The sequence below is a fragment of the Macaca nemestrina genome, chromosome X, assembly GCF_043159975.1.
Source record: "Macaca nemestrina isolate mMacNem1 chromosome X, mMacNem.hap1, whole genome shotgun sequence".
In the NCBI taxonomy this organism is placed as follows: domain Eukaryota; kingdom Metazoa; phylum Chordata; class Mammalia; order Primates; family Cercopithecidae; genus Macaca; species Macaca nemestrina.
The window spans coordinates 136,596,813-136,700,293 of record NC_092145.1 but is presented as its reverse complement, the minus strand read 5'-3'; the positions used below and the strand labels follow the sequence as shown (position 1 = coordinate 136,700,293).

General features: G+C 43.5%; 1 protein-coding gene across 2 annotated transcripts; it reads right to left on the bottom strand.

Annotated features, from left to right (window-relative positions):
* Positions 1–31,039: 31,039 nt before the first annotated feature.
* On the bottom strand, positions 31,040–81,199 carry LOC105478235 (kelch like family member 15). 2 transcript variants are annotated; one of them, XM_011735362.2, is made up of 4 exons: positions 81,153–81,199; positions 78,869–79,070; positions 58,096–58,807; positions 31,040–36,347 (listed from the first exon to the last, which is right to left on the bottom strand). In XM_011735362.2, exons 3-4 carry the CDS (start codon positions 58,798–58,800, stop codon positions 35,238–35,240), a joined length of 1,815 nt encoding a protein of 604 aa, XP_011733664.1. In that variant the 5' UTR covers positions 58,801–58,807; positions 78,869–79,070; positions 81,153–81,199; the 3' UTR covers positions 31,040–35,237. The 2 variants fall into 2 exon arrangements, with proteins under 2 accessions (XP_011733664.1, XP_070945194.1); XM_071089093.1 differs by lacking the exon at positions 81,153–81,199 and having other exon boundaries at positions 78,869–79,304.
* Between the last annotated feature and the right edge of the window lie 22,282 nt (positions 81,200–103,481).

Genomic DNA, 103,481 nt, shown 5'->3' with positions numbered 1-103,481 from the left:
GCACCTTCTAAATAATTATTATACTTGCACTGGAATGCTTGCCTCAGGATAGGCTTCTGGGGAAAACCAGAAGACCCTGTTTCTGGTTCATTCTTTCCTCAACATTTGAATTCATTTGTCATTTCTTGTTTTTATAGTTCAGTGAAGACAGAAAATGTCAAATTTGTTAGGAAATGGCTTTTCAGCTATTTCTGAACAGACTGTCTTCTTTGTACACTGTGTTAAGAATAGTCATTTTATTCCTTTTTTAATCCTCCAAGGTATAGAAATCTACCATTGATTTTGGCTACCTGGAGAGAAAAAATGGGGTCTCTGGTGTCTTTATAGTCAAATCAATGTTCCAGTCAGTACTGGGTGATTTCGAGGGTGTCTTTCAGTTTTAAAATTCTATGAGTTTTAGCACCAATTCTACAGAAACTATTCCAGAAAACTGAAGAGAAGGGAATATTTCCCAACTTGTATTATGAGAAGGTTAAGAATGGTGAAATGGTGAAGACTGAATGTCTATAGTATAGTTAACAGTAATTTACCAATATCAGTTTCCTGGTTTTGATATACTATGTCTTCATAAGATCTCACCACTGGGAAAAACTTGGGGAAGGGCACATGGGGCACTTTGTACTCTTTTTGCAACTTCCTATAAGTCTATAGTTATTTCAAAGTAAATTTTTTTTTTTTTTTGAGACGGAGTCTCTCCCAGGCTGGAGTGCAATGGCATGATCTAGGCTCACTGAAACCTCCACCTCCCAGGTTCAAGCAATCCTCCTGCCTCAGCCTCCCGAGTAGCTGCGACTACAGGCACACGTCACCACACCCGGCTAATTTTTTGTATTTTAGTAGAGACGAGGTTTCACCATGTTGCCCAGGCTGGTCTCGAACTCCTGAGCTCAGGCAATCCACCTGCCTTGGCCTCCCAAAGTACTAGGATTACAGGCGTGAGCCACCGCGCCTGGCCTCAAAGTAAATTTTTTAAAAATTCTGAGTTTATGTGATCATAACAGGAGAGGGAAAAGGCATGATAGGTATTGGTTTTAGATTCTTGGCTGCTGTCACTTTGCAGGTGATAAAAGTATATAGACTGATAAGAGGTGCCCAAAGGCGATAAAAACTATTAAGGCCTGCCTGGGGCTAGAATAGTTACTTCTAGTCTACTGGTTTTTTTCACCGCATCACAGTGCCTCATTATCATTCCTGCAAAGGAATGGGAGTGGGATGGGGAGGAAAAGAGGCCTGGCCCACGTACTTTGCTATCCTTTTTGATGTCGCCTCACTTGGCACACTAATAAGACTGAAGCAGGTGTACTGACAGGACAAACTGTATTCTTGCCCAGTGAGCCTTTCCCCAGCTCACTAACGTGGGAAAAGCTCTTTAATTAGAGAAAAATATATTTAACTCACAATTAGAAATGGTGTTCTTTAAAATATAGTGTCCTAGGACAGTAAGCACGTTAGTGTGAGTTAAAATGTGAATTACACATCATTATAAAACAGTATTCTTGAAGCTTAAAGGAGAAGAGTTTGTTCTGCCTATTGGGGTGGAAATACTCTCACAGGGCACAACCTTTTCTGCCTTTTCTACTGTTCTTTGTGTTTCTACCTGCTCTTCTGTCTGTATTTTGCCACTACTGGGAGTACAGAAACGTTCATCAACTATATATTATATAATTATAAAATATCCATTTTTGTCTTATCAAATGTTTGCTGCTGTGAATTCTGCTTTGCCTATTATTAAAATTTCCACAACTCTTTCTTTTTCATCAGAATTTGTTTGGTATAGCTTTGGCTATGTTTTTTTTTTTTTTTTTTTTTAGACCAAGTTTCACTCTGTCGCCCAGGCTGGAATGCAATGGTGCTATCTCGGCTCACTGCAACCTCTGCCTCCAATGTTCAAGCGATTCTCCTGCCTCAGCCTCCCAAGTAGCTGGGATTACAGGTGCCCGCCACCACACCAGGCTAATTTTTGTATTTTTAGTAGAGACGGGGTTTCACCATGTTGGCCAGGCTGGTCTCAAACTCCTGACCTCAGGTAATCCACCTGTCTCGGCCTCTCAAAGTGCTGGGATTACAGGTGTGAGCCACCATGCCCGGCCCCAAATTTTATTTTTAACATTTGCTTGTCATTTGTGTCTTTGATAAACAGCATATAGCTGTGTTTTTCTTTGTTTCCTCAATATGAAAGTCTTTTGTCTTTTAAAGAAGAAATTTACCCTATCATGCTTATTGTGACAACTTACTTTTGGTCTTATTTATATTATTTTATGCTTGCTGCTTCCTGTGTGTTCTTTGTTTTGCGGGCGATGGGCGGAGGTTGTTTTTTGAGACAGGGTCTTGTTCTGTTGCCCAGGCTGGAGTGCAGTGGCACAATCACAGCTCACTGAAGCCCTGACCTCCCGGGCTCCAGTGATACTCCCACCTCAGCCTCCAAAGTAACACCACCATGCCCAGCTAATTTTTTTGATTTTTTGTAAAGCCAAGGTCTTGCTATATTGCCCAGGCTGATCTTGAACTCCTGAGCTCAAGCTATCCTCCTGCCTTGGCCTCCCAAAGTGCTGGGATTACAGGATTGAGCCACTGCACCTGGCCCCTGTGTTCTTGGTGTTTCACTTTTTTCCTTTCTGACTTTTGCTAGGGTTATTCAGTTTTCATTGATCTCTATTTTTCCTCTAGGATTTGTGAGACTTGTATTTTTTTTTTTTTTTTTTTGAGACAGAGTCTGGCTCTGTCGCCCAGGCTGGAGTGCAGTGGCCGGATCTCAGCTCACTGTAAGCTCCGCCTCCTGGGTTTACGCCATTCTCCTGCCTCAGCCTCCCGAGTAGCTGGGACTACAGGCGTCCGCCACCTCGCCCGGCTAGTTTTTTGTATTTTTTTAGTAGAGACGGGGTTTCACCGTGTTAGCCAGGATGGTCTCGATCTCCTGACCTCGTGATCCGCCCATCTCGGCCTCCCAAAGTGCTGGGATTACAGGCGTGAGCCACCGCGCCCGGCGAGACTTGTATATTATTTTTATTCTACTGTTATTTTCCTTAATTTCTAATTTTAATTCCATATTTGAAACTATTTACTATTTGAATTAATCATGAAAAGTAAAGATTACATCCACCCCACCCCATGCCCATCAAGAAATTTAACACACTTTAACCCTACCCATATATCAAATATGTTGTTGAAATATCTGGGTTTGAATTTTTTTTTTTTTTGAAACAGAGTCTTGCTCTGTCGCCCAGGCTGGAGTGCAGTGGTGCGATCTCGGCTCACTGCAAGCTCCGCCCCCCGGGTTCACGCCATTCTCCTGCCTCAGCCTCCCAAGTAGCCGGGTCTACAGGCACCCGCCACCACGCCTGGCTAATTTTTTGTATTTTTTAGTAGAGACGGGGTTTCACCGTGTTAGCCAGGATGGTCTCGATCTCCTGACCTCGTGATTCACCCACCTTGGCCTCCCAAAGTGCTAGAATTACAGGCGTGAGTCACTGCACCTGGCGAGTTTTAATTTTTTTATCTTACCTTTTTTCCAAAATTGCTTTTTATCACAATCATATTATTAAAAGGTATGTATATTTATTGCTTTTGTTGGATTCATTGCTTACCAACGTTTCTCATATCTAGAGCTTACTTGATTCTGATTAATATTTCTATGGCATTATATTATTGCTTCCAATTATCTTTTTAGAGAGGGACATGACTCCTGAAATGTCTGAAAATGTCTGCCTTTACACATGAAAAATAGCTGGATCAGGGCAGGGCGCGGTGGCTCACGCCTGTAATCCCAGCATTTTGGGAGGCCGAGGCGGGCAGATCACTTGAGCTCAGGAGTTCGAGACCAACCTGGCCAACATGATGAAACCCCATCTCTACTAAAAATACAAAAACTGCCGGGCGCGGTGGCTCAAGCCTGTAATCCCAGCACTTTGGGAGGCCGAGACGGGCGGATCACGAGGTCAGGAGATCGAGACCATCCTGGCTAACACGGTGAAACCCCGTCTCTACTAAAAAAAAAAAATACAAAAAACTAGCCGGGCGAGGTGGCGGCACCTGTAGTCCCAGCTACTCGGGAGGCTGAGGCAGGAGAATGGCGTAAACCTGGGAGGCAGAGCTTGCAGTGAGCTGAGATCCGGCCACTGCACTCCAGCCTGGGCGACAGAGCGAGACTCCGTCTCAAAAAAAAAAAAAAAAAAAAAAAATACAAAAACTAACCGGCTGTGGTGGCAGGAGCCTGTAGTCCCAGCTACTCTGGAGGCTGAAACAGGAGAATCGCTTGAACCCGGGAGGCAGAGGTTGCAGTGAGCCGAGATCGTGCCACTGCATTCCAGCCTAGGGCAACAGAGTGAGCCTTGGTTTTAAAAAAAAAAAAAGAAAAGAAAAGAAAAAAAAAAGTCCGGGCATGGTGACTCACGCCTGTAATCCCAACACTTTGGGAGGCCGAGGCGGGTGGATCACGAGTTCTGGAGATCAAGACCATCCTGGCTAACACGGTGAAACCCTGTCTCTACTAAAACTACAAAAAATTAGCCGGGCATGGTGGCACGCGCCTGTAGTCCCAGCTACTCAGGAGGCTGAGGCAGGAGAATTGCTTGAACCCAGGGGCGGAGGTTGTAGTGAGCCAAGATCACACCACTGCACTCCAGCCTGGGTGACAGAGTGAGACTTGGTCTCAAAAAAAAAAAAAAAAAGCCGGATCAGGAGCTGAATAAGAGTCACATTTCTTTTCTGACAGAACTCCGTTTTTTCTATCATTTGGCTCCAGACTTGAAGTTCCACAGTAGCGAAATTAATAATATTTAATAGTATTTTGGTCAGACTGAGATAAGAGATCAACAATGATAATGAACAAAACAGTATGGTAGTTATTTTAAATGTAATGTTTTCTTATCTTTCATTTATTTCCTTCCTGCCTTTACTAAAACGCTCCACATTTCGGCCAAATGTTGAAGTGTATTAATTGAAGAAGCTGAATTCTGCAAGTAAAAAGAATCATAATTTTCAAAGAGGAAAAAAAATCATTTAATCCTTTAATCCCTGTTTTTCTGTTTCTGATAATTGGTGAGTGCCTAGTCAAGCACGACTATGGACATCATCTTCCCTTGTAAAAATGGGCCAAGGAAAAAATTCTCAATACAATGTGAAAATTATAAAATAATTTTTTAAGTTAACTGCTTTATTAAGGTAGAATTGACATACAGTATATTACGCATATTGCACAAGGACAATTTGATAAGTTTTGACATATGAAACTATCACCACAATCAAGTTAATGATCCCCATACATTTTCTCATGCCTCTTTAGTCCCTCCCTTCTGTCTTTCCCAGCCCCCATTTCCAAGTGACCACTCATCTTTCTGCCAGTATAGTTTGCATTTTCGAGAGTTCTATATAAGTGGAATCAACTAGCATATGCTTTTCTTGGCGGGGGACGGGGGGGCTGGCTTCTTTCACTCAATATAATTATTTTGAGACCCACCTATATCTTTGCATGTATCAAAAGCTCATCTAGGTTGCGTTCCATTGTTTCAATATACCACAATTTGTTTATCCATTCACCTGACAATGAACAGTTGGGTTATTTCCAGTTTTTAACTATTGCAAATAAAACTATTTTGAGCATTTACGAGCAGTCTGTGTGGTTGTAGACTTTCATTTCTCTGGATATTGTCAATCTTTTATATTTTAGCCGTTCTAGTAGATATGAAGTAGTATCTCACTGTGGTTTAATATGCATTTCCTTAATGACTAAGGATATTAAGCATCTTTTCATATGCTTATTTCCCATTTGTATATTTTATTTGGTGAAGTGTCTTTAAATATTTTGCATATTTTTTTGGCTGAGTTGTTTGTGTTATTATTGACTTTTGAAAGTTCTATATGTATTCTGCTTACAATTCCTTTATCCAAGATATGTTTTGCAAATATTTTTCTCACAAGTTGGTTTATTTTTTTTCCTTCCTTTTCTTAATAATGTTCTTTCAAAAAGCAGCAGTTCGCCAGGCGCGGTGGCTCACGCCTGTAATCCCAGCACTTTGGGAGGCCGAGGCAGGCGGATCACGAGGTCAGGAGATCGAGACCATCCTGGCTAACACAGTGAAACCCTGTCTCTACTAAAAATACAAAAAAATTAGCCAGGCGTAGTGGCAGGCGCCTAGAGTCCCAGCTACTCGGGAAGCTGAGGCAGGAGAGTCACTTGAACCCGGGAGGCGGAGGTTGCGGTGAGCCAAGATTGCACCATTGCACTCCAGCCTGGGCAGCAAGAGAGAAACTCAGTCTCAAAAGAAAAAAAGAAATGCCTTTGCATTCTTGCCAAAAGATCAATTGACCATATATGTGTGGGTCTGTGTCTGGACTCTGTTCCAGATCTATGGGTCTGTCCTTTTGCCAATACTACACTATCTTAATTACTCTAGTTTTGTAGTACTTCTTGAAATCAGGTACTGTGAGTTCTCTAACTTTGCTCTTCTTTCTCAAAATTGTTTTGACTATTCTAGTTCCTTTGCTTTATCATGTAAATTTTAAAGCCAGCTTGACAATTTCTACAAAAAATCTTTCTGGGATTTTGGTTAGGGTTGCATTGAATCTATTAATCAATTTGGGGTGAATCGACATTGTATTATCTATTACTGCATTACCAATTAGCCCAAATTTTAGCAGCCTACAACATCAAATATTTATTATCTCACAGATCCTGTGCGTCAGGAATCTGGGTGCAGCTTAGCTCAGTGCCTCTGTCTCAAGGTTTCTCACAAGGTTGCAAGCAATCAAGTTGTCAGCCAAAGCTGAGCTGAAGGCTCAACTGGGGGAGGTTCTGCTTCCAAACTCACTCGTGTGGTTGTTGGCAAGATTCAGTTCTTTGCTGACTGTTGGCTGGAGGCCTCCCTCAGTTGCTTGACTTGTGGGCGTCTCTGTAAAGCACCTCACTACATGGCAGCTAGCTTTCCTCAGAACAAGAGAGTGAAAGAGTGCTCAAGGCAAAAGCCATAGACTCTTTGCAACCTAATCGAGGAAGTGACATTTCATCATTTTTGCCTATTCTGTTCGTTACAAGTGCATGACTAGGTCCAGCCCACCCTTATGGGGAGAGGATTACACAAGGGCATGAATATCAGAAGGCAGGGATCACTGGGGACCATTTTAAAGGCTGCCTACCACAGACATCTTAACAGTGAGTCTTCCACTTTAGGAGCACAATGTATCATTTATTTAGGTCTTCTTTGAGTTTTTCATTGATGTTTTGTAGTTTTCAGTGCACACACCTTGCACATATTTTATAGGAATTATACCTAAAGATTTCATATTTCCGGTGCTACTGTAAATGGCACTGTTTTAAAATTTCAATTTCTAATTGTTTATTGCTAGTTTTGTATACAATTGATTTGCATATTGGCCTTATATCCTGTGACCTTGACTAGCCCACTTACTGCTTTGAGTAGCTTTTTCTGTAGACTCTTTGGGTTTTTCTACATAGACTGGTTGTTAATAGAAATGGTTTTATTTCTTCTTTTCTGATTTGTATACCCTTTGTTTCATTTTCTTGTCTATTTTGTTGACCAGGACTTCTGATACAATGTTGAATATTGATCACTTTTTTTTTTTTTTTGAGATGGAGTCTCACCCTGTCGCCCAGGCTGGAGTTCGGTGGCGTGATCTCAGCTCACTGCAACCTCTGCCTCCCAGGTTCAAGTGATTCTCCTGCCTCAGCCTCCCGAGTAGCTGGGATTACAAGCACCCACCACCACAACTGGCTAATTTTTGTATTTTTAGTAAAGACGGGGTTTTGCCATGTTGGCCAGGCTGGTCTTGAACTCCTTACCTCAGGTGATCTGCCAGCCTCGGCCTCCCAAAGTCTTGGGATTACGGGCATGAGCCACCATGCCCGGCAATGATCACTATGCTTTCATCCCAGAGGTTCCACCTAGAATCGTGTTTATCCTTCTGGGATATATTCTTTTTTTGTTTTTATTTTTTTTGAGTCAGAGTTTTGCTCTTGTTGCCCAGGCTGGAGTGCAATGGCGCGATCTCAGTGCACCGAAACCTCCGCCTCCCGGGTTCAAGTGATTCTCCTGCCTCAGCCTCCTGAGTAGCTGGGATTACAGGCATGCGCCACCACGCCCAGCTAATTATATATTTTTAGTAGAGATGGGGTTTCTCCATGTAGGTCAGGCTGGTCTCGAACTCCCAACCTCAGGTGATCCGCCCATCTCGGCCTCCCAAAGTGCTGGGCTTGAGCCACCACACCCGGCCTTTTTTTTTTTTTTTTTTTCTTTTTTCTTTTTTTGAGACAGAGTTTTGCTCTTGTTTCCCAGGTTAGAGTGCAATGGTGCGATCTCGGCTCACTGCAACTTCTGCCTCCCAGGTTCAGGCGATTCTCCTGTCTCAGCCTCCCAGGTAGCTGGGATTACAAGTGAGTGCCACCATGCCTGGCTAATTTTTTGTAGTTTTAGTAGAGACGGGGTTTTGCCATGTTGGCCAGTCTGGTCACGAACTCCTGACCTCAGGTGATCCACCTGAGGTGGTGGGATCCCAAAGTGCTGGGATTACAGGTGTGAGCCACCATGCCCGGCCTGGATATATTCTTTAAAAGTTATTTTTATTTATTTATTTATTTATTTTGAGATGGAGTCTCACTCTGTCGCCCAGGCTGGAGTGCAGTGGCGCGATCTCTGCTCACTGCAAGCTCCGCCTCCCGGGTTCGCACCATTTTCCTGCCTCAGCCTCCCGAGTAGCTGGGGCCACAGGTGCCCGCCACCATGCCCAGCTAATTTTTTGTATTTTTAGTAGAGACGGGGTTTCACTGTGTTAGCCAGGATGGTCTCGATCTCCTGACCTCATGATCTGCCCACCTCGGCCTCCCAAAGTGCTGGGATTACAGGCGTGAGCCACTGTGCCCGGCCAAAAGTTATTTTAATGATGTCTGTTTATGGTTGAAAATATCTTTATTATACCCTCATTCATAAAAGTTTATTTGCTGGGTGTAAAATTCCAGGTTGACAGTTACTTCTCTTGCCACTTCAAAGGACCTATTTCATTGTCTTCCAGCTACCATTATTGGAATGTCTTCTTGCTTGTCTTTGATATTCTGACATTTTATTACTACGTGTCTAAGCATAAATTTATTTTTAATTATCCTGCTTGGAATTTCTTGGGTTTCTGCATCTGAAAATGGGTGTCTTTCACAATTTGTTTTCTTTTTTTTTTTTTTTTTTTGAGACTGGGTCTCAGTCTGTCACCCAGGTTGGAGTGCAGTAGCACAGTCATAGCTCACTGCAGCCTCAACCTCCTTGGGCTCAGGTGATCCTCCCATCAGCCTCTGGAGTAGCTGGGACTACAGGCAGGTGCCACCATGCCCTGCTAATTTTTGTAGTTTTGTAGAGACAGGGTTTTGCCATGTTGCCCAGCTGGTCTTGATCTCCTAGACTCAAGCCATCTTCCTGCCTTGGCCTCCCAAAGTGCTGGGATTACAAGTGTGAGCCACTGTGCCCGGCCCATAATTTCTGAAACATTATCTCTTTAATATTACCTTTCCCTCTATTATCTTTCTTCCTTCCTTCTGGAACTCTAGTTGGTACATATATTGGACCTTCTCACACTATGCTCCATGCTCCATTTCTCTGAACCCCTAATTAATATTTTCTGTAATTCTGTCTTTTTTGTCCTATATTGATAATTTATTTACGTCTATCTTCTAATTCTCTTTTCTCTTCAGTTCTATCTGCTGTTTATAACATCTTTTGAATTTCTAATTTAAATAATTTTTTTGGGTGGGGGACAGAGTCTTGCTCTGTCACCCAGTCTGCAGTGCAGTGATGTACTCTTGGCTCACTGCAACCTCTGCCTCCCAGGCTCAAGCAATTCTCCTGCCTCAGCCTCCTAAGTAGCTGGGATTACAGGCGTGTGCCACCACGCCTGGCTAAGTTTTTTGTACTTTTTAGTAGAGACAGGGTTTTACCATGTTGGCCAAGCTGGTCTCGAACTCCTGGCCTCCTGTGATCTGCCCGCTTTGGCCTCCCAAAGTTCTGAGATTACAGATGTGAGTTACTGCACCCAGCCCCTTTAATTCTTTACACACTATAAATGTTATTTTGTACTCTATATCTGAAAGTCTCACTATAGGTTTTTGTGTGTGCCTTTTTCTGAAATTGATATTTCGGCTTATTCTCACTAATGATGGGGTATTTCCCCATGGGTTTAGTGATTTTTTTTTAATCCTGAATTTGTAACTTTATAGCAATTCTTTTAAGTCTGTAAAGTGCATTCCTCCAAAGAATTTTTTTGTTTGTTTGTTTTTCTGGTGGTTTTCTCTACCAAGGACCACTTTGAACTCTATTTTTGGCATAGTGTTTATTTGGGGCCACAGAAATTCAGGTTTAGGTCTGTCCGATGCTGGTGTGAGTTTGTTTGTGCTTGGCTAGTCTCGGGGAGTTTACTTCCATCACTTCCATCAGCAGCATGGGCTCTTTCCAGTTGAACTTCTCTGTTTTTGTTTTGTTTTGTTTTGTTTTGAGACAGTCGCAATTTGTCACCCAGACTGGAGTGTAGTGGCATGAGCTCCACTCACGGCAAGTTCCACCTCCCAGCTTCAAGCCATTCTCTTGCCTCAGCCTCCCAAGTACCTGGGACCACAGGTGTACGCCACCACGCCCGGCCTAATTTTTGTATTTTTAGTAGAGACGAGGTTTCATCACGTTAGCCTGGCTGGTCTCACACTCCAGATCTCAAGTGATCCGCCCGCCTTGCCCTCCCAAAGTGCTGGGATTATAAGCGTGAGCCACCATGCCCGGCCCCAGTTGAACTTCTTGAGGATGTTGCTCTTTGGCTCTCCTGCCTTCCTGCAAGGATCTCCAGTCTGACCTCGTACAGTGCTTGGACTCTAGGCTTTATCTCCTGTCCCCCACAGGAATGACTCATTAAAACCTGGGGCCAGAACCATAGGAATCAGCAGATAGCTCCAGAGTAAATATGGTCTGCACCTCTCATGGATTTGTGCTCTCCTCTCATTTCTGGCCCCACAGGAATGTCCATACTTTCTTGCCACTACCCTACATATTAAAATATTAAAACTTCTTCTGGCTGGGCACAGTGGCTCATGTCTGTAATCCCAGCACTTTGGCTGGCCAAGGCAGATGGATCACTTGAGGTCAGGAGTTTGAGACCAGCCTGGCCAACATGATGAAACCCCGTCTCTACTGAAAATATAAAAGCCAGGTATGATGGTGCATGCCTGTAATCCCAGCTACTTGGGAGGGTAAGGCCGGAGAATCACTTGAACCCCAGAACTGGAGGTTGCAGTGAGCCAAGATTGTGCCACTGTGCTCCAGCCTAGGCAACAGAGTGGGACTCTGTCTCAAAAACAAAACAAAACAAAACCCTTTTTTTTTTTTTTTTGGTATTTAATGTTCTGAACCAGAAGGAGTTTCTCTGAACATTTCAACAAGTTGTTGGAAACAGAAAGTCCTGCTATTAAAATATAAAGTGCATTCTTTTTCAGAAATTTTTTCTATGCAGATATATAGTCTGTGTACTAAGAAAACACCATGAATACTACTTTATAACCTATCATTGTGTCCTTTAGCAATATATTTTGAACATCTTTTTACATTAATAAATATGTCACTGCTGTTGTGGGTGGGGTTGCCCAGGAAACAGACTCTGAGACAGAGATTTGTGAGCACAAAATTTATTAGGTTGTGCTTTTGAGGTCGACACCTACCGCGGAAGGGAATCAAGTAGGATTAGGCAGAGGGGAAGCTGGGAGGGCGATGCAGAGCTGTCTGGAATTGAAGAAAGAAGGCTGGGCCTTTATACTCCTGCTGGGATGCTCCCGGGAAGGGATTCGGGGTTACATTGAGCAAGGCAGCGGGCTACAGCTGAGTGCAGTTCCTAGAGGTAGCTCCCAGAGGAAACAGCCCACAGCACTCCAAGTATCTGGCAGCCTTGAAAGGAGACCTGGGCAGCACATCACAGAATCCACCATGCTTAGGGACACTTTTGGCTCCAAATAACAGAAAATACGACTGACCCCCTTTCCTAACAAATACTTAATTTTTCTTATTTAACATAAAGTGTGCAGTAGATGATTGTTGGCATCGACATCTGTCCCTGTCATTAGGAAAGCAAAAATCCTTCTCAAAAGCCCCCAGTAGACCTCTCTATACATCTCAATACTAGAACTGGACCACATGGTCACTCCTAGCTGTAAGAGAAGCTGGGAAAGTGGGATCAGGATTGTCCTAATTTTGTGCCTTGAGCAGTGAACATTGCTGCCCTGAGCAATATCTGGGTGCTGTTAGCATAGAAGAGAGGAAAGGATATTAGACCTGCAACGAACAGAGTCTGCCATAAGATAGACCTCTACCAAATTTTTTTGAATAATTGAATACAGATGTAAGTTACTAAAACAGTCCCCATATTGCTGGATGTATTAGTCTGTTCTCATGCTGCTGATAGAGACATATCCAAGACTGGGTAATTTATAAAGAAAAAGAGGTTTAGTGGACTCACAGTTCTACATGGCTGGGGAGGCCTCACAATCATGGTGGAAGGCAAAAGGCACGTCTTACCAGACGGGAGAGAATGAGAAGCGAAAGGGGAAACCCCTTATAAAATCATCAGATCTACAGGAGGCTGAGGCAGGAGAATTGCTTGAACCCGGGAGGCGGAGGTTGCAGCGAGCCGAGATTGCACCACTGCACTCCAGGCTGGTGACAGAGTGAGACTCCATCTCAAAAACAAACAAACAAATTATCAGATCTTGTGAGACTTACTCACTACCACGAGAACAGTATGAGGGAAACCGCCCCCATGATTCAATTATCTCCCATCAGGTCCCTCCCACGACACGTGGGAATTATGGGAGCTACAATTGAAGATGAGATTTGAGTGGGGAAATAGCCAAACCATATCATTCCACCCCTGGCCCCTCCCAAATCTCATGTCTTCACATTTCAAAACCAATCATGCCTTTCCAACAGTCCCCCAAGGGACTCAAAAGGCCACAGTCCCATTTCAGCATTAACTCAAAAGGCCACAGTCCCAAAGTTTCATCTGAGACAAGGCAAGTCCCTCCCACCTATGAGCCTGTAAAATCAAAAGCAAGTTAATTACTTCCTGGATACAATGGGGGTACAGGCATTGGGTAAATACAGCCATTCCAAATGGGAGAAGTTGGCCAAAACAAAGGGGCGACAGGCTCCATACAAGTCCAAAATCTAGCACAGCAGTCAAATCTTTTTTTTTTTTTTTTTTTTGAGACAGAGTCTTGCTCTGTCACCAGGCTGGAGTGCAGTGGCGTGATCTCAGCTCACAGCAACCTTCACTTCCCGGGTTCAAGCAATTCCCCCTGCCTCAGCCTCCCAAGTAGCTGGGATTACAGGCACGTGCCACCACGCCCAGCTAATTTTTTGTATTTTAGTAGAGACTGGGTTTCACCATGTTGGCCAAGATGGTCTCCATCTCCTGACCTTGTGATCCATCCACCTTGGCCTCCCAAAGTGTTGGGATTACAGGCATAAGCCACCGCGCCCAGCCTGCAGTCAAATCTTAAAGCTCCGAAATGATCTCCTTTGATTCCATGTCTCACATCCAAGTCACACTGATGCAAGAGGTGGGTTCCCATGGTCGTGGGCAGCTCCCGCCCCTGTGACTTTGCAGGGTACAGTCCCCCTCCTGGCTGCCTTCACGGGCTGGTGTTGAGTGTCTGTGGCTTTTCCAGGTGCATGATGCAATCTGACAGTGGATCTGCCATTCTAGGGTCTGGAGGATGGTGGCCCTCTTCTCACAGCTCCACTGGGCAGTGCCCCGGTAGGGACTCTGTGTGGGGCTCCAACCCCTCATTTTCCTTCCACACTGCCCTAGCAGAGGTTCTCCATGAGGTTCCTGCCCCTGCAGCAAACTTCTGCCTGAACATCCAGGCATTTCCATACATCCTCTGAAGTCTAGGCAGAGGTTCCCAAACCTCAGTTCTTGACTTCTGTACCTGCAGGCTCAACACCACGTGGAAGCTGCTAAGGCTTGGGGCTTGCACCCTGAAGTCATGGCCCAAGCTGCACATTGGCCCATTTTAGCCACGGCTGGAGCAGCTAGGACGCAGGACACGAAGTCTCTAGGCTGCACACAGCAGGGGACCCTGGGCTCAGCCTACGAAACCATGTTTTTCCTCCTAAGCCTCTGGGCCTATGATGGGAGAAGCTGCCATAAAGATCTCTGACATGCCCTGGAGACATTTTCCCCATTGTTTTCGGGACTTTTTGGCTCCTTGTTAATTATGCACATTTCTGCAGCCAGCTTCAATTTCTCCTCACAAAATGAGGTTTTCTTTTCTATCGCATCTTCAAGCTGCAAAATCTTCAAACTTCTATGCTTCGTTTCCCTTTAAAACTGAATGCTTTTGACAACACCCACGTCACCTCTTCAATGCTTTGCTGCTTAGACATTTCCTCTGCCAGATACACTAAATCATCTCCCTCAAGTCCAAAGTTCCACAGATCTCTAGGGCAGGGGCAAAATGATGCCAGTCTCTTTGCTGAAACATAGCAAGAGTTACCTTTACTCCAGTTCCCGACAAGTTTCTCATCTCCATCTGAGACCACCTCAGCCTGAATTTCATTGTCAGCATTTTGGTCAAAGCCATTCAACAAGTCTCTAGAAACGTCCAAACTTTCCCACATTTTCCTGTCTTCTTCTGAGCCCTTCAAACTGCTCCAACCTCTGCCTGTTTGGAACTGGTTCCAAAGTCTCTTCCACATTTACGGGCATCTTTACAGCAGCGCCCCACTCTACTGGTACCAATTTACTGTATTAGTCTGTTCTCATGCTGCTGCTAAAGACATTCCCAAGACTATGTAATTTATAAAGAAAAAGGGGTTTAATGAACTCACAAATTCCATGTGGCTGGGGAGGCCTCACAATCCTGGTGGAAGGCAAAAGGCACGTCTTACATGGTGGCAGACAAGAGAGAATGAGAGCCAAGCAAAAGAACCATCAGATCTCGTGAGACTTATTTACTACCAGGAGAACAGTATGGGGGAAACCACCCTCATAATTCAATTATCTCCCACATGGTCCTTCCCACAACACATGGGAATTATGGGAGCTACAGTTCAAGATGAGATTTGGATGGGACACAGCCAAACCATATAACTGGACATTGTTTTGTTTCCAACATTTGCTGTTATCCTCTTTGCTGCAATAAACATCCTTGTCAGCCTATATCTGCAATTATTTCCTCAGGATAAAATGCCACATATGTAATTTTTGTGCAGAGAATGTACCTTTTTAAGGATTTTCATACTGATTACCGAGATGTACTTGAGAAGTCTACAAATTTGTTTCCAAGAGCAGTAAATAAAGGGGCCTATTTTCCCTTAGATCCTTGCTGACACTGGATATTAACATTCATTTTAATCAGACTTAGATTCTAAAAAAAGTACCTTGTTTTAATTTGCAATTTTGATTACTTTTTATTCATCATAGTCATTCAATTTTTGAATTATAGTCCAAAAATGGAGTTTATACGGTTTCAGCTTTTTGGAAATTATTGAGAGTCTTAGTGTCTTGCTCTTGTGCTGTAAGGGTTAATCACAGCAGGTCTGTAATTAGCCTGAGCTATTTGGATAAAGCTCCTGATTGACACTGACTCCTGGTCAAAGCATTAAACATATTGAATTTTTTTTTTCTTTTTTCAGACGGAATCTCACTCTGTCACCCAGGCTGGAGTGCAGTGACCTGATATCCGCTCACTGCAACCTCTGCCTCCCAAGTTCAAGCAATTCTCCTGCCTCAGCCTCCCAAGTAGTTGGGACTACAGGCTCCCAGCACCATACCCAGCTAATTTTTGTATTTTTAGTAGAAACGAGGTTTCACCATATTGGCCAGGCTGGTCTTGAACTCCTGATCTTGTGATCTGCCCTCCTCGGCCTCCCAAAGTGCTGGGATTACATGCGTGAGTCTCCGTGTCTGGCCAAAACATATTAATATTGTCTCTATGTAGCCATGAGCCTGAAGAGTTTTCAGGGCACTTTGATCGAGCTTGTCAGCATTGTTTATTGATAACAATGAGATGGAAGAGTAGCACCTGGTCTTGATGTGATACCTCTCCCCCGTAGCCTCCTTCTCCTCCCCAGGATTCTGTTGGTTATACATCAGACCTGCAAAATACAAACCACCTCCGCAAAGACATCATTTTAGTCTCCCTGGTTCTGAAGTGTTCTATGCATACATTAGTGGTTCCGGATCCAGGAGACATCTGGCCTGGCCCTACGGAGAGGATAATGGGAGGCTTCACCTGGCCTCTCCAGGCCCCTTTTGGAGTCGTCTGCTTGGTGTATACCTTGACTTTCATGCTCTTGCTATAGTGGGTCCTTTCCCTGTAATAAAGCGTAGACTTGTAAGCTTCATCATTTTGGGTCCTGTGAGTCTTCTTTAGCAATTGAACCCTGTTTTTAAGTGCCACTGTTAGTGCAGCTATATAGTCTATTTTTATAATTGTTGCGAGGGCACTAGATAAAAAAGGTTATATTGTCTGCTGTACATGCTTCTGTCCAGGAAGCTATTAAGTAAGCCTTTTTAATCGTACTACTAAGTGAGTCTCTATCCTTCATGTTTTCGCTTTATACATTTCAATGCCATTTTATTCAGGGTTTTTAAAATCTCAGATTGTACTAATTTAAGTGTTTTAGTCTTCGGTTTCCCTTAATTTGGATCTGTTTTGTATATAGTGTTTTTCCCATTCTCTAACATTGATTTTTTTTGCCACTGTTCAATTCTTTTAAATAACATATAATTGATTTTTTAAAATGCAATCTAGGAATGTTTATTTTTAAATACAGGAGTAGGCTCCATTTATATTTATCATTATTACTACTACATTTAGTTTATTATGTTTCATCATTTTAATAGTTTTTTTTTTTTTTTTTTTTTTTTTTTATGACGGAGTCTCGCTCTGTCGCCCAGGCTGGAGTGCAGTGGCCGGATCTCAGCTCACTGCAAGCTCCGCCTCCCGGGTTTACGCCATTCTCCTGCCTCAGCCTCCCGAGTAGCTGGGATTACAGGCGCCCGCCACCTCGCCCGGCTGGTTTTTTGTACTTTTTAGTAGAGACGGGGTTTCACCGTGTTAGCCAGGATGGTATCGATCTCCTGACCTCGTGATCCGCCCGTCTCGGCCTCCCAAAGTGCTGGGATTACAGGCTTGAGCCACCGCGCCCGGCCTATTTCTTTTGTTTTATAATTTTTTTCTCTTATGAGTATTTTTGTTGCTTTTATCTTCTTCATTACTACGGAGAACATATATTCCTTTTAGGACTAGCAAGTATGACTTTAAGTGTTCTGTGAATCTGGGGAAGAACACATATGAGATGTTTTGAGAGCAAGAAAGCTATCAAAGACTACTAGGCCATGGCAAAATGACTCAAGAGCCAACTTAAACAAGTTCCCACTAACCACAGTTGGAATAATTTGAGCATCAATAGAGATAATTGCAGTGGGACCTGGGCGCAGTGGCTCACGCCTGTAATCCCAGCACTTTGAGAGGCCAAGGCGGACGGATCACCTGAGGTCAGGAGTTTGAGACCAGCCTGGCCAACATGGTAAAACCCTGTCTCTACTAAAAATACAAAACTTAGCCGGGCTTGGTGGCGCCGTGCCTGTAGCCCCAGCTACTACAGAGGCTGAGGCGGGGGGAGGATCACTTGAACCCAGGAGGTGGAGGTTGCAGTTAGCCAAGATTGCACCACTGCACTCCAGCCTGGGCAACGGAGTAAGACTCTGGCTCAAAAATAAATAAACAAACAAATAAATAAATAAATAAATAAAGAGATAATTGCAGTCGATTGAATCACATCAAGCAAGTGTGAGTCTGTGAGTTTATAATATTACCAGAAAAGAAACACTTATTGTTTACCTTTTGTAAAACAACATATTGTTTCCTTTAGATAAGTTTATGTCACAAACTCTATTTGGAAAACTGCTGAATAAAATATTCAAGCAGAAAAACAATAATTTTATTGTGATATATTTGTACATATTTTTGGGGTAGATGTGATCTTTTGTTACAGGCATAAAGAATATGTTATAATCAACTCAGGGTATTTGGGGTATCCATCACGTGAAGCATTTATCATTCTCTGTGTTGGGAACATTTCAAGTCCTCTCTTGTAGCTATTTTGAAATATACAATATACTGTTTAACTATAGTCAGCCTACTCTGCTATCAATCAGTAGAATTTATTCCTCTTATCTAATTGTATGTTGTGCCCAATAACCAACCTCTCTTCATCCCCCGACAACTACCCTTCCCATCCTCTAGTGTCTATCGTTCTACTCTCAACCTCCATGACATTCACTTTCTTCGTTCCCACATGTGAGTGAGAACACGCAATATTTGTCTTTCTGCGCCTGGCTTATTTCACTTAACATAATAATCTCCAGTTCCATGAGAACAACAATAATTTTTAAAAAGCATTCTGCGGCCTATATTTCTTAAATTGTCAGAATTTTAAAAATGAAATGGTAACTTTTTAGTTCCTCCTCATTTGGCTGTGTTGAGCTCACTTTTTACTTTCCTCATTCTTTGTTAATAAAATCTTAGATTTAGACAGAGATTATTTTTAGACTTTTAAAATTGCCTTTGAAGTTTGCACAAGTTTCTCTTTTTTCTTTTTCTTTGAGTCAAGGTCTCCTTCTATTGCCCAGACTGCCATCTCAGCCTCCAGAGTAGCTAGGACTATAGGCGCACACCACTACACCCAGCTAATTTTTGTATTTTTTGTAGAGACACGGTCTTGCCATGTTGCCCAGGCTGGTCTCAAACTGCTGGACTCAAGTGATTCTCCAGCCCACAGCCCTCTGAGTAGCTGGGATTACAGGAGCACACCACCATACCCGGCTTAGTTTTCTTGATTTCTTCTTATTGTGGTGTATGTTTTTACTAGATTTTTTTCAAGAAGTGGGCATTGATTTTATATATTTATTTTTTTATTTTTTAAAATTTTTTAATTTTTTAATTTTTTATTTTTTGAGACAGTCTCGTTCTGTCGCCAGGCTGGAGTGCAGTGGCGCAATCTCAGCTCACTGCAAGTTCCGCCTCCCGGGTTCACGCCATTCTCCTGCCTCAGCCTCCTGAGTAGCTGGGACTACAGGTGCCCACCACCACGCCCAGCTAATTTTGTTTTTGTATTTTTGGTAGAGACAGGGTTTCACCATGTTAGCCAGGATGGTCTCAATCTCCTGACCTCGTGATCTGCCCGCCTTGACCTCCCAAAGTGCTGGGATTATAAGCGTGAGCTACCGCCCCTGGCCGATTATATGCTTTTTAATCCTAGCATCATAGCAATTCACAGCATAGCTCAGAAGATTAGACTGCCTAGGCTCAATCCTGACTCTTAGGTAAGTTATCTCCTTCCCTGGGTTTTGGTTTTCTCATCTATAAAATGAGGATAATTCCTGTATTATAGAGTTGTTCATGGAGTGAATGGCTCAATATACATATAAAGCACTTAGAACAGTGCCTGTCACATGGTGTGTGTTTAATGCTTTTTAGCCATCCTGAAATTGTGAAAGACAATTTGGCAGAGTGTATGAATCTTCAGTTACAATCTTTTTCTCCAGAAAGTCCAGCTGTTGCTCCATTTTCTTCTGAAAGCTAATGTTGCAGAGAATTCTGAAACCAAATAGGCTTTGTTTCCTTAGAGCAGGGTGGTTAAGAATCTGGGGTTGGACTGCCTTGGTTTGAGTCCTGGCTTTCCCATTTACTGGATGTGTGACCTTGGACAAGTTGATCTCTCCCGTAATGTGGGGCCACTCATAGACCCTCCTTTTCGTGGACCCTTTGCATTTGTTGGCCAAACCATCCTTCCTCCCTTTTAGTTGTTTGGGTTTTTTTCACTCCCACCTTTTGATTCAGGTGGGATTTGCAATCATAGTAGCTTCACCCCCTGACCAATATCTCACTGAACTCTGTTGGCCACTGTGCTGGATCTAAGTGTTGAGCGTGTACCCTGAAGACAACAGGAGTCCTGCTATGGGCAAACCAGAAGGGAGACTCTTTCTCCCTTCTGCGGTTCCTGAGCTAGGATTATGTGAACCTGGAGCTGCCTGGGCCTCACCTGGAAGCCTGTCTGCAGTAGGAGAGGCTCAGGCTACCACACAGAACCAACCGGAGCTGAGCAGCTGGAGAGCAGAGGGACCCCGACAACATCGATTGAGTTCCTGCATCCAGCCAACTTCCGGGCCAGCGCCGCCCCTTTATTGGGATGCTGTGTGGTTTAAATAAGAGAATTCGTGTAAAGCACCAAGTATGTGTCAGACACAAGGCAAGTCCTCAAGAAAAGACGATCTGTTTCCTCCTGTCATCATGATTGCAGGAGTTTTTTTCCTTGTAGTTAAAAATTGTCGGGCCAGGAGCAGTGGCTCATGCCTGTAATCCCAGCACTTTGGGAGGCCAAGGTAGGAGGAACACTTGAGGCCAGGAGTATGAACCCAGACTGGCCAATATGGTGAAACCCCGTCTCTTACTAAAACTACAAAAATTAGCCAGCCGTGGTGGCATGTGCCTGTAGTCCCAGCTACTTGGGAGGCTGAGGCAGGAGAATTGCTTGAACCTGGGAGGCGGAGGTTGCAGGGAGCCGAGATGGCGCCAATGCACTCCAGCCTGGGCCACAGAGAAAGACTCTGCTCAAAAATAAAAAAGTAAAAAAGAATTGTTGCCAAATGTATGTACGTGTAGATAGCTGATTCTCCTGAAACATGGTAAATTCCTTCAGTCTGCAGATACTGATCTTTCTTAAGTTTAGGAAAATTGTTTCCAAAGCTCTTTCATTATTGCATCTCTTGGCCAGGAATGGTAACTATCTGTGTGTTGGTGCCGCATTCTCTGTTCTCCATATCTGTCATCTCTCTCATAATCTTCTCTCTCCTCCACCTCCGAATGTGGGAATTCCTCAGGGCTTGGCCTTGGTGAAAGTATTAATTATGAGAGCAGTTGACTCCTTGTTCCACCCCAACCTTCCATCCAAGGGCCATCCAGGGGACAGGGGAGGAATCTTAAGCCACCACCTGCCTCAGCCCCTTCCCACGGGTCACCCTGGGGAATGGGTTTCTGCCTCGTCCCGGTCCCCCATTGTTTTTCTAGCAGTGGTGCTGGCAGGTGTGTGCGATATAGGACTTGGTGACACAGACTTTCTGCAAAGCCAGCGGGAAACGCAACAGCTCTACAGGATGCCAGAGACCCCTGCTGTGCAGCCCAGCAGCTCCAAAGGCCGCACCTGAGATCCTGTTGGAAACGCAGACTCTCAGGCCCCGGCCTGGACCCCTGAACCAGAACGAGCATTTCCACCACATCTGTGGGTGATTTGTGTGCACATCAAAGTTTCAGAAGCTCTGCTCCAGGGTGCAGGCTCAGTTTAACCTTTTTCATAAACCATCTTTTGTCTACCTATGAAGTGTTTTTTTTTTTTTTTTTTTTGAGACAGAGTCTCACTCTGTTACCCAGACTGGAGTGCAGTGGCGCCATCTCGGCTCACTGTAACCTCCGCCTCCCAGGTTCAAGCAATTCTCCTGCCTCAGCCTCCCGAGTAGCTGGGATTACAGGTGCATGCCACCATGGCCCGGCTAGTTTTTGTAGTTTTAGTAGAGACGGGGTTTTACTATGTTGGCCAGGCTGGCCTTGAACTCCTGACCTCAGGTGATCTGCCTGCCTTGGCCTCCCAAAGTGCTGAGATTACAGGCGTGAGTCACTGCACCCAGCCTCTCGAAGTCATTCTTTACAGTGAAAACCCCCAGCTCCTCACCAGACCAGATCACATAATACCGTCTTTACTATTAATACCTATTTCATTTTCATGTGATATTTTCCCTCAATATAATGTTTTTATTTTTATTTATTTATTTAATTTAAAACGGAGTCTCGCTCTGTCGCCTAGGCTGGAGTGCAGTGGCGCCATCTTGGCTCAGCGCAAGCTCTGCCTCCTGGGTTCACGCCATTCTCCTGCCTCAGCCTTCGGAGTAGCTGGGACTACAGGCACGCGCCACCACATCTGGCTAAATTTTTTTGTATTTTTAGTAGAGACGGGGTTTCACCGTGTTAGCCAGGATGGTCTCGATCTCCTGACCTCGTGATCCACCTGCCTCAGCCTCCCAAAGTGCTGGGATTACAGGCGTGAGCCACCGCGCCCAGTCAAAACTCAGAAATTCTTAAGAACAATATAATGTTACCACCAAAAAGTGAGAGGTCTGTTGCCAGGGCACTTTGACGTTTACTTCGTTTTTATGTGATGTTTTCCCTTACTCTAATGTTATTACTATGAAGTGAGGGCTTCGTTGCCAGGGCACCTAGTAGTCACGTATGCACAATTCAGAGTTCATTGAAACCTTAATTCTACTTGGTCTCTGTTACTGGGTACTTTGGCTTGCCTCTCCCTTGTGAGAATACTGAGACATGACATAGTTGTGTTAGCAGCTTCTGTTTTATTCTTCTGTCTATAAGAGTCACTGATTCGAATACTTTCCTCCAAGTTTAAAAAGTTAACTCATTTTGTTTGTGCCCACAAACCTTGATATATTTTCTTTCTCCCATATTGGATCAATATTGCACCCCCCAACAATAACAAAATATTACTGGCTGACATTGGTTACTGTACATCATTGACATGGCTAATCTCACTTTATCCTCACCATACTCTATGCAGTAGATTGGAATATTCCTTTTGCAGATGAGGAAATTCAGGCTGGAGTAATAAGTGGGAGTTGGCTCCTTCTCTTTAGGAGACTTTACAATTCTCATGGGAAAATATTACTTGTACCATGATGGGTGTATGGAGAATCATTATATCATTTTACTTTTGTGTTTGACTATTTCCGTAAGGAAAAAGTACATAAAACCAAAATAAAGAAGTACTATCTGTAATAGTGGGTGACTGTCCAATGTGTCTCTCCTGTTCTGACCTCTCTTCTGAGCTTCATCCAGATTTATAGATCTAGGAGTTTTTCGACCTCCTCACTCTTGTACACCTCACAAGCACTGGAGGCCTAATGCAGCTTGTATTAGTCCGTTTTCACACTGCTGATAAAGACATACCGGAAACTGGGCAATTTACGAAAGAAATAGGTTTAATTGGACTTACAGTTCCACGTGGCTGGGGAAGCCTAACAATCGTGGCAGAAGGCAAGGAAGACCAAGTCACGTCTTACATGGATGGCAGCAGGCAAAGAGAGAGAGCTTGTGCAGAAAAACTCCCTCTTATAATAACCATCAGATCTCATGAGACTTACTATCACAAGAACAGCATGCGAAAGGTATTTCCCATGGGAAATACCTGTCCCCATGATTCAATTATCTCCCACCGGGTCCTTCCCACAACATGTGGGAATTCAAGATGAGATTTGGGTGGGGACACAGCCAAACCATATCACACCTAAACCCATACTCTTGCTATTTGCTTCCCAAATTGCTCTTCTCCCCATCTTTCCTATTTTAATTGACAGCATCATCACATGCCCTGTGCTCAAGCTGGAAATACAGGAGTTGTTTTGGGTCTCTCCTCTCCAGCACCTCTGATATCCACTCTATCACCACGTTCTGCCAGTCTTAACCTCCAGAACATGTCCTAACTCCATTCACTTCTTTTTGCGGTGTCAGCCACCATCATTGTCCAAGGCATCATCACCCTTCACATTGCCCTGACCCCCTCAATGAGCTTCCCAATTCTATCCTTACCTCCCTTCAGGGACCAGATGACCTTTTAAAATGTAAATTGCAGCTGGGCTTAGTGGCTCCCACCTGTAATCTCAGCACTTAGGGAGGCAGAGGTGGGCAGATCACTTGAGCCCAGGAGTTCGAGACCAGCCTGGGCAACATGGTAAAATCTACCTCTACAGAAAAATTAAAAAATTAGCCAGTCATGGTAGTATAAACCTGTAGTACCAGCTACTCAGGATGGTGAGGTGGGAAGATCACCTGAGCCCAAGGAGGTTGAGGCTGTAGTGAGGCAGGATCGTACCACTGCACTCCAGCCTGGGTAACAGAGTGAGACCCTGTCTAAAAACAAACAAACAAAAAACAAAACAAAACAAAAAACAACAAAAAAAACCCAGGTGTGGTGGCTCACGCCTGTAATCCCAGCACTTTGGGAGGCCAAGGCGGGTGGATCACCTGAGATCAGGAGTTCAAGACCAGCCTGGTCAACATGGCAAAACTCCGTCTCTACTAAAAATACAAAAAATTAGCTGGGTGTGGTGGTGCGTGCCTGTAATCCCAGCTACTTGGGAGGTTGAGACAGAGAATCACTTGAACCCGGGAGGCAGAGGTTGTGGTGGAGCACCATTGCACCCCAGTCTGGGCAACAGAGCAAGACTCTGTCTCAAAAAAATAAATGAAATAAATAATAAATAAAATTAAAGTATAAATTACGTCAGTCACCTATTAGTTAGAACCCTTCAATGACTTCCCACTCTCCTTAGAATAAAATACACACTCCTCATGGCCCCTTATGTGATCCTGAATGTTCTGGCCTTAGTTCCTCTCCCATCTCATCTTCCATCACATTCTCTGTATTCCTTACCTCAACCAGATGCCCTGGTTCTCTTTAAAATTACCTCAACTAGATGCCCTGGTTCTCTTTCAGTCTCTTGGCTGCCCCAAGATTTTTTGAGACAGAGTCTTGCTCTGTCACCCAGGTAGGAGTGCCAAGGTGCCATCTCAGCTTACCACAGCCTCGATCTCCCGGGCTCAAGGGATTTTTCCCACCTCAACCTCCCGAGCAGCTGGGACTACAAGCACGCCACCACGCCCAGCTAATTTTTTGTATTTTTAGTGGAGATAGGGTTTCACCATGTTGGCCAGGCTGGTCTCGAACTCCTGACCTCGTGATCCGCCCACCTCTGCCTCCCAAAGTGCTGGGAATACAGACGTGAGCCACGGCGCCTGGCCAAAAAAAAAGTCTTTCTCCAGTTGCTCTCATGAAGGGAAGCCTGGGTATTCCATAAGGTGAACTATGGATCTGCTTCTCTCAGTCTAACTCCGCTGGCCTTAAAATTATTTTCAAGGCAGCTCACAATTTTATATGATGTTTCTGTCAATCTCTATTTTAATCAGTTTTTTTTCTTTTCCTATAAGGTCATGGGATATTTTAGTGAAAAGTTGTGAGGCATTTCAATGGGGGGCTGTAAGATCCTATTTTTTCTTATCCTCTTTTAACAAAGTAATCTGCAGATCCACAGAATATTCATGAATATGATTTTGTTTTTGCTTGACATCTGCTCCCATAGCTCTGTCAGTGAGGAATTCATCATTCCCAAAGCATTCCATATGCTTTTCCACTCTGCATTTACCCATGCAATTTCCCCTGGCACAAATCCTCTTCATTTTTGGCTGCTAGCAACTCAAGAACAGGATGTTTCGACCTTCCCCTTGTTTGGAGCCTGAGGACACTACACTGTGACTCCGTATTTCTAAGTGCAAACACTTAAATCTGAATTCTACCAACTCTGGCCGGGCGTGGTGGTTCACGCCTGTAATCCCAGCACTTTGGGAGGCGGAGGAAGGCGGATCACTCGAACTCAGAAGTTCAAGACCAACCCTGTCTCTACCAAAAATACAAAAATTAGCTGGGCGTGGTGGCACAGGCCTGCAATCCCAGCTACTCAGGAGGCTGAGACAGGAGGATCGCTTGAGTCCGGGAGGTGGAGGTTGCGCTGAGCCGAGATTGTGCTACTGTGCTCCAGCCTGGGCAACAGAGAGAGCCCATCTCAAAAAAATAAAGATAATTTTTAAAAAGTTATTTATCATAATGGGGGCATGGTTAGATAAATGACAGTATAACCATATTAGGGAACACTAAGTAATCACTAAAAATACTATTTTCAGGCTGAACATGGTGGTTCATGCCTGTAATCCCAGCACTCTGGGAGGCTGAGGTGGGTGGATCACGTGAGGTCAGGAGTTTCAGACCAGCCTGGCCAATATGGAGAAACCTTGTCTCTACTAAAAATACAAAAATGAGCCAGGTGTTGTGGCACACGCCTGTAGTCCCAGCTACTCCGGAGGCTGAGGCAGGGGAATCGCTTGAACCTGGGAGGCGGAGCTTGCAGTGAGGTGAGATTGCACCACTGCATTCCAGCCTGGGCAACAGAGCAAGACTCTTTCTCAAAATATATATATATTATTTTCATTGAAATTTTAATGGCTTATGAAATTATTTCTAATATAATGTGAAAATACAGGATAAAAAACTATAATTGCACTGATCGCAATAACACTGACCACTCAGAGGCAGTTTTCTGTTGACTCCTTATTTTCCTGAGTATGGGTCACACTTTGCTGTTTCTTTGTACATCCTGTTTCTTTTAGATAATATGTTGTAGCAACTCTGGACCCTTCATTAACCCACTCCCAATCCAGGTGTGGTGGGGTTTGCTATTTTTAGATTTGTTGTTTGTTTAGTGATCTGCCTGGACTAATTCTGTGGCTTCTATTCCCTACTCACTCTCCCCACTCCTCAGTGTACAGCCACTGATGTCTCTGCTGTTTTTGAAATTCTTGTTTTTAAGACTCGATTCCGAGGGATCACTTCTTAGTTGGCATAGGTCAGCCAATGATTGGTCAGAAGTTGTGTTTAAACACCTTGAGCCAGTAAAGCTCTCACCTTCTGCTGATGAATGCGTGTGACCTGGGGAATGCATTCAAGTCAGAGCAGTTTCCAAGTCTATTTATTCCAGTTTTGATTTTGTTTGCAAGGTTTCACACGCAGGCAGGGACAAGTAGCTTGCTAGGGCCCTTTTAGGTCTCTTCTTGGGTGCACACAGCCCTGCACATGAGCATAGCCTTCTGGACCACTAGGGATAAGCAGGATCTTATCAAGCTTATTTTGCTGTCACATTCCCAAGACCTCCCTGTTAAACTGCTCGCTGCTGTCTGCCTCTCTATTGTTAACCCAAATCACTATTTGAGACCTCAGGCTAGCTGCAATGTTGGCCACACTGAGATACGGGATTCTCCACACTCGACTCCAAATAAAGTCAGCCCCCTCCCGCAGCCCTAGAACTTCTGTGATAGAGCCTGGGGAGAAGGGAGTTGGGATGGGAGCAGCCCCAGGTTAAAACATCACAGACTCCCGCTGTTCTTATAGGGGGCTTCAGTAGCTTTTCTTGAATAAACACTCCTCAATTTGCTGTATGCCTTTGGTCAACTTCCAGTCCAGTCTTAAATTTTTTTTTTTGACAAGTTTGTTCAGTTTTGTCATTGCTTTTTAGGGAGAGGATTCGCTGAGCTCCTTACTTGGCCTTCTTGGAAGCACTGCTCCTCAAACCATACGGTTTGTAAAAATTTATACTGGCCGGGTGCAGTGGCTCATGCCTGTCATCTCAGCACTCTGGGAGGCTGAGGTGGGAGAATCACTTGAGGTCAGGAGTTCAAGACCAGCCTGGCCAACATGGTGAAATCCTCTTTTTAGAGACGGGATCTCACTGTTACCTGAGCTGGAGTGCAGTGGCGTGATCATAGCTTACTGCAGCCTCAAACTATCCTGCCTCAGCCTCCCAAGTACCTGGGTTGTTTTCTTTCAGTTATTCCTTAGCAAGTCTTTTTCAAGAGCATTCAGGGATCACACATATTCCATGAAAAAGAGCTCAGCTCTTGGACTGGTTTACAAATAGTCAAATGTTTGGTTTATACTGAGCTAAACAAAATCAAAATGAGTTAACAGCAGGACTTCTGGGAGCCTTTAATATGCTAATGTTGCTTAAGATTCTCCAAGAAGAGAAGCATAGTGTTTCCCAAGATTACTGTGACCACTGAACACTTCTTCCCCCAACAGAGCATTTCATGGGATTAATGTTCTGCAAAAACACCCTTTGGTCTGTCTTGATATTTTCAGCCTAGATCACAAACAGTGAGATGTTCAGGGAAGAAGTATTTGTTGACAGCTGTGAGAGCTGTATGCATTACCCTTCTAGACAAAGGAGCGGTGGTAGTGGAAATGGAGGGAAATTCCTCGGGGAGGTCAACTTTGGCAGACAATCAAGCTCTCTAATACAGGTACCCCCTCACCCGGAACTTTTCATTGGCAACATTCCAAGTTTCTGGGTTCTGTTTTTAAGGAGGACTTACCGTGTACCAGACATTAAGTCAGACTCTTGGAAAATAACACAGTATTCGCTCTCAAGGAGTACGGTTAAGGGTGGGATGGAGAAGACAGTGGCCGGATCTCAGCTCACTGCAAGCTCTGCCTCCCAGGTTTACGCCATTCTCCTGCCTCAGCCTCCCGAGTAGCTGGGACTACAGGCGCCCGCCACCTCGCCCGGCTAGTTTTTTGTATTTTTTTTTTTCAGTAGAGACGGGGTTTCACGGTGTTAGCCAGGATGGTCTCGATCTCCTGACCTCATGATCCGCCCGTCTCGGCCTCCCATAGTGCTGGGATTACAGGCTTGAGCCACCGCGCCCGGCCGAGAAGACAGTTCTAATCACGTGTTAGGGGAGATGGGGTCTAGGTATCCCCAAGTGTTATGGTAAGACCAAGGGGACAATGTTAACCTGGCCCAAGGGGTTAAAAAAAAACCCAAAACCTGACAGAGGGCATGATACCCAGGCTGGTTCTTGAAGGCCAAGAAAGGGTTAGGCAGGAATGGAAGAGGGGAAGCATGTGTGCAAAGACAGAGAGGCTTAAGAAAACACGGTCCTGTAATCCCAGCACTTTGGGAGGCCGAGACGGGCGGATCACGAGGTCAGGAGATCGAGACCATCCTGGCTGACACGGTGAAACCCCGTCTCTACTAAAAAATACAAAAAACTAGCCGGGTGAGGTGGTGGGCGCCTGTAGTCCCAGCTACTCGGGAGGCTGAGGCAGGAGAATGGCGTGAACCCGGGAGGCAGAGCTTGCAGTGAGCTGAGATCTGGCCACTGCACTCCAGCCTGGCGGCAGAGCGAGACTCCGTCTCAAAAAAAAAAAAAAAAAAAAAAAAAAAAAAAAAAAAAAACACGGTCTATTCAGGAACTACAATTAGTTTGCATAGCTAGAGGACAGAATGTAAAACAAACTGAACAGGTACAAAGAGAGCAACGCACAAAGGGCCTTGTGTGGCACTCACGCTAGGGAATTTGGATCTTAGTCTCAGGGTGAAGGGAGATCAGTAAAAGGTTCCCGAGGTGGGTGGATCGCTTGAGGTCAGGAGTTTGAGACCAGCCTGGCCAACATGGTGAAACCCCGTCTCTACTAAAAACACAAAAACTAGCCGGGAGTGTCATCCCAGCTACTTGGGAGGCTGAGGCAGGACAATCGCTTGAACCTGGGAGGTGGAGGTTTCAGTGAGCTGAGATTGCACCACTGCACTCCAGCCTGGGGGACAGAGTGAGACTCTGTCTCAAAAAAAAAAAAAAAAAAAAAAGGGGATGATGGAGGTAGATGATCAGAAAGCTCCAGAAGGCCAGCAAGATGGACAAGGGTCTGAACTAGGACAGTATGAATGGAGAGGAGAGGGCAGTTGAGAATTTAAAGTGCTAGAACTGGATGAACTAAGATGTTGGGGTTAAGTAGGAGAGGCATTCCAAGGTTATACATGAACAATCATAGGCAATGGTAAAGCCAGATAATACAGAGAAGATAAAGGGCATGTTTTGGGGGAGGAGATAATGTATTCAGATTTGCACCTGTTCAGTTTGAAATTCCAATACAACACGTGAGAGATGTTCAGGAGATGGCTGGAACTCTGCGTTGAGAAATACAGGTATGATGGGTATCAGAATAAAAGTTGTAGGCCGGGTGCAGTGGCTCACACCTGTAATCCCAACACGTTGGGAGACCAAACGGGTGGATCATGTGAGGTCAGGAGTTCGAGACCGGCCTGTCCAACATGGTGAAACCCCGTCTCTACTAAAAATACAAAATTAGCTGGGCATGGTGGCGCATGCCTGTAATCCCAGTTACTTGGGACACCGAAGCAGGAGAATCACTTGAACCCAGGAGATGGAGGTTGCAGTGAGCCGAGATTGCACCACTGCACTCCAGCCTGGGTGACAGAGCAAGGCTCTGTCTCAAAAAAACAGAAGAGTAACAGTTGTAGATGAAGCCACAGGTATAGGTATGGATGAGATAGTACAGTGTGTGTAGACTGAAAAGCAGGCAGAGACAAAAACCCCAGGGCACTGTAATCTCTCATCTGAATACCTATACCATTTGTCTGTTACATATGGAATTTGTCATATGCTGCAATAAACATTTAGCTCAGTGCCTACTGTGTACAAATGCTAGATATGAGGGTACAAAGAATGAAAAATCCTTTCACCCAAGGAGACTATGATCTAGTCGTGGAGAAAGAATCATGCCCAATTATTATGCAAAATGAAGTTAAATAGAAACTGTAAGTGTGTTGAGTGTAGAAGAGGCAATTAATTCAACAGAAGAGCTAACGCAGCTTTCAGGAGAGGGAAACATTTGAGTTGGACTTTGCAAAAATAAGTGGATTTTAACAAGCAGGGCAGGGGAAAGAAAGGCAAGTAATTTTAGGCTGGAAAGGAACACACGTAAAGATCACAACAGAATGGAGTGTAGGAAGTGGTGGAGAGAAAGAGGCTGGAAAGGTTGCCTGAGGCCAGGATCTAGGTGCTTGGGAATCCTGTTGCGGTTTCTTAGGTGTCGTTTGAAAGATGGCACACATGTGCCGATGTATACCCAAGGCCTCCACCAAGTTCTGAATTTCAGAAATGCCTGGAAGACCAATGAATCAAAAATGCTAAAGGAAATCTAAAAATCACCAAACTAAGGCTTGAGGCTTGTAAACGCTTTTTCTCAGTTCTATATTTTCCTTTTGCAAGACTGCAAAACTCTGTTAGAACTTTAATTACTTGGCTTCATTATAAAATTTCCATTGCATATAAGAGTATAAATAATTTCACTCTAATGCTCTCATTTGAATCTGCGGCTGAAAGCATTGGCAGAAATCACATTTTCATGGCACTTCCTTGGCATGTTGAAGGAAAACAAAATGTATTCTGCTAATCAAGTCATTAGTGACTTTGAAAGTGATGGATTATATAAAAAAAAAAAAACAGCAAATAATCAGAGATAAAGAGGTATATTTTAAAGATTAAAAATATTTTATTTAAACTTTTCTTCATAAACACTTTTAACATTTTTTTCAATTTAAAAACAGAATGGATAGCATAAACATGTTTGAATAGATTATATCCACGGCTTGGGAAAAATTACCTGACAAAAATGTAAAGGCTTTCAAAACAGGTATAAAAGGCAAACCTTAAATTATTCTAAGATTTTTATATCGGCCCTAGGATTATTTGACTACTGGCCCAAAATGTACCTAAAGGTCAAAATATTTTTCTATAGACAAAGTATGCCCAAGAGGTACAGGGCATATACAAGTTAGGTAGAAAATAACCTCTCCCAATCACCTCACTGGACCATTCCTTCAGAAAGCAAACACCTAATCCTTACTATATACTGATTAATAACATTTTAAATGTAGTTGTTCCCAAAATGTAAAAAGAAAACCTAAGAATTTAAGGGAGAACAAAGCTGATGGCATTCTCCTCAATGTTACTTGTGTAATATTGAAGTTATATGGTGTACTGAAAGGATATGATTTCCATGAATTTATCTATTCCAGTCTATGCCTAGTGAATATTTGACTTTATAAACTCTGGATAAACTAATTTTTAGGACTTCCATTTTTAAGATAAATCTCTTTTTAGAAGATATTTATTCCCAAACCAACTCTAAATGTAATTGAACAAACATATGATCTCTCAAAATGTTCAGAATACAAAACAAAAATCAAAAATGTATAACAGGCAAACAAGAAAACTGGCACTAGCAGTTTTACTGCCATATAGCCCTCAATTATATCTGATTTACACTATTATCTATGTTGTATTTTACTTCAGTCTAAAACTTTAAATTATGAATTCTCAAAAGAGCTAGTCTCCTTTGAGAGATAGCTTATAAACTGAAATAACAATTTATATTATAAACTGAAATGTTATGACCTACACCCACATATACATATATAAAAATAGTCCCACTGAACGTTTGACATGTTTAGATTATGCAGCTCAAATAATCTGTTATAAAATATTTTAAAGCTTAGTTTCATGTAATTAAGACAAAACTCCATTTTTACCACTTCTCCCCACATAAAGCGTGTGTCCTTTACTATGACTCGAGCAGGCTTCCCAGAATGAGGTGTCCAAAGGTGCTGCTTTAGAAAAGATAAGTGAAGGGCTCAGTCAGTATTTCACAAATTCTAGTAACACTCACACAGAGCAGAGTAATGAGGACACAGAAAGCTGTCTCAAGAAAAGCTAGTAATTCTATTAGTTAAGCTTTGCTTTTTAAAAACCAGTAGCATTTCTTCCAACACAAAACCTTCAATGTGAGAATCTTGCATTTTAAGAAAAGGTTGTAGTGCAAGGAATTTCTTTAAAATCAAAACTTAGAAGGTCAAAGACACGGAAGAGAACAAATAGTTCTAATTAAGATGTAATTAATGAAGATCAGCTATTTTTGTGAACTCTGGCATTTAAGATATAAAGTAAAAACAACACGCATAAAGGTCATAACAGTTAAACTGTACAGATTCAAATCTTACTGAATTTTTCGAAAAACTACTTTTTTGAGCGCAAAGTATATAAACAAAAATTCCAGATGAAGCACACAAAAAATAAACTTGAAAAAAATGCTATGAAAAACTTTTCCATAGTTTAGTATAACAAAAATAAATCTCTTGCAGCAATTAAACCATAATTTTAAAAGGGAATGTAAGTTAATCACGGATTTAAAATAACCTAAATTAGAACTACATATAAACAGGGAGTTTTCTCATACATTCAGAACACAAGCAACAGCAACTATTCTTAAAGCTCAAAACTGATTACAGCTAACATCAGGTCCGACGTGACTTACGTGAAGCTGAACCCAGAGTTAGTTCAAGTTAAGATTTTACGAATTTTACAAAACATGAACTTTGATCTTGGCCTCTGTCTTTAAAATTGAAGACCAAGAATACTCAAATGTTTGCCCAAATGTCACCCTAACTAGGGCCATAAAGTCATATCTAAGCAATTAAAGAGAACCACCACTAGAGTGTAAAGCCTTTGATGGGGATACCTGGCCTGATGGCTCTTTCTTGGTCTTTTCTAGCAAAAGACATCAATGAGGAAAATAATGAAGACGTTATTTTCTTTAAAGCAGAACAGCACACATACAAAGCCACTAAACTAATGTAGTAGAAAAAAAATTAAATGGTTAACTTATTCCTAGCTTTCAAAAATAAAATAATAGTTTTTTTTTAAATGTAGAAAAAGACTTTTTACCCATATTACCATGGGAAACAAGATACCAAATTTCATGTTTGGAAACTCTAAGTAAATGATAGGACTAGTTAATGGAAATTTAAGTTTCATATACAAAATTAGATTATTATTGATTTCTGAAATCAATGCCAATGGTTTTTTCAAAAGCTACTTGTGTACCTGACTTTCTTAAACCCAAATGCCTCCAATTTTGGAGTTTGAAGATCAGGTTTAATCTCATAGTATGCCTAATAACTGCCCAAAAAACCCCCAAAAACCAAAGTCTTCACATTTCCACAACTTCACACTTCCATTTTATGTTCAATGGTGGCAGCAGCAAACAAACAAACAAACAAACAAACACCAAACGAACAAAGTGAAACTAGAAAATTTATACATCAGCAGCCATATAGAAGGCATTGCAATATTGCACCAATATTCTAAGATCTGGCAAGCTTTGCCAGTATAGATCTAGTCTGTTATCAGATATAGACTACTCATGTGAAAATGGCATCAATTTTAATGATCCACTCCCAGGCTATTCTTGCTTAACTTTGTCAACTGTTTTTTCCTCTGCATTTAAAGAGTTGAAAGGTGCAGCTAATCCTAAAACACTTATTATAAATGCTTTTAAACAGCTATTCTTGATCCATTCTGAACTTTGTGGTTACTATCCTTCATGCTAATAGCTTTCAGTAAATAAAACAAAACTGAGGGCTTACATCCCTAGTGTCGCTGGGTATTCTGTACAAAATAAACAAGTAGATAAAACCAGTAACATTGTAATTCTATTTCTTACCTCTAAGTCAAAACTGAGCTCAAATTTTTTAACAGTTTCTACCTTCCATTCAATAACAAATGCAGCAGCCTTACTGAATGTAAAAAATGGGAGTTGCACTTACTTTTAAGGGCCTTGATTTAGGAGTCTGGTATTACCTAAATGCTCTTTAAAAGTGCTTGCATGCTGCAGGGCCAGAACTTGTCATATACCACTCCGATTCTCACTAAAAACAGGGCAACGTTAAACAGACTGCAAAGAAAAACATTTTCAAAAAGAAAAGACATACATCGACAAAGAACACTAACATTTACTTTTGAAAATAAACTATAAAATGTTAGTTTTCATAACCATACATGTTTCAGAAATATAAGGAATTCAAATATTACTGAATCAGTATGGACTGAAGATAGGCTACTTTGATAGCAAATGAGGACTCCAGTTATTTTAACTTTCTAAAAATGTTAATATGTGAAAAGACGTTACATCTAAAATTCAACAAGTATGGCGAACTGTGTGTGCAAGTGCACTAGCTTAAAAATATAGAATCCTAACCACGCATAAAAGGGATGTGCCTTGTGTATTTATAGGTTGTATGCGAGTATGAATATGCTTTCACTAACACAATGCGGATAAGAGAAGGCAGCTTAGAAATAGTGTTTTGAATATAAAAAGTTAATTTTGTAGAAAATTTATATTTTTGCATTTTCAGCAAAAAGCCATGCAAAAAGGTCAAGAGTTTTAAACTTTTAAATAATAAAACCAAAAAGTATAACAGATTGAAATACACTGAAATAAATCTTCAAAAAGGTTTCAGATAGAGACAGGGACTGAAATCACATCCAGTGACACTTATCAGGTCTTCTCTTAGAAGACACATGACTCCTACGCTAACATCTGAAAGAAATGTTTAAAGCAGAAAATCAATTTCCCAGATAAGTGGAGCATTCTATTAAACTGCTTCTGGAAGTAGTTTCAAGAGCTAGCACTTAGAATTAACTTATTGCATGAGTTTGAGGCCACTGAAAAGAAAAGAAAAAAAGGATGCTAGCACAGAATGAAAAATTCTTACGATGTTAGACCAATGGCTTTGATAGTAAAACTGGTGAGGTTTTTCTTTATATGTTTTAATTAACTACTCTGCACAAACAAATACTTTGTTTGCCTCTTTTAGGGAGAAGGATGTCATTAGTTGCAACGCCTGACCTCATCCAGTACATAGTCCGGAAAATGCAGGTTGCATACTTGTAAACCATCCAGCTTGCAGGGCATCCGAGGGTACTCATCTTCCTTCCACTTGTTTTCATCCGGATCAAAAGTGAGAATGGAATCGCTGTAATGACCATTATAACAAAGGCCTCCAAGAACCATTATTTGTTTGTCCAGCACAGTCACACCATGACCACTTCTACCAATCGGCATGGATGCCAAGATGGTCCACTGATCAGTCTCTGGGTTGTATACTTCTGTAGAAGGGCATCCCTGAGATTCGAAAGAGGCCCTCAAGATCACACAGACGCCACCGAAGACATAAAGCTTGCCATTGTAAGAAATCATCTTGTGAAAGCATCTCGCGTAATTCATCTTGCTCTTATTCTCCCAACAGTTGGTAACCACTTGAGTTCTCCTGGTCCGTTGTTCTATGGTCCCTTCTTTGCTGGGGTCAAACACGCACACTTGCTTGGAGGTGGAAGATGAGGTGATTCCACCGGTGATAAACAACTTGTTATTGAGCACTGTCCCCTCATGTCCATATTTGTTAACTGGATATGGATCCACAAATTCCCATTTATCATTGGTGATGTCATATCTCTCAGTTGAATAGAAAGTCTCATCTCTGGTTCTGCCTGCTACGGCGTAAATAAACTTCCCAATAACACCTACAGCAAATTCAGAGCGTGGTACAGACATATCTGCCATCTGCAGCCAGGAGTTTTGTCTCGGGTCATACCTGAATACTTTGGAAGAAGCATGGAATTCACCATCCGGGCCCAGCTCTTCCCCACCTAACAGGAACACAAAATTATTGACGATAGCAAGGCAGTCAGGTCGCAGAGGTACTTGTGGGCCTTCTAGTTCCCACCAGACTCTTGGTTTCTTTAAGAGAAGTATTTTACTGTTAACCATGCTATGTCCAATCATTCCTCGAAATACTGTAGTTTGTGGTTTTGCAGAACGAATGCGGCTTGACTTCATATCCAACAAAGGCTGCTGGTGAACATTCTGAAAGTAATTCAATGCTTGGTCAACTTCGTAACGGAGCTGTCGGGAGTATCTATAAAATTCTGATGTCTTAACCTAAGAACACAAGAAAAAGAATTTAACCAAAGGAAAAAGCATCAGCGACAAAAACAAATTATCAAAGCCGACTAACACGATCATCTTAGGCTCACTTTACTAAAACTGCTTTTCCTGCTAAGATCACCTACTTTCTTTTGTTTTCTACAAAGCTTTTTTTGGAGATGGAGTTTCGCTCTGTCACCCAGGCTGGAGTGCACTGGCACGAACTCGGCTCACTGCAACCTCAGCCTCCCGAGGTGTCTGCCACCACGCTCGGCTAATTTTTTTATTTTTAGTAGAGACCAGGTTTCATCATCTTGACCAGGCTGGTCTTGAACTCCTGCCCTCATGATCCACCCGCCTCAGCCTCCCAAAGTGCTGGGATTACAGGCGTGAGCCACCACATACGGCCTCCTATATTTTCTTAATTTGTAATGATCTATGCACATTCCCAAGCTTTTAAGAGTAAACAAACAATTAGGCACCTATTATGTCAAGCCCTGGGCTACAAGGAAGGAATATGAGGAAAAGTACAGGGCTTCACAGTAGAGGAAACCATATTCACAGTTTTCTTAACCACAAGTAACACCATAAAGCTGTGACTGAATCATTTGGGGAGTTAAGTTAGTGAAAATTTAAATACATGTAAAATTTGGGGTTTTGACATAAAGACTTGGTCTGATATCAACTTCTAAAAGAATTCAGGCCAGGCACAGTGGCTCATGCCTGTCATCCCAGCATTCTTTGGGAGGCAGAAGCGGGCGGATCACGAGGTCAAGAGATCGAGACCATCCTGGCCAACTTGGTGAAACCCCGTCTCTACTAAAAATACAAAAATTAGCCAGGCATGGTGATGGGCATCTATAATCCCAGCTACTCAGGAGGCTGAGGCAGGAGAATCGCTGGAACCCGGCGGTGGAGGTTGCAGTGAGCCGAGATTGCACCATTGCACTCCAGCCTGGTGACAGAGCAAGACCCCATCAAAAAAAAAAAAAAAAAAAAAGAATTCAGTAGATATTAGGTCAAACTTTTTGTTTAATTTTTAAAATTTTATTTTAAAATTATTATTACTAGATATTTTTAGAGATGGGGTCTTTCTCTGTTGCCCAGGCTGGTCTTGAACTGGCTCAAGTGATCCTCCTGTCTCAGTCTCCTGAGCTGCTGGGATGACAGGTGTGAGCCACTGTGCCTGGCAAACATTTTCCTTTTGGATTCTGGAGCTGGAGCTACATAATTATGATGACTACCAAGATTTTATAAAGCACTTTTGGCCAGGTGCGGTGGCTCATGCCTGTCATTCGAGCACTTTGGGAGGCTAAGGTGGGAGGATCACTTGAGACCAGCCTGGGCAACAAAGCAAGAACTCATCTCTACAAAAACTAATAAAATAAAATTAAAATAAAGCACTTTTAAGTATTGTGCTAAGTGCTACAGGGAGAAACAAAATTAAGTATAAGATGTGATCCATTTCCTTAAAGAACCTAGAATGTAGGTTTGGGAAAGTGGAAACAAATACAAATTTACCAACAGGTAAATGAGTCAGGTGGCAATTAGGTATGAAGCCAAACAGCACATCTGTGAGTGCGGCAGAATTAGAGATAAAGATTATATTAAACTGGCCCAAGACATTCAAGAGATAATTTGTGGAAGATGTAAGAAGTAGGGGACTAAGCAGAAAAATCCTGTGTCATAATAAGACAAGGATAAGAGGGTCTTAAATTTGGGTAACAGGAATTAGTGTAGAGGTAAAATCTACAGACAACCATGACTGATTTGAAATAGGGTGAAAGAATGAGGACTCAAATGTGATTTGAGCATTTAGACTTGAGGTGATGGAGAGAGTGGTGATATCAATAGGGAAAGCAGGGAAGATGAGCTGGTTTGAGAGAGGTATTCAACTTCCCTGGTAGGATGTTGAGGTGGAAATGTCTAAGAGCCTGTTGGAAATCTGGGACGACAGCTTGGGAGGGAGTCAAAACCAGGTGTATATATTTAAGAGCTTCCTCCCCTTCCTTCTCCTCTCTTTCCTTTCCTCCTTCCTTTCTTTAGCTCATTCATTAATTTATTCACCTTAGTCCAAAACAGTGGTCAAACAAAAAGCACCACAAATTTGTTTTAAGTATTTTGATAACTGTATTCAATATAACTGGTTTCCTTTGTAATATCAGGCATTTTATCATTAAAATCATTATTTTGAGAAGGGGTCCTTTCATGGGCTTCACAAGATCAGCAAAGGGGTAAACAGTACAAAAAAAGGCTGAGAACCCCTTGTCCAATCACATAAGAGACAAAACTAACATTGGCCGGGCACGGTGGCTCACGCCTGTAATCCCAGCACTTTGGGAGGCCAAGGCGGGCAGATTACTTGAGCTCAGGAGTTCAAGACCAGCCTGGCCAACACGGTGAAATCCCGTCTCTACTAAAAATACAAAATTTAGTGGGCTGTGGTGGCGTGCACCTGTAACCCCAGCAACTCGGGAGGCTGAGGCAGGAGAATCGCTTGAACCTGGGAGGTGGAGGTTGTAGTGAGTTGAGATTGCACCACTTCACTCCAGCCTGGGCGACAGAGCGAGACTGTCCCAACAGAAAAAAAAAACAAAAACAAAAACAAAAAACTAACATTGTTACTGCACTGGGTGCTTTCATGTACATCTCACATTAAATTATTCCTCCTGTGAGAGTGCAATAACCATCCCCATTTTCCTGATAAGAAAACTGAGGCTTAGAATGTGAAGTGACTTGCCCAAATTGTTTATGTAACTACAACTGGTAGAGTTGTGATCTGAACCTTGAATGAGGACAATTTTACTTCAAAGTTCATGTAATTTCCAGAACGTTACAACACAGCTTCCATTATTCTTTAGAAAAATCTTTACATTATATACTCATTTATTAAAACAACATGTTCAATGAATGAGCCTAATGACCCTTCTCAAAAGACAGTAGAATTGCTCTTAATTAAAAAAAAAAAAATCAAGTCATATGAATCACAGTGATTGGGCATCCAGCCCAATTCTTCCTAGCAAAAACAGTAACTCTGGAAAAATCATAGCAAATGATGAATACTAGTAAACAAGTAACTTCACTAAAACAAATAATATAATAAAGGAAAAAAGGTGAGAACAACCTAAGATCTTCCATTTTACTACTTTTACTTCACACATAAAAAGTTAAAGTGGGCTGGGCACAGCTCACACCAACATTTTTGCATTCTTTGTTTTTTTATATATCATATTTATAAACAGAAAGAGTTCTTGCCATTCAAAAATGGTTCTCCATCAAAACGATTTTAAAAGCCCAGGAGTTTGAGTTGAGACCAGCCCGGGCAACACTGTAAAACCCTGTCTCTACAAAAAATACAAAAATTAGCTGGGTGTGGTAGAGCAGGCCTGTAGTTCCAGTTATTTGGGAGGGTGAGGTGGGAAGAGCACCTGAGCCCAGGAGGCAGAGGCTGCAGTGATCTGAGATCGTGCCACCATACTCCAGCCTGGGTGACACAGCGGGACTCTGTCTCAAAAAACAAAACAAAACAAAAAACAAAAAACAGTCCAGGCACGGTGGCTCACACCTGTAATCCCAGCACTTTGGGAGGCCAAGGTGGGTAGAACACCTGAGGTCAGGAGTTCAAGACCAGCCTAACATGGTGAAACCCTGTCTCTACTAAAAATACAAAAATTAGCTGGGCATGGTGGCGGGTACCTGTAACTCCAGCTACTCAAGAGGCTGAGGCAGGAGAATCACTTGAACCTGGGAGGCGGAGATTGCAGTGAGCTGAGATTGCACCATTGCACTCCAGCCTGGATAATAAGAGCAAAACTCCGTCTCAAAAAAAAAAAAAAAAAAAAAAAAAAGCTGGGTGTGGTGGTGCATGCCTGTAATCCCAGCTACTTGGGAGGCTGAAGCAGAAGAATCGCTTGAACCCAGGAGGTGGAGGTTGCAGTAAGCCAAGATCGCGCTATCGCATTGCAGCCTGGGCAACAACAGCGAAACTCTATCTCCAAAAAACAAAAACAAAAAAACAGGCTGGGTGCGGTGGCTCATGCCTGTAATCCCAGGACTTTGAGAGGCCGAGGCAGGTGGATCACAAGGTCAGAAGTTCGAGAACAGCCTGGCCAACATGGTGAAACCCTGTCTCTACTAAAAATACAAAAATTAGCTGGGCGTGGTGGCGCCTGCTACCCGGGAGGCTGAGGCAGTACAATCGCTTGAAGCTAGGAGGCGGAGGTTGCAGTGAACTGAGATCATGCCACTGCATTCCAGCCTGGGTGACATAGCAAGACTCCATCTCAAAAAAACAACAAAAACCCGAAAACAAACAAACAAAAAACAAAACTGAGCATTTTCCATTCATTTCTTCTATAAATTGACTAATAGTGTGCCTTGCCCATTTTTCTCATCTTTTTCTTATTGAGTTGTAGAAGCTGAAAACGAAATACTCTGAAAATCAGCAAGAATCATAAACCTCAAATTAAATATTTAAGTGCCTACTGTGCACAGCCAGTGGTCTGAGAGCTACACAAGTTTTCAAGTAATAGAATCCTGTCCAGCATGGTAATTAAGCACCATGTCTGGTGATTAAGGATCCAATTTAGGAAATTTCTGACTTTGGCACTCATGAGCTGTGGCAATCTTGGGCACAGAGCTCAGTATCTTTAAGCCTATATCCTCAACTGTATTATTGGGATAACACATTCATAACCCTGTAAGTGAGAGTACGTGAAAAGGATTTAGTATGGTGCCTGTCATGTGGCAGTGTGCAAAAAGTATCAGCTATTATTAGCTATTACTAATGACCAGGGGACATTTGTGAAAGTGTCACTCAGCTTAAATCAGTGCTTCTCATGACATCCGTTTGTCTATGTAAAAATTTAGTCTTTCAGAAGATTGAGGAGAAATGAAAGAAACAGTTACTTTGGACCTATCCTCACTGGTGAAACATGACTGGTAATGTACAAATGGGAGAAAGCTTTACAGAAAGAAGCCATGTTGTTTGGAGATCAAGAAACAAAGGAAGGAGAATGCTGCACATATTGGATAGGCAGATTTCAAGTTTTTCAAAGGAAAATTAGGATCAATTCCAAGATCAGAAACTGTGCTAGGAAGCTCAAGAAGGCTTGGAAGCTCTCAAAAGCATAACGCTGACTGCATAATTGCAAAATACACTGATAAGAGGAAGAAAAGGGGAATGTATCTAAAAAATCTGATGTGCTGCACAGAGAGCTTTCTGGAATTCAGATGTTAAAAAACCACTTACAACAGATGGTAAAAATTGGGCACATAAAACAAGTATTATAATGAGTGAAATAGAGCTATAAGAATATAGTGAATAAAGCTAAAGCCTCAGGATGAACTGTGACTTGACGAAGTAAGAGACATGGAATAAATGGCATTTTATACGTTAAAGGAAGAGTGAAGCCCACCCCCATCCCATGGGGTGGTTAATGTATTAACAAATAACAAAGAGAAACAACCCTACTCCTATTTTATTTCCATTCTCAGCTAATAATGTCTTATTCTTTCTAATCTGAGGATTAAATACAATTACTAAGAAGAAACTTAAATCCAAGATGGTTGAGAACAAAAAGAAAAACTAGCTAGTTCTTCTCAGCAAGTTCAAGTCACTGGATCTCACAAATTATGTCCTGGGATCCTGAGGCTTCGTAGATAAGGCTGCTTAATTGCTTTTTGCAATCTGTGTGGAATTGTGATGAATGGGAGAGGACTAGAAGCCAGACAGATTCCTGAACTACAAACTGGTTAGCCTGAGGTAGATCCTGTATTGTTGAAAAATAGCTCTCCAAAACAAAAAAGCGCCCCACACTTGGAGGCAGCACGACCTCACTGGGTAATGCCAAGGATGACCCAGTTTCCTGTTTAATTTTTGATGATGTAACAGCACTGGAAGAGAATGAGAGAACCTATGACTTCAGTAATCAACAAGGTCTAATCATAAAGAAAAGAGAAACACCAGGGACCCATGAACCACCTGAAATTGCAGCAATAATTGTGTGTTAATCCATTTGGGGGGTAGGGTGAGGTGACTGGAAGTCCACAGTTTTTATCAGGTGCTCCAGGGACCCACGAACTCCGTATGTAAAACTTCAACTGACTATCCTCAAAATGAACTAAAGTGATATGGCAGCTGTAGGAACTAACAAAACTGTAAACTAAAAGGATAGACAATCCTGGTTGGGCACAGTGGCTCACACCTGTAATCTCAGCACTTTGGGAGGTTGAGGCAGGCAAATCACTTGAGCTCAAGAGTTTGACACTAGCCTGGGCAACATGGCGAAATCCCATCTCTACAAAAAAAATAATAATAATAATACAAAAAATAGCTAGGCATGGTGGCTGCATGCACCTGTGGTCCCAACTACTCGGGAGGATGAAGTGGGAGAACTGAATAGCTTGAGCCCAGGGTGAGGTTGCAGTGAGCCATGATAGTGCCACTGCACTCCAGCCTGGGCAACAGAGTGAGACCTTGTCTCAAAAAAAAAAAAAAAAAGAAAAGAAAATAGGCAAGCCCACCCTCTCCATTCAGGTAAAACCACAACCAAGACAGTGCTAAGTTATATCACTATACTATTAAACACTGACAAAGTGGACCACATCTGGAAGACAGTGAAGGGATCCAAAGGGAGAATGGTCAAATGGGTGAGGAATGTTTCAACACAAGAGAAGACTCAGAAAGATGGCAACTATCTTCAGAACCATTAAGAGGAAGATTTTACACCAACGTAAGAAAAAGTTCTGTAGTAAGAACTGTCAAGAGAATGGATACTCATTGCATTATTGTTTGTAACAGCACAAAACCTGGGAATAACTCCAATCACCTATCAATAAGACATTGGTTGGATATGCTCTGGTAATATACCATATGCAGCTGTGAAAAAGAGTGAGGTTAATCCATATGCACTAACACAGATATTCAAAATGTTAAATGAGAAAACTGTAGAACAGTACGTGGCTCGTACATGGCTCATCTTTAGAAGGCACTTCTCCCATCCTTCATTTCTCACATAACAGTTTAACTATCTGTATGTATATCAGGTACTCTCAAAGAGGTATGGAAAGAATGACATTTCTTTCATGATCTGAATTACTTTCCTTTGCCTTTCATAGGATTAAACAACTGTCATGTTTTCAAGCTTGGAAAGAATAATGTTACCACTTTTGTTGCTTTGATACTTTAAAAAATTGTATAATGAAAAACATTTTGTCTTATTCTGAATATATTATATAATTATACATATAATTTCAGTGGTCTGAAAAAAATTTTTTTAATTTACTGATTATTTAATAAAATAGAGATTAGGTCTCACTACACTACCCAGGCTGGTCTCACTATATTACCCAGGATGGTCTTAAGATCCTGAGCTCAAGTGTTCTTCCCACCTCGGCCTCCCAAAGTGCTGGGATTACACGCATGAGCCACCATGCCCAGCCTGAAAATGTAAATTGGCTATTCCATCTAAACATCTTTTATTTTAATGTTAATTGTGTATGCACGTATGCATATAGTTGACAATGAAGTGTGAGAAATAATTTTGAATACAGTTCCTGTAAATAGGTACACACACACACACACACACACACACACACACAAAGTTGAAGAAATAACTAGCCATTAATGCTGGGGAAAAATTTCATGTTTCTCCATTCAGTGTCAAAATGTTACATCATAGTGAAACCCCGTCTCTACTAAAAATACAAAAATTAGCCAGGCATGTTGGCGTGCGCCTGTAACCCCAGCTACTCGGGAGGCTGAGGCAGGAGAATCGCTTGAATCCGGAAGGTGGAAGTTGTGGTGAGCCAAGATCACGCCACTGCATTCCAGCCAGGGCAACAGCGCGAGATTCTGTCTCAAAAAAAAAAAAAAGAGGCCGGGCGCGGTGGCTCAAGCCTGTAATCCCAGCACTTTGGGAGGCCGAGACGGGCGGATCACGAGGTCAGGAGATCCAGACCATCCTGGCTAACACGGTGAAACCCCGTCTCTACTAAAAATACAAAAAACTAGCCGGGCGAGGTGGCGGGCGCCTGTAGTCCCAGCTACTCAGGAGGCTGAGGCAGGAGAATGGCGCAAACCCGGGAGGCGGAGCTTGCAGTGAGCTGAGATCCGGCCACTGCACTCCAGCCCGGGCTACAGAGCAAGACTCCGTCTCAAAAAAAAAAAAAAAAAAAAAAAAAAAAAAAAAAAAAAAAGAAAATAAAAAAGGCTGGCTAAAATCCTAAAATAATTCTAGACTGTAGCCAGTTAGAATCTATATTTTTTTAATTCCAGATTTTTTAATCAAATAGTAAACTCTGTGGAAATCCCTATTTTAATTATATTGCAAGTTACATTTTAATTCTCTCAAAATTAAGGAAGGTATATACAAATTACTTTTAAAACTTAAGAATTTGAATACCATGTGGTCAGGCTGGTCTTGAACTCCTGACATCATGATCTGCCTGCCTCAGCCTCCCGAAGTGCTGGGATTACAGGCGTGAGCCACCGTGCCCGGCCTAGCCAGCCAATTTAAGATACACTTTTTGGAGAGAAAAAAAAAAAAAAAAAAAAAAAAAAAATTTTTTTTTGAGACAGATTTCACTTGTTGCCCAGGCTGGAGTGCAATGGTGCAACCTTGGCTCACTGCAACCTCCACCTCCTGGGTTCAATGGATTCTCCTGCCTCAGTCTCCTGAGTAGCTGGGATTACAGGCACATGCCACCATGCCTGGCTAATTTTTTGTATTTTTAGTAGAAATGGGGTTCCACCACTCTAGCCAGGCTGGTCTCAAACTCCTAACCTCAGGTGATCCGCCTGCCTCGGCCTCCCAAAATGCTGGGATTACAGGCATGAGCCACCACGCCCGGCCACAAAATAATTTTTAAAATATCCAATATATTAAGTCAAAGAAACAAAATACCTTTTATTAGTTTGTTTATCAGAAGAGGTGGGAGTTGGGGAGCTATTCCTGAACTTAAGATGGTGCCTGGCACTGTAAAAGAGGTAATCAAGACTGAGTCTTGGTTGTCAGTTTTATCTCCTCTCCACCATGATGCAATCTTCCCAAGTAGTTACTATCGTGGTGCTTTAATGCTGAAATAAACCATGTCAGGTTGGGTGCGGTGGCTCACGCTTGTAATCCCAACACTTTGGGAGGCCAGGCGGGCGTATCATGAGGTCAGGAGTTCGAGACTAGCCTGGCCAACATGGCGAAACCCTGTCTCTGCTAAAAATACAAAAATTAGCTGGGAGTGGTGGGGGCACCTGTAATCCCAGCTACTCAGGAGGCTGAGGTAGAATTGTTTAATCCCGGGAGGCAGAGGTTGCAGTGAGCCGAGATTGCACTGCTGCACTCCAGCCTGGGCAACAGAGGGAGACTCCATCTCAAAAAACAAAACAAAACAAAACAAACAAACAAAAACCCCTGTGTCAGCTACATTTGATATAATTTTGATTCTCAGTAAAACATGGAACAGTCTTTAGATGTTCCTACATTGCATGTTTAGATGTTTGCTATATTGCAAAACTATCTACCCTGGTATAAGATGTCTTTATTTGTAAAATCTTGCTCAGAACTGAAGCTTATATTGATTTACGTAAAACAAAATCATCACAAAAAAAGCTAGGTGCAATATGCCTTTAATTAATCCCTTTGTCCTGAAAAACTGAGTTAATGACCAAGGATAAAGCTATGAAAAATCAGTTCATGCTAAGCACAAATCCTTTCAGTAATACTGTATTTATAGTCAAATACCAAATGGTAAATAAAGACAAATTGTAGTAAGAATTTACTCACCCTCTTCTCTCCAAGCAGGCAAAGTCAAAAGTGAACTGAACTTCAGAAGTAAAGTGACCAGGGTAAATAGGGGTGAGGGAGAGACGCCCCCTCAGGGCAAGATTCTAAGAGTTTCAGCACAATTTGGTAAAGTTCTCTATCCCTTCAACCCTTCTAGAGAGTAAAAAATATTTAAAAAATAAATGTGCTTCAAGCCTGTAATCCCAGCACTTTGGGAGGCCGAGACGGGTGGATCACAAGGTCAGGAGATCGAGACCATCCTGGCTAACACAGTGAAACCCCGTCTCTACTAAAAAATACAAAAAACTAGCCGGGCGAGCTGGCGGGCGCCTGTGGTCCCAGCTACTCGGGAGGCTGAGGCAGGAGAATGGCGTGAATCCAGGAGGCGGAGTTTGCAGTGAGCTGAGATCCGGCCACTGCACTCCAGCCTGGGTGACAGAGTGAGACTCCGTCTCAAAAAAAAAAAAAAAAAGAAAAATAAATAAATAAATGTGCTTACAAAATCTAATTTCCTTCCAATTTCAGTGCAATAGTAATAGAACACTATCAGAAACTTAAAAAGCTGGGCATAGTGGTGTGCCCCTGTAGTCCCAGCTACTCAGGAGGCCGAGGTGGGAGGACCACTTGAGCCCAGGGATTCAAGGCAGCAGTGAGCGATGATGGTGCCACTGCACTGCAGCCTGGGTGACAAACCAAGACCTCATCTCCAAAAAAATACAATTTCTGGTCAGGCAGGGTGGCTCACGCCTATAGACTCAGCACTTTGGCAGGTGGGCAAACACCTGAGCTCAGGAGTTCAAGACCAGCCTGGCCGACATGGTAAAACCACATCTCTACTAAAAATACAAAAATTACCCAGGCGTGGTGGTGTGCACCTGTAGTCCCAGCTACTTGGGAGGCTGAGGCAGCAGAATCACATGAACCCGGGAGATGGAGGTTGCAGGGAGCTGAGATTGTGCCATTCTACTCCAGCCTGGGCAACAGAGTGAGACTCTGTCTCCAAAAAAAACAAAAAAAAACAAAAAAACCTTTTTTTTTCTTTTTTTTTTTTTTTAAATTTTAGAAAAAGAAACAAACAAGCCTCAGCCAAGTGCCATGGCTCATGCCTGTAATCCCAGCACTTTGGGAGGCTGAGATGGGAGCATGGCTTGATGCCAGGAGTTGAGACCAGCCAAGACAACATGGCAAAACTCCATCCCTACCAAAAAACAAACAAAAAACCCTAACAAACCTCAAAGGGAGAACAAATTTTTTTGTTATTTTTTTTGTTTTGAGATGGAGTCTCGCTCTGTCACCCAGACTGGAGTGCAGTGGCACAAGCTCAGCTCACTGCAACCTCCGCCTCCCAGGTTCAAGCGATTCTCTTGCCTCAGCCTCCTAAGTAGCTGGGATTATAGGCACGTGCCACCATGGCCCAGCTAATTTTTGTATTTTTAGTAGAGACGGGGTTTCGCCATGTTAGTCAGGCTGGTCTTGAACTCCTGACCTTGTGATCCGTCCGCCTTGGCTTCCCAAAGTGCTGGGATTACAGGCGTGTGCCACCGTGCCTTCTGAGACGGAGTCTTGCTCTGTTGCCCAGGCTGGAGTGCAGTGGTGCAATCTCGGCTCAATGCAAGCTCCGCCTCCTGGGTTCACGCCATTCTCCAGCCTCCGCCTCCGGAGTAGCTGGGACTACAGGCACCCGTCACTACGCCCAGCTAATTTTTTGTATTTTTAGTAGAGATGGGATTTCACTGTGTTAGCCAGGATGGTCTCGATCTCCTGACCTCATGATCCGCCCGCCTCGGCCTCCCAAAGTGCTGGGATTACAGGCGTGAGCCACCGCACCAGGCCTAATAATGTATTTTTAAAAAAGACTTAGAACCATCTTTTTATTTTCTGGTTATACTAATATTTAGATAGTACAACTAAGTTCTAGAATTCACAACTTATAAGGAATTTTTTTTCCTATTGATGATAGAACAGGAAAGCCAAGTAAAAGGTTTCATCCTAAAACTAACTTTTCAATGAACAATGCTTACCTATTACACAAATAGTATTTTCTGAATAATAAATTTGAAAATAAAACTTAACTCATAGTACTTCCCCCTTCTTCCTTTCCTGCTCCAAACCTTTTCTCCAGTCATTTCCAGACTCTCTGATCCTCTTCAATTTCTGCTTATCATCTGCTTTTTCCTTCCAATTTCTTAAAAGAGTTTTCTCATTTAAAAAAAAAATTTTCTTTTGAGACAGAGTTTCACTCTTGTCCAGGCTGGAGTGCAATGGCGAGGTCTCGGCTCACTGCAACCTCCGCCTCCTGGGTTCAAGCGACTTCTCCTGCCTCAGTCTCCCGTGTAGCTGGGATTACAGGCGTCTGCCACCACACTCAGCTAATTTTTCTGTATTTTTAGTAGAGATGGGGTTTCACCATGCTAGCCAGGCTGGTATCAAACACCTGACCTCAGGTGATCCGCCCACCTCGGCCTCCCAAAGTGCTGGGATTACAGGCTTGAGCCACCGCGCCTGGCCACGGTTTTCTTCTTTTAAATGTCAACAAAGCTGTCCCTGTTCCACACCTTCCTTTTTAATTTCCAATTGTCCTATGCTTGTTTTCATCTATCTTTTATTTAAAAAGAGAATCAGCAAGTAAGACTGAATTTTTACACTCCGATTTTCTATAGGTTCCTGTTTGTCTAATACACTCCCCAAGATCCTATCTTTCCTGGGACACTAATATAATCAACACCTAGATTACAGGCACTCTTCAGGAATCTGTGAATCTGGAGTGAATGCAAGTCAAAGGCAGAAAATAAGAGCACTCTACATCTACACATAAAAGGCAGAAAACTTCAGGGAAGAAAAACACCTTGCGTGATTTCTAAAGAACTGAACATGCATTAATTACAGTCTTCCAAGTCCATGGGGTTGGGGAGGAAGAGTTGGCAAAAAGGAGTCTGATGCAGAAAAAGACATTAAGTTAACTGAGAAAGTACACTTAACCCACTGACCTAGTTTCTAACAGAAAACCTGCTCATCTCTATGCTTTCACTCCAAGAGGTGAGTTGTTAATTTAAGCAATTTCAAGTTCTAGCTGTGTATTATCTGATATCTGAAGGAGATTTGAAACGTTTTCAAAACAACTCAAGCTTATTAGAAATTCGAATCAAATTTCACATTTGAAATACAGGTTACTATCTTTAAAAAAGTTGGCCCAGCTGGGTGCGGTGGCTCACACCTGTAATCCCAGCACTTTGGGAGGCTGAGGAGGGCAGATCACGAGGTCAGGAGATCGAGACCAGCCTGGCCAACATGGTGAAACCCTGTCTCCACTAAAAATACAAAAATTAGCAGAGCATGGTGGTGCCCGCCTGTAACCCCAGCTACTACTCAGGAGGCTGAGGCAGGAGAATCGCTTGAACCAGAGTTGGAGGTTGCGGTGAGCCGAGATTGCACCACTGCACTGCAGCCTGTGAGACTCCATCTCAAAATAAATAAATAATAAAAAAAAGTTTGTTACTGTCAAACACAGCACTGCTTATATTTCTCACGTACTTCTAAAACTGAGAGCTTATATTTCTCATGTACTTCTTAAAAACTGAGGGTTAGAGGGAAATTTCTACTTCTCTAGATTTATCTGGCTCTAGCTGAAGTCATTAGATATAAATGAACTGTTTTTCTCCAAAGAGTTTTTGGCTAAATTATGGTAACACTGCAGGTGACAGTTTGGTTCCTGGACAGAAATTTTGCATTGGTCAAGTGCTGGATTAGTCAAAACATGTTCCAATGCCTAAGTGAAGGAATTCTGGAGGGGCATACAGCACCTACACTTTACATAGATGTGGCTTTGCCCAGGCAGTTTCATTTACCAAATGGGTTGTGCCTCAATTAACCAGAACAGCATACCACCTAAGCATGAGATTATATTAAGAACAATATATGTCCTTACGTGTCATAGGCTATTGTTAATACTATATAGATCAACTATGCTCACAGAGAAAATATGTGGAAGATTATTAGTGTTTTGTGAAGACCAGTTGTGAGAGCTACTGCATTCTAAGTAATGTGTACTTTGGATGCCTAATTTGTCATTTTTTAATTCTGTCAGTTTCAAGGTGAGTCCAAGACACCTAATCCTCATTTTAAAATGTAGCATTTAAAGCCACAGATTCAGCTTGGGCAACATGGCAAAACTCCATGTCTACAAAAAATTAGCCAGGCATGGTCGTGTGCACCTGTAGTCCAAGCTACTTGGGAGGCTGAGGTGGGAGGATCGCTTGAGCCCAGGTGACAGAGTGAGAACCTGTCTCAAAACAACAACAACAACAAAAAACTAATTCTGCTCCCTAAATTAGATATATATATTTTTTAATGTTAAAAAGCTTTTCCGGCCAGGCACGGTGGGTCACACCTGTTAATCCCAGCACTTTGGGAGGCCGAGGTGGATGGATCATCCGAGGTCAGGAGTTCGAGACCAGCCTGGCCAACATGGGTAAAACCTCGTCTCTACTAAAAATACAAAAATTAGTTGGGTGTGGTGGTGCACACCTGTAATCCCAGCTACCAGGGATGTTTAGGCAAGAGACTTGCTTGAACCTGAGAGGCGGAGGTTGCAGTGAGCTGAGATCACACCACTGCACTCCAGCCTGGGCAACAGAGTAAGACTCCATCTCAAAAAATATATATAAATAAATAAATAAATAAAAAGCTTTCCTGAGGCATTAATTTTTACAGATGCTTAGGTTTTCCGAAATAGTGAAGTCATCTTTATCACTTATCAAAATTATCTCAAAGTTGTGAATATTCTCATAACAAATTCTCTGTAAGTTACGGAAATCCAATTTTGGGGGGATATACTGAATTACATTTAACAGACAGGGGAAAAAAGTACATTCGGGGGTCTATCATGAGCCAGTTTATAAGATAAAATATTTTGAATAAGCATGATGGCTTTATTTAAAGCAGAATACTTCTATATAATCTACTTCCTTAATAGCCAATGAAAAATGAACTATAAAATCCTAAATACAAAGCTGAACTAATGTGTTTTTTCTCTTTATAGGATTTAAAATAGATTTCTTTCCCTTTGAGAGATTGAAAGATTTTATGATTATGAAGACACTGTATTTTACATATTAATACAATGTCTAAGGGGATCATTGGGATGCTGAATCTTACCTTATGCATATTTATGATACTGAAGATACCCTGGGTTCAAAAATATTAAAATGTCACTGTACTAGAGAATCAACATATGGGTATTTTAATGAATAATTTAACAATTTTCTTTAAAAAATACTTTATGCACAAAAAGTCGTATAGGCTGGGAGTGGTGGCTCACGCCTGTAATCCCAGCACTTTGGGGGGCCAAGGTGGGCAGATCACTTGAGGTCAGGAGTTTGAGACCAGCCTGGCCAACATGGCAAAACCCCGTCTCTACTAACAACACAAAAATTAGCAGGATGTGATGGCACATGCCTGCAATTCCAGCTACTCGGGAGGCTGAGGCAGGAGAATCGCTTGAACCTGGGAGGCGAAGGTTGCAGTGAGCCAAGATCACCCCACTGCACTCCAGCCTGGGAGACAGAGTGAGACTCCGTTTCAAAAAAAAAAAAAAAAAAAACAAAAGGAAAAAATATATATCTCCAAAAAAATTAGCAGGGCGTGGTGGTGGGCACCTGTAGTCCCAGTAACTCGGGAGGCTGAGGCAGGAGAATGGCGTGAACCCGAGAGGCGGAGCTTGCAGTGAACTGAGATCGCGCTACTGCACTCCAGTCTGGGTGACAGAGCTAGACTTGGTCTCAAAAGAAAAAATAAATAAAAACAAAAATAAATAAATAAAAGTCAGGTATAATATGCATTTTGCCAAATATACATTTACTTCATACAATGTTTTCAATAAAACAATAATTGTTTTTTAAAAACCAAAGACCAAAGAAAGCACTTTCAACTATTTAAATCTTCGTATCACTGAAATTCAGAATGACAAATGTCAGGCCTTATCTGTTAACATGTGCAAAGACCATCAGAGCTAGTAAAAAATACATGCCATAGACATTTCCGTAAGTAAAAACTGAAACTGTAGTCTAGTTTTAAAACTAGGAATCCACTATAGATCAAATGAGTCATAAAAACCCTTAAATAACTATGTCAAAAGGACAAGATCCTTAAAATTTCAATTTGATTATTTCAGTGAAAACCCAAGATTTGTGCTTTCATATCGAAGTTTTCCCACACTTTATATATATTTTTTCAGTGCCATTAAATTTCCTAGGCTATGTTTTCTTTTTTTTTTGGGGGGGGGGGTAGGGAGGAACAGGTTCTCACTTTATCACCCAGGCTGGAATGCAGTGGCACAACCATGGCTCACTGCAACCTCGACCTCTCCGGCTCAAGCAATCCTCCCACCTCAAACTCCCCAGTAGCTGGGACTCCAGGCATGCACCACCACAACCAACTAATTTTTAAATTTCTTGTAGAGACAGGTTTGCCTATGTTGCCTAGGCTGGTCCCCAACTCCTGGGCTCAAATGATCCTCCTGCCTAGGATTCCCAAAGTGCTGGGATTATAGGCATAAGCCACCCTTCCTGGCCCTTCAGCTATGTTTTGCTCATGTAAACACTTAGAATTTTTACAACTCTGTAACATACGCCTGCCCCTTAGGCTATGTTTTGTTAATGTAAACAGCTTAGAATTTTCATAGCTTTGTAACAACTTCTGAATGACCCAGGCTGGGCCACAGGTTAACAGCATGCTTCTGGCACTTTAGGGTCTTCTCCCTATTCTATTAGCTGTAACAGGAAGTCCCAGATTGGGAAGCAAGCTGCCCTGGCTTTCAGCCTAGACAGTGCCACTTGGTCTGGAATAAGATCCTTAACCTTTCTGTGCCTGTTTCCTTATCTACAAAATGGGGATAACATGTAGATGCTACCTGTATGTACAGTAGAGCACTCAGTGCATGATGTAGCATAAATGTATGTGTGTGTGCGTGCGCGCACATAGTGTTCAGATAAAGAGTACTGCTGCCTCTAAGGAACTCAGGAAATTTGGAAGCCTTGGCCTCTTCAGGGATGGTTCCACAGAATACTTAGTACAAAAATTAAGACAATCTGGCCAGGCACGGTGGCTCACGTCTATAATTCCAGCACTTTGGGAGGCCGAGGCAGCAGGATCACTTGAGGCCAGCTCAAGATCAGCCTGAACAACATAGGTGAGACCCTATCTCTACAAAAAAATGTTAAATATTTAAAAAGAAAAAAAGTATACTAAAAAAAAGAAAAAAAAAGTTAAGACAATCTTATCTTACCTAAGGAGAAAATCCAGTAGAGGACTACATAGATACCGCAGAAGGATAAACCCAAAGATTTCAGCATAGCTAGAGCACATAACTTCAGTCCCTAGAACGAATGGGGGCTTTTCTTTGGGTAAAGGCAGAATGCCCCCTTCCCTACACTATTAAGTCACTGCTCAAATCTGTTACTACCAAAGGAAGAATTAAGAATCTCCAGCCAGATACGGTGGCTCATGCCTGTAATCCCAGCACTTTCCGAGGCTGAGGTAGGCGGATCACCTGAGGTCAGGAGTTTGAGACTAGCCTGACCAACGTGGAGAAACCCCATCTCTACAAAAATACAAAATTAGCCGTGCGTGGTGGATCCTGACAAAAAGATGCTATACTCAATAACAGTTATCTTCACCAGCCAATCCACAGAATCATCAGGTAGGTTAAAGTTCATTTAACACTAACTGTACATAACGTTTCTAAAGGCTAGAAATCTGGGAGAAGGGTTAAGTATGTGAGAAAGGCTATTTACCGTATGCACATTCAGACAGTTTCTATTGAACAACACATCTTAACTTCTAGAGCAGGGCTGTGAGATAAAAATAGAATCTGAGCCACAAATGTGAGTCAAAGATGCAATTTTTACATTTTCTAGTAGCCACATTTTAAAGGTGAAGTTGATTTTAATAATATAGTTGTTGAACTCAATATATCCAAAATATAATCTCAACATGTAATCAATGTAAAAATTATTGAGGTAATTTATATTCATTTTATCATCTTAGTCTTTGAAATCTCAATTCAGAGTAGCCACATTTCAAGTGTTCAAGAGCCACAAGTGACAACTATATTGAACAATGCAGTTCAAGAGTCACTGACACTTTAGCTAGTTTTAATCCCAATACATTAAATGGAAGTGTTCTAAATCAAAAAGAGGGAGGAGATTTTAGGAATCGAAAAGAAACCTAATACCGAATAGTATGAACAAAATTCTTGATTTTAGTCCTAGAATTGGGCTACTTCGCTTCAGAATACAAAGTTCATAGAAACTACTTAGCTACTTTGATTAGAGTAGTTTTCCAAGTTTTTCTCTGGCAGTCAACATTTTCCTGTAACTGTTCCTGAAAAACATGGTGCTAAAAAGATGTGTTAGTAGGAAATAAAGGGAATAGAAGAACTAAGTTAACACCAACACAAGGAAGTTATCAGAGACATCCAGAATGTAGGACACACTGAGGCAACTGGTGGTCTGGTCTCAAAAAAAAAAAGAGCGAAGAACTGTTCTAGATGAAGAAAGATTAGATAACCATATTAGGGTCTTGCTAATTTTCCTAGGTAGAATAGTATTTTAGTATTGTACTAAGTAGGAAAAAGTTCTAAACGCTTAGGAGAAGCATGTTAAGTATATAGGAGGAGGTGTCATGATATTTATAACTTATTTTCAAATGTTCGACCCAGAAAAAAATCGATATGAAGCAAATACAGCAAATGTTAACAGTTCTTGAATCTAAGTGATAGCTGTACAAGTGGTCATTATATTATTTACTCGACTTTTTGTATGTTTGAACATCCTCATAGATTAAAAGAGACATAGGCCAGGCATGGTGGCTCATATCTCCCAACACTTTGGGAGGCCAGGTTGGGAGAATCACTTCAGGCCAGGAGTTTGAGAACAGCCTGGGCAACATAGTGAGACCCTATTTCTTTAAAAAAAAAAAAAAATTTTGTTTTAATTAGCCAGGCATGGTTATGCATACCTGCAGTCCCACCTACTCAGAGACTGACGTGGGGGGATCACCTGAACCCAGGAGAGGGAGGCTGTAGTGAGCCATGATCGTGCCACTGCACTCCAGCCTGGGTGACAGAGCGAGACCGTGTCTCCAAAAATAAAAACAAAAACAAAAAACAATTATCTCTCTGTGGCTAGGTCCTTACTAAATTTTCCTAAGAAAATAATTCCAGAAGGAAGCCTTAACAACATGTTTATTCTGATAACTCCCAATGTCTGGCCAATGGGTAATAACCACCTCCTATGCTGCACATGCCAAAGGAATCCACCAGTAGATATAACTGATGTTTTTTACAATTTGCAAAATTACCTGATAGTCTAGTGTTAATTTTCAGCTACTGTCACTTTTGTTTGCCTTGAACTGATCACTGGACTATAAGAAGGCTTTGAAGCTCAGCACTTAAAATAATTTACTATGGCCGGGCACGGTAACTCACGCCTGTAATCCCAGCTACTCAGGAGGCTGAGGCATGAGATTCGATTGAGCCTGGGAGACAGAGGTTGCGGTGAGCCGAGATAGCGCCACTGCACTCCAGCCTGGGTGACAGAGCTAGATTCCGTCTCAAAAAAAGAAAATCTACTGCTATCAATTATCTATCATATTGTCTGACAAGAGGGAAAATCTCACCTTTTATTTCATAGTACCTTCCATCTAGACTGAGGTTGGAGGGGTTTTGTTCTAGTAGTGGGAAAGAATTTGCATTTAATGTATAAAGACAAAACAGGGGCCAGGTACAGTGTCTCATGCCTGTAATCCCAGCAATTTGGGAGGCCGAGGCGGGTGGATGACTTGAGGCCAGGAGTTTGAGACAAGCCTGGCCAAGATGGTGAAACCCCGTCTCTACTAAAAACACACAAAAATTAGCCAGGCCCACCGTGGTGGTGGGTACCTGTAATCCCAGTTACTCGGGAGGCTGAGGCAGAAGAATCGCTGGAACCCAGGAGGTAGAGGCTGCAGTGAGCCGAGATTACACCACTGCACTCCAGCCTGGGCGAGAGTGAGATTCCATCTCAAAACCAAAAACCAAAAACCAAAAAAAACCCAAAACAAAACAGGATTCCCCAGGGAAAGAAAGCAATAAAAACAAAAGGAAAAAAAAAAATCAAAACATCAGAGACAAATGATTTACATAATTGATGTGGGGCTGATTATCACTAAACCAAAAATAATTAAGAAATATATTCTTGGCCGGGTGCGGTGGCTCACGCCTGTAATCCCAGCACTTTGGGAGGCCGAGGCGGACGGATCACAAGGTCAGGAGATCGAGACCACGGTGAAACCCCGTCTCTACTAAAAATACAAAAAAAAATTAGCCGGGCGCGGTTGTGGGCGCCTGTAGTCCCAGCTACTCGGGAGGCTGAGGCAGGAGAATGGCGTGAACCCGGGAGGCAGAGCTTGCAGTGAGCCGAGATCGCGCCACTGCACTCCAGCCTGGGCGACAGAGCGAGACTCCGTCTCAAAAAAAAAAAAAAAAAAAAAAAAAAAAAGAAAAAAAGAAATATATTCTTGGCCGGGCGGGGGGTGGCTCAGGCCTGTAATCCCAGCACTTTGGGAGGCCGAGGCAGGTGGATCATGAGGTCAGGAGTTCGAGACCAGCCTGGCCAAGATGGTTAAACCCTGTCTTTACTAAAAAACACAAAAATTAGCCAGGGGCAGTGGCGGGCACCTGTGTAATCCCAGCTACTCGGGAGGCTGAGGCAAGAGAATCGCTTGAACCCGGGAGGCGGAGTTTGCAGTGAGCCGAGATCGCGCCACCGCACTCTAGCCTGGGCGACAGAGCAAGACTCCATCTCAAATTTTAAAAAACATTATATATATACACATACTTTAGTTTCAATTATTTTTGCTGTTATCAATACATTCTGAGAATAAAAGATAAAAATCCACAAAACTGAATTCTCAGTTTCACAGCATTTTGGAGGAAAAAAAATGTCAGGCTGCTGTTATTCAAAGGTGCAAATGGGTTTATTTTTCAAATGGCATAAACAACCCTCCTTTGCAGATATTTTTATAACCAGGTCTAATAACTAAAGCTGAGGAACTATTTAACATGAAAGGTGACCGACCAAGTTTTCAGTGTGCTTTCTAGAAAAAAGAGAAGATGCAAGAAGTAAACAGAGCCCCAGAGGTAACCATGTGATTAGAAACCAATTAAGTTATTAAGCAATTACTAAATCTGCTCTATGACCTTTGGGCAAGAAAGGATCACAAGTGAAACTCTATAAAAATGAACATGCTTACATGCAAAAAAAGGGCAAGGCTGTTTCAGAGAAAGACTATTTTTAAGAGATGGTAAAATGTGCCCAGGGATGGTTGATCAATGTAGACAGAGGATTTATAGTCTACTTGTTTAGAAATGCCAAAATGATGTTTTTAGACACATAACATGTTTTCATTGTCAAATTTAGTTACTATTCACAGTAGAACAGGGAAAACCAGAAAGTAAGAGTAGGGAAGAAAATCACCATTAGGGCCTATTGGTTTTCAAGAGCTATTTTGTATGTCCTTGCTATATTTTAGAAGAATAAGAAACTCTATTAATGTATACCATGCAGAACTCTTCTCAATGCCAATTTCTGCATGTATTATTTAAATTTATTTTTAAAAAGAGATCTAGTCTGACTCGGTTCTGATTTAATTTGTGAAATGAAAAGCTACAGCAAACATGTAATATTTTGCATAAAATAATTATGCTTCAACTTTAAAAGTACTTTTAAAATAAAACTATTCTACTACCTACGTGGTTTATCTTTCACCCATAAAATGTATTTCAGAAAACCTAAATGCACAAAAAATCAGGCTTCTTACACATAAAGTACTCTTATAAGTTATTCATTCTTGGCTCCTAACTAAGTCTGTGAATCTTACCTATAAAGACATACACTGCCTTAACTAAATGATGAGTACCGTCTATTACTTTCAAACACACTAACCTTCTCAAAAACGCTGGTTGGGGTCATCAAGCAAAACCGGATATTCTGAATGATGGTATCGGTATGTCTCCAGCGTCTTCTATCATGCCGCAGCCAAGACTGCACAGCCTCATACAGCTCTATCTCTGGGAACCTGCTCAGATGATCATTATCCAAATAAGACATGAGCTTCTCAAAGCTCAGATAGGACAGAAAGTCAGGCCTAGACATGAGTGGCACAAAGTTGTCTAGCAGAAAGGCGTCCAACTTCTCCCTGACTCCCTCGATGTTTACGCCGAAATCATCTAAGAGTCTCATAATTTCTGCACAATTTTCTAGGCAGATCTTCGCTAAGAGAAAAGAGCAGCAGAACTTCACCACTTCTATAAGTTGAACATACATGGCTGCCTGAAGAATCTCATGAACGGTATTCATACTCAGCTCTATAGTACCGTAGTACATAAATTGCAGGACGTGGCTGAAACCAGTAGCTGTTAGACCTTTTAAATGAATTTTGTCCTGATCTCGTTCCCTCATGTCTGCAGTAAACATAATTCTGAAGTAGTCACTCTGGGTGGCCAAGAGTGCTTTATGGGCCTGGAACTGATGATCTTCAATAACCAGAGTGACATCAAGAAGCAATCCCTCCTCATACAGTGCTCTGAACCCAGCAGAGACACTGGTGTCATGGATGGAGGAACAGAATCCTTCCACGTCCCCTGCCATGAATCACCTGGAAAAAAAGTAATAAAAGACAACAATGTTAAACACTTCCATGCATTCAGAAGAGAATATTAACTTGGAGTTTTAACAATTTTTGCTATTATCTCAATTCCACTACCTAAGTCCAAAATGTACAAGTCCTTTGGGAGAAGACAAACTGAAGGTTTGCAGACTAATGTTTTTGGCTTTCCTACCTAAGGAAAAGAATCTATTAAAGATACATCAATAGTTCACGCCTGTAACCCCAGCACTTGGGGAGGCCAAGGCAGGAAGATCGCTTGAGCCCAGGAGTTGGAGACCAGCCTGGGCAAGATGGCAAATCTCTGTCTCTACGAAATAATAATAATAGTAATAAAAAGTAGCTGGGCATGGTGGCACACTGCCAGCAGCCCCAGCTACTTCAGAGGCTGAGGTGGGAGAATCCCTTGAGCCCACGAGTTTGAGGCTACAGTGAGCTATCATAGCACCACTGCACTCCAGCCTGGGCAACAGAGCAACACCCTATCTCTTAAAAATATGTACATATGTCGGGCAAGCACGGTGGCTCACACCTGTAATCCCAGCACTTTGGGAGGCCGAGGTGGGTGGATCACCTGAGGTCAGGAGTTCAAGACCAGCCTGACCAATATGGTGAAACCCCGACTCTACTAAAAATACAAAAAGCAGCCAGGTGTGGTGGCATGCACCTGTAGTCCCAGCTACTCAGGAGACTAAGACAGGAGAATCGCTTGAGCTCGGGAGGTGGAGGTTGCAGTGAGCCGAGATCACGCCACTGCACTCCAGCCTGGGAGACAGAGCGAGACTCCATCTCCAAAAAAAAAAAAAAATAATAATAATAATAATAAATAAATAAATATATATACATAAAAATATATATGCGCACACACACATATATATGTCAAACAATGGTAAATTGTTATCTTACAAATAATGTATGCCTATTCCATTGATTTCATACTGTTAATCAAATATACTTTAAATATGTTCCAAAATTAGCAACATAAAAAGGATTTCACAGCCAAACACTAAATTATGAGAAAAGGGACAAAAATGAAACTAAAAAGTATACCTGAAAACTCCTAGAAATTTACCTAAAGGAAATATTCAAATAAATAGCCAAGTTGTACATATAAGGTTTTTCTATCTAGGCTTATTATTAAAAAATTAGAAACTATTCAAAAGTCCAATAACAAATTATTAAAACATAATACGGTCCTACAATAAATTACTTTAACAATTTAAAATGATGCCAACAGTTTAACTATTTTTACAAAGAATATTTACCAGATGTTGTATGGAAAAAAAAAGCAAGTGACCGCAGTATACTGAGTACATCTTCAAAAACTAAACACACATATTATTTGTTAGCTGAGAAAAAGTCTGGAGAAATATGTACCAAAATAATGTCCCTGGGTAGTGGGTTTTCAGGAGAGGCTTTCTTTTCATTTACCTCATTACCCTTACTTTGATAAACAATAATGATGTGATGCATATATATTTAAAAATACAAATATATAATTTTAAAGGAAATTAAACCAAATCTTTCCGTATCAGAGAAATGAAGGTGAAACAGCAGAGAACTATAATTAGATCTCTTAAATGCAGCAGAATAAACTAATTCAGTCTACTTTTTTGTTTTTTTGGGGACAGACTCTAGCTCTGTCGTCCAGGCTGGAGTGCAGTGACATAATCTCGGCTCACCACAACCTCTGCTTCCTGGGTTCAAGTGATTCTCATGCCTCAGCCTCCCAAGTAGCTGGGTCTACAGGCACCTGCCACACACCCAGCTAATTTTTCTATTTTTAGTGAAGACGGGTTTCGCCATGTTGGCTAGGCTCGTCTGAAACTCCTGGCCTCAGGTGATCCATCTGGCTCGGCCTCCCAAAGTGGTGGGGTTACAGGCATGAGCCACTGCGCCCAGTCACTAATTCAGTCTACTGGGCTATTTATGAAGCAAATTAATTTTCTCCTTTTTACATACCCCCTCCCAGGCCATCTATCTTCTTAATTCTCATCCTTACACAGCTCCCAACTTCTTCCCCAATGACCCATCCTCCATCCCTGAATTCCCTCCCAAACCTTTCCACTGTGCCCCGTGGAACCTTACTTCAATGTAAACAAACTCCCCTACATGCTCAGGTTGGTCACAGAAAGTTCCCTCCTCAACTTTATTTAAATGAGACACAGTTTTCCTAAAAGTCACAGCTTAGCCGGGCACGGTGGCTCACGCCTGTAATCCCAGCACTTTGGGAGGCCGAGGCGGGCGGATCACAAGGTCAGGAGATCGAGACCACGGTGAAACCCCGTCTCTACTAAAAATACAAAAAATTAGCCGGGCGCGGTTGTGGGCGCCTGTAGTCCCAGCTACTCGGGAGGCTGAGGCAGGAGAATGGCGTGAACCCGGGAGGCGGAGCTTGCAGTGAGCCGAGATCGCGCCACTGCACTCCAGCCTGGGCGACAGAGCGAGACTCCGTCTCAAAAAAAAAAAAAAAGTCACAGCTTCCAGGCCTCCTGCCTCCAACCTCTATCCCTACTCCCATGCATGTTAGAAAAAAAAAAAAAAAAAAAAAAAGCTGTTAGAGCTTACAGACCTACTTTCCAAGCTTTCTTTTTTTTTTTTTTTTGAGACGGAGTCTCGCGCTGTTGCCCAGGCTGGAGTGCAGTGGCCGGATCTCAGCTCACTGCAAGCTCCGCCTCCCGGGTTTACGCCATTCTCCTGCCTCAGCCTCCCGAGTAACTGGGATTACAGGCGCCCGCCAACTCACCCGGCTAGTTTTTTGTATTTTTTTAGTAGAGACGGGGTTTCACCGTGTTCGCCAGATGGTCTCGATCTCCTGACCTCGTTATCCACCCGCCTCGGCCTCCCAAAGTGCTGGGATTACAGGCTTGAGCCACCGCACCCGGCCTCCGAGCTTTCTCTCTCTTAGCTTTCTATTGTTCTTTTTCTAAAATCTGGCCTTTTGTTCAGATGAAAATTCATCTTCTGTCACCCCTTATCACTTCCATACACATCTTCTGATCAATCACTCTCAAACATTGATGAAGACTTCAACACCTAAGCCAGGCATGGTGGCTCACATCTGTAATCCCAGCACTTTGGGAGGCTGAGGCAGGAGGATCACTTGAGGTCAAGAGTTCAAGACCAGCCTGGGCAACATGGTAAAACCTTGTCTCTACTAAAAATACAAAAATTAAAGGCCAGGCATGGTGGCTCATGCCTGTAATCCCAACACTTTCGGAGGCCGAGGTGGGTGGATCACCTGAGGTCAGGAGTTTGAGACCAGCCTGGCCAACATGGTGAAACCCTATCTCTACTAAAAATATAAAAATTAACCAGGCGTGGTGACGGGCCCCTGTAATCCCAGCTACTCAGGAGACTAAGGCAGGAGAATCGCTTGAACCCAGGAGGCAGAGGTTGCAGTGAGCCGAGATTGCGCCACTGCACTCCAACCTGGGCGACAAGAGTGAAACTCCGTCTCAAAATAAATAAAATAAAAAACAAATACAAAAATTAGCTGCACATGGTAGTGGGTGCTTGTAGTCCTAGCTACTCTGGAGGCTGAGACAGGAGAAATCTCCTGAACTCAGGAGGTGGAGGTCACAGTGAGCCAAGACTGCACCACTGCACTCCAGCCTGGGCAACAGAGCTAGACTCCATTTCAAAAAAAAAAAAAAAGGGGAGGGGGGGAGGCGCAGTGGCTCACGCCCGTAACCCCAGCACTTTGGGAGGCCTAGGAGGGCGGATCGCCTGAGGTCAGGAGTTCAAGACCAGCCTGGTCAACATGGCAAAACCTCGTCTCCACTAAAAATACAAAAATTAGCCACGCGTGGTGGCTGGCACCTGTAATCCCAGCTACTTCGGAAGCTGAGGCAGGAGAATCGCTAGAACCCGGGAGGCGGAGGGTGCAGTGAGCCAAGATCACGCCACTGCACTCCAGCCTAGGAGACAGAGCAAGACTCCATCACAAAAAAAAAAAAAAAAAGACTTCAACACCTGGCTAAGTCATCTTTCACACCTCTTCAATGTTCACATAAGATCACCCATCCAAAAACTGTAAGTCAAAACTACCTGACTATCTCAACTGTACAACCTCCCCACTTATTCCACTGCAAACCCTACTCCCACCCCACTTGGACCTGTCCCTGATCCAGAACTGGTCTACATCTGAAATCTTAACTGTCAACTTCTCACTTAATCCTCCTACTCTCCTTTCACTTGGTCTATCATCTAACTTTACCCTCTGTCCTTCTCCAGTTTAGACCTTCCCATATCAGAGCAACCACTTTCTAACTAGGGCCTTCATCCCTTAACTCTCTGCCTGTCCTCCATCCCTGCCCTGCTAAACAAAAACTATGCTGACTGACCCTTTGATCTTGGGCCAATCTTCAGTGCCTCTGGGCAGTTTCATCCACCGAATAGTTGTGAGGCATTCCCTGCTGATATAACACTGATGCACTATGAAAGATGTTCCCAAACTAAGAACAACAGATATGGACAAATCTCTGGGATACTACAGCCATTTTTTAAGCACCTTCTAGAATACCTCATGACTTGGGATCATATGTTGGAGGTATTTGCTAGAACACGATCTATAAATCACACCAGCCTAAAAGAGCACTAAGGATGTGGCAGCCAACATCTACGGCTCTGAATTTCCACCAGTGACACTGCGGGACCTAATCTCCCAAGTTCTGTCCTTCCCCTGGTTAGGTGTTTGGATGGACCCCGAGCCATCCAGAGAAGCAGCTGGCACTGCAGTCAACTGCTGTCACTTGTTCTACCCCCTTTTTCAGGGAGGCTGTCACTGCCAGTGTTACCACTCTGTCAGTGCCCTCCCATTTCATTTACTAAAAGGAAGAGCCCTTCTGTGTGCCAGGTACTGTGTTAGGTATGGAGGTAAGTGCCATTTGGGAATCCCTCTGTACTCTGGGTTTGGCTGAGCCCTCAGTTGCCGAGAAGGAAAAGGTGGCATCTATGCACGCACTAAAAAGATGCCACTTCTCCACTCTCATGAATAAACTATCACTAGATTTACTACTTTGTTTTATCAATATGTTGTCCATGATACCCTTTATTCAACTTCCTGACAGATTAACCCATTTATTCAATAGTTATCCCAGCCCAAAGTCATCTCAAAACAAAACAAAACAAAAAACCCTTTCTAATAAATAAGAAAAGGCAGGCATGGTGGCTCATGCCTATAATCTCAGCACTTTGGGAGGCTGAGGTAGGAGGATTGCTTGAGGCCAGAAGTTCGGGACCAGCCTCGGCAACATAGTGAGACAGTCTCTTTAAAAAAAAAAAAAAAAAAGGGGGGGGGGGGGGCGGGGGACCAGGCACTGTGGCTCATGCCTGTAATCCCAGCACTTTGGGAGATCGAGGCAGGCAGATCACAAGGTCAGGAGTTCCTGGCCAACATGGTGAAACCCCATCTCTACTAAAAATACAAAAATTAGCCAGGCGTGGTGGCACATGCCTGTAACCACAACTACTTGGGAGGCTGAGGCACGAGAACTGTTTGAACCTGGGAGGTGGAGGCTGCAGTGAGCCAAGATTGTGCTACTGCACTCCAGCATGGGCAACAGAGCAAGACTTCGTCTCAAAAAAAAAAGAGGCTGGGCGCGGTGGCTCAAGCCTGTAATCCCAGCACTTTGGGAGGCCGAGACGGGCGGATCACGAGGTCAGGAGATCGAGACCATCCTGGCTAACACGGTGAAACACCGTCTCTACTAAAAAAATACAAAAAGCTAGCCGGGCGAGGTGGCGGGCGCCTGAAGTCCCAGCTGCTCAGGAGGCTGAGGCAGGAGAATGGCGGGAACCCGGGAGGCGGAGCTTGCAGTGAGCTGAGATCCGGCCACTGCACTCCAGCCTGGGCGACAGAGTGAGACTCCGTCTCAAAAAAAAAAAAAAAAAGAAAAAAAAGAAAAAAATCTGGGCACGGTGGCTCACATCTGTAGTCCCGGCTACTCGGGAGGCTGAGGTGAGAGAATCACCTGAGTCCAGGAAGTTGAGGCTGCAGTGAGCCATGATTATGCCACTGCATTTCAGCCTGGATGACACAGTGAGACCCTGTCTCAAAAAAAAGAAAAAAGAAAAAGAGTATAAAAGGATAGAATGCCAAAAACATTAAAACGGTAGAGTAGGCCAAGTGCAGTGGCTCACGCCTGTAATTCCAGCATTTTGGGAGACCAAGGTGGGCGGATTGCTTGAGGTCAGGAGTTCGAGACCAGCCTGGCCAACATGGCGAAACCCTGTCTCTACTAAAAATACAAAAATTACCTGGGTGTGGTGGCAGGTGCCTGCAATCCCAGTTACTTGGGTAGGGGGAGGCTGAGGCAGGGGAATCGCTTGAACCTGGGAGGTGGAGCTTGCAGTGAGCTAAGATTGTGTCACTGCACTCCAGCCTGGATGACAGAGCAAGACCCTGTCTCAAAAAAATAAAAAATAAAAAATGGCAGATAAATAAAAATAGGTAAATAAAAATAGATAAATAAAACAGGTAGTTTTACTTTTATCCCTTCCTATTTGCTAATCTGTGTTTTCTAATCTATTTCCAATAAAAGTGTATTATTGCTTTTTAAAAAGTTCATAAAAATCTCTTTAAAAGGCCCTAATTGGTCCAATTCAGAGGTTACATTCTAGTCCCCATTTCCCTGGATCCTTCTGTAGCATAAATTATGCTCAGCTCATCACACTCTCAGCTCCATGATACTGTGTTCCTGATTCTCTTCCTAGTCCTGGGCTGCTCATTTCTCAATCTCCTTCATGATGAGCTCACTTTTCTTGAGCTACCCTTTAAACATTCCCCAGGATTCTGTTCTTGCCTCTTTTCTCATCTAAATACTATGTCTCCCTGGCCGGGCGTGGTGGCTCAAGCCTGTAATCCCAGCACTTTGGGAGGCCGAGACGGGTGGATCACGAGGTCAGGAGATCGAGACCAACCTGGCTAACACGGTGAAACCCTGTCTCTACTAAAAAATACAAAAAATTAGCCGGGCGTGGTGGCGGGTGCCTGTAGTCCCAGTCACTTAGGAGGCTGAGGCAGGAGAATGGCGTAAACCCGGGAGGCGGAGCTTGCAGTGAGCTGAGATCCGGCCATTGCACTCCAGCCCGAGCAACAGAGCAAGACTCCGTCTCAAATAAATAAATAAATAAATAAATAAATAAATAAATAAATAAATACTATGTCTCCTTAAATGAGCTCACCTAAATCCATGGTTTCTACTTATATGCACTTTCACCAATACCTTGATAATCTCTGTCCAGATCTCCATCCTTACTCCAGTCCATTTATATGTGGAATCAACTGCCTAGCAGACACTTCTGGGTGCTCCATTTTGGGATGATCCCATTTTGACATCTCAAAAGCAACATGTCTAAACAATCGTAATTCTATTCTGCCCCCACATCAGATTTTTCAGTATTCCCCATCTTCTCAAGAAGTATTTGAGGTTCCCTCTTTCCTCCCTTCTCTCCCCTAACCTACCTTTAAGTCCTACTGATTCTACCACATTAAAGGTTCACTTATCTAAGACTGCAAAGTATGTAAAAGATGAAATTAATAACAAATTTTTATTAGTACTCCATCAATTGAAAGCTGTATCATTTCATTTGGAAAGGTAGAACACAAGAGGGCTATCTATAATGTGGGAAAAAATAAATTCTGGAAACTGTAATCAATGCTTGGCAAAACACCTTTACTAATACATTTAAGATCAAAGTAAGCTACAAGTTTGGTCTTGTTTATCTGAACTACTGATTTAGTTTTTAGAGACAGAGTCTTGCTATGTTCCCTAGGCTGGAGTGCAGTAGCTATTCACAGGCATGATCACAGTACACAACTGCTGGGCTCAAGCGATCCTCCTACATCAGTCTCCTGAGTAGGCATGCCACTGCATCCAGCTTAGAAATTTTTTTTTTTTTTTTTTTGAGATGGAGTCTCACTCTGTTGCCCAGGCTGGAGTGCAGTGGTGCGATCTCCACTCACTGCAACCTCCAGCTTCTGGGTTCAAGCGATTCTCCTACCTCAGCCTCCCAAGTAGCTGGGGTTAGAGATACGCGCCACTAGGCTCAGCTAATTTTTTTTTTATTTATTTTGAGTAGAGACAGGGTTTCATCTCGTTGGCCAGCTGGTCTCGAACTCCTGACCTCAAGAGATCTGCCTGCCTGGGCCTCCCAAAATGCTGGGATTACAGGCATAAGCCACCACGCCCAGGCTTGAATTATTTTTAAATGTAAAATTTATGAGCTTAGAATTTTCCTACATACACAAATGCATACTGGGAACAAAAGGAATCTCATACAGTGTGGTGTTTGAATAACCAGTCTAAGAGGGCTATCAACATCACACTAATTACCAGTTTTCCAAATAATTAGAATAGGGCTGGGTGTGGGGCTCACACCTGTAATCTCACACTTTGGGAGGCCAAGGCGGGAGGATTGCTTGAGCCCAGGAGTTTGAGACAAGCCTAAGCAACATAGTGAGTTCCCATCTCTAAAAAAAAGTAGTAATAGAAAAAAAAAATAGAATTAAAAACAACAAATTAAACCGGATGAAAAATTTGACATTACATTTTTTTTTCAGGATCATTATGGTCACCAACAATCACTCTGCCTTGTCATGCTGTATTGGTCTACAGGGAGTGGTGGCTTGTGCCTGTAATCCAAGCAACTCAGGAGGCTGAGGCGGGAGGATCACTTGAAAGAACAGCCTGAGAAACAAAGATCCTATCTCTAACAAAATTAAAAAAAAAAAAAAAAAAAAATCTGCCGGGCACGGTGGCTCACACCTGTAATCCCAGCACTTTGGGAGGCCGAGGCAGGCAGATCACAAGGTCAGGAGATCGAGACCATCCTGGTTAACACGGTGAAACCCCATCTCCACTAAAAATACAAAAAATTAGCTGGGTGTGGTGGTGGGTGCCTGTAGTCCCAGCTACTCGGGAGGCTCAGGCAAGAGAATGGCGTGAACCCGGGAGGCAGAGCTTGCAGTGAGCCGAGATGGCGCCACTGCACTCCAGCCTGGGCAACAGAGCGAGACTCCATCTCTTAAAAAAATAAAAATAAAAAAAAAAATCAAATGGGCATGGTGGCATGCACCTACAGTCTCAGCTACTCGGGAGGCTGAGGCAGGAATTTCAGCCTACAGTGAGCCATGATCATGCCACTGCTTTCCAGCCTGGGCAGTAGAACAAGACTCAAATCTAAAAGAAAAAATAAAGATTTATTGGTCACATTTAATGAAGATTTAATAATAGAAGGCTGGAAATTAGTGTTCATATACTTGAGAGTAAACTACTTTGTGTTTCATTAATCTGTTATTTTGACAATGCCTAAAAATACCATACTTCATGTCAAAGTCACCCTCTCTGTTCAACAGTTAATCACTACCTGAAAAGGTCTAAAACAGTTAATATTCACATTTCTGAAAAATATTCCATCTAAATTTACAAAAGGAGAAACTATGCTTTCTCAAAAAAACAAAAAACAAAAAACCAACAATCAAGGTTCCAGATACTTACTATGGTGGAAATATCATAAGGCAGAGAAGCAGCGGGGGAAAAAAACAGGAGGAGGAAGAGGATTGGTAAACTGTGAGTCAAAAGACCCCAAAAACATACGTAAAGACAGCTCCTGCCTGAGTACACAGCACTCTCCTCTGGGCACCCAGCCTGCCGAGAGGGATTCCTAGCAGGCAGCCTCCCACTCTGTGATCCTGGCCACGGTCACTCATGGTCATACAGGAGTGGGAAATATGAATCAAGATGAACAGAAACTTAGCAAAGGCGAGGGGAGAGAAGAGAGAAACAGAGAAAAAGAGAGAGACGTGTATTGACTGTGTATGACGGGAACTGGAACATGTCAAAGAGCAGCTGTGGGCACCCACTTCTGTCTGCCATGTGGGCTAAGATCAGAGAAAGGCAGTCAACTGAGAAAGAATAAAGCCAAAAGGAGGACAGGGAGCGTTCCTGAACACCTCATTCTCCCAGTCGCTAGACCCAGTTCTATGTCTGCCCTTGGGTTCTGAGAGAGCCTTACATTCTTAGAATAAATTATTCCTCTTTACTACCTTAGGTTGATTTTTCCTACTTATAACCAAGGGTCCTAACTAATAGTTTTAGAACAGAAATACTATGTAACTCAAACTTTCTTGGCCTTCTCTCTGCATCTGTAAAAACAAGAGCACTAGACATAATCTCTAAAATATTTTTAGTCCTAAAATTCTCATTCTTTTCATATGATTTTGTAAATATGCAATGCACTAAATACGCATGCCAGTTAAATAAACTATAGTTACTTTTAAAGTATCAGCAATGCATTTGTGAAGTTTACCTGATCTAAACAGACTTCTAAAACTAATCTGCGATAGCCGAGACATATGCAGTAACTTATTTTCTACCTAAAAAGCTCAGTGCATTTATTGATAAGACTAACAACTTTAGAGCAGCAGCAGTATTTTACTTTTATGGTAACCGTGTATTAAGTAGAAAACAGTGAAATACTCAGTGATTAAGTGACTAACATGATAGTCTCTAGACGGAAGTAGTAAGTAAGGGTATAGGTCTGGAGTCAGATGCCTAGGTTTGAAGCACGGTTTTACCTCTTATTAGCTCTGTGACATTGGGGCAAGCTACTCAGCCTCTCTGTGCTCTAAAATGTAAAATCTGGACCAGACGCGGTGGCTCACGCCCATAATCCCAGCACTTTGGGAGGCCGAGGTGGGCAGATCACCTGAGGTCAGGAGTTCTAGACCAGCCTGGCCAATGTGGTGAAACCCCGTCTCTACTACAAATACAAAAATTAGCCAGGTGTGGTGGCTGGCACCTGTAATCCCAGCTACTTGGGAGGCTGAGGCAGGAGAATCGCTTGAACCTGGGAGGCGGAGGTTGCAGTGAGCTGAGATCAGTTCATTGCACTCTAACCTGGGCAACAAGAGTGAAACTCCATCTCAAATTGATCAATTAATTTAAAAAGTATAAAATTGAAAACTTTAAAATTGGGGTACTTCAGGCCAGGCGCAGTGGCTCACACTTGTAATCCCAGCACTTTGGGAGGCCAAGGCAGGTGGATCACAAAGTCAGGAGATCGAGACCATCCTGGCTAACATGGTGAAACCACCGTTTCTACTAAAAATACAAAAAAAATTAGCCTGGCATGGTGGCGGGTGCCTGTAGTCCCAGCTACTCGGGAGGCTGAGGCAGGAGAATGGCGTGAACCCGGGAGACGGAACTTGCAGTGAGCCGAGATGGCGCCACTGCACTCCAGCCTGGGTGACAGAGTGAGACTCTGTCTCAAAAAAAAAAAATTGGGGTACTTGGACAGGTGTGGTGGCTCACGCCTGTAATCCCAGCTACTCGGGAGGTTGAGGTGGGAAAACTGCTTGAACCCACGAGGTGGAGGTTGCGGTGAGCAGAGATCGCACCACTGCACTCCAGCCTGGGCAACAGAGTGAGACCCTGTCTCAAAAAAAAAAAAAAAATTGGGGTACTAATATTAATAGAACCTACCTTACAGGTTGCTGTGAGGATTAAATGAATTAAAGGATGTAAAGCACTCAGAACGGTGCATGGACCTTAAGTACACTGTAACATTAAGGCTTATTATCATGCCCCTTCATGTTGTGCTACTAGAGCCAAAATAGTAGGCCTGATCTAGTTAACTCTGAAGAAACTCCCCAGCCCACCTTTTGAGTATAGTTTCTCAGGACTCAGGACCCAGGTCAACTCTAACTCCACAGATAAAGACTGTAATGTCCACGGGTGAACTGACTTTTTATTCAAGGTCATAGAACTAGTAGTTAGAAATAAAGTTAAGACTAGATTCTAGCGTAGGCAACATATCAAAACCCTGTCTCTACAAAAATTATCTGGGCGTGGCAGTGTGTGCCTGTAGTCTCAGCTACTTGGGAGGCTGAGGCAGGAAAACTGCCTGAGCCCAGGAGGCAGAGGTTGCAGTGAGCTGAGATGGTGCCATTGCACTCCAGCCTGGGCAACAGAGTAAGAGCCTGTCTCAATAAAAAAAAAAAAAGATTAGATTCTATTTGCAAAAAATACAAAATAGTGTGGTCGGAAAGAGCAAAACCTCTGAAATCAGAGTGCTTACTAGTACTTACTGTGTGACCTAGAGAAATGTTGTTAACTTCCTAATCTTGGTTTCCATCCATACATTACTAACAATCATCATCGTCATCTTATTGTTAAGTTAGGGTGGTGAATAAATGAATTAACGTTAAGTGAGAACCCTCAATCTCCTCTCTACCAATCCCATGCCTCCCTAAGGTTTATCATAATGCAGACTGATAACAGATCAGGGTCAGGTGTGGTGGCTCACGTCTGTAATCCCACCACTTTGGGAAGCCAAGGTGGGCATATTACTTGAGCCCAGGAGTTCGAGGCCAGCCTGGGCAATGTGGCGAAACACCATCTCTACTAAAAACACAAAAATTAGTCAGATGTGGTGGTGTGTGACTGTAGTCCCAGCTACTCAGGAGGCTGAGGTCAGAGGATAAACTGAGCCCGGGAGGCCAAGGCTGCATTGAGCTATAATCCACCAGTGAACTTCAGCCTGGGCAACAGAGTGAGACCATGTCTCAAAAAAAAAAAAAAAAAAAAAAAAAAAAAACAACTGTGTACATAACTCTGTAACTGAGTGCAGCAGCCTCATGCCTGTAATCCCAACATTTTGGGAGACAAGGCACGAGGATCACTTGATACAGGAGTTCAAGACCAGCCTGGGCAACATGGCTGGACCTCTTCTCTACAAAAAAATTTTTTAAAAAATAGCAGAGCTTGGTGGCATGCTCCTGTGGCCCCAGCTACTTGGGAGGCTGAGGCAGGAAAATCTCTTGAGCTGAAGATGTCGAGGCTGCAGTGAACCACGATGAAGCCACTGCATTCCAGCCGGGGCGACAGAACAAGGCCCTGTCTCTAAAAAGAAATGTAAGTACAGAATTACATCAATTTAAGGAAGAAAACTATTATAAGAACTACTTTGCAATGGCAGAGACAGCGGCGGCAGCAGCAGCATGCTCAACAAGAAGTGCGTAGCCCCATTCTCCCAAAAGAAAACAAATCATTGTAAAACACAAAAACCTTAAATAAGAACTCTTTAAATCAGTGAGTGCTGGAGGAAAAATTTAAGAGGCTTTGAGAAAAAAACATTTACTGACAAAATGTTCAATGTACAAAAATTCTGTATCCTTACTTTTCACATATAGGTTTATCAACATTTTATACATGGCCTTCAGAATTTCAAATGGTAGGGTTTTTTTTTCCCCAAGAGGGGAACCAACCTAAATTAAACCAAATGACAAAGCATACTTATGCTACCAGGAAAGAAATACTGAAGAATGTATCTTGTTTCATAAACTTGGTACTGACTAAATAAAAGAAAGCCTCACATTTTTGTGCCTAAGAATGAACAGTATAGGGATTCTCAAAGCATGATCTGGGGACAAGTGAATCCAGTTGTCCTAAAAGATTCCAGTCCCCACTAAAGGGGCTTCCCAATGTCAAAATTATTATCAAAATAATTTTTTTAAAGTTATTGGTCAGCCAGGCACGGTGGCTCACATCCACGATCTTAGCTCCTTGGGAGGTAGAGGTGAGCTGATCACTTGAGCTCAGGAGTTCGAAACCAGCCTGGTCAATATGGTGAAACCCTGTCTCTACTAAAAAATACAAAACTTAGCCAGGGGTGGTGGCATGTGCCTCTAATCCCAGCTACTCAGGAGGGTGAGACATGAGAATTGCTTGAACCCGGGAGGCAGAGGTTGCAGTGAATGAAGATTGCGCCACCGCACTCCAGCCTGGGCGACAGAGCAAGACTCCTTCTCAAAATAAATACACAAATAAAGAATAGTTATTTGGCCGGGGGCGGTGGCTCAAGCCTGTAATCCCAGCACTTTGGGAGGCCGAGGCGGGTGGATCACGAGGTCAGGAGATCGAGACTATCCTGGCTAACATGGTGAAACCCCGTCTCTACTAAAAATACAAAAAACTAGCCGGGCGTGGTGGCGGGCGCCTGTAGTCTCAGCTACTTGGGAGGCTGAGGCGGGAGAATGGCGTGAACCCGGGAGGCGGAGCTTGCAGTGAGCCGAGATCACGCCACTGCACTCCAGCCTGGGAGACACAGAATAGTTATTTGTCTTTTTCACTTTCATTCTGTTTTCCAGAGGTTTACACATGGTATGTGATATTGCAACAGACTGAATGCAGAAGCTGATGAGAAGCTCATTGGCTTTTATTAAGCCAGACATTAAAGAGATTTGCAAAAATTTAAAACAATGCTAATCTTTTCACCAAGTTCTTAACTGTTTTAGAAAAGTTATTCTTCATAAAAAAAAAAGTTATTTAGGTTACCATGTAACAGACCTAAAAAGATTAGATTCTATTTCCAAAAAATACAAAATAGTGTGGTCGGAAAGAGCAACACCTCTGAAATCAGAGTGCTTACTAGTACTTACTGTGTGACCTAGAGAAATGTTGTTAACTTCCTAATCTTGGTTTTTATTTGTTTATTTTTTGAGACAGTCTCACTCTGCACCCAGGCTGGAGTACAGTGGCATGATCTCTGCAACCTCTGCCTCAGGGGTTCAAGCGATTCTCCTGCCTCAGCCTCCTGAGTAGCTGGGATACAGGTGCCCACCACCACGCCTGGCTCATTTTTGTATTTTTAGTAGAGACCGGGTTTCACCAAGTTGCCCAGGCTGGTCTTGAACTCCTGGCCTCAAGTGATCCACCTGCCTCGGCCTCTCAAAGTGCTGGGATTACAGGTATGAGCCACCAAGCCTGGCCCCCACTAATTTTTAAGAGTAAAAAGAAGTCCTGAGACCACAGGTTTGAGAACTGAAAGTATAAGAGATAAGTGACCACACACATGCACGCACAAACCTCAACCTCTTCCTATTCCTACCTGTGCCCTGGAAGACTATTACTGCTATTTATGTCACAGAAATTTTGAACACTTCAAACTCTCTAGTGACCAGTAAAAAAAAAAGTTTGGTGGGGGTACAACTGGACAGGAAATTAAAGGCAAATAAATTAAATGCTTCCTTTTCAGTTATAAGGCTGCCATTCTGATGTGAAGGCAAAATTCTAGGCAATTAATTAAAAGACATTTCAAAATTAACCTCTATGTTTATGCCATAAGCAATAATTCATTGCTTTCACATTCCTTCCACAGCTGCTTGAAAATTCATACAAAAGCTTAACGTATTCAATGCAAAAGCTAGATTCTCAGAGGTTGATATAATATACTTATCCTCAATGAAAAATTTAAATAATTTCATACTATCTTCATCCCCAAACTGTTCTCCTACCAAAATTGATGCCTATGCAGAAAATGCCACAGTTGCATACTGAAAAGAGAATGCAAAGGCTTACTACGGATAAAAACAGAATTAATTTCTGAGTCATAACATTTCTCACTTCTGTAACCTATAAAGCGAAAAAATGTAAATTCGACAATCTCAAAGCAGCCAACTTCTCAACTCAACATACCAATCTAAAACAAAAGACAAATTTAAAGACAGACTAAATTTTTAGCTCTATTAGCGGTCACTTTACTCTCAATACACTACTCAAATTGAAAACTCACTTTAATATGGGAGGAGCAGTTGTGTAAGTTAACTTTAATGTGTTTAATACTGGAAATTCTTGCTTGTCATCAAAATATTTTTATAACTCAGGACCAAACTGCAAATGACCATTTAACTAAGCTATTAGGAGGGCCCTGGGTCCTCCAGCCTCCAGACTGGCACCAAATTACTTCACTTTTCAGGTATGTTTAGCATTTAGTCATCCTATAATACAAGAACCCTTATAAGAAAAAAACACTCCTGCTTGAATGCTATTTTTCATCAGAAGACTTTAATTTAATGCTTCTCTGCTTATTCCACACCATGACTAGTAGTAGTCCAAGAGTGATGTCATGGAAAACAGCTTCCCTTAGCCTTTAGAGATTGGATCCAGTGAGAATTCTAGGAAAAGTCTCTACTGGGGAATAAAACCCCAAATCATCTAAGTTCTATTCTAACATGAAATCACAAATACTGTAATGTTAGCCTTTCAGTTCCTCATAAGAATTATAGAACCAAACTAAATATTTTGGAAGGTCTTGCTGTTATGATATAGATTTCCTGCAAATCATTAAAGTCTATGATATATATCATTAACTAAATTCAAAGATCTTATCAGAGCAAAGAATATTTTTTTCTATCCATTCTTGTATGTTTCAGTGATTGAGCCTGATGGGTTTTAAGGGTCTTACATTAAAAACAGAAAACCTGACAACATATTTTGCCTTTCCTAATTTGTTTCCAAAGTTAAAATTTCAAATTCTGAAAAGGCCTTCCACTTTTGGACCAGCAGCAATACAACATATACCCTTGGCAGAGATGAACTATGAGAGCCTTTCCAATGATTCTTAAAATGGCAATAATAATAATCATCTTATATTACTATCTCCCTTGGTGCTGCTGTTCCTTGAAAACCAGCTACACTCCCAACTTAAGGCCTCTCTACACCCTGTTCCCTCCGCCAGGATCACACTATCCCCAGATATATATGGTTCCCTTAGGGTCTTTTGTGTCATTTCAGTGAGGCCTTCCTCAAACACCCTCTTTTAATGTTGCAAAACTCCGTCTGCCCCATCAACCAGACAATCCCCATGCTCCTCCACTTTATTTTTCTCTGCAGTATACTAAATGGCAATACAGGCTATCCATTTTACTTAAATTTCCTTTCTGCTTCAATTTGGCGGTTTTGCTTCATTGACTGTTATATCTCCATCACCTAAAACAGTGCTTGGCACATAATAAGTGCTTAATAAATATTTGTTGGAAAGACGGATAAATTTAATCCTCACAACCTTCCATGTTTTGTATCCATCCCTGACTTAAAGATGAGAACATCAAAGCTCAGAGGTTAGGTAACTTGCCCAAGGCTATATAATTATTAGAAAGTTGTGAAGTTGGGGTCCGCCTGACTTCAGAGCCTTCCTGATTAAACACTGTTCTACAATGCCTCACCCATTGCTCCAACTTTCATTTCTCTTCAATAAAAACCACATGAGATATAGCACTCCAATTCAGAGAAAATAGATGCTAATAAAGTAATCCTCCTCCTCTAAGCTAAAGATTCATTCTCCTCACAGTTAACATTATTCACTCTCAAAACATTTGCACTGGGAAAGGCCAGGCTTGACAACAGGCCACCTACATCATTTGCGGGGACTCTTGTTCAAAATCAGGGAAAAATGGCGTTAAAAGGCTGGGCGATGGCCGGGCGCGGTGGCTCACGTCTGCAATCCCAGCACTTTGGGAGGCCGAGACGGGCGGATCACTTGAGGTCAGTGGTTCGAGACCAGCCTGGCTAATGTGGTGAAACCCCGTCTCTACTAAAAATACAAAAATTAGCTGAGCATGGTGACGCGCATCTGTAATTCCAACTACCAGAGAGGCTGAGGCAGGAGAATAGCTTGAACCCAGGAGGCGGAGGTTGCAGTGAGCCGAGATCGCGCCACTGCACTCCAGCCTGGGAGACAGAGCAAGGCTGTCTCAAAAGAGGAAAAAAAAAAAAAAAAGCTGGGTGCGGCGACTCCCGCCTGTAATTCCAGCACTTTGGGAAGCCAAGGCGGGCGGATCACTTGAGTCCAGGAGTTTGAGACCAGCCTGGCCAACATGGTGAAACCCCGTCTCTAGCAAAAATACAAAAATTAGCCGGGCGTGGTGGCGCATGCCTGTAATCCCAGCTACTCAGCAGGCTGAGGCCCAAGAATCCTTTGAGGCCAGGAGGTGGAGGTTCCAGTGAGCGAGGATCGCGCCACTCCACTCCAGCCTGGGCGACGGAGCAAGACTCTGTCTTAAAAAAAAGAAAAAAAAAAAAGTCGTCAAAAGCAGTAAAATATAAAGCTTTTTCCTTTCTTCTGTATCTCTCGACTATTTCACGGCGTTTTTTTTGAGATGGAGTTTTGCTCTTGTCGCCCAGGCTGGAGTGCAATGCCGCCATCTTGGATCACCAGAACTTCCGCCTCCCGGGTTCAAGAGATTCTACTACTGCCTCAGCCTCCAGAGTAGCTAGAACTAGAGTAGCTGGGATTACAGGCGTGCGCCACCACGCCCGGCTAATTTTGTATTTTTAGTAGAGACGGGGTTTCTCCACGTCGGTCAGGCTGGTCTCAAACTCCCGGCCTCCCAAAGTGCTGGGATTACAGGCGTGAGCCACCACTCCCGGCTCTCATGGGTGTTTTTTAAATTTTATGTTTAATGTCGTTCTGAGTAAAGGAAAATTAAAAATTTAAATTAGCATGACTTTTACCATTCACCCTTATACTGTACAATCCCAGTTTTACATGCAGATTATTAAACCAAGCGTGGGGCCCTTCTGAACATCCATGAAGGCAAGCCTGCCCTGGTCAAGGTTAGGTTTCTGAGATAACCCGACTCGAGGTAGAGAGAAGGTCAAACCTTCAAATTCCCAATAAAGCAATGATTTGTCAAAATTTTATCTTCAAGTTAAGTGATAAATCCAATCTATAAAACCAACCACTTTGAAGTAGGCTCTTCCTTTTACTATGTTAATCCTGTCCAACTTCTATTATTCTGCCTTTTTACAAAACACAAAAGCATACTCTGAAAAGACAACTGATATTGGACTAGACGATCATAAATTTAATAAAACACCTAACTACTCAAAACCATTTGTTAGCTAAAAATAACAATGTACCCAAAAATGCTTCTTTTTCACTTTTTGTGGCCCATTTAAGCCAAACCATACTATATTTTTGATGTGCCAAGTAAAAATGATCCATACTGATCTGTTACACATATAAATTCTGGCAAAATAAATTCAATTTTCAAACCACAAATATTTACTATCCTATTCTTTCCCCAAATTAATCAGCAATGAAGAGTGCAAGTTAACATCCTCTACCACTGATAAACTGTGACTCTGAGCACCTACTACATGTGATGATTAAAAATGAGAATCAAATTATGTAATTACATTAAGTGCTAAAAAGTTGAAATGTTCTATACATTTCTAGATCTATTAAGGATTACTGAAACATGAATGCATTGATAAGCTCTTAACCAATTTTCAAATTAGTAGAAGTATTAGAGCATCCTGCTCCCTAGATATGAAAAACAGGCATTAAAATTAGGGTATGTATGTCTGCAAGGCATTTTCTAAATTACCACTTAATCAGATCAACAAAGGCAAACAAATTCGGAAAACAGAAAAGACTAAACAAATGTAAGGTGTTAACTAAATATTCAGAGTAAGAAAAGGGGCCTAAAGCGGCCTAGAACTAGGAAAAGCAAAGCGCCTACAGTAACGTTACATTTGAATTAAAGAATACCGTTATTTAAATAAGCAGTTAGCACTTCGTAGGAGGAAGGCTAAGCAACGTGACTATTATAGATCTATGGATTCACAGCACTGCTTTACTATTATTCCGTACTTATTTGCTTTTATTTGTAATATAGAAATAAAGAGGCAGCAACAGTTAGCCACTACATTAACCACTCTAGCAAAGGTTACTTTAAAAAACGGCCTTGAATTCTTACAACACTCTACAGTTAAGGATTATTTTCACATATATGACCTCATATAGTCCTCTCAACCCTGCGATGTTGGTACTACCGACTATATTTCATAGATAAGAAACCGAGGCTCGGTACGCGATTTTTTCTCAGAGTCACCCAAGTCGAACCCAGACCTTCCGATTCCTAGTTTTATGCCTCGCATTTCGCATAGTTCTATTTCAGGCATAAATTGAATTGTTAAAGGGAAGGAACGGGTTAGGGAAAAAATAATCATGGTACCTGCAGCTGTGTGCTGCAAAAAATGGCTGAATTATGCTTCTTCCTTTTTCTTTCTCGCTCTCTCTGGGAAAAAAAAAAAATTACATTTCAAACAATTTAAGTAAACTCAAAGACAAATGAGGTCCCGGCGTCTACCCAATGTTTGACTCGGGTCCGTGTAGAGAGGGCCGGCGAATTCGTGCCTAGCTCGGGGTCGCGGGCGAAGCCCGGGCTCCGCAGGCCGGCGGCCAGGGGCGGCTACGTACCTCGGGGGGTCCTGTCCAGCCTCTAGTGGACGGCAGTCTGCATCAGGAAGAACCGGGCCGGCGGGCCGATGGGTGGGCGGTCGGGCGCCGGGACGGCACTCGGCAGGCTTCTCGGACGTCTACGAGCGGCCGCTGCCGGCACGAGCCGGGTCGCTCCGGCGGGGCACGAGCGTGCTCGCCTGCAGCACCCTCTGGATAAGTCCTGGGAAAGAAGACAGCGCTGAGTCGCGAAACCAGACAGTCGGGCTCCGCACGAGGCGGCGCGGCGTCGGGGCCCGGACCGACCTTGCCAACGCCGGGGGCCTCGCAGCACCCGGCGGGGCTCGGCGGGAGGGCCGACTGGGGCCGCGGGCGGGGGAAAGGGCTGGGGGGCAGCAGGCAGAGACAGAAGCACCAGAGAAGGTAGCGTCGAGGACGGCGTCTCCGAGCTTCTGCCCCGAAGCGCGCCGAGCCTCGGGATCACCCACGCCGGGGGTGGAGGAAGGCGGGAAAGGGGCGGGGAAGGGGCGGGGCGTGCGGGGCCACGAGCCGGGGGCCGCTCCGGGCCGCGCGCCCCCTGCGGGCCGCGGGAGCCGCCCGGGGCCCGCCCAGGGAGGCGGGGCTGGCCGGCACGGGGCCCCGTGCGCCGTCGTCTTGACGCGGAAGCCCGCCACGCTGGGAGAGAGGGCGGAGGGTGGGAAGCCGTTGGGGGCGGGGAGCTGGCCCGGGAGGCCCCCCCCTCGGCCCCTGCTGGCGCCCCGAGGGGGCCAGCCTGTGGCCTGGCGGGTGTTTACCTTCCCCCTGGTCGAGCGCCAATGCCGCCATCTTTCAGCCTAAAGCGCGTCACTTCCGGCGCCACGGGAGCGGGAGCGGGTGTGGGAACGGGGGTGGGGGGCTGGCGGGGAAGGCTGTCCCGCGCCCGCGGCGCCCCGCGTCCCGGCTGCCGGCCCGCCACGCCAGCGGTTTCCCACCGAGGAAAACAGGCGACCGGGCGTCGCGGCCCCAGACTGGGCCCGACGCAGCTTCCCCCGCGGCGCCGCCGTCGGGGCTGAGGACACTCAGCTGTCCTCGTCCCCTTGGTCCCTCTCCGCCTGCACAAGCGATGGGCCCCGAGCCACTGAGGTGCGCCCACCCTCGACAAGTTGAGGGCTAGGAAGCCAGGAAAGTGTCTTTTTGCATCTTGGCCACGGTGGGGGTGGGGGAATCGGGGACAACGTGGAGGGAGCTTTTCCATAGCTACCTGTTATAAAAGTGACTAGATCTGCGCCAAATGACATCATTTTTGTAAGGCAACTTGCAGTGGATTATTGCGTCACTGTCCACTTGGCTTGCTGCACAACAATTACACGTTTCAGAAATCGATTTCCCAGGGGTGGGAAAATTCATAAAAAATTGCATGTCTGCACCACCCGGAGATAATGCCGGATTTAAAAAAGCTGTTCTGTCTCCACTTGCGTCAAAATAAGAACGAACATTCAGAGGGCAGTGATTTTTGTTGTTCATTTTTAACACATCAGCTGTAGAATTCTAGCTAGTACTTTTTAAATATTACCTTTTCTTGACTTAAGAATATAAAACTAGACTATAGGACTGGTTTGTAAATTTATTATGGCATCTCTTTGTGGGAAAAGTGTAGATGACGGAAATACACAGTTGGAAGCCCGTGATTCTACAATTAACCTTAAATTAGGGCATCCATTGCCCATAGCAGATCCTAAAGTGAGGTATTTCGGCTTCCTCCACCCCCACCCCCCGCCGCCATTTTCTCTCTAGACCAATATCCCGATGAACTTTCCGTGAGAGGTGTCGCTAAAAGCGATCATTATCTCTTTCTAGCAAACTCGAACATTCTATCTTTCCCGAGGCCAAAATAGCACACGGTGTACTGTTTTGCTGAAGTAGACTACTTCGTGGGAGAGATAACAGAATCACCTCAATCTTTTGGAAAAAAGCTTCCTTATTCCGATTTAAACTTACAAGCTTAAAAAAAACTAAGACACAGAAATTCCCAAGTTCACACTTTCTTTCCATCTTTTCCAATAGCTCCTTTAAGATATTTCTGTTCATTATTTTAAAATCCCTGCTTGCTGTATTTGCATCTGTGACTATATGACAAATTACCCCAGAATTTATCACATTACAACAAAATTTTAAAAATTAAACCATAAACTTTAAAAATGCATACATTCCACTTCTGAATATTTAAATTTTCATACAGTATTCCCGAACATCTAAACGCTGAATTTGGATTTTTGTACATTAACTAACAGACATTTTAAGCTATACATTACTATCTGGCACTGACCTGTCTAAAGAGAGGCTTCTGTTCTTCATTCAAGCAAGAGCTGAAACGTTTCTGCGCTCTGTGTACCAGGTATAAATGTAGTGAGTGATGTCATAGCCATTGTGTGATCACCGTGCCCCCCACCCCTCCTTATTTTGACATTGCAAGGTCTCATATGGGGAATTTCAAATGTGCTTTTTTGGATACTTATTGTAGTTTCTAAAACTGCTGTGTCTTTCAGTCAATCTATACGTTTACTATATAACACCCCCCCAAAGTTATCTTCAACCAATGATGCCTCTTTCACTCTTATTTCTTATTTTCATGTTGTTATTATTATTTTTTGAGACGGTCTGACTCTCGGCCAGGCTGGAGGGCAGAAGCATGATCACAGCTCACTGCAGCCTTGACCTCCCGGGCCCAAGTGATCCATCCGCCTCAGCCTCCCGAATAGCTAGGACCACAGGCGCGTCCCACCATGCTCGGCTAACTTTTCTTGTTTTTTGTTTGTTTGTTTGTTTTTGTTTTTGTTTGTTTCTGAGATGGAGTCTAACTCTGTTGCCCAGGCTGGGGTGCAGTGGCACATCTCGGCTCACTGCAAACTCCACCTCCCGGGTTCAAGCAATTCTCCTGCCTCAGCCTCCCCAGTAGCTGGGATTACAGGCGTCCGCCACCACGCCCAGCTAATTTTTGTATTTTTGGTAGAGACGGGGTTTCACTGTGTTGGCCAGGCTGGTCTCAAACCCCTGACCTCACGATCCGCCCGCCTTGGCCTCCCAAAGTGCGGGGATTACAAGCGTGAGCCACTGCACTCCAGCTCGGGCAACAGAGCAAAAACTCCGTCTCAAAAAAAAAAGAAAAGAAAAGATATTTTAACTTTCCCCACCAATTTCTGGACTGTAATGGGAGTCGTTAAATACCTTGAGAGTATCCTTTCACACTGGTAGAGTCCCACTGAGGCAGATGGAAGCAGTCTTTTCTTAGCCCTGTAGCCTAAGTATTTGAGAATACACATTCCTCAATAGCTATCTAGCAGCCAGCGAGGTCGGAAGTATGCTAGAGGCTTGGGCCTGGGAGTGCTGGTGGAGTTGGAATAAGGTTCCTCCCCAGGGGTTCTGAGGATTTAGGATACTGCATACCCTCCTCCTCCCTCCTGTTTTTGTTTTTTAAGAAATTCAGGCCGGGCGTGGTGGCTCACGCCTGTAATTCCAGCACTTTGGGAGGCCGAGGCGGGCGGGGGGTGGGGGGAGGGAGGGTGCAGCAGGGGGTCATTAGAGGTCAGGAATTGGAGACCAGCCTGACGAACATAGTGAAACCCCATCTGTATTAAAAATACAAAAATTAGCTGGCGTGGTGGCGCGGACCTGCGGTCCCAGCTACTCAGGAGGCTGAGGTAGGAGTATGGTTTGAGCCCAGGAGGCAGAGGTTACGGTGAGTGGAGATTGAACCACTGCACTCCAGCCTGGGCAACGGAGCTAGAAGCTGTCTCAAAATAAATAAATAAATAAAGTTGAGGCTTTTCAGAAATTCCCAGTCTGCGGTAGTTGTCTTGGTAATCGCTTTTCTTTTTACTTTTTATTATTATTTATTTATTTATTTATTTATTTTGACACGGAGTCTCCCTCTATCACCCAGGCTGGAGTGCAGTGGCATGATCGGCTCACTGCAACCTCTGCCTCCCAGGTTCAAGTGATTCTCCTGCCTCAGCCTCCCAAGTAGCTGGGACTACAGGCACACACCACCACACCCGGCTAAATTTTGTCACTTTAGTGGAGATGGGTTTTCCCATGTTGGCCAGGCTGGTCTCAAACTCCTGACCTCAAGTAATCCATCCACCTCGGCCTCCTAAACTGCTGGGATTACAGGTGTGAGCCACCGCACCCAGTCACCCCATGATCTTTCCACTGTACCGTGTTATTATATTAATTAACATAGTAAATGATCTTCACATCGTTGTATGTTTATTCCTACTTAATTCCATAAACTGTTGGTTTGCAATCTACTATACTATTTAGTTATTCATTCCATAAGTATTTGTGAGTGCCTAGTACATGCCAAGTCTTGTTCTACCCACTGGGGATCCATCAGTGAATAAAACATATGAAAATTAGCCCTTGTATGGATTACACGTGTCAGCCAATAAACAAAATAAATAAGCAAATTATGTGGCCTGTTAGAATGTGGTAAATGTGGCTGGGTGCGGTGGCTCACGTCTGTAATCCCAGCACTTTGAGAGGCTGAGGTGGGTGGATTACTTGAGTTCAAGACCAGCCTGGCCAACATGGGAAACCCCATCTCTACTAAAAATACAAAGAAATTAGCCAGGCGTGGTGGCGCATGCCTGTAATCCCAGCTACTTAGGAGGCTGAAGCAGGAGAAGTGCTTGAACCCAGAAGACTGGGCGAAAGAGGGAGACTTTGCCTCAAAAAAAAAAAAAATATATATATATATATATTATTTTCATAGAAGTTTTAATGACTTATGAAGTTGTTTCTAATATAATCTTATGTGAAAATGCAGGACAAAAAAAACTATAATTGCACTGATCACAATAACACTGACCCCTCAGAGGCAGTTTTCTGTTGACTCCTTATTTTCCTGAGTATGGGTCACACTTTGCTGTTTCTTTGTACATCCTGTTTCTTTTAGATAATATGTTGTAGCAACTCTGGACTCTTCATTAACCCACTCCCAATCCAGGTGTGGTGGGGTTTGCTATTTTTAGATTTGTTGTTTGTGTGGTGGTCAGCCTGGACTAATTCTGTGGCATCTATTCCCCCAATCAGAATGTGATAAATGCTATGGAAAATAACAGAGCTTGGGAAGGGTGTTCCAATTTTAACTGGGATGATCAAAGTAGGAGGTATCATTTGAGCCTTGACTTGAATGAAATTAGGGACCAGAGTGTATAAAGCCTGGTAGGCAATTGTAAGGTCTTTGGCCTGTGAGAAATTGGGAACCACTGGAAGGTTTTGTGAAGAGGACTAATATGATTTGACACTCAGGCTGCTATGTAAATAACAGAATTTAGGTGGACTAGGGCAGAAGCAGGGAAATGGGTTAGGAAACTATTACGATAATGGAATGGAATGGGATGGAGGCAACAGTGGAGATGGTAAGAAGTGCTTAAGACTTTCAAATATTCTGGAGGAAGAGCCAACAGGATTTCCTGGAGGTAGGGATAAGGGAAAGAGAGGAGTCATGGATAACATCAAGGTTTTCCGTCCTGAGCAACTGGAAGGATGAAATTGTCATTTCCTGACATCGCAAAGACCTCAGGAGGATCAGTTTTGAAGGGAGTGGGGAGGAAGGAAAAGCTGCAAGGACTGGGCCCAGAGGCATGCCTGGGCTAGGGAGCCATCCTGGAGAACAGAGAGAACTGGTTCTAGGAGATCAGACAAGAGTTTGGAATGCTACAAGCTACAGAGAAAGTTACTGGAAGTTGCTAAACATCCACTATCAATAAAAGATGCAATGAATATTGCCATTTTAACGGAATATATTTACCTTGAAACATGGTGTAGACAATGCCCCCTTGTAAATGAAAACCTTAAAAAGAAAGTAATCATCTTTGTGCTCCTTATGAACCAATGAAAAATAACATTATGCTTCAGCTTCAGTTATGAGATTATCAAGGGGCTGAGTGTACAGCGAGGACTGGGCTTTGGGGCACAGCAATGTGAGGGAGTCATCTGGGACAAGATAGGGGACTGTCAAGGAGACAGAGAAGGAGTAGCCAGTGAGATAAGAGTAAGACAAAGACTGTGCTATGCTAAGCCAGATAGAAAAATACTGTAATTGCTAAACATCCACTATCACTATCAATGAAAGATGAAATGAATGTCACCATTTTAACTAAATCTATTTACTTTGAAATGCAACGTAGACAATGCCTCTTAGTAAATAAAAATGTTAAAAGGAGTAACATACCCCCTTTCCCAAAATTAATCATTAAAAAAGTTTTTTTTTTTTTTTAAGAGATGAGGTATCCCTCTGTAGCCCAGGTTGGAGTGCAATGGTGTGATCATAGTGATCATAGCTCACTGCAGCCTCGAACTGCTGAGCTCGAGGGATCCTCCTGCCTCAGTCTCCTGAGTAGCTCAAAATACAGGCTTGAGCCACTGTGCCCAGCAAAATTAATCACTTTTAAGTTATGAACCAATGAAAAATAGCACTATGGTTTAGAAGCCTCAAGATACGAGCCATATATTCTTTTTGTTTGTTTGTTTGTTTGTTTGTTTTTATGAGATGGAGTGTCACTCTTGTTGCTCAGGCTGGAGTGCAATGGTGCAGTCTTGGCTCACTGCAACCTCCGCCTCCTGGGTTCAAGTGATTCTCTTGCCTCGGCCTCCCAAGTAGCTGGGATTACAGGCACCCGCCACCATGCCCGGCTTATTTTTTGTATTTTTAGTAGAGACGGGGTTTCACCACGTTGGCCAAGCTGGTCTTGAACTCCTGACCTCAGGTGATTTGCCTGCCTCAGCTTTCCAAAGTGTTGGGATTACAGGCGTGAGCCACCATGCCCAGCCCAAGCTAAATGTTCTTAAGTACTGCATTTCAGTAGATGTGTACCCAAACACGCACACATTCTAAGTGTGAGTGCCAGAGTTGAGGTGAGTAGCAGGAATAAAGAGCTGCTACATGGTGTTGTATGACGAAAGAAGTGGAAAAATAAGAAAGGAAGGAAGGGAGGGAGGGAGGGAGGGAAAGAAAAGAAAGAAAGAAAAGGAAGGAAGGAAGGAAAGAAAGAAAGAAAAAAGAAAGAAAGAAAAAAGAAAGAAGGAAGGAGGGAGGGAGGGAAGGGAGGGAGGGAAGGGAGGGAGGGAGGGAGGGAGGGAGGGAGGAAGGAAGGAAGGAAGGAAGGAAGGAAGGAAGGAAGGAAGGAAGGAAGGAAGGACGGACTCACTCCAGTAATTACTGTTGCCGGCAGCACAACCTCAGGGTTTGGGGACTGTGGTTAAGGATACAGACAAGATTGAATGTAGGCTCTTAGGTTATTTATTGATTCTAAAACTAAGTTCTTTTAAAAATGCAGTGATGGCTGGGCACGGTGGCTCACGCCTGTAATCCCAGCATTTTGGAAGGCCGAAGCAGGCGGATCACAAGGTCAGCAGTTCGAGACCAGCCTGGCCAACATGGTGAAACCTCGTCTTTACTAAAAATACAAAAATTAGCCAAGCGTTGTGGCGAGCGCCTATAATCCCTGCTACTCAAGAGGCTGGGGCAGGAGAATCGTTTGAACCGGGAGGCAGAGGTTGCAGTGAGCCGAGATCATGCCGTTGTACTCCAGCCTGGGCGACAGAGTGAGACTCCATCTAAAAAACAAAACAAAACAAAACAAAAACGCAGTGGCTCATGCTTGTAATCCCAGCACTTTGGGAGGCAGAGGAGGACGGATCACTTGAGTTCAGGAGTTCAAGACTAGCCTGGCAAACATGGTGAAATCCCGTTTCTACTAAAATTACAAAAAAATTGGCTGGGCGTGGTGGCAGGCACCTGTAATCCCAGCTACTCGGGAGGCTGAGGCAGGAGAATTGCTTGAACCCAGGAAGCGGAGGTTGCAGTGAATCGAGATCACACCATTGCACTCCAGCCTGGACAACAGAGGGAGATTCCGTCTCAAAAAAAATTAAATTAAAATTTAAAAAACTAAAAAACAGTGAGGCTGGGTGCAGGGGCTCACGCTTGTAATCCTAGTACTTTGGGAGGCTGAGGGGGGCGAATGGCTTGAGCCCAGGAGTTTGAGACCAGCCTGGCAACATAGGGAGACTCCATCTCTACAAGAAATACAAAAAATTAGCCCAGCGTGATGCTGTGAAGTTGTGGTTCCAGCTACTCAGGAGGCTGAAGTGGGAGGATTGCTTGAGCCCGGGAGGTCAAGGCTGCAGTGAGCCGTTATTGCACCACTGTACTCCAGCCTGGGTGACAGAATGAGACTCTGTCTCAAAAAACAAAACAAAACAAAAAAACAAAAACCTAGTGACTGCAAAACTATCTCTAAGACTGAATTTCTTTCTAGATACAGGGCAGAGAGGGACTTTAGGTAAGTCAATTCTGGCCTCCTCAGCTTTGTGTGTGGGTAGTGGAAGAGAAAGTAGGGGTATGATTTCACACATAGAGGTCTGGGCACAGGCCTGGATAAAAGGAGGGGTGAATTTCATGCTGCCTTAGGGACTTGGGAGAAGAGGCAGCACTGTCTTGGTGAGGGAGGTGAGAATGTTAAGCATAGGTGAGGCAGGATAGCCCTCTGTGATTGGAGGTTTGTTGTTGTTGTTGTTGTTTTTGAAACAGAGTCTTACTCTGTCGCCCAGGCTGGAGTGCAGTGGCGCGATCTCGGCTCACTGCAAGCTCCGCCTCCCGGGTTCACGCCATTCTCCTGCCTCAGCCTCCCGAGTAGCTGGGACTACAGGCGCCCGCCACTACGCCCCGATTTTTTTTTTTTTTTTTTTTTTTTTTTTTTTGTATTTTCAGTAGAGACAGAGTTTCACCGTGTTAGCCAGGATGCTCTCGATCTCCTGACCTCATGATCCGCCCGCCTCGGGCCTCCCAAAGTGCTCGGATTACAGATGTGAGCCACCGCGCCTGGCCAGAGGTGTCAATATTGTCAAGTGATGGTTCTTCCCAATTGATCTACAGATTCAAAACAATTCCCATTAAAAATCCAGCAGGATGGCCGGGCATGGTGGCTCACGCCTGTAATCCCAACACTTTGGGAGGCCGAGACGGGCGAATCACGAGGTCAGGAGATCGAGACCATCGGGCTAACACGGTGAAACCCAGACTCTACTAAACATACAAAACATTAGCTGGGTGTGGTGGCGGGTGCCTGTGGTCCCAGCTACTCGGGAGACTGAGGCAGGAGAATGGCGTGAACCCGGGAGGCGGAGCTTGCAGTGAGCTGAGATGGCGCCACTGCACTCCAGCCTGGGCGACAGAGCGAGGCTCTGTCTCAAAAAAAAAAAAAAAAAAAAAAAAAAATTCCAGCAGGAGAGCAGGGTAAAACTTAATTGGGTGTGATGGCACATGCCTGTAGTCCCAGTTACTCAAAAGGCTAAGGCGGGAGGATCCCTTAAACCCCAGTTCAAGGCCAGCCTGGGGGGAACATAGCGTTACCCTGTCTTAAAAATTAAATGGCTACAGGGTTTCAATTTTGCAAGATGAAAAGGTTCTAGAGATCAATTGCACAACAATGCACATGTAACTAACACTACTGGCTGGGTGCCATGGCTCACGCTTGTATCCCAGAACTTTGGGAGGCCGAGGCAGGCGGATCACAGGGTCAGGAGTTTGACACCAGCCTGGCCAACACAGTGAAACCGTCTCTACTAAAAATACAAAAATTAGTTGGGCATGGTGCCAGATGCCTGTAATTCCAGCTACTTGGGAGGCTGAGGCAGGAGAATCGCTTGAACCTGGGAAGCGGAAGTTGCAGTGAGCCGAGATCATGCCACTGCACTCCAGCCTGGACGACAGAGCTAGACTCCATCAAAAAAAAAAAAAAAAAAAAAAACCCAAAAACTAACACTACTGTACAATTAAAAATGGTTATGATGGTAAATTTTTACCACAATAAAAGAAAATCCAGCAGGCTTTTTTCTTCTTCTTCTTTTTTTTTTTTTTTGGAATAACAAATGTTTATTCAGAAATGGATAAGTAATACATAATCACCCTTCATCCCTTAATGCCTCTTCCTCTCCTTTTGCAGAGGAGACACAGATGGGTAATGTAGGGGCATGGGAAGTGGAGGAGGACACAGGACTGGCCCACCACCTTCTCTTCCCTGTCTCCCAAGATGACAGCTTATAGAGTGAAGGAGGAAAACCGGTCCCCTCAATGTACCAGATGGTCACCTACAGCACCAGCTCCAGATGGCCACGTGGCTGCAGCTGGGCTCAATGAAACTCTGTGACAACCAGAACATACCTGCTTTGGGATTAGAGGGAAGGTAAAGCCATGCAAGCAGGATATTTACCATCCCTACTCTAAGCAGAGTCCAAGCAGTGAGCCCCTTGTTCCCAGTACCTGAAAAATCAGGTCCTACTGCCTTCTGGATGCTCTGTTGGGCCAGGAAGGGTAGTGTGGGAGGAATGTCTTCCAGCTCCTTATGAGAAGTCTGCACCCACTTGAAGAGGTTAAGAGAATAAAAAGCAACATTCTTTAAAGAACTGGAAGTGGAGCACCACCACGTCCCTTCCTTGAACTTTCCCGGCCTGAGCAGCCTCAGAGCCTGCAGACTGAAGCTGGGTTCAAACCCCGGGTCCTTCCTGCCTGACAGACTGACCTCTGGAAACATGAGTCTCTGGGTTTTTCTTCACTGGGCTAGCCTCAAGCAAGTCTTGGGAACTCTAAGTGTCTCCAGCATGCGCCTTTCCCAGCACTTGCTACTGATTTTGCAGAGCTCCCAGAACCCTGCTCCCCAACTGGCTCCAGCTCTGCCAGCCTGGATTCCCTTCACTCCCAGCAAACCAGCAGGGGACCACTCAGTGACACCAGGGGCAACACTGGCCTGGTCATTCAGGGACTGCTCCTGGGCTCTATAGTTTTGTCCCAACTGCCTCCAGCAGGCTTTTTTATAGAAATTCACAAGCTGATCCTAAAATAGATATGGAAATGCAAAGGCCCCAAAAATAACCAAATAATTTTGAAAAAGAACATAGTTAAAGGACTTATACTTCCCAATTTCAAAATGTGATATAAAATTACAAAAATCAAAACAGTGTGATACTGGTATAAGGATAGACTTATAGATCAATGGAACAGAATTGACAGTCCAGAAATAAACTCTTTTTTTAATGATCCATTTATTTTTGACAAAGGTGCCAAAACAATTCAATAGAGAAAGTGTAGTCTTTTCAACAAATAGTGCTGGGACAACTGGATATCCACAGGCAAAAAGAGAGATGGACTTAAACCCTCACCTTGGCCGGGTGCAGTGGCTCACACCTGTAATCCAGGCACTTTGGGAGGCCAAAGTGGGCGGATCACCTGAGGTCGGGAGTTCCAGATCAGCCTGACCAACATAGGGAAACCCCGTCTCTACTAAAAAAAAATACAAAAATTAGCTGGGCGTGATGATGCACGTCTGTAATCCCAGCTACTCGGGAGGCTGAGGCAGGAGAATCACTTGAAACCGGGAGGTGGAGGTTGCAGTGAGCTGAGGTCGCGCCACTGCACTGCAGCCTGGGCAACAGAGCCAGACTCCGTCTCAAAAGAAAAGAAAAGAAAAAAAAAACAAACCTCACCTCAAACCATACACAAAAATTAAGTCAAAATGGATCACATACCTAAATATAAGAGCTAAAACTACAAACCTTTAAGAAGAAAACATAAAAATAAATCTTTGTGACCTTGGGTTAGGCAAAGTGTTCCTTTTTTTTTTTGAGATGGAGTCTCACATTGTCGTCCAGGCTAGAGTGCAGTGGCGAAATCTCAGCTCACTGCAACCTCCTCCCCCGGGTTCAAGAGATTCTCCTGCCTCAGCCTCCCAAGTAGCTCAGATTACAGGTGCCTGCCACCATGCCTGGCTAATTTTCTGTATTTTTTTTTTTTTTTTTTTTGAGACGGAGTCTAGCTCTGTTGCCCAGGCTGGAGTGCAGTGGCCGGATCTCAGCTCACTGCAAGCCCTGCCTCCCGGGTTCACGCCATTCTCCTGCCTCAGCCTCCCGAGTAGCTGGGAGTACAGGCGCCCGCCACCTCGCCCGGCTAATTTTTTTTGTATTTTAGTAGAGACGGGGTTTCACCGTGTTAGCCAGGATGGTCTCGATCTCCTGAACTCGTGATCCGCCCGTCTCGGCCTCCCAAAGTGCTGGGATTACAGGCTTGAGCCACCGCGCCCGGCCAATTTTCTGTATTTTTAATAGAGACTGGGTTTCACTATGATGGCCAGGCTGGTCTCGAACTCCTGACCTCGTGATCCGCCCTCCTCGGCCTCCTGAAGTGCTGGGATTACAGGTGTGAACCACCGCGCCTGGCCCAAAGTGTTCTTATATATGATACCAAAAGCATGATCCATAAAAAAGAATATAAATATATAAATTGACTTCATGAAAGTTAAAAACTTTTACTCTTCAAAGATACCAGTAAGAAAATGAAAAGACAAACTACAGACAGAGAAACATTTACAAATCAAATATCTGATAAAGGACTTGTATCCAGAATATTAAAAAAAACAACAACAAATCTCTTGCAACCCAATATTAAGGAGGTAAATAACCCAATTTAAAAATGGGCTTGGTGCGGTGACTCATGCCTATAATTTCAACACTTTGGGAGGCTGAAGCGGGAGGATTGCTTGAGCTCCGGAGTTCAGGACCAGCCCGGGCAATATAGTGAGACCCTGATTCTATTTCAAAAAATTTTTTAAATTTTTCAAAAAAAATGGGCACCCAGCTGGGTGCAGTAGCTCACACCTGTAATCCCAGCACTTTGGGAGGCTGAGGCAGGTGGATCACTTGAGCCCAGGAGTTTGAGACCAGCCTGGGCAACATACTGAGACCTTGTCTCTACAAAAAAACTTAAAAATTAGCCAGGCATTGCGGCACACACCTGTGATCCCAATTACTTGAGAGGCTGAGGTAGGAGGATCACTTGAGCCTAGGTGGTTGAGGCTGCAGTGAGCCGTGATTATGCCACTGCACTCCAGCCTGGGTGACAGAGCCAGACTCTGTCTCCAGAAAACGAAAAAGAAAAGGGCACTAGCCTGGGCAATACGGCAAGATCCCATCTCTACAAAAAAATCAAAAAATTGCCTGGGCATAGTGGCATGCCTCTGTACTCCCAGCTACTTGTGAGGCTGAAGCGGGAGGATCATTTGAGCCCAGGAGTTCAAGCTGCAGTGAGCTATGATTGCACCACTGCACTCCAGCCTGGATGACAGAACTCCCAGCTACTTGTGAGGCTGAAGTAGGAGGATCATTTGAGCCCAAGAGTTCAAGGCTGCCGTGAACTATGATTGCTGCATTCCAGCCTGGATGACAGAGCAAGGTCCTTTCTCTAAAAAAAATAAACAAATAAAAATAAAAGTAGGCGAAATGTTTGAATAGCCATTTTACCAAAGAAGAGATATGAATGGCTTAATGAGTACATGAAAAGATGCTGAACACGCATTAGTCATTAAAGAAATGCAAATTGAAACCACATTGAACTGGTAGGGTGGCTCATGCCTGTAATCTCAGCACTGTGGGAGGCCAAGGCAGGAGGATTGCTTGAGGCCAGGATTTTGAGATCAGCGGAGGCAACACCGCAAGACCCCATCTTTCCTTTAAAAAAGAAAAAAAGCTGGGCACGGTGGTGGCTCACGCCTGTAATCCCAACACTTTGGGAGGCCGAGGTGGGTGGATCATGAGGTCAGGAGATCGAGACCATCCTGGCTAACACAGTGAAACCCCGTCTCTACTAAAAAATACAAAAAAATTTGCCAGGTGTGGTGGTGGGTGCCTGTAATCCAAGCTACTTGGGAGGCTGAGGCAGGAGAATGGCATGAACCCAGGAGGCGGAGCTTGCAGTGAGCCGAGATCGTGCCACTGCACTCCAGCCTGGGCGACAGAGTGAAGACTCCGTCTCAAAAAATAATAATAATAATAAAGAAAAAAAAAAGCCACTAGAATGACTATAGTAAACGAAGAGACAATTACAAATGTTGGTGAGGGGCCAGGCGCAGTGACTCATGCCTGTAATCCCAACACTTTGGGAGGCCAAAGCAGGCGGATCACCTGAAGTCAGGAGTTCAAGACCAACCCGGCCAACATAGTGAAACAACGTCTGTACTAAAAATATATATTAAAAAACAAAACAAAACAGCAGGGCATGGTGGTGCACACCTGTAATCTCAGCTACTCGGGAGGCAGGAGAATCACTTGAACCTGGGAGGCCGAGGTTGCAGTATGCCGAGATTGCACCACTGCACTGCAGCCTGGGCAACAGAGCAAGGCTGTGTCTCAAAAACAAAACAAAAAACAAGTGTGAATGAGGATGTGGAGAAACTGAGTCTTCTTCATATACTGCTGTTGGGAATGTAAAACGATACAGCCATTTTGGAAAACAATTGAAATGTTTCTCAAACTTTTTTTTTTTTTTTTTTTTTTTTGAGATGGAGTCTCACTCTGTCTCCTAGGCAGGAGTATAATGGCACGATCTTGGCTCACTGCAACCTCCGCTTCCAGGGTTCAAGCAATTCTTCTGCCTCAGCCTCCAGAGTAGCTGGGACTACAGACGGCCACCGCCACACCTGGCTAATTTTTGCATTTTTAGTAGAGACAGGGTTTCACCATGTTGGCCAGGCTGGTTTTGAACTCCTGATATCCGGTGATCCACCTGCCTGTTGGGATTACATGGGTGAACCATTGCTCCCAGCCTGTTTCTCAAACTATTAAACCTAGATTTAACACAGGACTCAGCAATTGTACAACTAGATATTTACCAAGAAAAATGACAGTATGTTGTCATAAAAACTTGCACACAAATGTTCATTCGCAGAATTATTCACAGTAGCCAAAAACTGAAAACAATCCAAATATCTATTCAACTGGTGAATGCATCAATAAAATGTGATATGAAATTTTATTCAACATCATGTTCATACATGCTACAACATGGATGAACCTCAAAATCATTAAGCTAAATGAAAGAAGTCAGACACAAAAGACCACATATTATATGATTCCATTTAAACGAAATGTCTAGAAAAGGCAAATCTTTAGAGGAAGAAAGCCCATTAGTAATTGCCTAGGACTGGAGGTGGGAACAGGAATTGAATGAACATAGATGCAAAGGATTTCTTTGGGGTGATGGTAATGTTCCAAATCTGGATTTTTGTGATGGTTGCACAACTCTGTAAACTCACTAAAAATCATGGAATTGTGTATTTAAAATTGGTGAATTTTATTTTATTTATTTTCTGAGACTCAGTCTCACTCTGTTGCCCAGGCTAGAGTGCAGTGGGGCGATCTCAGCTCACTACAACCTCCATCTCCCAGGTTCAAGCGATTCTCCTGCCTCAGCCTCCCAAGTAGCTGGGATTACACTCGCGTGACACTTTGCCTGGATAATTTTTGTATTTTTAGTAGAGATGGGGTTTCACCATGTTGGTCCAGGCTGGTCTCCAACTCCTGACCTTAAGTGATCTGCTCACCTCGGCATCCCAGAGTGCTGGGATTACAGGCGTGAGTCACTCCACCTGGCCTGAAATTGGTGAATTTTATAGTACGTACATTTAATCTAAATAAAGCTGTTTTTAAAAAAAAAAACAAAAACGAAAAAGAGTATACTCATACTTGACTATGAATCCCACCTCTGCTACTTACTAGCTGTAGAATCTTGGGCATGTTATTCAAACTTTCTAGGACTGTTTTCTCACCTGTAAAATGGGAATAACAATATCTACCTCATTGGATTTTGTGAGAAATAAAGTTAATACTTATTCGGGTGGTGCCAATAATTAACCATTTTTTAAATTACTAAACATTTTATTTCCTATGACTTTTCTACTTCCAATAAATGTTTCTGACGATGAAGCATATTATTATTCTGCCTATTGACAACGGATTTTATTATAATAATAATAATAATTATTATTATCTTTGTAGAGAGGGAGTCTCGCTCGCTCCCCGAGGCTGGAGTGCAGTGGCGCAATCTCGGCTAACTGCAACCTCTGCCTCCCAGGTTCAAGCAATTCTCCTGCCCTAGCCTCCCGAGTAGCTGGGACTACAAGCGCACACCGCCACGCCCGGCTAATTTCTTTTGTATTTTAGTAGAGTCGGGGTTTCACCGCGTTGCCCAGGCTCGTCTGGAACTCCTGAGCTCAGACAGTCCGCCTGCCTCGGCCTCCCAAAGTGCTAGGATTACAGGCGTGAGCCACTGCACCCGGCTGGATTTTATTATTTATTATTCATTTTTATTTTTGAGACAGGGTCTCCTCTGTTGCCCAGGCTGGAGTGCAGTGGCTCGACCACGGCTTACTGCAGCCTCAACCACCTGGCTCAAGCAATCCTTCCACCTCAGTCTTCCTAGTAGCTGGAACTACAGGAGTGAAACACTGCGCCCAGCTAATCTTTGTATTTTTTGTAGAGATGGGGGTCTCCCTATATTGCGCAGGCTGGTCTGGAACTCCTGGACTCAAGCGATCCTCCGGTTTTGGCTTCCCAAATTGCTAGGATTACAGGCATGAGCCACCACGCCTGGCCCAGATTTTTTTTTTTTTTTTTCTCTGAGACAGGGTCTCACTCTGTCACCCAGCCTGGAGTGCACTGGCGTGGTCTCGCCGGATTTTTTTTTTTTTTTTAATATATATAGATAAAATTCACAACTCGTAAGATTCACCCGGTTAAACTGTACAATTTGCTGGTTTTTAGCATATTTACAAAGATGTACAATCATTGCCACTATATAAATCCCCAGCATTTTAATCACCTCAATGGGTTTTTGTAATTGGCTGGTATATTTAGAATGGGGCTGGGCACGGTAGCTCATGCCTGTAATCCCAGTACTTTGGGAGGACGAGGCGGGCAGATCACGAGGTCAGGAGATTGAGACCATCCTGGCTAATACAGTGAAACCCCATCTCCACTAAAAATACAAAAATTTAGCCAGGCGTGGTGGCACCCGCCTGTAGTCCTAGCTACCCGGGAGGCTGGGGCAGGAGAATCGCTTGAACCCTGGAGGTGGAGGTTGCAGTGAGCCGAGATGGCACCATGGCACTCCAGCCTGGGTAACAAAGCAAGACTCTGTTTCAAGAAAAAATATATATATGTAGAATGTAAGATTAAGGCCTGGCACAGTGGCTCACGCCTATACTCCCAGCACTTTGTGAGGCTGAAGCAGGCGGATCACTTAAGGTCAGGAATTTGAGACCAGCGTGGCCAACAATGTGAAACCTTGTCTTTACTAAAAATAAAAATAAAAAAAATTAGCTGGGCCTGGTGGCACACACCTGTAATCCCAGCTACTTGGGAGGCTGGGGCACGAGAATTGCTTGAACCCAGGAGGCAGAGGTTGCAGTGAGCTGAGATTGTGCCACTGCACTCCAGCCTGGGCAACAGAGCACGACTCTGTCTCAAAAAAAAAAAAAAAAAAAAAGAATGTAAGATTCAACGGAATACCTCCAGTTTGCACCATCACTTAACTAATGCATGCATTTACTGAAACATGACTTCCTATTTTAGGTAAATTGTTGTACCTAAAATTTACGTGATATAAAACACACATTCATTTAAATTTTACTTAAGTATTCAATGAACACACAGATAACCTAAATTCTTTTTCTTTTTCTTTTTTGAGACGGAGTCTCGCTCTGTCACCCAGGCTGGAGTGCGGTGGTGCAATCTCAGCTCACTGCAACCTCTGCCTCCCAGGTTCAAGTGATTCTCCTGCTTCAGCCTCTCGAGTAGCTGGGATTACAGGCACGTGCCACTACGCCCAGGTAATTCTTGTATTTTTTAGTAGAGACAGGATTTTGCCATGTTGGCCAGCCTGGTCTCAAACTCCTGACCTCGAGTGATTGGCCAGCCTCGGCCTCCCAAAGTGCTGGGATTACAGCATGAGCCACTGTACCCGGCCCAGAAAACCTAAATTCTTATTTATTCACTTCTCCTTATTTTTTTTTTCCAGTGTGAAATAGCTGTTTATAAAAAACAAACAACCCCATTAAAAAGTGGGCAAAGAACATGAACAGACACTTCTCAAAAGAAGACATACATGTGGCCAACAAACATATAGAAAAAAGCTGAACATCACTGATCATTTGAGAAATGCAAATCAAAACCCCAGTGAGATACCACCTCACACCAGTCGGAATGGTGATTATTAAAAAGTCAAAAAACAGCTGGGAGTGGTGGCTTATGCCTATAAGCACAGCACTTTGGGAGGCCAAGGCGGGCGGATCATGAGGTCAAGAGATGGAGACCATCCTGGCCAACGTGGTGAAACCCCGTCTCTACCAAAAATACAAAAATTAGCTGGGCGTGGTGGCCTATGCCTGTAGTCCCACCTACTTGGGAGGCTGAGGCAGGAGAATCACTTGAACCCAGGAGGTGGAGGTTGCAGTGAGCCAAGATGGCGCCACTGCACTCCAGCCTGGTGACAGAGCAAGACTCAGTCACAAAAAAAAAAAAAAAGAAAGAAAGAAAGAAAAAGAAAAAGAAAAAGTAAAAAAAACCACACATGCTGGCAAAGTTGTGGAGAAAAAGGAATGTTCTTACACTATTTGTGGGGGTGTAAATTAGTTCAACCTTTGTGGAAGACAAAGTGGCAATTCCTCAAAGCCCTAGAGCAGAAATACCATTAGACCAAGTAATCTCATTACTGGGTATATACCCTCCAAAATATAAATCATTCTATTATAAAGATCCATGCACGCATATGTTCACTGCAGCACTATTCACAATAGCAAAGACATGGAATCAACCCAAATGCCCATCAATGTAGACTGGATAAAGAAAATGTGGCACATATACACCATGAAATACCATGCAGCCATAAAAACGAACAAGATCATATGCTTTGCAGGGACATGGATGGAGCCGAAAGCCATTATTCTCAGCAAACTAACGCAGGAACAGAAAACCAAATACCGCATGTTCTCATTTATAAGTGGGAGCTGAATGGTGAGAACACGTGGACACATGCGGGGGAACAACACACACAGGCCCGTCTGAGGGTTGGGGGTGGGAGGAGGGAGAGCATCAGGAAGAACAGCTAATGGATGCTGGGCTTAATAGCTAGATGATGGGATGATCTGTGCAGCAAACCACCATGGCACACAGTTTACCTATGTAACAAACCTCCACATCCTGCGCATGCACCCCTGAACTTAAAAGTCGGGAAAAAAAAAGAGAGGTAGCAGAGAAATTACCACCTTAATGAATTCCTTTCTTCACTTCTCATGTTGCGCCTCACTTTCCCTAATTTTCCTCGTTTTTTTCGTTTATAATATTTATTTCCTAAATAATCTACCTTGATGAGTATTTATAAGTGAGTGAGCTTGGCTTCTCAGTATTCGTCATTGTGGCTTTCATACTATCCTTTCACTTCTCCTTACTATACTTTTGCATAATAGTTGTCTAATAAGTGTTTATGGAAATAAATTTATTGCAAACAAAAGAAATAGCACTTTATGATAAAATCTACAGAAATGCATGGCGATAAACAACAAAAAAAATCACTCAACTGTTTTTGTTTTTTTTTTCTGAGACGGAGTCTCGCTCTGTCGCCCAGGCTGGAGTGCAGTGGCTCGATCTTGGCTCACTGCAACCTCCGCCTCCCGGGTTCAAGCAATTCTCTGCCTCAGCCTCCGGAGTAGCTGGGATTACAGACGCCCGCCACCACGCCTGGCTAATTTGTGTATTTTTAGTAGAGACTGGGTTTCACCATCTTGGCCAGGCTGGTCTTTAACTCCTGACCATATGATCTACCTGCCTCGGCCTCTCAAAGTGCTGCGATTACAGGCGTGAGTCACCGAGCCCGGCCTCAACTGCTTTTTAACACGACGAAAAGTGGTTTAAGAATGTCTCAAAAATCTTTAAATTTGAAAATACCGATTGATCAGTAATCGGGGTTTTCTTGGATCTGCTTCTTTTTTTTTTCTTTTTTTAAAATTATACTTTAAGTTCTAGGGTACATGTGCACAATGTGCAGGTTTGTTACATATGTATACTTGTGCCATGTTGGTGTGTTGCACCCATCAACTCGTCAGCACCCATCAACTCGTCATTTACATCAAGTATGACTCCCAATGCCATCCCTCCCCCCTCCCCCCTCCCCATAATAGGCCCCGGTGTGTGATGTTCCCCTTTCGCTGATCTCATTGTTCAATTCCTACCTATGAGTGAGAACATGCGGTGTTTGGTTTTCTGTTCTTGCAATAGTTTGCTGAGAATGATGGTTTCCAGCTGCATCCATGTCCCTGCAAAGGACATGAACTCATCCGTTTTTATGGCTGCATAGTATTCCATGGTGTATATGTGCCACATTTTCTTAATCCAGTCTGTCACTGATGGACATTTGGGTTGATTCCAAGTCTTTGCTATTGTGAATAGTGCTGCAATAAACATACGTGTGCATGTATCTTTATAGCAGCATGATTTAGAATCCTTTGGGTATATACCGGATGTGCTTCCTTAAAAAAAAAAAATACAGGGAACTTCGGACGCTTTATTTATTTATTTTTTGAGATGGAGTTTTGCTCTTGTTGCCCAGGCTGGAGTGCAATGGCGGGATCTCGGCTCACAGCAATCTCCGCCTCCCGAGTTCAAGTGATTCTCCTGCCTCAGCCTCCCGAGTAGCTGGGATTGCAGGCATGTGCCACCACGCCCGGCTAATTTTGTATTTTTAGTAGAGACGGGGTTTCTCCATGTTGGTCAGGCTGGTCTCTTAACTCCCAACCTTAGCTGATCCGCCCGCGTGGGCCTCCCAAAGTGTTGGGATTACAGGTGTGAGTCACCGCGTCCGGCCTAAAATTGGTGAATTTTATAGTATGTAAATTTAATCTCAATAAAGCTGTTTTTATTTTAATTATATATATATATACATATATAGAGTCTCGCCCTATCGCCCAGGCTGGAGTGCAGTGGCATGATCTTGACTCACTGCGACCTCCGCCTTCCGGGTTCAAGCCATTCTCTGCCTCAGCCCCCCCAAGTAGCTGGGATTACAGGCGCCCACCACCAGGCCTGGCTAATTTGTGTATTTTTAGTAGAGACCGGGTTTCACCATCTTGGCTATGCTGGTCTTTAACTCCTGACCTCGTGATCTACCCGCCTCGGCCTCTCAAAGTGCTGCGATTACAGGCGTGAGTCACCGAGCCCGGCCTCAACTGCTTTTTAACATGACGAAAAGTGGTTTAAGAATGTCTCAAAAATTTAAAAATACCGATTGATCAGTAATCGTTTTTTGTTGTTGTTGTTGTTTTGGTTTGGTTTCTGTTTTTATTTTGAGACGGAGTCTCGCTCTCGCCCAGGCAGGAGTGCAGTGGTGCTATTTCTGCTCATTCGAAGCTCCGCCTCTCGGGTTCACGCCATTCTCCTGCCTCAGCCTCCTGAGTAGTTGGGACTTACAGGCGCCCGCCACCACGCCGGCTAATTTTTTGTATTTTTTAGTAGAGACGGGGTTTCACCGTGTTAGCCAGGATGGTCTCGATCTTCTGACCTCGTGATCCGCCCGCCTCAGCCTTCCAAAGTGCTGGGATTACAGGCGTGAGTCACCGCGCCCGCCCATCGGAGTTTTCTTGGATCTGCTTCTTTAAAAAAAAATACAGCGAACTTTGGATGCTTTTTTTTTTTTTTTTTTTTTTTGAGACGGAGTTTCGCTCTTGTTGCCCAGGCTGGAGTGCAAGGCGGGATCTCGGCTCATGGCAACCTCCGCCTCCCGGGTTCAAGTGATTCTCCTGCCTCAGCCTCCCGAGTAGGTGGGATTACAGGCATGTGCCACCACGCCCAGTTAATTTTGTATTTTTAGTAGAGAGGGGTTTCTCCATGTTGGTCAGGCTGGTCTGGAACTCCCAACCTCAGGTGATCCGCCCCCCTGGGCCTCCCAAAGTGTTGGGATTACAGGCCTGAGCCACCACACCCAGTCTTTTTAATCTTTATTTTATTTTATTTTTGTTATTTTGAGACGGAGTCTCGCTCTGTCACCCAGGCTGGAGTGCAATGGTTCGATCTCGGCTCACTGCAACCTCTGCCTCCTGGGTTCAAGCAATTCTCCTGCCTCAACCTCCTGAGTAGTTGGGAATACAGGCGCGCCTCACACCCGGCTAATTTCTTTAGTGTTTTAGTAGAGACGGGGTTTCAACATGTTGGTCAGGCTGGTCTCAAACTCTTGACCTCAGGTGATCCACCCTCCTCAGCCTCCCAAAGTGCTGGGATTACATGTGTGAGCCACCGCACCCAGCCTAAAATTGGTGAATTTTATAATATGTAAATTTAATCTCAAAAAGCTTTTCTTTTTTTTTTTTTTTTTTTTTTAAGAGTATACTCATACTTGACTATGAATCCCAGGTCTGCTGCTTACTAGCTGTAGAATCTTGGGCGTGTTATTCAATCTTTCTTTTATTTATTTATTTTTCCTTTGAGACAGAGTCTCCCTTTGTCACCCAGGCTGGAGTGCAGTGGTGGGATCCTGGCTCACTGCAACCTCTGCCTGCCTCCTGGGTTCAAGCGATTCTCCATCTCAGCCTCCTCAGTAGCTGGGATTACGGGCGCCCACCACCATGCCTGGCTAATATATATATATATTTTTGATATTTTTTAGTAGAAACAGGGTTTCACCATCTTGGCCAGGCTGGTATCGAACTCCTGATCTCAGGTGATCTGCCTGCCTCGGCCTTCCAAAGTGCTGGGAGTACAGGCGTGAGCCACCGTGCCTAGCCGTTATTCAATCTTTCTAGGACTATTTTCTCACCTGTAAAATGGGAATAACAGTGTCTATCCCATTGGATTTTGTGAGAATTAATGTTAATACTTGTTTGGCTGGTGCCAGTAATTGTTAACTATATTATTTTTATTAATAAACATTTTATTTCCTGTGACGTTTCTACTTCCAATAAATGTTTCTGACGATGAAGCATATTATTATTCTGTCTATTAACAATGGATTTTATTATTTATTATTCATTTTTATTTTTGAGACAGCGTCTCCTCTGTTGCCCAGGCTGGAGTGCAGTGGCTCGATCGCAGCTCACTGCAGCCTCAACAACCTGGGCTCAAGCGATCCTTCCACCTCAGTCTCCCTAGTAGCTGGGACTACAGGCGTGATTCACTGCGCTTAGCTAATCTTTGTATTTTTTGTAGAGATGGGGGTCTCCCTATGTTGCGCAGACTGGTCTGGAACTCCTGGGCTCAAGAGATCCTCTGGCTTTGGCTTCCCAAATTGTTAGGATTACAGGCATGAGCCACCACGCCTGGCCTGAATTTTTTTTTTTTTCTCTGAGACAGGGTCTCTGTCAACCAGGCTGGAGCGCAGTGGCACGATCTCGCTGGAGTTTTTTGTTTTTGTTTTTTGTGTTTTTTTTGAGACGGAGTCTCACACTGTATCCTAGGATGGAGTGCCATGGTGCAATCTGGGCTCACTGCATCCTCTGCCTTCCAGGTTCGTGAGATTCTCCTGCCTCAGCCTCCCAAGAAGCTGGGATTACAGGCGCACACTACCACTCCCGGCAAATTTTTTTTTTTGTATTTTTTTGTATTTTTTTTTTTTTTGAGGCGGAGTCTCGCTCTGTCGCCCAGGCTGGAGTGCAGTGGCGCGATCTCGGCTCACTGCAAGCTCCGCCTCCCGGGTTCCCGCCATTCTCCTGCCTCAGCCTCCCGAGTAGCTGGGACTACAGGCGCCGCCACCACGCCCGGCTAATTTTTTTTGTATTTTTAGTGGAGACGGGGTTTCATTGTGTTAGCCAGGATGGTCTCGATCTCCTGACCTCGTGATCCGCCCGTCTTGGCCTCCCAAAGTGCTGGGATTACAGGCTTGAGCCACCGCGCCCGGCCTTTTTTTTGTATTTTTAGTAGCAACGGGTGTCACTATGTTGGCCAGGCTGGTCGCAAACTCCTAACCTCCTGATCTGCCCGCCTTGGCTTCCCAAAGTGCTGGGATTACAGGCGTGAGCCACCAAGCCTGTCCGGATTTTTTTTTATTTGGATAAAGTTCACATGTCCTAAGATTCACCCCATTAAACCGTACAATTCATTGTTTTTTAGCATATTTACAAAGATGCGCAATCATCACCACTATATAATACCCCAACATTTTAATCACCTCAGTGGGTTTTCGTAATTGGCTGGTATAAATATTTAGAATGTAAGATTAAGGTGGGGCGCGGTGGCTCAGGTCTGCAATCCCAGCACTTTGGAAGGCGGAGGAAGGCAGATCATTTGAGGTCAGGAGTTTGAGACCAACCTAGCCAACAACGTGAAACCTTGTCTCTAGTAAAAATACAAAAAAATTAGCTGCACGTGGTGGCATACACCTGTAATCCCAGTTACTCAGCAGGCTGAGGCACGGGAATTGCTTGAACCCAGGAGGCAGAGGTTGCAGTGAGCTGAGATTGTGCCACTGCACTCCAGCCTGGGCGACAGAGCATGACTCTGTCTCAAAAAAAAGAAGAAGAAAAAAAAAAAGAATGTAAGATTAAAGTGAATACCTTCAGTTTTCACCATCACTTAACTAATGCATGCATTTTTTTTTTTTTTTTTTTGAGACGGAGTCTCGCTCTGTCACCCGGGCTGGAGTGCAGTGGCCGGATCTCAGCTCACTGCAAGCTCCGCCTCCCGGGTTCACGCCATTCTCCTGCCTCAGCCTCCCGAGTAGCTGGGACTACAGGCGCCCACCACCTCGCCCGGCTAGGTTTTTGTATTTTTTAGTAGAGACGGG

Excerpts from the sequence above, each read along its gene's own strand:
- LOC105478235 (XM_011735362.2), bottom strand. The coding sequence starts at position 58,800 with ATGGCAGGGGACGTGGAAGGATTCTGTTCCTCCATCCATGACACCAGT. Across the intron at positions 36,348-58,095 it reads CAACCAGCGTTTTTGAGAAG|GTTAAGACATCAGAATTTTA; the intron begins GTTAGTGTGTTT and ends TTGTGTTCTTAG.